Source organism: Rattus norvegicus, chromosome 2 (genome assembly GCF_021556685.1).
Source record: "Rattus norvegicus strain SHRSP/BbbUtx chromosome 2, alternate assembly SHRSP_T2T, whole genome shotgun sequence".
Classification (NCBI taxonomy): Eukaryota; Metazoa; Chordata; class Mammalia; order Rodentia; family Muridae; genus Rattus; species Rattus norvegicus.
Window position 1 is genome coordinate 208019461 of NC_141535.1, and position 144179 is coordinate 208163639.

At 39.8% G+C, this 144179-nt stretch overlaps 1 protein-coding gene, 2 long non-coding RNA genes and 1 pseudogene across 4 annotated transcripts; 2 read left to right on the plus strand and 2 right to left on the minus strand.

Moving 5' to 3' along the window:
- Positions 1-1044: 1044 nt before the first annotated feature.
- On the minus strand, positions 1045-85319 carry Snx7 (sorting nexin 7). Of its 2 annotated transcripts, NM_001012083.2 has the most exon segments (9): positions 1045-1765; positions 20238-20390; positions 48005-48091; positions 51075-51274; positions 54201-54399; positions 56583-56747; positions 57695-57805; positions 64215-64397; positions 85149-85319. In NM_001012083.2, coding segments are annotated over 9 exon segments (1338 nt in total). In that variant the 5' UTR covers positions 85311-85319; the 3' UTR covers positions 1045-1687.
- LOC147996507 (uncharacterized) lies at positions 68888-74341 on the plus strand. Its single transcript, XR_015672467.1, has 5 exons — positions 68888-69144; positions 69310-71559; positions 72044-72136; positions 73018-73140; positions 73330-74341. It is a non-coding gene; the product is annotated as an uncharacterized LOC147996507 (long non-coding RNA).
- A 116-nt stretch (positions 85320-85435) lies between the features above and the next one.
- Positions 85436-92345, plus strand: LOC134485953 (uncharacterized). The gene is made up of 2 exons (XR_015672466.1): positions 85436-85622; positions 87190-92345. It is a non-coding gene; the product is annotated as an uncharacterized LOC134485953 (long non-coding RNA).
- Positions 92346-106231: 13886 nt separating this feature from the next.
- LOC148006754 (small ribosomal subunit protein eS19 pseudogene) lies at positions 106232-106695 on the minus strand (annotated as a pseudogene).
- Between the last annotated feature and the right edge of the window lie 37484 nt (positions 106696-144179).

Below are 144179 nucleotides of genomic sequence, written 5' to 3' on the forward strand. Positions count from 1 at the left end.
CTCAAAGCATGGTTTGCTTTCTGTAAAACTAATTGCTTTGAGGAAAGTAAAAGAAAACATGCCCTTTGGCAACTGGTTTCTGAAAGATGGCCTGTGCTAACTGCAAAATACACATGAATATGGGGCAAGCGGAGCCGCGTCACCAGACAGGAAGACCAGTGAGGTCACGCAGATTAAGGAACCCCAATGATTCTAATAACTGAGAATGGTAGGGGTTTGAATCTGCTCCCAACCACATTCCTGTCCTGGAGCACATTACCTACCATTACACCCCACTAAGAGGACCATGACAACTGGTCACAAATCATAGAGCCTAGAATTCTCCATGCTAATGAGGAATCTAGATGGGCTGGCCCAAGGGTTTAGCCAATAAGTTTCCCTTCCTGGATATTCCTTCCAGCAAAAGGTATTTAATCTCTTGTCCACCCTGAGGAGTTGTATGGACCCCTTCCACCATGAATAAACAGTTTGGGCAAGCAAGGCCTGTCTCCCTTGCAAGGACCACCGTGGGGATATTAAGCCTTCATTACTGAGCGGGGCTACTCGGTCTCCTGCAGAAGGCCCCTCAGAGTTCCTGACACCATGAGCTAAGATAGGTTTCTCCCACCTTGGGCTGGGCTCATCTCTGGTCTTCGGGCCCTGTTCTCAACTCCATGAGTTTTCCAGCAGCATCTGGGTGCCCAGGAGTTTGAGAAACACAGTCTGTTTCTCACCCGGAGAACCACAGGCTGGGGCTCAATCTTAGGCTGCTTTTTGCCTTCCTTGAGTGGTGGGTTGGTGTGCCCCTTGAGCCCAACACCCGGATAGTGACAAAGAAGGAACATAGCCTAGCTTCCCTGAGTGGTATTCTGACACCCCAGTGGTGGGGTGAAACACAGATCCACACGTGAACATTCTTCATCACTGTGAACCACAAGCACTCACAGCACAGCTTTGTAAGGTAGACTCAAGGTCCTTTATGCATTAAAAATAGAAGCCAGATATAAGTTGTAAAGATATGCAAAAATTTACAAAAAAGAGAATATATTAATGTGATTGGAAAAATTTTACATTGTTGAAAACCACCATTTTATTTAATAAAATTTTAAACAATTGTTATTCATGTTTAATAATTTTTTACATTTACTTCAAATTCTTAATGTCAAAGTAAATTATGATGACATTAAAGTACATGCATAATATGCTAGATAACACATAATTAACATTATAACTTTTTCAGAAGATTTATCTCTGATAGAAAATGAACACATCATAGACAACCAATTCTTATTAAAGATTTTATTAAAACCAAGTCTTTGCAACATATTGAAAAATTTAATATTCCACTGTAAAATATTAAGAAAAAAAACCTCTATATGTAATTAATGGCACATAAATTTAACAACATAATTACAATTACACTAAATATCTTTCTATCCACATAGACATAGATAAATATCTATCTATATAACAGATCTGTAGATCTGTAGAATATATCACATAATAGACCTATATATCTAGATAGATATACTTATATCACAAATTCATGTTGATGACCTGGAATACCTGAGTTTTTATATGGTTGGTTTTCCAGACAGTGCAAAATCATTTTTCATCCTCTTTATAAAGGGCACAGCCAATCCAGAAAAAAATAACTTTGGTTGATAGACGCTATCTCTCAAAGATCAAACAGGAGTCTTCCATAGGATCAAAGTTTATCTTCGGGATCTTCTTCCAACGGGAGGTCAGTCTGTGATGTGAGGAATGATTCCCATGTAGCAAGGCACTGTATGATGCAAACAGCATGAGAAGGATTAGCGGTAGTTGATGGTCAGTGTTAAAATAATTCCTAATGCAGCCCAGTTCACACATTCCCATAGCCATCTGCTCCATTGTTTCCATCAGAGAGCATTTGTCATTTCTCAGATATTTTGATATCCTGCCCACCTCTCTCAGTGTGTGTGTGTGTGTGTGTGTGTGTGTGTGTGTGTGTGTGTGTGTGTTTTAATTGCTCTGTAAATGGCTTTTTGAGACAGGATGTCTCATCGGACATGGACTTCACTGACTTAGCTAGACTGTCAGGATAGCAAGTACTGGGTAATTTTCTATTTCCACCTGCCTAGTACTAGGATAACAGCTTTGTGTCTCTACTCCAGGCTTTTTCCATGGGGTATTTTAGGTACACGAGCTTGTGCAGCAAGCACTTTGCCAACTGAACCATCTCTCTGGCTTAGTGTTCTAATTCTTCCTGAGCGATACTATTGACAAACAAGAGGAAACTATATCTGGGGCTGAAATAAGATTTTGCTAAGACAGTGCATTGTTATCCCATTGACAGGAGAGAAAAGAAAACTCAGTTACTCATCTGGACCTTAAAAGGTTGCACGCTGGCATCTAGACCTGGTGCTTATACAAACAGGCTCAGAGGCCATAGGATCTACTACATTAAGTATGAAACATACATGTTTATAACTCGACATTCACTTCATGCACCCCATCTAGCACAAGAGTTCTGAGAATGCTATCAGTTGTTTTATTATGTGCTAGGACTGGGTGTTGAAATTCAATATTTAATGGCTAAAATGTCACTAAAATGAGAGAACAATGAAATACACAGTACACCAACAGGAGGAAAAATAAATCATATAAAAGTGTCCATTAATCCCCAAAGCCAAAAAGAAAATGGAAACAGGACGAATAAAAAAATAACAGTAAGATAATACACTCAAACCTAATCCTATCAAGTCAATGTAAATGTCTACAAAGTGTGCATCGTAATAAAATGAATAGACTGTCTGCTGAAACAGAAAACTAATACCCACCTGTAGCATGTTTAGATTTATTATGTATTTTAAATATAATGGCAAAATGAAAAATGAAAAAGAATTGTGTATGTCTGTATAAAACACACGTCAAAGAAAAGGTTGAATAATAATATTATATTAGTATTGAAGTCCTTAGAACAAAGACCATTATCAAGACAAAGTTGATATTTTATAAGAGTAGAAGTTGTAGGTTTGAACCAAAACATACCAATACAAAGAGAAAGGTAAACATATATATGATTGGTTTTTCAGGTCCTTTATGTTTAACATGTGGACAGAAAAAAAATGATATAGATTTGAAGCACATGATAGATCAAGTTGACCTAATGCATATCTAAAAAACAAAACCAGAAAAGACATCTCTTTCATGCACTATACTCTGGACCATATGAGAAGCCTCAATAGTCTGGTGTGGTTGCACACAGCTGTAATTCCAACACACAAGAGACTGATGCTTGAGTATTACTCATTGTTAGTATCTTTGTCTTGGCTACATCATGAGTTTCAGGCCAGCCTAGGATATAGAATGAGACCCTGTTATAAAAAAATATATACAAGTATATACAAGATTAAGGTCTCATGAACTTTGATCACTGAATGATGTAGAATTAAGTAAAAAAAAACAATTAGAGAAACCCATGATAACCCCTGAGTATTTGTAATATAAATAGGAGAAATTTAAATACTCCTAGACCACAGAGAAAACAAAAAGGGCAGTAAGGAATTATTTTTAACAGAATAAAAAATAATTCACAATATATCAAAAAGTCCTATATACCACTAAATACCACTAAGGGAATAAAGAGAAAAAGATTAATTGCCTATATTAGAGAAGAAGAAAAGGTCATCAATTGATACATTTAGGTTCTACTTTAAAAACCAAAAGAGCAAAAGTCAAACAAATACCTCCCAACAAACATACTAAAGTCAAGGTAAGTTGTAGCATGTGTATGCATGTGCATTTGTGTATCTGTGTGGGCAAACCAGAGTGGGAATCAAAACAAGACAATAGGACAAATAATAGAGGAAAAAAAACAATGACACTCAATGTTGAATCTCTGAGAAGGCTAGCAATATTATTAAATTGACCTACTGATCATAAAAAAGGAAGATAGGGTAGGGTGATAGGGCTTGGTGGTAAAACACTTGTCTAGCATGTATAAGGTTCTAGGTTCGATTCCCCACAGCATAAAATGGCAAAGAAAAGATGACAAGATTTATCAAGAGTGAAGAATAGCAAGGCATTCTTAGCTCAGATCCTACTGACTTCAAGAAGGAAATTTCACAAGCTTTATGATGTTGCAGTGAAGTGCAGATGATATGTAGCCATGGTCAGTTACTCAGAAGGCAAAGATCAGCAAAGCAAAGTAGTACAAATACAAAGGGAAGACTGGAGACCCGGGCAAGCTTTTTAGCTAACTCAACTGAAGACATTGTAGGAGAAATAAAAAACTAAAAACCGATTTTAATCAGAAATGTAGATGCAAAATCTCTTTTCAAAAGGCAAAGAAAAGCCAGTGATCTATACAAAGAATTATATGTAATATGCAAGTGGATTTTATCATGAAATGCAAGGTTTGATCAACACTCAACATCATTAACATATCAAACGCAACATCATCTCCATGGCAACAGTACCCAAGAGCATTTGCCAAATTTCACAGCCTATTCTATTCCCAATTAAATAAAAAATTCTCAGCAAATTACAAATAGATGTGAAAGTATATACATCTGAGAAAGAAAATCTGTAAGAAAAAAATCCTATAGTTTACCTTTTATGCATATATGCAATACATATTGGTTATGTAGGAATATATTTTTCTTTCCAGTTTAAATTCAGTTTCAGATCTCCATCAGCAAATTTAGTATAAAAATGAAAAATGAATACAATGAGAAAACCGATCCACAACCTTATCCATAGGTTGGGAGAGTTCATGTTCCCTAAAGACCTTTCTGCTGAGCTCTTGTCCCTTCTCAGCGAGGTCACCCATAACCAGCACCTGTTAACCATGTAGAACCATCCAAAGTGTTTGCTGCTTTTGGATAAATAGCACATTTTAAACAACACAGCCAAGCTAACACTTAAAGAAGCTGACCACCTCTCAGGTTAAATGTCAACATGAAATTTCCAACAGCTTTCTTTGTTTAGAATTCATGCTAAATAAAGACTCAGAATTGTACTGAGAATGACACTGGCCCTCAAACAGACTCTCTTCAGTCACCGTCCTATCGTACCTCAACTAAGCCAGTCTAATAATGGCTGTGACATACTACTCGCCATCTATATGAAGTAGTATAATGAACTACCATTTATTTGTAATGGAAGCACTAAGGACATGGACACATGGTAAAGAGATATTAGCTATTGAGTAACTTCCTTGCCATCCTCTAACTTGAGACAGAGAAAAGATTTTATGGATTTTGATTACTGAAAAATCACATAACAGTAGAGTAAGATGTACAGTCAATATTGCATACATTGCTATGAATATTCAAAAGGCATTACAATGGCTGTTTTATACACCATGCTTTCTTTGAGTGCACATTACTATCATCAACTCTATTTTGTAAGTGAGGAAGCTGGGGTTTGAATAACCTAGGTATATTTGAAGCACCGCAAATATTCTGGAGACCATAGCTAGTGTTTATGCATCAGCACATGGAGAATGACAGATCTACGTCACCGACGGAGTATGCAAGTCACTAGCAAACATGGCAAGATGTCTTTTACACAGTAGAAGAAGGGCTCTTTGGAAGGAGAGGTTGGAAGAAAGTATAGGAGGCATCAGAGTGATCAATGTTTAAGAAAAAAGCATACTAAAATCTGCGTATATAGAAGGTGATTCTTTGTGTATTTCTTAACCATGCTCTAGTTCTGGTAGTAGATTTACCACTGAAGATGTTGGTGTCTAGAAACATCGGGCGTTCAGCTAATACAGTAACACACTTAGTAAATGCAGATGGCTATGAAGAAGGAATTTATTGGTGAACATGTTGATTAACATAAAGTCTGCATTCTCCCTTTCTCATGAACTGTTTTCCTGGGTTCCTTTGCTGTCTAGTTTTTAAATTTAAGCTTTGTCCTCATGTCCTCTGGCCTCGTTTCGGCACAGGCTTAAACTCAATGACAGTTCTGGGTCTTGATCTATGTGACTCAGGATGCCATCCGATCTCTTCAGAGATTTTCAAATTCTTTTACCCTGTTCCCATCACTTTTATTAGTTGATTTATTTACTTTGTGTGGAGCACATGTGTGGAGGGCAGAGGACAGCTTGTGGAAACTGGTTCTCTCTTTATAATGTCTGGGTCCTGGCTTGGTGGCAAGTGCTTTTAGGTGTTAATTCATTTTTTCTGGTCCTCTTTTCAAATTATTATTATATTATTAATTATTAATTATTTTACTTTAAGTAAACATATTTAGTTAATTATCCCTTCCCACTCACGTGGGGGTAATAGTTGAGTTATTTGATAACATGACATCATGTCAATCTATACATTTCTTCTAAAAAACAAAACACAGGGACAAGATGGCTCAGTGGATAAAGCTGTTTGCTGCAGAGCTAGACAACCTGGGTTTGTCCCCTTAGATCAGGAGTCTCAACCTTCCTAATACAGTTCCTCATGCCATAGTGACACCCAGGCATAATATTATTTCCATTGCTACTTCATGAATGTGATTTTGCTACTGTCATGGATCATAATGTAAATATTTTTGGAGATAGAGGTACCTAGAGAGGTCTCAAGTCACAAGTTGAGAATCGCTCCCTTAGATTCCCATGGGGGAAGGAGATTAACAACTCCCACAAACTGTCCGCTGATCTCTACATGCACACACTCAAATGCTGCACACATAAATGAATGAACTAGAAATATCAAAACGCTGAGGCCTAGCATGTCTCCTTTCTTGCTATTCTTTCTCACTTCCTTTTGGACTAGACAACTTAAGAGCTCAAGTGTCAGGCAGTTCACACAGCACAGCTAAGCAGCTTAAGACCAAGAGCATTTCCCATAATCAGTATTGTGATGGTTGAAAAGCATTAAGGATAAAGTCACCCATGTCTCGAAACCTAGTGGTATTTGCTTTGTAAGTTAGCTTTGTAAATAAGGTGTTACTATTTATTGGGGTTTAAATTGAGATTAAGCATTTACTTCTTTACATTTTAAACCATCATCACTATCAATCAAGCTAAAAACCAGAAGGAGGATAAAATATATTTAAAAATTACATTAACCACAGGCAGCCTCTCTGGCCTAGTCTTTGCAGTATCAGCTAGCTTTACCAAGTTGAGTTTCTTATACAACTGCTGGATAACTTACAGCAGCACAGACCTCTCCTTTCTTAAGTGTCACACATTGTTTTCCTCTAAGTAGCTTCTGCTGGGGTCAGATAATTCCATTTTAGTGAAGAGAATGAATTTGGGAGCCACACAGTTCAGAGAGCGAAGGCACACTCCACACAAGCCTGCTGGCATGAGTTGTCTCCTCAGATCAAAGTCAGGAGGAGAGAACTGGCTTCCTAAAGTAATCCTTTGACCTCCCTAGGCATATGCCCTAGTGCACACACACACACACACACACACACACACACACACACACACACACACACACACACACATCTGCACACATGTGAAACAGTAAATATTAAAAACAAAACCAAAAAAACTGATTCACAGGACACTGTGCTGTGTGTTCCCAAGGGCACAGAGCAAATGATCCACACTATGGAAAGTTAAGTACCATTGGTGGATGTGTGTTAGCCAGGATGGGGTGGAACTGAATATGAGGTTCACTACAAATCCACTGAAAGTCCAGCAAGTATTCTCCACAGGTGACTGTTCTATAGCCAAAGGCCAAACACTAAAGCTTCTGAGAGACAGTAGCTGGGAAATGGGGCCAAACATGAACAAAAGATGCTAGGAACATAAGTTTTGATTCCCAAACTGACTTTTGGCTTTAAAGCAAATCTCTTGCTGCTTCAGCAGAGGTGATGGCATTTTGCTACCAGAACAGGCAAATGTCTCCATAGTTCCCAGGTGCACTGTAATCCTGCAGACAGATGTGATCAAGGTAGAAAGAGAGTCAATGATGACAGTAACGTTCCCAAGGTGCAACAGCTTTCCACAGAAGTGTCTGCATTTACGAGTTGATACTGAAATTGTGTCACCTGGTGGAACACGAGGAGGTCTATGCCACACTGTGACTCTCTGTCTTGCTTGGCTTTTTCATCCACTTACAGAATAAATGGGTTTACACTAAAATGGAAGGTTCCAGGGTCTGACTGAGGCTAACAAGAAGTTGGTGAATGGAATTCCGTAAGATTTACAATATTGTCTAGTTCTGCTTGCCTAGAGACATTATGAAATATGGTGACCATAAATTTTTAAACATACCCCAAAGGGTTTGGTATTTGCAGGATAATTACCATCATATGGTTTACAAAAGTAAGATCAATAGGCACATGAGACATCTCTTCAGTCATCACCATAGTTGCTAGTGTTAGCCTACATGATGTGCTGACTGCTTCCTTACTGGTTCACTAACCGGTTCAGTCCTGCTGCTCTTCTTTCATTCGTTTAACAACTTGGAAACCTGTTTTCTATATTGCAGTTTCAGGCTCAAAAAAATGAATAGCAATTCCTGGTGGCAAAAAACTTAATATCATCTAGTTGAGAATCTGAGGCAGGAGGATTGCAACTTCAAAGAACGGATGGATCAAAGAGTGAGTTCAAGGCCAAGGCTGGGCAAGCCAGTGAGTCTGCTTCAAATTAAAAATGTGCAGCTATTCAAATATTCTGCATATGTTGCTCAGTGGGAGAACACTTGCCTGGCATGTGAAAGGCCCTGGGTTCAATTCCCCATACTGCCGAAAAGGAGAACAAACAAACAAACAAACAGTCATGATAACCAAACCAAACCAAACCAACAGGAAGAGAAAGGAGGAGAGGAACCTCACTTCTGAAAAAGTCTAAATCCAGATTCTGAGAGCTATCTTGCACGTTTTAACCTTAGAAATAACGGCAACTTTAGAATAACAGGATTTATATGCTGCTTTTCTACCAGTACAATGTAATCTGTGTGGGCAGCTTAACAGCTGCAAGGGTTAAAGTAAAGACTCATTAGCTACAGACGCCATCTTGTGGCCCACTTATTTATTATTCTGTAGTAGTCTGTGGATGCCTAACTCAAAGTCTGATAAAGACGGACGGTGCCTCAGGTATTATTTATTCAGCTGAAATATTTCTTTGAGAAACTAATCCAAGTGCCTGAATTTGCATTCATACTCTTTCAACTCGTGTGTTCTCCTCACTCCAGTGTTGCTTTTGATGTAATCAGCCAACTACAGGAGGCTCATCGGCTTAAAAGTGGTCATTTCCCAAGCTTACATTTTCAAGCTGATTTTTGGTTAACCATATACTGAGCCTACAAGTAGTGACAGTGAAAACACTCCCCCTCCTCTCACTAAATAATTGATCAGAGCACAATGATAAAAATGTTTTGGTAGCTCATTTTAAAGCATTTCCCATGCTTTCTTCTTCCGTTCTCCTATAGGTTTATGGTTCACGTGTATGTACATGATTGAGTGCATGAGTGCGTGTGTGTACGTGTGACCACGCGTGCCCTATAGGACATAGGAGAAGATTATTGCTTTTCACTTATATATGAGCCAACGAGCACCATCAGGACACAATTACGATTTTATAATCAGTGAGTGGCAAGGCTGACAGCCAATTCTAAATTTCTCATCAGTTGATTCCCTTAAGATGTGATATCCCTGTGTATACTCTTTGTATGTTCTAAAGTATTTAATCCTTCCTAATCTCTTCCTATTAAATCTCTAAACAACTAAGCCTCAGAAATGCATGCCTGGTTTAAAGTATGGGGAAAGCAGGTGCCTATGCCTTACCTCCCTATTGCACACATAAACTGGTTTTCATTAGCATGGATAACTGAGAAACAATTATATTACAGGACATAAAGTCGTGACAAGACGATTTTAATAGAAGTTTGAGACAGCGGAAACTTCCAATATACCAAAGATGTTTTCTAATTATATGAGACAAAATAAAAAAAATGGCAGTTATGTAAAGCAATGAGCAATGATGTGGACTATTTGGATAGAAATGTGGATATAAATCATCACCTTTTTTTGGTTAATTTTCAGAGAGACTCTCACTTTATAAGTCAGCCTACCTTGGAAGTTACCATGCAGCATAGGCTGCCATGGAAGTCGTGGAATTTGGAATTTCTTCAGCCTCAGTCTCCCAAAATACTGCAATTATACTGCAACACACCTGGCCACCCTTTAATATTAAATGTACATTTCTTTGAGTTCAGTTTATAATTCTTTTCTCTTTGTTTATACCAAATTTCCAGGGACCATTTTCCTAGCTGTTAAGGTCGTTCCTTAGTATCTACTACAGCTTCAGTCCCTGTAGTCTTTCTTCTGACTACAGGGAGGGAGAGGGCAGAACATACTATGGCAATTGCCTCCAATGAGCAGCTCAAAATAATTAAAAATACAAATAAATCACGCACTGAAAATTGGGATCTATAGTCAATTATAAAGCCTCTGAACAGTAAGAACAGACTTATTAACATCCTAGGGCAATAGGATTTCTTCTTCTCTTGCTTTATTCATTCTTATTGCATACGTCTGGTTTTATTTGAAATAAGAACTGATTGCTCACAAGATAAAAATTGTTTTCTATGATGTAGATGACATAAAGGATGATGGAGTGAATTATTAAACAATTAATAATATTGATCTTTTTAAAAAATTAGGAAAGAGCTTCTAGTTATTTAATAGTTGGACATCACATGTCACTGAGATAAAAAGAAGTAGCTGTTTTCTACCACACCTATGTGACCACACTTATGTGAATTGGATGCTTACTAGACTCATCCTGAATTTCCTAACCCTGAGATTGTTTGGCTTCTGGTAGTGTCTTCTGGTGGCTAAGAGAGAAAATTAGAAAGGCACAAGAGCACAATGGATTAAAACATTTAAACTGGCATGAAAAATGATTAAGTTGAGTACAATTATAATCTTCTGAGCCTATTAGCCTAAGTGGGTATGCATACTTAACAATTTCCTCAGGGTTGGGGATTTAGCTCAGTGGTAGAGCGCTTGCCTAGCAAGTGCAAGGTCCTGGGTTCGGTCCCCAGCTCCAACAAAAAAAAAAAAAAGTATAAAAACAATATCCTCCCTTCCTTCATACGCACACACACACACACACACACACACACACACACACACACACACTCTCTCTCTCTCTCTCTCTCTCTCTCACACGGGCATGGGCACTTCAGTCCTATAGTGTATAATGATATTCTGAGACAGTTTCCACAGTGGCCAAGACACTGAGAGTTGTTTCCTTAATGAATTGTTTTGTTATCATTAAGAGATTTGTTTTCTTATGTGTCAGATGTTAGAAACTGTTAGGAATTTGTTTTAAAAATGGAACAAAGAAACAAACAAACAAAAAGCCCAGTTTGATATGAACTCCAACTTCCCAGTCCTAGACCATTCTAGAGTCTTCTACCTTGGCTATGCTACAATTCTAGAGCTTGGTCCTGGAACCCTGACTAGGGGTAATGAGTGACTCAAGGAAGGACAGACACACATAGAAAAGCTGGGCTGGGGGTAGTGATCACTGCAATGGAGTGACAGGACTATCATAGCGACTTGAGTTCTTTGTGCGTTTATTATGGAGGGCAAAGGGGAGAGTGTTGACTAATCATCTCAGTAGGCGGTCTCCAAAGCAGCAGTCTCAGGGTGGAAACCCCTGCGGGAGGAAGCTGCTGGGGTTAGGCTTTGTACACACAGGACATTTGCTTGAACTCAACAGCCCACTCCAACACCAGGAAATCTTTGCTATTCCTGTTGAGTTTTACCTAGGGAAGGCTTTGGCACTTCCTTGGCATTGAGGCCTTGTGGTCCTTGAGAGGAACATGCAATACACAGTCACTCGGGACTGCGCTCTTGGCTTCTTCCACTCTCTATGCTGTCGCTTTCCTTTTGCAGGAGTGAGAGTGAGATTGACTATTAAAAAATGTGTCTCTTTACTCAGATTCAGCCTGAGAGAGAGAGAGCCAATATGTAAAGAAACTTAACGATTTAATATACGCTACCTATTAGATCTTTGCCCCAAGATTTTAAAAGGAAATCCAAAACTGCCTGCATTCTTTAGGTTCAAAATCACAGGGGAAACTCTACATGAGTTAAGTTTCTCCCATGTCCACCCTTGTCTTTACAAGGTGACTCATACAGAGAGAGCTGAGCAGTGCTGGTGACTATGTATGACACCCATCCAAATGGCAGAGGACATTAATTAGAAACAGGTGTCAGAGCTCCAAGTTTCTGGAGTTAACTTTCACAGTCATCCAGAGAGGGAAAAGGGGGTGGTTAGAAGACCTGTCAATCTCCCTACTAAGAATCAATTTAGAATTAAAAGCTTCAGTTGAGGCTGTAACTGCTTTTTGGCTGGGTAAAGGGTTTTCATAACACCCCGCAGGAAATTAACATAACCAGCCTTGCCTTTCTGTGGAATGGATGGTTTTCATTTAACCTCTTTAAATGCACCTTTGTTTGGTTTTGGTTTTCTGATGGGCAAACCCATCCTATTTCCATTTCCCTCCTTGATTGAGAGCACAGAGCGGAACAGCAACCAAGCAGCCATTTTCTCCCTTCAGGCTGTCTCCATCCGGGATTCATTGTAATAACTTTATAAGCATATGAGTTCTTCCTTTCTTTAGTTCAAAGAAAGTCCACATACTTGACTCTGGTACTATTTGGAAGTTTCTCAACTCCCCTTCCTCAAACCTCACTCTCTCTTGAAATGTGACCCGTGACTCTTTCCATTCTTTTCTGGATTCATCCTTAAATGTGCTGTTCTCACATCTTCACGTTTCATGGTCCGCGGTCCGTGGTGCAATCACGTTTGATTCCTTCGTATGAGTCACGCTGCTCTCTCTGGAACTGCACTCCTCTGAAGTCACAACCTCTTTCAAAGTCTGTGACTTTGAAAGTGTAACTAGATTTTCTATAAATTTTCAAGCCACTTTACTAAACTCTAGGGAATATGAAAATGGCTAGAGTTTCCCTCCTTTGCTTTTTCCTCCTGGATTTAAAAGTCACTTTATCCTTAGGCTGACAGCAGATGAAGATGACATTCCTCCTGTGCTAGTTAGAATAAAATTTTGGGAGGCTGCTCTCCTTGCTCCTTTTACTCAAGTAATTTTTTTTTTCTGATTTTCTAGCTTCGAAAAGAACAAAATTTCTGACAGAAATTTGGATCAGGATCTTTCCTAGGTAGCAATTTTATAATTATAATCAATACACTTCCACCTCATATCAGAATTCTTGGGAGCTATTCTATCTTGGGCCAGGCTGGTTTTCAGCATCCCCTCCCCACCTCTGCCCTGCCCCTGCATCAGAAAAATGTGTCAAGTCTGTGGTGTAAAACTGAGGTAAAGGCAACCCTTTGCAGGCTCCTATTTTCCAAACATAACAAGGGCTGCATTGCATTCTGGAATAAAGGTAACTACATTTGGAGAACATTCAGAACCCTGGGAGTCTGTCTGTCTATTCGTTTGTAGAGGAAGGCCTAAGTTATTTTTTTGTACAGGCATGGAATTTTTAAATGGATCACAAGTAACTAGATTTGGATTTCAGAAAATCTTTGGCAGTAGTGCCCATTTGGATAGAGATTTGCCTTTGTCAAGATATTTATTTTTCTATTTTCATGGATGTCCCAGAAAATGCACTTCTCCATAAATGCTTTCCTACTTCCAAGATGTACATGTGAACTCAAATATTTGTGGTGTCCAGTATGCCCCAAAATCTTTCTATAGGTCTGTCCATTACAAGTGATTGAATAAGACACATTTGAAATATCAGCACAAGGTACAACGAGGCCTGCGTGTGATTCTATCACTCAGAGGTTGAGGCAGGAAGACCGCCATAATCCCGAAACTGGTTTGGATTACGGAGAGAGTTCTAAGCCATACTGGGATACACAACAAGACACTGTCTCAAAAAAAGAGGAAGAAACTGTAAAGCTATATCAATAAAGTGAATATGCATATTATTTTTCCATAATAAACTTTAACTATATGAAAAAGATTTAAGCTTAAAGTTAGATCTACCACAGTGCCATACACATCAGTTTGATCATAGTCTTTTTTTTTTTAAATTAATTTAAAGCCAGTATACAAAGGACTGAGTTTCATTGTGGCTTTTTTTGTACATATTTTATTGATAATTATAGAATTGCTTCTTTTTATTTATTTTATGGTTAGCATAAAAAATATTTTCTTTGTACATTTCATTTCCATTGTTATTTCCAATTTGTTCACATTCCCTAAGATCCTCCCTCCTGTTCCCTGCCTGCACTTGAAATTCTGGTTATTCAAAATTCATATCACCCAAATTTTAAACAGCTAATATTATCTTAAGACTTAAAAAGAGAAATTTAGACAAGTGCTTAAGTATTTCTGTCGTAGCCTTGCAAATACTTTGGATTGCTGGTACGGGTGTCAAGTCCAAAGAATACACCATTTCTCCCCAAAAGGGTAGGTCCACCAACTTCTTCCAAAACTGAGTCTGGGCTCAATTCAAGTTGTGCTGAGCCAGGCATGGCCCTGGTGGGGACAGAGTGACATGGTCCTTGGCCCTGGGACAGAGCCTTGGATTGAGCCTCCATACGTGTCTATGGCTGCTGTGGGCATAAGGCTTGTTTGTGTCTTTTCGCATTCCTCTGAGGAATGTCCTCCCTGTTAATGACTCCAGGAGAATTAAGGACAGCTCCAGTCCAGGGGTTGAAGGTGTGGTTATGTCCCATCAAAATGGTAAATACTGGGACTTTCAGGGCAGGCCTTAAGTCTATGGAAAAGAGCTCTAAATACAGGAGCTCAATATATATATACATATATGTGTGTATACATATATATGTATATGTATGTACATATACATACATATATTTTTTCAACTATGCAAACTATAAGGATACAATATGAATTATGAGGGGCTTCATAAATCTAAAGGAACAAAGGCAGCTACACTATGAGCCTAATTGTCAGAAAGATATAAAGGCAGATTCCTGAGTTCCAGGTCAACCTAGGAGGTTCGTTTGGTCCAGGTGTGGTAGGAATGGTAATTTCAGGGAAGGGCCCCACCCAACTAGCTCATCTTCAGTGCTACACAAAGGCAGACAAATCTCTGAATTCTTTTGCAAGGTTAAGAAAAAAAAAAAAACGTATGTTTTCTCTCTCCTAAGAATCAAAGGGTTGGGATCACAGGATGCTGATTCATAAGATAATCAAAAGTAAACCTGCAGTAAGTGGCCTGATTGATATGTAAAATAAAAGACAGGCCCTGGGTTCTGCAGGAGTTGATATGCTATGCAGAGAATATTTTTGTAGGATAAAAAGGGAGAAGTGGGGACTGGGGATTTAGCTCAGTGGTAGAGCGCTTACCTAGGAAGCGCAAGGCCCTGGGTTCAGTCCCCAGCTCCGAAAAACAGAACCAAAAAAAATAAAAAAAAAAAAAGGGAGAAGTGCTTGGAGAACTGCCAGACACACAAGCAAGCAGGCCATGGACAGTCTCTAAACAGCAAGCAGAACACAGGCCATCCCATCAGCTTGGATCCAGGGTTTGACGTCGAGTCATTCTTTTACAGATCCCAGGCAGCCCTTCTCTCTGAACCCCTCCACAAGCTGAGGCTGGTCCTTGGCAAAGCTGGACTACAGAAGGATTTCTGATTGCTCAGGAAACTGTGAAACAGGGTCCTGAATGCAAAGAAGAGTCATTTTCCTTATCTCTGACCAAATAGACACATGGCTCCCCATTGACCTATGTCTGGCAGGTATCAGCATGTTCAAGTCCATGATGGCTTCCTGGCTCTCTCATTCCCTACTTACAAGTACCTGTTCCTTCCCCGTGTCCCTCACGCACACATACCAGCCCGCTGGCTTGATAGTATTACTTACGATGGAAACAAATACACACATTTTAAGTATTAGTAAATATCTAATTGCATGATTTACAAATACATGGCAATTATGACTAATTGAAAAATTATGTAAAACAACTGAAACATATGGAAAAAACCCCAAATACATTCATTTTAATTCTCATGGCCCCAAATGAAGAAGTAATATATTTCATGTGGGCACTTCCTAAAAGGGCTGTGCAAACCTTTATTTAATCAGTATGATAATTCTGGGCTAGCCAATTATTTTTCTATAATTATACTAGTATCTACTTTTCTGTAGAAGATGGGTTTATTAACTTTTTGTCTTCTTTACTTCAGGATAACTACTTAATTTCTATGTGGTAGTTTTCAGTAAGTATGTATTACTTTTCTTTTAAATAGAACATTAGGTGACAAAATAATGATTTTTATACACTTACTAGTAATACTAAATAAAATAAAACAAAATAAAAAGACAAACAAGGAACAAAAAAAAAAAACCCAAAACCAAAAACCATAACAGTCTGTGAACTACAGATGCCCTAGAATCCAGTTCCTTTTATTAAGTCCACCCCTCAACACAGCTTCCAGGTATCTCTGGTCAATTCCCTATCCTGTTTATTCCAGTCAGGCTGCTCTAGGTGTATTAGCACACACAAAAGAAGCAAAGACATTTCCAGAAGCAAAGGGCCATCTGCAGAACTGTAGAGAAATCAGGGCTGTTTGTAACATCCTTAAAATTCACAGTGAGGTCACTAGACAAGTTTCTACTGGGGAAAAGGTCACTGTTCTCTTACAGTTTTGGTCAAACCTAGAGCCATTCTAAAGCTACCCTGAAACGAAGTTCAAGGAGGTACGGAATGCTCATGTGTAAGAGGAGGTGGGATAGCCGAGAAGTCAGAGATGGCAAAACAAAGCATTCGGAAGCATGCACTCTTGTAATCCACCATTTTGCTCGAGGACCAATGTTCTTTGAAGCTTTTTCTCTATCACTATAAGCATTGAGGATAATCAGAAACAGTGAAAAACATCCACTCACTTAATTCCACATGCCATAGTGTACTGTTCCAATATCCCTGCCATTGCCACATCAGTAGGAATTTGTTTATATGCTATTGCACCACCACGTCCTGTCTCATATTGGTTCAGTCAAGGTCACAGCACCCACATGATTGCACTCCCATAATCTCTCATCCCCTAGTGATGTCCTTGTCATCTTAGTTTGCGTCCACACACTTCACGGTGTTCTCAGAGCAGTGGAATTGGTAGCAGATACTGTGTGGGCCGGTCCCCTACACAAACAAATGCATGCCGATACTGTGGAAGTGGGGTGTGAGTTCATGGGAGGAAAATAATGGAGTAACATTGTATATCCATCCCTTAGCCAGAGAGTCAGGAACCTAAGCGTGGCATTTCAGAATGGCAATGGGTAGTGTCTGACTCAGACCCACTGTGCATATGTGTGATCTCCATTTCCTCTGTCATTTTGATATTTAAATTTGAAGTTATCCAAGCTGTGATCATTTCCCTTCCTACAGGTAAATCCAAAGGCAGATGTGTGAACTCTGTTTTATCTTTTGCCATAGGAACAGACCCTTTGGGGAGTTAGCTATGTGAATGTTAAAGAAAAAGGAGGCGTTTCTGTGATGATATGATTAAATTAAACGGGGACGGAAAGATCATGACACCCTTCATTTTTCACTGTGTTGGAGACAGTCTGAGGCTAACAGATGACAACACATTGCTGATCTTTAGGCCCTTGCAGCTTTTCTACTAATTAAGACTTCTTGGTCACTCAAGGGTGCCAACTTCCTTATCTTGCCTTGGTGGACTGATGTGCCAGATATGTTAAAAGTTGTCACCGAAACAACAAGGGGTATCCAGAGCAGGGTCTTTTGAAGTTATAGTAACAAAAATCAATTGTTCTTCCAAACAACACATCCAAGATACAGAGCACAAGTTGTATCTTCAGTAACAGAAATATACTTCCCTTTGGGGCAGAGTTAGAAACACAACAGGGTGAGGTGAACTTCTATGAGTGACATTTGCAGTGACTAGACGTGTTAATGTTAATTTAACTGTTTTCAAGGAAGTAATGCCTGTGTATAAACCAAGTTTTAGCACAAAAATAACATGAATACACATTTATGTAAGATGTCATGTCAAATCTCAAACAGAGGCAGGGGCAGAGGCAGGGGCAGGGGCAGGGGAAGAGGGGCAGAGGGGCAGAGGGGCAGAGAGACAGAGGCAGGGACAGGGGCAGAGGCAGGGGCAGAGGCAGGGGTAGGGGCAGGGGCAGGGGCAGGGGCAGGGGAAGAGGGGCAGAGGGGCAGAGGGGCAGAGGAGCAGAGGGACAGAGGCAGGGACAGGGGCAGAGGCAGGGGCAGAGGCAGGGGTAGGGGCAGGGGCAGGGGCAGGGGAAGAGGGGCAGAGGGGCAGAGGGGCAGAGGGACAGAGGCAGGGACAGGGGCAGAGGCAGGGGCAGAGGCAGGGGTAGGGGCAGGGGCAGGGGCAGGGGCAGGGGCAGAGGCAGGCAGATATGGATGAGTTAGTCTGGTTTACATCAGAAATTTCAAGACAGCCAGGGTTACATACACATCAAGACTACACCTCAAATTAATAGCAAATAAATAAAAGAAAACCTAACCAAGCAAAAGAGCCCAACTTAGAAAAGTCATCAGGAATTACATTTTTAAAAAAATTGATTGTATTTGTCATATAATTTTAATATCTTAATGCTTTTTGTTTCACTATGAATAGGTATATATATTCTCATTTTTAAGGCATTTTCTTTTTTTTTCTGAAAGATTTATTTCCATTTTTTAGTGTGTGTGTGTGTGTGTGTGTGTGTGTGTGTGTGTGTGTGTGTGTGTTACTCATACGGCAGAAGAAGGCATTGGATGTTCTGGTGCTGCAGCCACTGTCAGTCAGCTGTGTGTGGTCTGACATAGCTGCTGGGGGCCAAACTTAGGTTCTGTGCAGGGAAAGGGCACACCCTTCACTGCTGTGCACTGTCCAACTCTAGAAGGCATGCTTATGGCCTTTTCTCAGCTGACTGTCACTAAGATGCTATAATGAAAATATGCCCGGGCTGGACAACAAGGAGAAGTAATGACCACTGCAGATGTAAACAGTTGTCATACTGTCACTTTATGTGGACAAAGGACTTCATTAAGGTGAAGTATATTAGACCATTCAAAACCTGAGGTTTACAGACATGTTAGCTGTTTGGCTTACTTAAAGGGTATGAATGCATGACCGACAATAAGGAGAGAGAAAGAGCATCATCAGAGGAAAACTCATTAGCCTTCATAGAAGGAATGATGAGATTAAACTGATACCATGTTCATCAGCCTAATCTTTATCTTCATGCTGCCCTGCTTCTTCCTCCCACACAGCTAAAGGGCTTGAACAAGTCCCTTACTACCAAGTTCTTGTCCATGAGACTTGGTACCTGGATTTTGGTCTCTCACACCTTCAAGTAGAGATGTCTTATTTGAAATTCACGTTTCAGCCTCAAACTATTCTCCAAGGATCACCGCATCTCTTTTATATTGGATTAGATTCCCCGCTATGTACTTCTATACTAGAACGTGCATGACGGTTTTTAGGATGCCTGCCTTTAACTATTTCCTATACTGGGCATCACTCTATGAAAAAAGGACTGTCGTACATGCTGTGCCCCTCTTCGGGGTTACTGCAGAATGCTTGGTTAAAAGTAAATGTGCACTTAATTCCTATTTTATGAAAATGTTCATATTAGTTCATCTTTCAAAAGATATAACTACTGAATTTAAGCTACCTATAAGATGATAATTATTGTAGCATACAGTATAAATTCCCTAATCTACCAATTTCATATATTTATTATTTTTGTCAGAGGCAGTGTTAGTGTATTTTAAATATTCTTCCAGGAAAGTATATTTAGACTACGTTGGGTGGAAAAGCAATAACATTGTATAATTCATTTGAGAAAGTAACCTCTAGGACAGTTAGTTGCAAAATTCAAAATGATTATTCAAAGAGAAAAATGCTAACAAAGGATGGCCTGCTCTCCCCCAAATGCTTTTTAGTTTTGTATAGGTAGATCTCTAGATCAGCTGCTCCTCCCGTGTAAGTAGCTTTTTAAGTAGCTGTGGGATAGAAGTGTCCCAGAGTGCAGGGACAGCTCTGGATTGATTCTCCGTTAAATGTCTGCTGTTTTTCTTCCTTTGCAAATTCTTTATAAGATAGACATAGGAAAGGGAAAACTAAGGGCATCATCAGAAACATCCGACCCTCTTTTGAGGACTGCAAATCCTTCTGGAGCAATCAACAGAGGGAGAGACACACCAGAATGGAGTCACCAAGTAGGCTTCAGACTGTGACATCAGACTCTTTTCCTGCCTCTTTCAACAGAGCAGGTGGACAGCGGAGAGTCCACTTAACCAGGGAGTGCTTTCAGGAACCACGGGCTTACCTGCTCATAGTAGCGGATGTTCTCCTCGGCCGTGTCTGTAAATGCTGACCTGAGGTCATTCTGCATGTTCTGCCTCCACCTTTCCCAGTCTGCTTTCAGGGCATTATTAGCACACTCCACTTTATCTTCAAGTTTCCCGATTTCCTCTGTAAGCTGAAGACACCACAGAGAAAGGTGAGTGGATGTGTGTGGTCTGGCCATGTGGAGGAGTCACTGACTCCATGCAGTCTGACCATTACATTAAGGTTAATAATAGCTCCCCCTGTTTGCCCTGTGGAAGTCATAAGTACTGACCAGGCACAGTAGTCACAACAAGAAAGCAGGCTGCATTCCGTAGGCCCTGCTGCCCAGTTCTAGTCTGCCTCATGAGTGCTTCAGTTTGCATAGATATCAAACCCTACGCCTCAATTTCACTATTTACGAAACAAAGGAAACTGAATACCACAAGAATTATACTTTATCCTCATGATCTATATCATTAATGGTGATGATTTAAATTTATGTCAATAGATATGAGATGCCCTTCACTTCAGCTTCTCAGTCACAATTAAACACCTATACATGCAGAGCCATAGAGATTATGTTTTCAAATATGCTGGCCCTGGGGATTAACCTATACACTTTTCCTTCCTCGTTTGTGGTTACTGTTGCTGCGATGAAACAACTATGACCAAAATGCAAGTTGGGATGAAAGGGTTTATTTGGCTTACACTCCCACACTGTAGTCCATCACTGAAGGATGTCAGGACAGTAATTCAACTACCGCAGGAGCCTGGAGGCAGGAGCTGATGCAGAGGCCATGGAGGTGTGCTGCTTACTGGTTTGCTCCTCATGGTTTGCTCAGCCAGCTTCCTTATAGAACCCAGGACCATCAGGCTCGCGATGGCACCACCCACAATGGGCTGGGTCCTCATACACTAACCGTTAATTGAGGAAATGTCTTTCAGCTGAATCTTATGGTAAGCTGAAATAAAACTATCCAGCACACAGCTGAATCTTCTGTCAAATTGAAATAAAACCATCTAGGACACTGAACACAAGCAAATTCATAATCTAAACATGCCTGACCCTTGGTCCACCCTCCATGACACAGGCTTAGTGCAATATTTACATTTTTCTCCTCATCCCCACCAAACTTGGAGCATGCTGTCCACGTTTTAGTTTTCAGACTGAGCACATTGAGACATTTTTCACATATGTATGTGTTTGTTAATATACTCAGAATAATTTATTAAGTGTCTCATCTGCACCAGGCATGCCTCTGGGGCTGAAGGATTCAGCACTGAAGATACAAGACAAAAATTCTCGCTTTTCCTAGAGTTTACTCTCTCTTGGGGAGAGACAGACTATATGCAAAATAAATAAAATATGAACCATCAACTCAATAATAAAATAATAATAACAGCTCGAGTAGAAAATGAAGCCCAATGCCAGAGAGAAAATGCTAGGCTACTGAAATTTTAGACACGATGACCAAAGGAAATCTAAGTAAGAAAATACCATTAGAGTTAGAGCTGACATTTGAGAGTGAAACATGGGGTCCTCTTGGTTAAAGGTGTCTGGGCAGCAGAGGGCATGGATCAGACATGGACCTGGGGGTGGACATATGGCTGACATTCCTGAAGCAGGAGGCTGGGGTGGATTTAAAAAGCTGAGGAAGTTCCTCTAGGTGGTGAGAGAAGTACCAGAAAGCAGATCTCATAGCTATGCCATCCATAGAAGGGCTCTGGGGTTTATTGAGCAAAGTGAACAGATGTGAGCAGGGGTGACCTCTCAGGTTAATGGCACCACCTTTTTCATGTTTTAAAAGGGACATTACATGCTGACATCATTTGTGGTCAGACTGACTTATAAAGGGACATCATTTCAGAAGCATTTCTTATTTTAAAGAAATGACTATTTGCAAATGTTTAAAGTGTGAAAAATATTATCACCGATGCTTGAATTAACTTTTTCTTTTAATATCAAATTTTATTTTTGTGTTTGTGATTTTAAACTTAATTTTCCTAAAGAACTGATTTTACACACACACACACACACACACACACACACACACACACGTCTTTGTATGTAGACAATCCTATATCCCCAGTGGGAGATTTACAGATTTTAGTTGTAGGATTCCTGGTGTGTTGGTTTCTTGTTTGCTTACTTAGGTAGAACTATCACTCTGTGAGCCGCTGTGTTCTTTTAGGAAGAATGGCTAGCAGAGTACTAACTGAATAGCTAATAATGACAGGCAGTGATGCTAGCAGTTAGAGCCTGGAGTAAAGTTGTTAAAAGACCAACCTCAAGCAAGATCCATGCCCATGAAGAAGTGTGTTGAGGCTGTTAGCCTTACTCCTTTGAGTTGCAGGCTAGAGCCTTCCCAGCGGCAAAGCCATACAGATTTTAAACAAATATTTAGGGTCCAGGGGTCCACCCACCAAGTGTGACCAAACTCTCTCCTGCTTAGCTTTACAGTCTGTGCAGTACTATACACTTTCATGGAACGGCTGGTCTGAGGGTTCTCTAGAAACTGACTTCAGGAATCACAATATTCCACTCTTATATTTTGTCTTTTCTGTAAAAGTTAAAATGTTACCACTACTATAACCAATGTACAGAAAACTTGTCATTTGTCACTCTCTATGCTGCCGCATTAAAACCCTTTAAACAGAGATGGGTTGATGATGGTCCAGCTCTGTCCAAGGAAATGCTGCAGTTATAAAGAGACATTGTCTTCTGACCTCAGGGATAAAGTCAGGAGTCTCTCCCTGTAGCATCAGGACTAAGAGGGTTGGGGGTGGGTTTGACTTCAGGTTGAATCCTGCTACTACCTTTTATGAGCTATGTGATACCATAAGTCTCTTGGTTGAAGTCTTAACTCCTCCATCCATAACACAAACATAAAAAAAACTAGCATTCATTTCATAGGAATTAAAAATAGCACATGAAATGCAAAACACTGACTTATAGAGTGTCTAACAATCAGCCTATTGGATGTTTGCTCTTGACCAGCACTACCAAGTATATCGCACCATTAGCATTGGCTGCTACAGTGGACATAGGCATCCTGTCATCTTCTGGTACTTTGGTCTCTGGCATCATGTCATTCTTCAGTCGATGCATGGGTCTTACTTCAATGACCAGTGCTGTTTCTAACTCTGTCATTGCCTTTGTGGAGGATGACACATATGCTTGGAATAACTATGATCGATTCATAACATTGTCCTTGCTGCCTTTTGTTGTTGTCATTGTCCTTGATGAGTTGATTATTTCAGTTGGAAAAGGGAAAAATGAGGATATTTCTGCACAGTGAGTGATCTGTCTGTGATTTTAATTCAAAAGAACATTGCTTCATCAGAGGCACCAGACACCCGAGTCGAAGAATGGTGTGTGCGGTTTCATGCTAGCGCTTCATGAGTGCCTCACATGAGATGCTCTTCTCCTAAGTTGGCTTTCTCACTTGCTTTTTTGAGACTGGGTCTTCATGTTATCTATGCTGGCCTCAAACTCAATACAAAGCAGAGGATGACCTCGAACTTCTGAACCTCCTGCTGCCTTAGTTTCCTTCCCTATCCTCACACCTGGTTTATACAGTTCTCAGGCTCTCTGGCAGGGCTCTGTGCACTCTAGGCAAGCCCCCCACAGGGCTCTGTGCACTCTAGGCAAGCACCCCACAGGGCTCTGTGCACTCCAGGCAAGCACTCTACAAACTGAGCCCCAATCCCAGGCTCTTGTTACTTGCCTTGTTACAAAGACTAGCTATTCTGAGTCTGCCATTTGTCTGAATTCTGACAGCACGTGGATGTCCAACAAAAGTTAACAAATTTAGGAAAATAGGATGTGTGAGAGACACACGGGGAGGCCAAGGAAACCCCTCAAGTGGTCCTGGTCTATTGGGCACTAACAAACAGCAGGTTCTGCTAGCAGTAACCATTTGGAATTCATTTAATCTCCTCAATTGCAAAATAGTGTAAAAAGGCTGGGTGGAGAGAACTGAATATTTTCCTAACTTTTCTTTTCACAAACACTTGTAGTAATTGGTCCTCTGTCAGGTGAAACTTTAAAAAGCAAGCAATTACCGGCAAAATGTTCTAAGACCAAAAAAAAAAAAAAAAGTGCTAACCCAATATTGGAAGATAATGAGAAAAGGTTTATATTTAATAGTAAAGCTAATGGATAACTTCTAGTTTCATTTTTGTTCAGCTAGAAATTAGCCATAGAGTTAAATGAGACTCATTAATACTAGGAGACAAAACAAGATCTTCTAACAGTATATACCTCCAGCAATAGGAAAATAGCACTAATGGACACTCACTGCATTTATGCCATTGGCTATCATTTTAACTTATAGGCTTTGCATATATTATCACATTTAATCTACATAAACATGCTGTAAATTGGGTTTTATTACATGCTGGGAACCTGGAAGAAAGGACTAACACAGACTACAGTGACCTGTGACTTAACAGGGTTTCAAATCAAAGTCTGTGTTCTCTGTATGCCAAGAGCATGACCGTGCATTGGCCTAGCTCTCCTGTGATGGTCATAGGGGAACTAATCAGTTCTCGTTCTCAAAGACTGTCTTCTATAAAAATACATGTATGCAGAATAAAGCCTGAGTAAAAGAACGAGCGTATTACATCATAGGAGGAAGTATTCACATGAATTTAAAGATACAGGATAGAAGGTTAATTCTGCTTGTAGGGCAGGTGCCATGTTGACCATTTACTCCCGGGGCCTCAGACCTAGGTGAAAACCCAGCATGAGCACAGTGAGACAAGGAAGGAAGACACGGTGGCAGAGTTTGGAGTGGACAAGGAGAAAGGTAAAAGATGCGGTAGGGGAAGTAGACAGCAGACTGGAAGGTATTATGGGCTACGTGTGAATGGATTCTGTAGGGGTAAATAGTGAAGCAGTCAATACTGTGCTCTGAGTAGAACAGACATGGTGGCTAAAAGAGACAGGAGTGGGGAGAGAAGACAGGAAAAGAGTGGGTTGGAAACAGGGACTGAGAAAATTATTAAGCAAAAGAACAAAGAAGGTGTGGCTTCCTCTCTTTCACTCAGCCACCCACTCTGTGCTATTCACTTAGCACACATTAGGCTACGCTATGTGAGGTGCTAATAGATGGGGAGTAGGAGAAGTAGTCCCCAGGAAACCCCTGCTGACAGGAGGAGTGCAAAGCAATCAGTTAAAGACAGTGTGAGGAACATTTCCGTGAAGTGCACAGCAAGTACAGGTTCCCAGACACACCCTTACTCTGGAGTTTCAGAAGAACTGAAGGTGGCTCTTTGTTGTTGGGACCTAGAACTGGAAGGAACATCAGACTGGTGGATTAGCAGGGGGGCGGCTCTGGATTCCTAAGGATGATTGGTGGGGAGGCCTGAGAGTAACAGAGTTCCTGGAAGAGCCCAACCAACAGGTGCCTGTGGTAGCAGGGGAAAGCAGAGACTGATGGGTAGAAGGCAGAAGTGGGACTGGTTAGTATGGGCACCAGGAGAGAAGACTAAGTGGCTTAGAATGAGAAATGGAAGTGCAGTAGGGGGACGACAGAAACAAGGCCACAGTAGCAATGTGGCCATTCTCCTAACAGCCCCTCTTGCTCCAGTGTCACTGTGTTGGATAGTTATTAAAAGCCATTCATTTACAAAAGGATGATAAATAATTCTTTATTTAATCCCATGTTGGTAAGGCAAGAGCACTCAAGATATGCAACCTCAAGACTACATTGATAGTTTGAAATTTCCAGACTGACGCTGGGTACTAATTCTGGCAGTTTTGTCAAGCTGGCAAGTGACAGGTTGTGTGAACTGCCACCTTGACTGTATTTCCACAGAACCAAATATGTAAGCGGTAAAATAACAGAGCTTCGAAACGGGGGTAAACCGTTACAGAGACTACCGAGAGAAGGGCTTCACATGGCAGAACAGCAGACGCACTGCTTCACTCTGAAGAGACATTTCTCCCTCACAGAAGAGCTACCACTGGGATGTGAACCATCCCCAAGACACCCATGGTTTAAAGCAGCCACCAGTTCTAGTGCTACTAGCAGGTGGCGGAACCTTGGGTTGGGGGCTAAAGAGAAGGTAAGTCAATGGAGATATACCTGTGAGGCAGATATTGGAACCTCTGTCCCAGCTCTTTCTCCCCTTCCTTCTCGATTGCCATAGGTAAGAAACCCTCCTCAGGACATGGTGTTGTCTCATCATTGTCCCAAAGCAAAAAGGCTGCATGACTATGGATAGAAGTTTCTGGAGGAGTGTTGGAAAGCTGGCCATTACCCATGTTTTTTCCCTTTGTACTTTCACTCTTGAATGCTGTTATAATTTTTCCTAGAATTAGCAACAATATGCACAGAGTGCTAGAACTCATTTGTACATTATCAAAACACTGGTTCTATAAAATATATGCTCATATCATTAAAATTCACAAGTAGATAAAACTGGTTCTATTTGTTGACTGTAACCTCTGATATGATCATTTATTTTGAATTGTTACAGTATGCGGGTTATATCAAATTGTAAACATTTTACCTTTTCTAAGTAATTTGAACAATATTCACATTTAATGAAAGAGAATCATTAAATCTGATAAACCTATAATAGAATTGATCCAATTTCAGAAATGTACACAAGTTTAGGAAGCCTTCTATGCATAGTCACTAGGTTATAGGAAATATAGAAAATAACCTTGTCTATTCAAAGTCCCAAAAGAATCCCAACATGGTAGTACACACCTGTAATCTCAGCACTTAGGTCCAAGCGACACCTGTCCCTCACAAATGGCAGTGCTGCTGACAGTGTCTTAGATGAAGGCCTGGGCCTAACCCAGATAGGGCTCTTAAGAGATAAACAGAAAGGCTGTTTCTGTTCACCAGGAAAGCTACTAGTTCCATTATCATCCTGATCATCAACTACCTTCGGCAAAGGCCTCTAGCTCCTGGATAAGCCAAACAGCCCTAACAAGTCCGCATGCTAATCTTCAGGCTGTTCTGTTCTCTCCCTACCTTCCACGCCACCTTTCTCATAATACTGACAAGGCTTCCCCCACTAGTTGTCCTCTATTCTCTGACGAAGCCTGGCAGTTTGCTCTCCCAATAAACATTTCTTTCTACCCACAGAGTAGCCTAGTTCATTGCTTTCACGGTGTCCTTTCCTTATAGCACTTAGAGACCTGATACAGGAGGACTGACACAAGTTTCAAGCTGCCCTGGATTACACAGTGAATTCAGGGATACTATGGGCTACACAGCGAGACCTTCTCTCATACCAAAACAGAACAAAACTCCAAAGAGAAGAGGGTGTGTGTGTGTGTGTGTGTGTGTGTGTGTGTGTGTGTGTGTGATTAGAGAATTCAGAAGCAGCTCATTTAATCAACTTTGGGAAGCATATAGGGGGCTATAAAGAGTTGGCTCAGTAGTTGAGAGCAATGTCTGCTCTTTCAGAGGACCTGGCTTGGTTCCCAGCACCTCCATGGCAGTTCACAACCTTCTATAATTCTAGTGCCAGGAGGATCCTAGATACTCTTCTGGTCCCAGGGAACTCCAAGAAGAAATATAATTAGTACATAGGTATACGTTTGGGAAAAACATCCATACACACAAAATAAAAGCATACACTAAAAAAAATATAATGCTCTCTGTTCACTTAGTTAATCAATACATTATACTATGATCAGGGCACATAGTAGATGTAAGAAATAAAAACCAATATAATAACCCACAATTTCTTGAGGCACATGAGACATACAATTAAAGTAGGATTCTTAAATTTTGGAGCTCTTTGCACTAGGATAATGAAGTGGGATTAAACTGCAGTTTTCACTCACTCAAAAAATCCTTTTTCTTCTGACAGAGAGCATGAACAAACTGTGCCAAACCTGGAACATTCTTTTTGATAATTACTATTCATGCAGAGCAAAACTAAAGTCTGCTAATACCTGAGAATAGACAAAGTCACAGAGAAAAGTTAAATGAAATAAAAGGGAAAAACAGACTCCAAGTCAACCACTTTTATCACCATATTACAAATTAAGTATATATTTGATGACTAAATTTAATTATTTATTAATGATGTACTAGGAAGCCTTTATGGAGAAAATAAAACATGCTTGAGGTTTGCATGAGTCCCGGTTGTAAAATCCCTTCACTAACTTGTTGGATTGGACATTACTGTTTATTTCTTTGAATCCACCTAAGATTGTCTGGAGGATTATCCTATGGTTCCAGTGACTAAGGAAGAAATGCTCCCCCAAACCCTGGTACAGTATTGTCCTCCTGCTCCTCATGGTGTAAGGTCTGTGTGTCATTCACAGTGGAGAGAAGAAAGTGGATGAATCCTAGCACATTAACCATGTTTACAAAAACATAACGCCGGCCCTCCCTTTTCATGGTCTCATGGGAGCATTTCCACAACTGTGGTCCACTAAGTTGTTTTAACGATTATTAATGTTTGCAGCACTCTGTCTCCCAAGCCCTTAAATACCCTTAGTCTCTTTCCCTAAATCCTAATCCTGTTTGAAGTGAAACTAACTCAGAAGTCTACAGAATCTGAATAATTTTCACTAATGGCTTTTATAAATTTTAATTCCCTGTTACATTTTAAAAAAGACTTATGAAACAGATATCCACGTAAGTACAACTAACAGATATAGATCTTTTATCCATGCTCTTCATAGCACGTTTGCTGCTAAAATGCGGGTTCCTACTCTCTTTAAAAACAAGAGATAAAAAAAATGGTTTTAGCATAAAATGTTCATTCCTATAAAGATCTTTATTTTAAAGTACCTACCATGAGTGAGGCATAGGTCCACCCAAATCAAGGGATCAAGGACAAATGAAAGGTCCTTGTCACTGGGAGTCGGCATTCTAGGAGAGACTTACTATCCACATTATACCTTTCTTTCCCATAGAGATTCAATATGTCTCCAAATTGCCACGTGATGAAATTAAGGTATATGAAAACACAAGTAAGTAGTAAACAATCAGAGGTAATCAAACTCAGATGGGATGACATCATTACCATAATGCTTCTTCATGCGCTTCCCATGGGTGAGGGAGAAAGGTGTCTGTGTGCTGGGCGGGTGAAGCGCCTGCCTCCCTGATAATATTCCCACCCTTGAAGACATGCGCTTGGCTACAGGGCTGACATTCCTCATTCACTGTCTACCTCACTTGGCTGACTTGCTTAGCATGTAGCAAGTTAGTTTTACTTCATCCTCTCGAGTTTTGTCTAAAATTTAAAATTGCATAGCCATACAAGAGGGACCAATGACTTAAAGCACAAGGCTCTGAGGTTCTAGGAGTCCAGTCCTGCCTAAGAACTTCACAGGGTAAATTTCCTAATCTATAATCTACAAAATAAGAAAGCAGCACTCACTCCACTGGATCTTTTCTTTTCCCTTTTTTTCGATATTTTTTAAATTTACATTTTAAATGTTATCCCCTTTCCCCAGTTTCCCCTCCAAAAACCCATCCCCAATACCCCTGCTTCTATGAGGGTGCTCCCTCACCCACCCACCTACCCCTCCCACCTTCACACCCTGGCATTCCCTTACACTGGGGCACTAAGCCTTGACAGGACCAAGGGCCTCTCCTCCCGTTGATGCCTGACAAGGCCATCCTCTGTTACATATGCAGCTAGAGCCGTAGGTCCATCCTTGTGTACTCTTGGGATGGTGGTTTAGTCCCCAGGAGCTCTGGGGGCTCTGGTTGGTTGATATTGTTTTTCTTCCTATGGGGTTGAAAACCCCTTCAGCTACTTCACGTCTTTCTCTAGCTCCTCCATTAGGGACCCAGTTCTCAGATCAATGGTTGGCTGAGAGCATATGCCTATGTATTTTTCAGGCTCTCGCAGAGCCTCTCAAGAGACAGCTGTATCAGGCTCCTGTCAGCATGCACTTGGCATTCGAAATATTGTCTGGGTTTGTTGTCTGTATATGGGAGGGATCCTCCAGGTGGGACAGTCTTTACTCTACACTTTGTCTCCATATATTCTCTGTGATTATTTTTGTTCCTCCTTCTAAGGACTGAAGCATCCACACTTTGTTCTTCCTTCTTCTTGAGCTTCATGTGGTTTGTAAATTATATCTTGGGTATTCTGAGCTTTTGGACTAAAATCCACTTATCAGTGAGTGCATACCATGTGTGTTTGTTTGTGATTGGGTTACCTCACTCAGGATGATATTTCTAGTTCCATCCATTTGGCTAAGAAATTCATGAAGTCATTGTTTTTAATAGCTTGTAGTATTTCCATGTGGAAATGTACCACATTTTCTGTATCTATTCCTCTGTTAAAGGACAATTGGGTTCTTTGCAGCTTCTGGTTAGTATAAATAAAGCTGCTATGGACATAGTGGAGCATGTGTCCTTGTTACGTTGGAGCATCTTGCTTACAAGGATATAGGGAAAGAGGAACAATCCTCCATTGTTGGTGGGATTGCAAGCTGGTATAACCACTGTGGAAATCAGTCTGGTGGTTCCTCAGAAAATTGGACATAATACTACCTGAGGATCCAGGTACACCACTCCTGTGCATATACCTGAAAGATACGCCACGGGATCTTATGGAATATGCTATCAACATGCCTGGGACCCAAGCTTTTTTCTTCGTTTTCTAACTTTGTAGCTATTTAGTGTGCGTGTGTGTGTGTGTGTGTGTGTGTGTGTGTGTGTGTGTGTGTGTGTGTATGTGTGTTTCAAATCATGCATCTGAATGCAACTTATCTCCCCCTAAAGATGTCTACTGACGTCAGTCCAGACCAGAGACATTCACCTGTCCCTTGTTGGTAACAGACCCCTGCTGCTGCAGGGCCATGAACTAAGACATAGTTCCCAGTGACAGCACAGGATAGGACCCAACCATGGTCTCAGGTAGCATCACAGGCTTGGATTGAGTGGAGACACTCATGTGAAACTTAAAAAACCAGAGTTCTCAAGGAAGGGAGTATTTGCTGCAAAAGCACATGAACTGGGGTAAAAAGCAAAGCAGGGCAGGGCCAGACAAGCTCATGTTGTAGGTGGTGGAGACTAAAGGCTGCTAGTCTCGCTGTAAGTTCAATGAGAGATGCTACAGAGAGCAATAGGGCAGGACACCCTAAGTCACTTGTATCCAGGCACATATGCCTGCATACATGCACACATACTCCTAGCACAAGTACGTTACAAGTACAGGATTAGAAAAACAGTTGCGTACAGCTGGAGAGCTTTTAACAAATGCAAAGTTTGCATCAGACACTGGTGTGTCTGAGGTTTACTGGCGGATGCACACTGGATCCTGTACATGACAGAAACTAAACTGTTCTGACAATACACAAACTTTGAACTATATATAACTGTCAAGTATGTGTCAGAAGAAAATGTGAGTTATATACATATACTTTAGCATCATAATTCAAGAGGAGTTAATTACCTTGACTGACAATAGTGCTGTCAAAATATTTGATAGATAAATATGAATAAATCTCAGGGCTGATGAGATGGCTCCTCAGGAAAGCACTTGCTGCAGAGGCTCATGATCTAAGCGCAGTCCTCACAAACTACATTGTGGAAATGAAGACCTCTTTATTTAGGCTGCTCACAGGTGTATTACATTTGTATATGCTTATGCTCAGAGGCAGGAGGGGGGAGGGGGAGAGGGAAAGAGGGGAAGAGAGAGAGGGAGAGAGGGAGAGAGGAGAAGGGAGAGAGAGTCTTCCCTGCAGTTTACTTTCATGGACCAACTTTCTTCAATACCTGTGGTCTATCATTATTAAAAAATAATATCCTTTTGCCTGCTCTTGTGACTTCTTCCTGCTAGCAGACTGCTTTGTCTAGCCTCAACATGAGGGCTTTATCTAATTGTATTTTATTTTGTTTTCCGTTGTTGTCTCTTCGAAGCTTGCCCTCTTTTGAAGGGAAATTAACACATTATGGATCTTGAGGAGAGGGTTGGAGGAGAGGAGCTGGGAGGAGTGGAGGGAGGGGAAACTCTGGTCAAGATGTAATAATGTACACAAGAAGAATTTATCTTCAATTAAAAATAAGGAAAAATAATAATGTAGGGGAAATTAAATTTGCTTCTCTAAGAGAGAATCATTGTTGTTGACTATTAAATCATTAAACCTTTAACCACTGAGTCCTGATTTTATAATGTCCAATATTAAAAGCAAACATTTCTTATCCTCACTGCATCACTGACTTATAGAACCACTAACATGGATGGGGAAAGCCCACGAGACCTCAATGCTACACAGAGGACTACAGGTAACTAAGGAACACTGAGAATGGGAGAGCTTTTGGTTATCCAATAACGAAAGGGCAGCCCTGAAACCACACATACAAGTTACATTATACAGACTGAGCAGGTTGTACTTAGGTATACACATATATAGACACACACACACACACACACACACACACACACACACACACACACACACTCACATATGCTTTTTCTCACTCCCTACCTCCCAGCTTTTCTTTCCTCCCTCCCTCCCTCCTTCCCTCCCTCCCTTCCTCCCTCTATCCTCCCCCCACATTTGGTATATCAAGATATGAGCTCTTAGCTACTGTTCCAAGGCCATGTATGCCTGCCTGCAGCCAGACACTCCACCATGATGGACATGGACCAAGCCTTCAAAAGCATAAGCTCTAATAAGGTTTTTCTTTTATAACTCGCCCTGGTCATGATGTCATCTCATATTAATAGGAAAGAAACTAAGACATACAGGATCATCATTGTGAAGAAAACAGTTCGAAAGCATTTACTTGAGAACCAGGAACAACGCAAGTGTTTTCTGTTGCTAAAAAGATCACCATGATTTTTGTCAGCCTAGTAACAAATGAAAAAGTAAGTATAAGGTATCATCATTGAATAAACTACACAGAATAACTGATATGTATTCAGTGCTGCTAAGAATGTCCACACAGAAAAATCAATGAACAAATTACTAAAATTAAAAACCCTTTAGAAATTACCTGAGTAAAGGTAAATTTCATTAGGTTGAATCTAAATTCTCCCTTTTTGTTCCCACCCCTCTTAACTGTTTGGTGGTTTTAAGGCAACTTGGAATCCTAGCTTTAGAAATGTTTAGCAAGTAATTATGTTTCAGGATAAATAAATGAATAAATAAATAAATAAATAAATAAATAAATAAAATTCCATGGTTACATATACTGGTGTTTCTCTTAATAGATTAAAAAAATAAAGCAATAAAAGTACAGCTGATTAAAGATATAAAACGTCTTTTAGAAAAAGCGTATTTAAACCATATAGAATTATAGAAAAGGAGACTTAGAAAAAATAGAATGGAATTAATTATTCAATTTTGAACCCTAGGAGTTCTTTAATTCAGCTTATTTAGTCCTCATAGAATCCTCTGTAGAGCAGTTTTGCATTCTAAATGGTGTTACTTCTTTAAAAAAATTGATATTTCTATCTTTTCCCACTATTTCTTTAATGTAAAAGGCATAATTGGAAAAAGAAGAGAAGCAGAAGCAGCAGAAGCAGAAGCAAGAAGAAAGAAAAAAGAAGAAGAAAGAAGGAAAAAAGGATGAAGGAGAAGGAAGGAGAGAGGAGGGAGGGAGGAGGGAGGAGGGAGCAGGAGGAGGAGGAGGAGGAGGAGGAGAAGGAGAAGGAGAAGAAAGGAGAAAGAGAAGAAAAGAAAAACCCAAAAGGGCACAAGTTTTTTATGAGAGACTTTTCAGGTATGAGCCTGGTTCAGAAACCACTTCTGACAACACCACTGAAGAAAACGAGAGCTTCATTCTACCCAAACTTTGAGCAGAAAAATGACATGAATGAGCAGATAATCAAATTAACCAATGAGACTGGGGAGAGGGTTAGTGCCCTCCCACAGACAAACATGGTTTCCCTAATTTGCATGCCATGAATTGAATGATGAAACTCACAGGGAAACGGGGACAGATTGTAGATAGCCCTGCCCATTGCTGCCCTGCAGGTTACTGGAGGAAACATCTCTTTTCTACTATGATCACTCTTGGGTGAATTATTTCACCTCCAGCCAATGCCCTATAACAATTAATGCTCAATCAAACCACAATTCCTTCAGTTTACTTGTACTTTACTATTAGTATGTAAGCTCTGTCATGGGGCCAAATTCCCTTTGAACCACTACTTTCAGTCCGAGGTGGTCATCAAGTTAGGGTAGATCTACTGCTGCCTTACTTCCCCTTACTCTCAAGGGAATTAGAATAGAAAATTTTTGTAAAAGAGAATTATTTACAGTTTGGGTTAAAAATATGATAAAATAACACAGTTTCTCTCATCATGCCTGTGACAGTCTTACAATTCATGGCCAAGCATTACACGAAAGCTCAAAGCTATAGAAACTTCATAAGGAGTGTGTCCTTTGCTGGGGGAGGAAGGACAGTAGACTAGTTTGCTTCCACTGTCTCTGTGCTCAGCATATGGCTGTGATACATTTTGACTTACACCATCTCCATTTTGTTACATGGAAATTATAGGAAATTGTAGATTGAAGGATTAATCTTGGGAGAAGTGAAATGCTTGACTTGCTTTCCTATTATTTCTCTAAGAAAAAATTTAATACCTGAAATTACCATAAAAACTTAAAATGTGAACGATCCTATCCATAAAAGCACATAACACCAAATTTTCAATAAAATAATATTAATTTGAGAATTACTATTCTTACTCAAAATATCTTTGTTTTCTTTTTTAAATGACTTCTCTGTTATTTCCTTTTATGGAAAAGGAAAAGCCCAGCCACTCAAATTTATTCAAATGTTAAAACTTTCTCTTCACAATAAGACAAGCTGAGGAAATTATCATCCGGAAAAGTTCTTGAAAATAACATACCTAAATAAAAAGATTTAGATTGCTACTCTATCAGAAGACAATAGATAACTCAAAAAATTAAATTCTAATCTGACAGCTACCTCCCCTTAACAAGCACTAATTAAATTGCAGGGGAGAGAGAAGAGGGCTCTTAACAATAAAATTGTATTATTTTCTGATTCATAAAGAGAGGTAAGATGTGTCTGAAGAAATTAAATGCTTGATTATACAATGCTGTAGAGGCACACATGTGGTTGCTAAGTAGTACCTTTCTTACCATACTTTATAATTCCCACTGTTCTCAAGAAGTTGAAACCTCGCTCCTTGAAGTCTTACTGCAGATTTATTATCCAAATGTAACGTGTTCAATAGTACACAATGGCTTCTCTAAAAATGACAACTTGAGTCTGGAAGCACCCACAAACCCCATTGCTGAATCACTTTTGAAGCCAGCATCTCCATCAGCATTAGCATCCTTCAAATAGTAATTACGGCTTGGCTTCTCGGTATACTGCAGGCACAGAAAGCCAATTACTCAAATAGCACAATTCGAGGAAATGATGAGGTCCCCTTTGAATCCTCTGCACGGGCAAGCACCTCAAACAAGCGGAGAGACATCGAGGCTTCTTCTCTTTCTAAGGCTTCCAGCAGTCCATTTATAAAACCCTTTAAAAGAAATCGACTGCCCAGACTCCAGGCTCTCTGACCTCTGATGGGGTAGATGAACTTGCAGGTGTGGGTACAGGACAGCTCGCGGTGCTGCACGGAGGAATTTCCATCTTCATTTAGCTTAATCAGAACTTGTTTATGAAAGAGGCTGAATGCAGGATTAGACAGGTACAGATAAATAAACACAGGTTTAAGTGAACGTGTACTGCATGGTATGGTCAAAGGTATTTAGGTGATAGAATGCATGGGGAAGGTCTGAATGTATTTCCCAAAGAGCCACACAGGGAATGCTTGGATTCCACCATAGAAAGTCAGTAGGATCTTTAAGGTATTACATCACTGGAGCTATGCCCAAGTCTGAACTGTAGGATGCCCGTCTCTTCTTTGTTCTACTGCCATGGTAATGAGGCAAGCAGCATGCTTTGGATGCTACTGCCGTGACGTAATGACTCACCAGGGGTCCAAAAATAAAACAGCAAGGCCTATCAGTGTCTGATTGTAAGTTCTAGACCCATGAGCCCCAAATATGCCTTTCTTTCTTAAACGTCATATATTTTGTCATAGTGATGGGAAGCCAGTGTAGATTCCCCGCCCCCCAAAAAAATCTGGTGATTGATCGCCACTGTAACTATGCTTTTTGATACTGCATATAAATTACACTTCAATTAAGCAAATTCCCCAGATGTGTCTCTAGACATCCGTCACCCCTATTTGAATCATTATTGGAGCTAGTATTTCATGAGAATGACTTCCCTTTGATTACAATCAGTTGTTAGAATTACGGCACACTCGAAAACAGGGCTGTCCCATAGGCCACCCTACAGGGAGTAATGCTCTACTCTGAACCACACAGGATGGCAGCAGTGGCCACAGGCAACTATGGCCATGCAGCTAGTGAAAGTGAGGAATCTGAGGTTTGGATTTAATTTTAATTTACTCAACTTTTATGTCAATGGCACCTGTCTCTTGTATGCCAAATTGGGCAGTACAGCTCTGGAAGATCATGAATACCTATTTCAATATTCAATATGTTCAGGCCAGTAAGAAGGCATTCCATCCCAAAAGCATTCTTAAAGAGCACTGCTTTCATTGGCTTCCTAAAAATCCTCTGGTATTATTAGGTATCTCAATCACCTCACTCTGTATGACGGAATAATACTTTGAAAGCGATATCAGTCTGACTCAAACTCTAGTAAGAATATTTTCAGGTCCGTAGAGTAGTTTATATTCAAATACCTGAATTGTGAGGTAATTTGCAGAAAGAGTAAGCTTGCTGTTTGCCACTGCTATGGTATCCAGAGATCAAGGTCTTAAAGGAACTGCATTTAAAGTAGGGAGCTGAGGAAATGGCTTGGTCAGGAAAGTGCTTGCCAGACATGTTAAAAGCTATGTGTGGTGGTGCACTTAAGTGACATCATCACTGTGTTGATAGATCCCTGGCTCACTGGCCCATAAGCCTAGCCAAATCAGGGAGACTGAGAGTCCAGTGAAAGCCTCTCAAACAATCTAGGTAACTGGCTCCCAAGAAATGAAATCTGAGGTTTATCTCTGGTCTCCACATAAGTACACATGCACATTCACACACACACACACACACACACACACACACACACACACACACACTAGTTGAATAATCACACACACACACACACACACATACACACACATACACACACACACAGGTATATTTCATAGACAGCATCAAAAAATCACCAGAGAAAATAGTATTAGGCCATAGGCTGCTCTGGCAAATCTGGATGGTTATCTAAAAACAGTTATAGGTGATTAATAGATGAGTTGAGGAACAACTAGATGTGTAGACAGACAGTTCAATTAAAACCTACAAATTTAGGCAGAAGTAATTCAGGGTATCTCAACCACTAAAAGTAATCTTATCTATGGAAATCAGTGTGGCAGTACCTCAGTAAAATGACAATACAAGCTGGGAAACATCTATTTTTTAAATATCATTAGGGCTTCTCCTCCCATTGGTGCCCAACAAGGCCATCCTCTGCTACACATGCAGCTGGAGCCATGGGGCTGTCCATATGTGCTCCTTGGATGGTGGTTTAGTCCCTGGGAATTCTGGTTGGTTGGTATTGTTGTTCTTATGGGGTTGCAAACCCCTTCAGTTCAGCTCCTTCAATTCTTTCTCTAACTCCTCCAATAGGGACCCCATTCTCAGTTCAATGGTTGGCTGTGAACATCTGCTTCTGTATTTGCCATGCTCTGGCAGAGCCTCTCAGGAGACAGCTATATCAGGCTCCTGTCAGCAAGCACTTCTTGGCATCAGCAATATTATCTGGGTTTGGAGGCTGTGTGTATATGGGCTGGATCCCCAGGTGGCGCAGTCTCTGGATGGCCTTTCCTTTAGTCTCTGCCCCAAACTCTGTCTCCATATCTCCTCCTATGAATATTTTTGTTCCATGTCCATGAATTTCTTCCCAGTTGGATGATTCAGTAGAAACAAAGGCTTATTACCCAAAGCCTGCAAATTCATAAGAAATCAAGATTCGCTTACTACCAAGATAACTTAAGTGTGCAAGGAAACAAACAAAAGCTATTAGCAATTTTCTTCCATTGAGACAGGATCTCAACACATGAAGCCCAAATCAGACCTTGAACTTGAGCTCCCTGAGCCAGCCTCACCAGTGCTAAGCCTACAGGCATCAGTTTTAAAAAGTTTTCAGTATTAATGAATAATAAAGTTGTTCATACTTCAGAAGATGTATGTGAGGATATTACTGTGATTCATCTAATAGTCCACATGTTTGTATTTACTGAGACAAATGCTCATTGCCCAAAGTTGTGGATTAAAAAAAAAAACTGAACTCTTCAAAAGTAAACTTTTCTTTAAAGGAAGCATTATTTCCGGGTGCTCATAGATAAAGAATGGCTAATGTCTAATTAAGGTTACAAGTTAAGGGTGAGTGAATCAAAGCCCTCTGCAGGCTTCTGGCTCCCTGTGTGCTATTGCTGTAAGCATAATAAAATATTTATTGAGTGTCCAAGCAGAGCTGGAAGTGAAAGAGATATGTAAGACAGACCCTCAGGGCACATTCTTTATTAACAAAATGTTTAAATTTAAAAAAAAAATGGAATCTCTGTTGACTGTCTGGATAGGACAGCTGTTTAAACGGTTATGCTCATGGCAGGAGGTGCCCACAAAGAAAATCAGAAAGCCAAACACTAGACAGAGAAGATTGTTTTAAATACTGAAGGGAAAAAAAAAAGGCTAGAATTTCCAACTTCTCTTTTTACTAACCCATCTGTTACTTTTCCTGGTGTAGTGAAGACAGAGAAGAGAAAGGAGCCTGGAGAAAGGCAGAACTGAAGCTTGTCCCTAGGAAAATGAGCTATAACAACAACAGCAGCAGCAGCAGCAGCAGCAGCAGCAGCAGCAATTCCAGTATGTGCTAGCCTTCTCCATCCTCCTGTTCTCTTCCAACACAAACACACTGAGGCCATTAGAACACTATCATGTTCCCCCACTGCCCTACCAGAGTAATAAACCGTTACTTCATACATAATTTCATTGGCAAGATCTCAGAAGTACTTCTTTTCTTGTTTTGCCCCTAAAGTATCTCCTGTTTTCTGGGTCAAAGGGAAAAGAGCCATTCAGGGCTTATGTTTGTATTTGCAGATGAAATGCTGATGTCTGTTCTTTCCAAAAGAAGTAACTTTAAAAAAATTGGTTTGCAATATACAGTATAAATAAACGTGGCTGGTCCTGTAGATTTTGTAGATTTGGGAGTTTTACCTCTAGTTCCTGTTAATGTTGTCTCACATGCTCCATGTTGGATTTAGCATGATTCCCCACATTCGACTTTACTGGTTTAAAACCAGTAAGTGGGAAGAGACCAAAGTACAGGAGCTGGAGGGATGGCTCAGCCCTCAAAAGCACACACTGCTCTTGCAGGGGTCCCAAGTGCAGTTCCCAGAACCCACATGAGGTGGCTCACAACCATGTGTTAACTCCAGTCCCAGGGGAGCTAATGCTCTCCTCTGGCCTGCCTGTGCAGGCACCTCCCCACACATACACAAAAGAAAAATCCTTTTCAAACGACAACAGTGGAAAAGAAATTAAGCATGGAGATAAGAGGAGGTAAAGCCACTTGTGTGGCCATCTCTTCTGCAAAGGAAACAAGTGCCAGACAGCGGCACCTCAGAATGGACAGATCAGCATCCAGGCAGTGAAGCTAGCGAGTGGGCTGAGAGAAGAAATCAGATCAGATGGCCAAGTCAAGACCTAAGAAAACTGAAGACACTACTCAAAACACAGGAGGCTCAACTGCGGCTGCCAGGAGGAAATGGAAGCTTTCTCATGGGTCCTCAGAAGAGAAAACAATAAAGTGGTCTCAGTGCTGCCAATGCTCAGCTCAAGTAGAATCGTGGCACATCTTCAAACGGCCTTCATTGTACATTAATGATACAGGAGGACCAAGTGCGGCTTAGCTCAAATGATTCCCATGCTCCTCAAACACAACTTTAATATTTTCTGTATAAATCCAGATGCATTAAGATATTCACTAGAGCACTATTCCGCTGGATTGAGTGTCTAATACACTGCTTAGTACTCTGAATGCTGCCTCCCTCCCTTTAAAAAAATAATCAAAAAATTGGTGCTGGACAGGTGTTGTATCACGGTGCTAACCCCCAAGCCTCTTTCTTCCTCTGTTTTGGAGTTTGGGCAATGTGAAAGTTTAATAAGCAAACAGTCCACTTCCACACCCTCCACATTTTGATACAGAAGAATGAAAAAGCACATTGTACACTCCGAAGAAGGGCAAATACATTTTAAAATTTGCTAGCCAACTTTGGGTCAGCACTGGCTAAGGGTTTAGTAAGTTGGCTTAGCAGTATTCTAGGAAGGTACTTCTCCCTCACTTCTCTGGTAGCTGAGGGACATACAATGGAGTTTAAGGAACTTGCCCTAAACTACAAAATCAGTCCATGACTTCTGTCAGGAAATGCTGTGTTCTCAACCAGCATAGGCAATCCTTGGACTGGAATCAAAGCCTTATCTTAAAGTTCTTTACAGGGACTGCGAATTAGAAGTGCTAGAGGCACAAAGAGAAATGTTCATGTAGCAATTTCATGCTCAACAGCCTCCTGCGTGTGGATTACTTCCACCATCTTTTTAATCAAATACTCATTACTATTTTCTCTAAAACTGTCTTTTATGAGTTTCTATAAATAGGCAACAGACAGACAGACATGGACACAGACATAGACATACAGACACAGACACACAGACACAACACACACACACACACACACACACACACACACACACACTTAAGTAAAGGCAATGAATCCATGAATGAGGAGTTTAGCAAAAGAGCACTGGAATGGAGAGGAATCCATGGCATCCCTGATACATTCTTCTGGCTGATGAGGACCTTTTTTGTTACAGCATTTCTCTCATTGATCCCACATTTCCACTCAGCTCTTTATGTGTGAGTTCAAGATGCTGCTACCCTACTTGTATGGAAGGAGGTACACTTACTAGTTTTTTAATTTTGTTTTCTGAGAAGACTGCTTTTTCATGGAATGTATGGTAGCTGAAATCAGTCAATTCTGGAAGTCATATTTCCACTGTGGTTGATTATACGATTTCTTTCTGTAATACTGACCCCAAATACTGAAAAAAAAAGTTGTGGCATGCCATTTAGGATAAAATGATAAAAATAAATATACTAGGAAGAAACTTCCTTCCCTTCCAGTAGACACTCATGCATACATGTTGCCTGTGGATCTTTCAAAACACACAAGAATATGAGAAAAATTAAAAAGAATCATGCTGGGGATGTTGCTATCTAAGTGTGAAGACCACAGGTCGGATTCCACCCTCACATGAATGGTGGGGGATGGGATGGGGTAGCAGCCCACTTATAAGGCTAACACTAGATAGACAAGAGATGGGTGATCCCAAAGCAAGCTGGTTACTTTGTTTGGTAAGTTCTAGGGTCAGTAAGAGACTCTGTCTTAATATATAAGATAAAGAGCAATCAATGAAGACAATGATCATGATCCTCCTGCCTCCACTCATATATGTGTATCTACACACACATAGATACATGCATACATAGATGCAAGCATGCTATACTGATATACGCACTCAAACAGAGTAAGTCACATGAAAAAAAAACTTAATTAAATTGTCAAGGAAGAGAGGTGAGCCAGCAAATATCCAAGAAGGTGCTCTTTCCTGGCTCCTGTCTTGGTGACAGCTCAGTTGATCAATATTCATATCTCCTTGGCTTTCTAGAATCAGAGAGAAGGCAATCTTCCTTTGTGCAGATTTAGCACACCACTAAGAACATTTGGAAATTAATAACCACCATTTGAGGATGAGAGTAAAACATTGTTTCAAAAATAGCAAGTCATACAGAGCAAGTACCAGCCTGAATTAATTTGGTATCTGCTTGGAGCTACTGAAAACGGCTATATGCAAATTCGTATTCGTATTTCATTATCTTATGAAAATGTATTTTTTTTTGCTCACATAAATATAATGCTAAACAGCTATGGCATTATATCTAGATCCAAATTTCAGTCTATGCACATATTGCTAAATGTCAAATGTATTCATATTCATTTATATCCGAATGCTGCATTGAGTGGAAAGCTATAAATCATTCATTCCAAAATAAAAATAAAAATAAAAAGGATACGCAGCCATATTTAGCACAACAGATGAACTTTATTTATTTTACAGTTAGGTGGGGAAGTGAATAAGCATTTTCAAACAGAAGCTCTGACTGAAAACTTAACCAAGCTGCAAAGTACACTAGCTCCCACAGAGCTTCGTTTCTTCTCCTAATATCCCAATTCTCCTAATATCTCTTCTCATTCTTTATTCCTCAATGTGATGTCTCTATTTCATTAAAGTTCTTCTCTATTAGGGCACAGAACACCACTCAAAGCATCACGAAATGAGCAACCTATATCCACATAAATTATTCCCTATCAAATTGTTTGAAGATCTTGGCAGGAAATTGGTTAAAATGTTGAATGGTCCTAATTAGCTTTGTTTATTTCGTTTATCCACTGATTGCCTACCAGAAGTCAAGCTGTATAAATTTCCTCTCTTCCTTCTTGCTACCTATTCATTATTTGGGTCTTCCATTCGCATTGATCTTTTAGAGTATGTCAAAGCCAAGGCCGGGATTTTCCTTCATTAGTTTCTCTCCTCTTAGTGACCACAGCTCATCCCATGACTTTGAATGCCATCCCCTTGCTAATCATTTTTAAATACTATCTCTAGATACACACCAGCTCTAACCCATGGAGCTTCTGTTTGTATAATTCACTACTAAAGGTATCCACCTTCATGCCAAATAGTCACATCAATTTTACATGTCTGAATCTGGTTTCTTCAGATTCCTCCTTAAGTCCCCTCTTCTGAGGGCCTTTGCTTTCACAATTAATGTTAATTACTTCCTTCTACTTACTCAGCCCCCCAAAGTGCACTCTTCACTGTGTATAACCCATCAACTAACAAAGAGCTCTTCCTACCCAACACAGTCCAAATATGACCAGCTGTATTTCTTCTTCACATCAGGAGAAACGATAATTTTAAGTGAGTATTTTTGTTTTGTTTTGGATTATTGTTTACCCTACCTTCTAACATGTAAGATATATGAGGACCTATCTTTTTGACCTCCCTTCTTGTCCCTCTCCTGCCTGGACAGACATTCTCACAATAGGTACTCAACAAACGTTGGGCAGAATTTTGTTGAATCTACTTCTTCTCAAAAGGTTACCTTACTGGGATTTGAAGTGGCGTGTTTCTAAGTTTCTTCTTTACTTATTTCTCAGTGTTGATAAGTACCACTTACCTCTCACCAGCTAGAATGGGAAAGGTAATAGTATATCTTCCCATCTATGGGTATGAGGTAATAAAGAATCTGTTCTCCATCTACCTCTCTCCAGTTAACCCTTCTCCTGAACCTACTGCTAACACTTCAGTTCAAGATCCCTTTGGATTTACAATGATCAAAATGTGGGGTTTCCTCCCCTTTATCTGAGGATAAAGGCTCCCTGCCCAACTGCTTCCATCCCCCATTCACTGCCTCCATCCCCCATTCACTGTCTCCATCCCCCATTCACTGCCTCCACCCCCCATTCACTGCCTCCATCCCCCATTCACTGCCTCCATCCCCCATTCACTGCCTCCACCCCCCATTCACTGCCTCCACCCCCCATTCACTGCCTCCATCCCCCATTCACTGCCTCCACCCCCCATTCACTGCCTCCATCCCCCATTCACTGCCTCCATCCCCCATTCACTGCCTCCACCCCCCATTCACTGCCTCCATCCCCCATTCACTGCCTCCACCTCCCATTCACTGCTTCCATCCCCCATTCACTGCTTCCATCCCCCATTCACTGCCTCCATCCCCCATTCACTGCCTCCATCCCCCATTCACTGCCTCCATCCCCCATTCACTGCCTCCACCCCCATTCACTGCTTCCATCCCCCATTCACTGCTTCCATCCCCCATTCACTGCCTCCATCCCCCATTCACTGCCTCCATCCCCCATTCACTGCCTCCATCCCCCATTCACTGCCTCCATCCCCCATTCACTGCTTCCATCCCCCATTCACTGCCTCCATCCCCCATTCACTGCCTCCATCCCCCATTCACTGCCTCCATCCCCCATTCACTGCCTCCATCCCCCATTCACTGCTTCCATCCCCCATTCACTGCTTCCATTCCCCATTCACTGCTTCCATCCCCCATTCACTGCGTCCATCCCCCATTCACTGCCTCCATCCCCCATTCACTGCCTCCATCCCCCATTCACTGCCTCCATCCCCCATTCACTGCCTCCATCCCCCATTCACTGCTTCCATCCCCCATTCACTGCTTCCATCCCCCATTCACTACACTCCACCAGCTCCCTGCACCATAGACTCCACAGACCCACCCAGCTCCTCAATCTCATGTGCTTTCTGAACTTCTACTATCTTTAATAATACCCATTTCGCATATAAGTATTTTCCCTGCACAACAGTGAACACATACTTGTCATTATTCTGAACCTAACACAAATACCTCTTCTCTACATAGCATCAAAATAGTGGCAAGCAAAAACATCCATGTGCGTGCTACGATATAAGCAATTTCTTAGCATCATATCATCCAGTCTTTCAGCAAGCCCATTACAAAAGTGCTAATAATTTCTGCAAATATACACAGTGTAAGAGGAGGCTATAAGACGTTGTAAATGTGTCCTAGGTCACAGTTCATAAGTCTGTGAGCTAGTATTTGTGCGTAAGTCTATCAAATTCCAAAGCATAAACAACAAAATTTTCAGTAAACAAGCTGACCTGAATTTGAAGAGTGTTCCGCCTTTAGGAAGGAGAGGGCATTCTGAAACCATTCATTTGCTGCTTCAAGGTAAGGACAACAGACCACAAACTCAACAATTTTGCCGTTTTACAATAACCAGGGTGGTAAGTGCAAAAATGCACTCAGAGGTTTAGATTATATAAAGACGTATGCCTGTGGTGGACATAGCTCTGTGGTGAGCAAAAGTGGCCATACGTCCTGTCATTACTTAGCTCCCAGATATGGTTACAGGTTACGTAAAATAACTAGAGGCTGGTTTGATGTACCGCGCAACCCAGATAAAGGCCACCTGATGCTTTCAGCATAATATAGCAGTGTGTTACTTTGCTGTCGCCTTTCTATGGAGTCATTATTATCCTCCTAATTTTTGAACACTTGGTAGCGGAATCATTTTGCCCAGCTTATCATTAGAAGTTGCCTACTGTTGCTTATTGGGTGTGCATGGGACATCCTATCCTGATGATGTGGGTTTGATAAAGCCTCCAAAGGCAGCCTCAGGAGGTCTCCATAGAAATGGCCCCAGTGCTGTCTCCGAAGTGGCCCTATCTCAGTTGCCATGGTAAACAACCAAGCAGATTGCTATATTCAGTTCTCTGCCAGGGTCGCCATGGTGACTGCAAAGGCCTGCTCCTTAGAAGGACCTCACAAGGGCAGGTTTCCATGGTGACACCCATCTTGCATATTTCCAAGCAACATTTTTTTCAGTTGTTCAGCGACCAATCATGGCAGACTCATTTGTGGGTGATTCTGCAAGGTTACTAACAATGCATCATGGCACAGAGGGATTTTACTTTGTATAAAACACATGACTGTGGTGGGCATATCTATGTGATGAATGAAAGGACACGTAAACACACCCTTTGAAAATGGGGAACTTTATAAATCATCATAGTAATCTTATGAATTATAAGACAGGTCTGCTTTGAGGAGTAAAACCGATAAAAAATACAAGTTTAAAACCTGTCACGGTTATACATTAATTTAAAAAGAAAACTTGTGATGCTTCCATTAAATATGACTGCTTCAAACATTAATTTCAAATGTTATGGCATATAATGGAATAATTAAATTTTAAAATTTCTACAATTTCATAATAATGAGGATTTTAATACAATAGACATCAAACATGCACACACACAAACACACACACATGCTCACACACTCACATGCTCAGAAATCAATCAAATTACTTCAATTTAAAAAATAAAAACAGAATACAGGAGGGTGGGCCATATTGAACAAATGCTGCTTTTATAATCTATGCTATTGTTCCCTGGGAATTTTAAAGTCTCTAGTATCTACTCAGGAAGTAAATTTTGTCAAACCACTAGTCTTAATAATTGCTAAAATAATTTGTCCAATGGAAAATGAACGCTAATGTTCAAAGGATGTATTTAAAATTTCTGCATACGTGTCCACTCTTTCTTTCCATCTAGCAGTCTCAAAAGAGAACAAAACATACAAGCCTGAATACAAAAGGCTGATTTTTTCCATTTCTCTTTATCGTTATGTCAAGAAAAATATAATTCTTCCTTTGGTCACTAAGCTCCTCCATGTCTATATCCCATTACCCTCCTGTAAGGGTGCTTGTCTCCCCCTCTGCCCACCACTCCGCACTCACATTCCACTCAGACAACTGAATTCCAGTTTGGAAAACATATAGAATAAGGCGTGAGTAAAGTCCCCAGTCAGATTTGAATAAAGTGTCTGTTTTGCACAAAGCTGAGTTTGTAGAGACCTCTTGATTTTAGCCTTCAGCAAGCTCTCGTGGATCAAAGTGGTCATCGTGATTTTTACTGTTTCATTAATTATCTATTGAATGACTAGCATAAAGCACACAGTACAGCCTGGGAACACTCAGTGAACAAACTGCCAATTCCTGCCCTTAAACTGTTTAGATAACGGCCAGGGAGATTCGGAGGGGAGCCTAAGCAGGGCTGGGGCATGGAGAGGATGCAAGAGATTTTGAAGGAATTAAAAAAAATAAAATTTTATGTGATAAAGTGTTTAATGCAAGAAAGAAGAAGGGATCAAAAAACACTACCAGGTCAAGTTGAGGAGGCTCAAGTTGAAGAGGCTACAATAGTACACAGAGGGCTTCGGGATTCCTCCCCACCAACAACCTGACTGAGTATACTCAATAACTAATCAACGATCATCTGAGTATTTCTTTAACCTAAGAAAGTGTTCTTCACTGAGTAAAGGATGTGGATGACTCAATTCTTCTTCCTATGCTTTCCCTCTGAAGCAATGTGAACCATGACAGACAACAGAATCTCCTCCAGCCCTGCTGTGTTTCAACAGCAGCTAGGCTTAGGCAACCTCTCCCATCCAAGCCTTCTTCAATTGTAAAAGTTAAGTGGAAATTCTACTCTGGTCATGCTGAGCTGGAATATTTAAATGCAACAAAATATAAATACTACAATGCCATGAACCCAACAATGTAATGTCAGAAATTCAATTAATTTAGAATACTCCAGCAGAAAATGGGAGGTGCTACAAAAAAAAATCGATCACAACTGACAATATTTCCTCATAGTAGCAAAACATAAGAATTCATTAAAATATCCAATTTTGAGTGAAACCTCCCATATTTTTAAGGAAAGGATTAAACTTTAAAAAGGAATTTATTTGCCAAGACACTTGCACAGTATGAATTTTTTCGCTGAGTACTGACCTGATATGATGTAAACTACCTTTTCCAAACACGTCAGTGTGGTCTTTTGAAACCATCAGATTCATATTTCCTCACAGCTCAAGTCAACGCAGGTCAGAAAGGCAGAAAAACAAGAATTCCAAGCTTGAAGACTTAAAGAATAGTATGCTATTGATTTTTAGAGTATTAATTACTGAATAGTTAGAAGTACCCGCACAGGGAAGCTCTACATTGTTAGTTCATTGTTTTCGACAGTGGCTTCTACATGACTCTGTTAACAAACTTAAGACATACCAGATCAGCATCGGCTTTCTTGTAGGTCAAAGCTTCTACTTTGGAATCCAGTTCTGCTTGGATTTGATCTCTTCTTTTCATAACACCCTTCATATCAAAACAAAAGGATAAATCAAGTTGGGGTTTGCTGTAATTATTGCCCGTAACAACTGTTAATATTTTAGAATATAAATAATCATCAGGAATGTATTTCTGACGTAAACAGCCATTTGAAATCAAAATATTTTTTATAGAGGTTTCTTTACTCTTTAAATTCTCAACTATAATCAAATATTTAAAATTATTTTTATACATTTTGTATTAGGTTTCCCAGTGCACATTTTACCAGTTCAAGCATTACATGCATGCTTAATATTTGATGGCAAAGGCTTCAGAGAGAGCAGAGTAGAACAAATAAGCAAAAAGGATCAGTGAGTGCAACAGAGACACATGTTCCATCATCCACAAGGACACCTGAGAGGTCATCAGAGTCACTAACTTGGAAATACAATCTGTGGAGCATCTCCTTTGACCCAAAAAGGATAGATAATCAAACCCGTAATTACAGCCCAAAATCAGAGAGCTGGAACATAAATTCCCACCTTAAGAATTTCACCATGACTTAAAAATGGATAACTATTCACCCATTAGCTAAGGTTTGATGAGAAGTCATGGCTTCTTGGGTTAGCTAGGGGTTCAATGTTGTTTTCTTGAATAATTATAACTTCATGTTTCATGTTCTTACCTTAAAACACTCTTGAGACTCCATGGAAATATAGCACCCATCTACGCCTTTAATGCATTTTTCCATTGCCTTTCTTTAGGCAACTCAATTGTCTTATAAGATTTAGACTTAACATCTGAGGCATGAGTACTAGTCCCCTGTAGTCTTCTTCCACAGGCTTTACAATATTAATTAAGGGAATATTAAAACTGACTCTGGGTAAGAAATGAAGCCAACCATTGACAGAAGAGGTGCAGCTCATGAAGAGACTCTTTATAGAAGGAAGCAGCTAGACTCAAGGTGCATGGAAGCCAAAGAGCAAGGCTCTGGAGCCTTCCAAGGGGAACTGGGAAGGGGTGGGTTAAAAGTGTGTCCAGAGACATATTGAATCAAGTTTCTCTCCTAGCAGAATTGCCTCTCCTTGGTAATTTATAAGCTGTTAAGAGCTGCTAGACTTAAGGAGATCATGAGGCCCCATGTGTCTATAAGAATCTATAAGCTGTTAATAGTTGCTAGGGCAGGGAGAGAAATTTTCTTCAGTGGTGTTGCCACTGATAAATTGTTCCTGTTTCTATAGCTACCACACCCTTGATCCTGTAAGCAGCTCAATGAAATTTAGTGTGTCATTCAGTTAATCAATAAACAAGGCAGGAAAGAAGAAGTTGGGAAGAAGACTGCCATCCAGAGTGGAAGCAGGTAATAAAAATATATACAAGTATGAAGACATCATAATGACACCAATTTTGCATAATTAAGGTATGCTATATAAGACACAAAAATTATTTAAAAAGACATTAACATTTTCCCTAACCTCAGCAAAAACAGTAGAAAATTCAACTAATTGTCATAAATTCCTTTATATCACCTTACTTGGATTAATGTCAAGACACATTTTCTTTTCTCTATTCTCAATGATTCATACTACCATTAAGCCCTATATACTCATGGTCTACTTCTATACTGTGCATTAATTTATAAATCATTTTAATATAAATATATATTTTAAAAGATAGCCAGTAAAGATCATACAATTTTAATCATTATTTATTAAGGTATCATTAGTGATTATTGTAACTCAGATGAAAATATGCCAATATGAAACAGAAGCAAAAATGTAATATAAAACTAGTGATTATACCCTAGCTATCTATAAAATAAATTCAGTCCATCAAGGAACTATATAATAGGTCTTTCTAGTGGCCATTATGATTTTTTTCCAGAGATTTAATTGCATAGGATTTTGCTTTCATGGTGTCTACCTTGACATAACATAGGGTTAAGTACTGCCGAACTGATGGAAGAAAACAGACAAACCATATTTCCATGAAGGATCACAAGGAGAGGTGACTAATAAGAGAAAACCAAGAGACACAGCTGAGGCAACAGATGGAGAGGAAGAATTCTCAACCATGAAGCCTAGAGTCTCCGAGAAGCAAGGAGTGTTTGTTTATAGAAAACTCCTCAGAATCCAGGTAACATCAAAAGTCTGAAAAGTTGATGCAAGATCTAATGACTCTCAAGTAAAGCCTAAACACGAGAAACAAGAGAAATAACTCATGCTTACATGGTTATGTTCTCACCAAGATAGAAACAATTAAAAAAATTACTAGTAACCAAGGTGTATAACATCTTAAATCAGCTGTGCTCCAATTTCAAGCAGAAGGGGCTATGTTGGAATATATGCTATACACTTCCAATGTTATCCTCCAACTACCCCTGAAAGACTAAGCACCAGAAGGACCATGCATACTGAGAGCACAGGGCAATGCAGGACAAAAACCACTGTCATTGAAGACAATGTGAACAAACAAGGGCAAGTATCTGGAAATCTTAAGTTGAACTGAGGAAGAAGAATGTTCGATGAGTATATAAAAAATGAAAAGCTTTCAACATGCTGTAAGAGAACGCTTTATCCTGGAAGATTTCCTTTCAGAAGCAGCCTGAAGGCATAGCATACATATATCAAGACGCTACTCAATCACTTTCTACATAATATATACATAGTACATATGAAATATGTTTTAAAATCATAAATAATATACGAAAGTAGCTCTCAAGGTAGTAAATCTATAAAGCATAAAAAGACATGTGTTAAAGTAAAACTAAATGTTAGAAGACTGTCACTTAAGTAACTCTGGATTGAGGATGCTTTCGGTTGAAGACAGCGACATAGATTGTTGGTGTTTCTATTCATTATCCCAGTTATTGTCTAAGAGATCTCTCAGCCATTGATTCATGACTACAGGGAACAGATATCTCTTGGGCATCTACATGGAAAACATCCTACTCGGACAGGAAAGAGTGGTGGAAACACAGAGACAGCATCGTGAAGTGAATAGCACTGAGACTCCTGTTAAAGTGTCTTACCACTAACATCTCACTGTAAAGCACATACTCATGGACGACAGGGAGCAAAGCCTCGGACAGGCCAGACATCCGCTTCTCCGTGGCCTTACAGCACTGGTCAATGCAGCTGGCAATGCCTTTCAACGTATCAACCAGGTCTTCTTCTGAGGTGGACCATAGAGTATGAATAGGGCCGTATTCTTTCATTTCATCAAAATAGTCTACGAAAGAGATGTCTTTGTCAGTTTTCATTTTTTATAGATTTTCTTTTTATTTATATTCCTTTGGTTCAGTAAGTGAGTGTGTGCATGTTCAGGTGCCCCCAGTGAGGAGAAAAGGGAGCTGGGACCCTTGAAGGTAGATTTGCCAGGTGCTCTGAGTCCACATCCTCTGGTACATCAGTCAGAGCTCTTAACTGTGGAGCCATCTCTCCAGCTTCTATAAAATGTTTTTGAAAATTCCCACATCATAGATAACATGAAAGGCCTTTGTCTCATTCCCTATAAGTTCTTACACTTGGATATAAGGAAATGCTTACATTATCCTTCGCTAATTAACCAACCTTTGCAGATTGTACAAGTCAGCTTTAGAAGTGCAACTAAGTGTAAACAAAATTGGATTCCATTTCTATTATCCTAGCTTGGAAAACGATGTTATACAACCATCATGGCTGTTATGAAATTCCATCTATCATATAATTACGTATAGATATTATATCTAAGTATGTAGAGCCAAGGTTCTAAACAAAATGTGTCTTACTTCCATTCTTTGAACTATACAAACTCCTCAAGAGTAATTACTACCCACTAACCTAAGCAAAACTGTAGGCTTTCTTCCTTTACTCTCCGGCAATCACCATACACACAATGATACCCTCTGCAGTTCACCTTCTTTCCACACAGTATAATTGACTGAAATGTACTCTGCCACTCAAAGCTACAACTCGGCCCAATTCTTTCTATAAACAAGGGAACTCAAGAAGTTAAGATTGTCTCATGAAGATAACAGTTTTATCCCAGGTTCTTAACTTTACTTTTCAGAGTCCAGGTTTATCTCTGTTGAAGATTAATGACCCCAAAACAGAAAAAAAGAATTTCAACAGTTCCGTTCTCAGTATGTGTGTGCGCTGATGGGCCCTCCGTAGGCAGCTATTTTTACTACAGAGGCTTCTTAAAATTACACAGCTTTCAAACCACACCTACACATCAACATTTAGTAAGCACCCCTGGAATTCAACTAGTAATATATGTATCAGGTATCCTGTGAGGTCTGGGGCAGGGGCAGCTGTAATCTCTTCTTCACTCCATAGCACAGAGAAACAACATGTAATCAGCAGCATTATGCAGAATAAATTTAATACATTTGGAAAGAGAAAAGAAAAGGAAATTGAGCCCCCCTCCTTTTTTTCAAACATGTGGATGAAAACCATCCAAAGGGAAAGCACTACTTACCTCTCTCAAACTAATTTCCTGATAGGGTTCTGAATGCCCCTCACCAGTTAGATTTCAAAATACCAAAAGGAATCCTGGTTTTAACTCTGTTAAGTATGTTTCACATCTTTTCTTTCTTTTTAAATTAATGTTTCTCATACTGTACAGTTTAATCATGATTTCCTCTTTCCCAGCTTTCCCTCTATCCTCCTGCTCTTATAAAATGAGAAGTCTCCAAGTTTGGGCCAGATGCATTCACTTTAGAAACAAGAGGTCAGAGTGTGCTTATCCATGTGTCTACACATGTAGACTAGTGGTTTATGTTTGGTGTCTTCTTCTTTGGCATTTCACCTTTTCTTTCCAGAGATGTGAATCTAGGGTTCCCCTATTTTTGTTCTAGGCTGACTGGCCAGGGAGCCACTGGGATCATCCCTCTGCTGCTCAGCTGTGGGGTTACAGATGCGTGCTTTTGAGCCCAAAGTTGACATAATTGCTGGAGATTCAAACTCAGTTTCTCAGGCCTCCACAGCACTTACTTTAACCACTGAGCCCTCTCCTACTTCTAATCTCCCTTTCCCCTCTTTTACATACATTTACATGTATGGGGAGGGGCAGAGCACATGTGCCACAGTTTGCACTGTCAGAGGACAGCTTCAAGGAGTCGATCTTTTTTTCTATCATATGGCTGCTACCTACATAGTATACACTAGAGCTGAAATAAAACTTCCAGTTCAGTGATAGAGACAAGTTACAAACTCACAAACAAGGCAGCGGTAGGGTGCCTTCTATTTGTAATTGGCTCTTCCTCGTCAGTACCAACATGTATTAAAAACATGTTTGCTGGTTCTCCCATCCCTTTACAATTTTCAAATTAGAAAATAAATATCATTAAGCAATTGGAGTAGAATCATTAAAGGCTAAAGATTAGCATGGTTTTTACAAGGCAGATAATAGGACAGACCACATCCTTCTCCCCACCAGTAAGATGCTGAAATTCAATTCCTGAAATGCCAATCTTTGATTTTTGAGAGATGGTCTATGTTGACTATTTGACACCAACTTGATAAACTAAATTGAGAATCTCAAGCTCGGGGGCTGGCATTGTTGCCATGTCGTGATCTATGCATGGAAGCTAGGACAGATACAGCTCCATGAAACCGAACGGGGACTGGCCATTACTACCTCACAGTCATTGCTAAGGAAATGAATGAGCCTGTATGTGTGGGAAGGGTGTGTATGTGTGCACGTGCATGTACATATCTGTTTGTGTAAACAGGCGCTCATACATGCATGTGCGGTTATGGGGCTGAGTGAGAAGACAACCTTGTCTGTTGTCCCCTGGGAGCTGCCCACTTGGTTTTATGAGAAGGGTCCTTCAGTGTGACATTAGGCTCAGTGATTCGAAGTCTTATTGAACAATGAACCCTGGAGCTGCCTGCTCTGTCTCCCCAGCTCTGGATAGCTAGGTACCTGCTGCAGTACCCAGCATTCCTTATGGGTGCTGGAGATCCGACTCAAGTCCTCATATCAGAGAGCAGGCCAAGTACCTTCAAGCCAGAGCCAACTCCTTGGTTCCTTAAACCCTTGCAATGGATGTCAGGACATGAACCATTATGCGTAAGTAAAATCCTAACAGTGTCACCACACCACACCACAGCAGCCAAAGTATAGATGAGACAGAGATGAACATCTGTATGTCCCATCTCTAGTGACATACCCCTTTCTTCCTTGTAAATCCTCTGAGATATTTTATCTATCAAGTTTATTTTCTGGCTGAATGTTTCAATGAAGTTATTCATCTCCGTGAACTCATCTGGCCGGTTCTTCACTCCTCGCATAGAAGACGCCACTGCTCTGACTGTCTGCCCCATCCTGCTCAGCAAGCCAGGCCCTTGCTTCTTATAGGAAGAGAGTTCCTAGAAACAGAGAGTGAAATAAATACAGCAAGTCAGTCAGCAGCATTCCCAGCCGCAGTAAAGCAGAGATGGAGACAACACACTTGCACGTGTCTTTTAAAGCATTCATTCACCTTTGAAGCACCTGAATACTGGGGGTAGAGGTATCATCCTCCTACATCCCATTCTATGGTACAATATTCCATTTCAAAGAGCTCATGTGAGACACGTGGACAGTCTTTCCTCAGAGCATAAATGTTTAAGACAAATCAATGAGATCAGTGATTAAGAAGATGTGATAAGCAATCTATATCTTTTATATTCATTTTTATTTTGTGTGCGTGCGTGCGTGCGTGCGTGTGTGTGTGTGTATGTGTTTGTCTGTATGGAGGCAGCATAACACACTTATGCAGTGCCCCCAGAGGCCAAAAGACGGTGTTAGGTCCCCTGGAATTGAAAGTAGAGACAGTTGTGAACTGAATTGAGGTCCTCTGTAAGAGTAGCAAATGTTCTTAACCACTGAGTCATCTCTCCAGTCCCTGATCTATAGTTTAGAAAAGAGATTGCATATACAAATGATCCAGAGAACATTTCCTAGGACCCACTTACTACTGACAAGAGTGGAAGCCTTAATTAGCTCTCCAAGTCTCCTAGGTGATTTTACTGACAGCTTGATGTGTCCCCATAACTACAGGCGCAGCCTTACACACACACCTGACAACAAACCCATGACAGAGTCTACTCTTTTCCTCACTTTCCCAAGGAAAATGGGGGCAATGAAAGGCATGGCAAGTAACTTGTTCAAGGTCCGAGAGCAATTAAGCAACAGGAGGGTGAGGGGATCACAGCAAGCTCACTTCAGAGGTTCCATTCCTGCACAGGACACACTCTGCTTCCGTCCTGTTCTCGTTTTAGTTTATAACCAGACTCTCTGAGCACAGCTCTTGAGCCAAGTGGAGTGGGTAAACTGGGACACCACCTCCACTGACTGGCTGTGTGCAGAGAAAGCTCTTTAATAAGACATGTACTTGTTATTTCAGAGTACACATGGGAGAGACAGCTACAGATTGTAAAAAAGAAACAGATACGCAGCCACGAAAATCATCCCCTGAGAAATACAGTGTGCTTAAGCAAACAACAAAACACACAACAGGGCTCACGCAGTTCTGAGGGGGCACGGCAGCATCTGTGAAAACACAGGCTTGTTTGGGATCAAACAAAAGTTAGAGAACAAAACACAGAGGAAGGAGATACACAATCTGTGAGTAAAAATAACTCCTGATTTGTATGTTTATAAGCCATATATCATGTACCCAAACGTGGAATAAGATGTTGTCTGTCTTCCTACAGGTTTTCTCTCCAAAAGGTCTTATGAAAATGCACTGGTGACCAAAAAGTAACCCCTCACTGATCAGACAACCCATGTATGTAGGAGCGCCCTGACCTCCCTGAGAAAGCATAGCCTATCAGTGGCAGCACAAACTGTATCTGCCGAGCTGTTGGTGCAGTCACTGATGTAACATGTTCTGGGTGTGATACACACACGATACTCTGGGGAACGAGCTTCTAAGGTTATAGATCGGTGGTTCTCAACATCTCCAATGCTGCAGCCATTTAACACAGTTCCTCGTGTTGTGGTGATCCCCTCCTGTCATAAAATTATTCTTGTTCCTACTGTCTATCTGAAATTTTGCTATTGTTATAAAACATAATGTAAATGTCAGATACACTGGATGTCTGATGTGTGACCTCTGTGAAAGGGTCATTCCATGACTTCTTGGGTCTTCTGACCCTCACTTATGTGTTCTGGCATGCATACGTTGACACAAGAATGGGCACATACACCTACACAACACACACACACACACACACACACACCATACAACAAACATTACATACACAGAACAACATATTCGTGCAAGACCAATGCAAAGAGCATCCTGTCATTGAATAAAAGTTAAGAGAACTAAGGATACGTGTACATGAAGGAGACAACAGATTTACACCTTGTTTACATGTTGATTTGGCACCAGGGATATACCTAAAATATTTTCTAATATTTCACCAATATTTTCTAGAACAATCCACTAAAACACTTCAAGGTCACCGTAGACTAATTTTTAATGGTCAGAAAGATGGAATATACAGTCTGCTGCACTCATAGATTCTCAAGGGCCTTACGAATGTAAAATAGAGCCACATACCCAGGCTTCTGCAGTGAGGAAAACCTTGAAATCCTCATTAAATGTTAAAGTTGGATGATCGGCGATCCTGTTCAGAAACTTGTGTAGTGCCTTCCTGCGGGTCTCAATGAAGTCATCGTTGAAGCGTTCCACCATGCCTTTCACAATAAACTTCTCTGGCAATGGCTGAGTACAAAAACAAAATCAACTGTGTGAGAACACATGTATGTCCATGGCAGTGGATGGAGGATGAAGATGGGACTGAGAGACAGAGGCAGATACAAACATATATGGGGGCAGAGGTCACAGAAGAGTGGTGGGGAGCAGCCAAGTATGTATGCAAATGCTCTTAGGACCCTGTGGCTCTCTGTGCCAATTTAAAAATAAAATAAAATATTTATTTAAAGCATCTGTCCAACAGCCAATGAAATGGCCCAGCACATAAAGGCCCATGCTGTCAGATCTGACAACCTGAGTGTGGTATCCAGAATCCACAAGGTAGAAGGCGAAAAACGAATCCTACAGGTTGTCCTCTGACCTGCATATAGGAGCATGTTCACACAAAAAACAATTAAATTAAAACAAAACAAAAACCAAAAGAAAAACAAACAAACAAAACAACCCAGTATCTTGCATATAACATGGCATACCAGGTTGCAAAGAATTCTGAAGATCAGTTGAATACCTCCTCGTTTATAATAAAAATGAGTTTTTAAAAGTCCATAGTGCAGACTGGGAATATGGTTCACCAAGGAAATAATACCCCTACTGGTCAGGCTGATTGATAACCTGAACTCAATCTCTGGGGGGCACATATGGTAGAAGGATAATTCCCCGTCCCTTGAGTAGTCTGAGACCTCCGTATGCATGACAGCATACCTGGGCTACCCCCACAATAAATAAATAAATGTATCATAATATATTAAAACACATAAAGCTAGTCTAGAAAAATAAAATATCATTCTATGTTATAATACTTTAAAAAAACTATAGTTAAATTAAACTGAAAATAAATGTGCCCAAGATAAGCGAAATTTAGCGGATTTAAAGGTATTATGCTTGGGATTATGATTTAGACACTTTAAAATACTGTATACATGATAAACAAGATCCACAGACCCTTATAAACTCACGGGAATAATGAGAGTGGGATGAGCTTCTTCCAGTTTCCCCTTCAACCAAAGGAAATCTTGGTAACGTCGCCTGACTTCAAACTCACTGGAATCAAACTCCCCACGAGATGTCTGAGAGAAGCAGAAAAACATAACAGCCCATACAGTATAAGACAGAAGACATTTGCTTAATTCTATTTTAGATATTATGAAAAAAAATAGGTCTCTAAGAAAACTTGAATCTTAATTATTCAGTGTTTGTCAGCCTGTATTTTCTTTTTCCAGCCATCTATTCATGCAGCAGATGAAATTAAGCGAACTTTCCGGTTTTTCCACAAAGAAAGCAAAACACCATGCTTAAATCTGAAGTCGAAACTGAAAAATCTGTCTTCCAACAGCCATCTGGCTCCCACAGGCTTTTGACTACTAGTACACTGGCGTGGCTTTCTCGCTTAGAAAGTGTGCTCTGAATGTAGGTTTCAAACATTATTCTTTTTCTTGACATGATTAGAATTCAGAATTTGAGGAAAGTTCTATTTTTAAAATCTGAAAAATAACCTGAATATAACTGAGAAGACTGTTTTCTTGGAATGTGTTCAAGTGAACTGCTTTCACTAAAATCTGCTGTTGGTATGTAAAAACTCTTAACATTTTTTTCAGAGTGATTTTGCCACTTTTTCCAAAAGAATATAATTAATGGATATTTAATGTGAAAAGATTTTTTTTCCTGTTATTTCTTAGGGGAGTTTTTTTTTTCCCTTGAGCTCCATGCTTAAACTCCTAATATTTTAGCAAGTATGTTAAGTCCCCTCCTCCTAGTAAACCAAAAATCTGTGCCAATTCATGCAGCAAGGACATGGGTTCAATATCAACCTCACAGCTTCTGCTTAAACCTCAGGCCGAGATAAAAGTGGCACTTCTCTAAATCATACTTAACATCTCGTGAGAAAATTACCTCTTATACCGATGCCTCACTTAACTGGATTTTTGCATGTTAAAAAATTATATACAGTAAGGTTTTGGTTGAGATTTTCCTGCAGGAGTAAAGATGAAATGAAATGTAAAATATTGCACACCTCTCTCCTATCACAGAAAATAACGACTACCAACACGGGCGAACCACTTGAAAATTAAGCAGTTTATGTCCCAGGGTAAAGTTTTAATGGTTTAGAAAGTATTAAGAAGCTTGGGAAAGTACACCATCCTTAAGAGTTGATATTTACAATATCAGACAGTGTATCTTGGTAAATGTTCTCTTTGCAGTTGGAAAAGGTGGGGATACATCAGATGCAGCAGCCTAAGAAAAATGTTCACAAAACACCTAAAAAATGAAGTCATTTTACAAAATGACACATGATGTGGAAACAGTAAGAACAGAAAGTCTACATCCAGTAAAAACATGTTTAACAATATATATATATATGTATATATATATATATACACACACATACACACACACACACACACACACACACTGACTGACATGTGGATGTATGTATGCATACACATCGTGCTTGCATATACACACACAAATCATCAGTTAGTCACTCTCCATGGGACTGAGCACCAGCCACTGTGAACAGGTTCATGAACAACTTCCAAAGCAAAAAACTGGTGTGACCATTTGTGACCACTAATACCAATGAAAGCATTCAAGCCATGGTCAGTGGGCATGTGATTCAGCTGTATATGCTCTCAGCCGCTTCCAAGTCTTTAGTAAACACAAAACAATCTGTTAAAAAATTCCAGCATGAAGATGCTAAACCATCTCAAAAAACCAGTTAATTCTGGCCTCTTCACTCTGTCACTGGCTTAAAGGAATTCTGTAGTACATAGCAACAATTGAAGAAGATAGAACATGAGTTAAAATCTAAGTAGAATATTCTATTTCTTTCTATGTCAGGACCTTATACTCCTCCTGCACGGGATACGAATAGCAAAGCAGATAGAGTCATCTGAGCTTAGATGATGACTAATCTCCCTACAGTAGACTTTTGAGTCACCATCCCACAACAGTCATATTTGCTAACTCATAGTCATAAGACAAACTGGGTTTGATGACAAATCCAAAAAGAAAGGACAGAGTGTGCTTCAAGAATCAATAATGTTTCTATCTGTAATGCACATGGCTACGGAGGCAATATTATGAATGCATTTTGTTCAACAAATGCAGGTATTCTGAGCTCAGAAGATTTACAAAACTGCTTTCGGGGTACATGAATGTTAATACTCAGTTCCTCAGTGGAGGACAGCAGCTGCTGCCTACCTACTATCAGCCATTTGTATGCTTCATGATGAGAATATGGGAGGAACGACCACAGTTAATCTTAGGTTTATTCCATAATCCCTAAAGGAAAGTAATCTCTATGTCCAAAGGATAAAGCTGTTCGTCCAAGAAATCACCTCAGAATGTTATGGAAGAATAGCGGGAAGGATTTTGTGCCCAGCGGGGGACAGAAATACACAGGAATACCAGCAGAGTCAACCAACCTGGACCCATGGGGCTTTCTAAGACTGAACCACCAACCAAAGTGCAGACCCTTCAAACATGTGTAGCAGATGTGCAGCTTGGTCTTCGTGTGGGTCCTGAACAACTGGAGTGGGAGCTATCCCAGAAGCTGTTGCCTATGTGTGGGATGTGTTATTGTAGCTAGGCTGCCATGTCTGGCCTCAGTGGGAAGGGATGCACCTAGACCCACAAAGACTTGATCTGCCAGGGAAGAGTGAAGGGGAGAGAGGCAGGAGAGTGGGGAGGGAGGAATGCGGGAGGGGGGTGACCAGGAGGAAGGCAATGAGCAGGATGTAAAGTAAGTTTAAAAAATAAAGTGTCCGTCTTAAGAGTAAAAGTCCTTTTCTAATGAAACAGATGTCTTCAATGTGGGAGTCCTGGGGCTCACCCTATATACCTTATAGCTGGATTACTGTGAAATGATCCTAAGCCCGGGTTATTGGTGTGTACAGGTGACTTTGTGTATGTATATATCTTTATAGACCTCAGTATGCATGAATGGCAATATTATAAAACTGAAACGGGAGCTGAGGATGTATTTCAATTCATGTCTAGCTTGCATGAGATGTGATACTCGACACTGCATAGACCAGGTAGACTGGGGTACACAAGTCATCTCAGCACCCAGGAAGTGCAGACAACTTTGGTCAACTCATCCTAGTCCGCTAGTGATTTCATGGCCAGCCTGGCCAGAAACTCTGTATAAAATCAAGCAGGGCTTTCTCAGAGAAGCTATCCACACACGCCCAATGTTTGTAACTAGTTTGTTTCTCCCTTCATATGACTTAAAATTAAATAAATATTCAGTAATTAACATCATTGTATTGTCCACCATCATCTGTATTTTGAAAGTAGAAATCTCTATGCATCAAGTGTGGCCTGACCAGAGATAGAGTCTTAGTACATAAGACTCTGAGCGATACTAATATTCAAAAATTATCTTTATAGAATGAACTTTTGCATGAATGAGTGATCATAAGCAAACCACAAAGAAGTCATTTTGATAACACAACTTACATCTAACAGATGTTTATATCTTTGTATATGTAATGTGCATTCACTGTATCTATGTACAGTTAGTAGGCTAAAAGTAATAGCAGAAGGGGCACTTAGTTTATAACAATGTGATAGACAAGTGTGCCTTATCCAAACACAGACAGGTAAAAATGTAATGGAAAAAGGTGTAAGAAAGTAAATGTTTTATGCATAAGTCTAGCTCTGCGGACGACTATGCTTTACGACTCTTACGGAGTTCTTGAGTTTCATTTTAAGATAGAAGAGAGTGAGGGCAAGGAATAATGTGTAACTTCTCTAATTGCTTTCAGGTATGTAGACTGTGTTTAAAGCATTGCCACTCAGTGAGGTCACTGCTGAGGTCAGCTGGTAAAACACATTCCAATGTCATTGTCATTAATAAATGTAAACAGTGGTTCAGTGTTCACTCAGAGTCCCCATCACTGACGCCATCTGGATCATACATCCTAACGTCATCGTTATCATTACTACTACAAAAGCAGTCCATTTAACTATGATGGAGGAACACAGTAAGAGGACTCAGTAGAGAAAGACACCCGCCGCCAACTCGCACAACCTGAGTTCAATCCCAGGACTACCTCAAGTTGTCCTCTAACATCCACATGTGCAGTGGCGACATCGTGCACATGCACTCATGCCCGCTCACCTTTGACACGCTAAATTAGCTTAAATGAAGTAGATTAAACTATGATATCAATATAGATGATTCACTGTATGTCACTGACCAGAATCAGATCTCATGGGATTTCAAGAACGGTTATCTCTGAGGAGTTCAAATGACAAGGAAAAAACTGTCTCACAGATCCAGTGAGGACGGGCAGTCTTAGGGGAGGACACACAGGAGCCTTGGGTCTGCTCTATGCAGTATTCTTATGTTAATCTACTCAGGTTTCTACAAACATCTTCAAAGTTACTACTGTCAACTTATTTAAAAATTAAGAAACTGATTTAAAAAAAAAGTTGATTAAAATGCTCAAGACATATGAAAGGTAAGAAATCTCCACTCAACTCTTTCTCTTGCTGAAACCCCTCTTGATACCACAAAAAGACAAAGACCTTATTCACTCATTCAAGGAAATAATTAGAGTTTAATTAAATAGATCCAGAGAATTGAATTTGGAACGATAAAAACCTTCCCTGAGGGGCTGAAGAGATGGCTCAGCAGTTCAGGGCATCTTAACCTCTTTCGGAGGATCCCGGTTCGATTCTTAGCACCCACAGGGCAGCTCACAAGTGTCTGTAATCCCAGGATCCAACATCCTCACACAGACATATATGTACACAAACCACGAATGTACATAAAAATAAATTTTATATATAATAAATTTATTATATATATAATATATATGTTATATATACTATATATCTATACACACACACACATACATACATACATACATACACAAAAGAAAACCTTCTTAAAAAGCTCACACTCCCTGAACATAAATACAAATCCACATGCACTTTTCCACTTACTATTGGGTGGATGGCAGTTACTGATGCTCACTACGCATAGCTAAATGGTTTCCATTGATTACTTCACTTAAGTCGATTCTCAGAGCAATGTTTGCTCTGAGTTCCAGAACCAGCTAGCATCTACTGAAAATGCCTGGTTTGTTTTTTTTTTGTTGTTGTTCTTTTTTTTGTTTGTTTGTTTGTTTTTTTTCTCTCCCTTAGCTCTAAGAACTATGTGGCTTAGAATTGAGCATCCATTTTCGGTTTCATTTCTGTAACAACTTGATACTTTACATTTCTAAGGGTTCCTTTGAAAGAACAGAGCAGCTCTGGGAGGCACGGAGCAGCCAGAAAAGCCTTCTTAGGCAAGCAGCTAACGCCTTGAGTTTTGAGACACTCGTTCCATCTTCGGAGATGGAGTTGTGAGACAGACAGAAAAGCGTATTCGGGCTCATGGGACAAGAGGGACCTGTAATCCAGCAGAGAAACAGCTCTACCTGAGCAGAGAAGGGAGGGGCCCGAGAGTAGAAGAGATGATTCTTGTGTGCAGAGCTGGCCCTGACCTGAGGTCACGTGACCTGGCTCTGAGGGATTGCACTTCGCACTGGAGGAAAGGAGGGGCCAAGGGAAGAGATTCCATATATAATATACGCTTTCAGGAACACGGGGCCATAGTGTGGAGACTGTGCTGGAAGATGAGACTGCAGAGGCACAGTTCAGAACCCCCTCAGCTAAGGAGATGCTCTCCCGCACTAGAGAGCCAAACTGGTGATGGGTGAAACTTCCCCCCCAAAATGATATTTAACTTGCAGAGAGAAATTACCCCTAAGAAATGGACTTAATGAAACAGACTATATTTAGCTGTGTTTTGTGTAACATTAGCTTTCTTTGTTTTTGTAAAGAATGACAAACTTGGTTTTCCGAATCAGTTTCTCTTGTACTGTTGAATGAGTATTCTGCCTGCATGCTACTGTGGCAGTTTATTCTATCTAAGGAACAAACAGTATTACACTTTGTAATCCTCAGTATAAAATCCTCAGTATCACTATAAAATGTTACCATGTCCTGGTTTTAGTGATTTGTTCTCTGTATTAGAAACACAAGACTTTTCTTTTCCAAAGGAATTAATCTAATTATTTAGCTTAGTTGGAGTGTTTCTTTTGAGATAGTGTCTCATGAAGCCCAGGCTCGCCTTGAACTCTGCCTTGCCAGGGTGGCCTTAAACTAGAGCTTTGTCTGACTTAGCCTCCCAGTGTTAGGATATAAAGCATGGCCCACCACACCAGGCTAGTTGTCACTTTTATGATAAAAACTGAAATTTCTTATTCTTAGTGGTCCAACTGAAAAGGTCACTTTATAAAGTCAATTCAAATATCGAATTCCATAGGAACCAAGTAAAGGTATGTCAGATGAAATCTCCTGCCCCATATGGCTCTCATAAGAAAACTCAATGAACAAGATTCTGCAACATTGAACTGTAAGATCAAGAAGTGTATTCAGAAGCTCAAAGAGCACATGGTATTCTGCTTACTCAGAAGTTACCTTGGTTACGATCCTGTAAGTGATGAAAGTTTCAATTGTAGTGACATGGCTCTCTGGTGCATCAACTGTAATGAAGAGATCCTTTAAATCTGGTCCATCTTCAAACTTGATTTGGTTTATCATCGACAAAGGGGATGTTGGCATCATAGGGCTAAATGAGTTCATGTCCATCAGTGAGGCATCCTAAGGAACAAAGAACTTATAAAGTTAACATCCGGCACTGGGGAGATTGCTCAGTTGGGAAGGGGCTTGCTGCAAAGCATGCGGATATGAGTTCAGATCCCCTTGAAGCACATAAAAGTCATGTGTGGGGGTGCCTATCTATGATCTCATGACCAGGGAGGCAGACAGGGTTGATTCTCTGGGTTGACTGGCCAGCCATCCTATTTGAATAGATTAATCTATTAATTTAATAGATTAATAGATTAATAATTAATTCCAAGTTCAATGAAAGTTTAACTCAGAAACTAAGGTGGAGACTTAGGCACACACACACACATATAATGGATACTCTTCCTCACAGATGTATTATATATATATATATGTATATATATGTATTATATATATGTATATATATAATGTATGTATGTGTGTATAGATAGATAGATAGATGTGTGTGTGCATAAAAACATAAATGTAACCCACACACGCATATAAAAACTGACTTCAGAGGAAACTAATAATTTTTAATTTCTGAGATGTTAATATTAATAAAATATGGTAAAAGCAAAAAAGCACTTCTGGACCCATAGTTAGATATGTTTAGTAAGTATTTTTATAGGGATACTAAACATTTATTTTCATGTGTGCTCATAAATTCAACCTTAAAAATGATGAAAAAAGTCATAGTATTTCAAGAATTCCTTACCTTTGAATAATTTGCATTATCTCTAAAATACAAGTTGAACCTTACTCCTTAATGCAGCAATATTAAGAAGCAGGATTGAGGGTTGGGGATTTGGCTCAGTGGTAGAGTGCTTGCCTAGCAAGCGCAAGGCCCTGGGTTGGATCCCCAGCTCCGAAAAAAAGAATAGAAAAAAAAAAAAAAAGAAGCAGGATTGAGTTATGAAGGTAAAATCTTAATAAGTAACATTGGCAACCCTTTGGTGAGGCTGGGGGTGGGGTGGGGCAATAACTAACCATTTTCTACTTTCTGTTTCCTACATCAGAGGACATAGAAAAAATAAAATGAAATAAAACAAAACACCATCCCGAAGCAGAGTAGTCCTGCCAGGGTACCAAACCTGCCAGGCAGTATGTGAGCAAAGTAGTAAAGGGAAAATTGTATGGTTCATCAGATACACAAAAATACAGACAGAAGAAATTCCCTGAAAGAAAAGTTTAATGAGATAATTTCCACCTCTATAATAGGATATAATAAACTGTACCTACATGATAGAATATAATAAAATGATCCAAAATAATGCTCTGTATGTTTTCAACACCTATTTTTATTATAATTTTCTATATATAAATATAATAAATTATATATGTATATATACACACATATATATATATAGTGTGTGTGTGTGGTGTGTGTGTGTGGTGTGTGGTGTGTGGTATGTGTGTGTGTGTGGTGTGTGTGTGTGTGTGTTTTGTGTGTGTGTGGTGTGTGTGTGTGTGGTGTATGTGGTGTGTGTGTGTGTGTGTGGTGTGTGTGTGTGGTGTGTGTGGTGTGTGTGTGTGTGTGTGTGTATGTGTGTGGTGTGTGTGTGTGCGTGCATGTGCGCAGGGACCTGCACAAGTCTTTACAAGCTGGCAGATCCTCCAGAGCTCTAGTAACAGGTGGTTGTGCCCCATACCATGTGGGTGTTTGGAACTATAACTTGGGTCTTCTGTATGACCACTAAACACTCCTCACTCCTGAGCCTTCTCTCCTGCCTGATGTAATAGTTAGAAAAAATACCATGGTGTTACTTAAAAAACAGTTTATAAAGCCTGTGTCCAATTGAATGCCAATGTTTATTATATGCCTGATCGAGGAAAAGGAAATAGAACAAGGGGGGTGGGAAGGAAGGGACAGAGAACATTTATCAACCAGACAGAAAAAACAGTAAGTTAGCATACGATGTTGCATAAGTTGAGACATCTCACGTCATCCCAGTTAACTAAGGTTCATCTAATCTTTTGTAGTTGGTGAGTTGGAAAGAAATGGATCCTTAAAATTTGTCCTTCCCTTACAAAGATGTTGTTCTTCTCGGTTTATATTTTCTCCTATGGGACTTTCTCTGTTCCAAATATTTTAAAAATCAATGTATTTGATTTTAGAATAAGAAAATTATATTAAAATGCCAACAGTCAACCTCGTATGTGCTAATGTTCAGAAGCCGTAAGACACATGACAGTAAGTTTAGAGAGAGTTACCTAAGTCCATTTAACAGATTTTGAACTACAGTCTCTTTTATGTTTTTTCAGCTCAGCAATGCTAGATGGCTCAATACATAATTTTAAAGTTTGTAACAATGACAAAAAGAGGATAATTGCCTAAAATGAAATACGGGATGCTACAGAACAGACTCCTAGGAAGCCATTAACAGAATCTGGAGCTCCCAAGCAAACATCCACTGGTATGCACAAAAATTTCTCTCACAAGCCATCCCATGTCAATAGTAATTTTCTAAACTGACCAGTTTTAATTTGGTAGGCAAATGTCCTTTAAATCTCCCTGACACTGCATGCAAGCCTGTGCTCCAGCCTTCTTCGTGCCCACCCACACTGTTCACCGCAGCCCACTTCTTTTACCTACTAAGTCATTTTGTGTTCTATTTTCTCTGCTCCAAATGCAGCCTTTTGTAGAGTGGGAAGAATCTGGGCTGGCTTATGAAGGCTCACAATTCTGATGCATGCCGTGTAATGTCATAAAAATATGCTTCCATATCCAGCAAAGGAAGAAAATTACAGGCTGAATATTTAGCAACATGGGTGATTTGAGTAGAAGGATTTAAATTACTATGAATCCCTCAAAAACATTCTCAAAACCTCAATAAAACCAACAATCCAATGTGTTTTAGATTTGTTCTCTCCACAAAAAGGAAAGAAAATATGATGACATTACTTAAAAATGTACCTTGACATAAATAACTGAGGGAAACGAGATACAGATGCAATTAAGTCACTTAACCTTCTGTGGTTGGTGGGTTTGAAAAGTGGATCCTTGATACAACGGTTTTTCACCTTCTCTTTCCCCTCCCCTCTCTCTCTCTCTTCCTGTCTCTCAACTTAGAAAACTACAGTTTTTCAAGACTACCTTAGTCTCTTATGCATTGGAAAAATATCTTTTTGATTTCTTTTCCCCCAGACATGGGAACAGATCTGTGTAACAAATCTATACTTGAATTATATTTAATACTCTTTTCAGCGCCAATTCAATGAAAACACATACACGAAAACAAGAAAACCGAGATCTGAATATATAATAAAGAAGAACGCCAGATATATTGCAGAAATTCACTGTGTTCTGTCTTTACCCCAAAGCAAGACAGAGAACATTCAAGTGACTTCTGAAATCAATGTCACGGATGGCAAAATCACCCACAAATTAAATGCAGGCTTCCCTGTAGTTATTCTTGGTTCAATAAGTGTTTCTGCTCAGTTCAATGGTGCCCTCTAACACAAACCACCTAGAACCTTCGAATGTGACTTGATTTGATGAGAGGGTCTTTGTGTGCCTCTGTGTTCGTGCATACTCATATATGTGTGGGTGCACTTACGTGGGGTGCTAATTTGCTTGAGGGTGTGACTATGTGGAGGACAGAGGAGGGTAGGTATCATTCCTCAGGAGTTCTCTATCTCCTTTTAGACAGCATCTCCATTGTCTCAGAGCCGGTGGCTGAACAGAGAGCACCAAGGCCTAGGTATCAACCTGTATCTCCCTAGCTCTATGCATGTAACCAGGCCTGGATTTTTGTTTGTTTCTTTTTGTTTTTGTTTGTTTTGTTGTTGTTGTTTGGTTGTTGTTTATTTACTTATTTATTTTTGTTTGTTTGTCTAGTAAACATGGGTTTGTGGGAATCAAACTAAGATCCAGGCACTTTAACAACTGAGTTATCCCTCTAGCCCTGACAAGGCCTTTATAGACCTCTTTAAATATGTTCATTTGGACTCAAGCTCCTGCACTGATCCTGTAGATTTGAGTCCAGATGCCATATCCACATTAGGTGGCTCAGGATTGCCTATAATTTTAGCTCCAGTGGAATCCAAAACCTCTGGTTTCCACAGGAACCCACACCCCTTACCATACCCCCACCACTCCCTACCCCTTCACACACACAACACCCTCCACACACACAATTACAATAGGAAAAAACAAATCATTAAAAGTAATATAAGTTCATTAAAGTGACACCTACTTGAATATAATTATTCAATATTCTTGTAAAAGTTATTTTGTAAAATGGGGAAAAGTAGATGGAATAGATAAAGAAAAGTAAAAAAAGGGAAAAAGAAGAAACACAGAGATAGCTATAGATAAAGCCCAGGCGAGGAGCCTGGGATAGGTCCTTCCCTTAGAGCCCAGGAATGAAGTCTTACTCTTGAAGTATCCCATTTGTTGCTGGCACGCCCAGGCTGTTGACCATTTGTTAGCAACGCTAGCGAACTAATACAGTGTTTCCACTTTTACCTTTGTACATAGTAAACTCTGGAGGACCCAGCCAAGGTACATGGTAAACACTGGAGGGCCGAGGCAAGCGAACACTGGAGGGCCGAGGCAAGCGTGGAAGGAAGACACATGAGGATGCAGTTGCTGACTCTGTGTTTTTCCTTTTTTGTAGGTTAATCCCCAACTCCGGTTAGGGGTCTCTGTCTCTCTCCTAGTTTCTAAACTCTACAACCGAAATAAATGAAACCCGCAACTGACACTTAAAATCCAGGAGAGCACCTCAGTGATTGAATGCTCAGAAGACAAAAACCAAGAGAAAAACATACAAAGGTGAGATGCGAACTCTCTGGGGGGTTGGGGGAGAGGTGTCCTTTCTTAATATCCCTTACTAACAAGCTACTCTGATCTCTCATGAATATACCATGAATATTCTGATAAAGCTAAATCACATCCGCCATCTGTGCCCAAACAACGATTTTCTTTTTACAAGTACAGGGGCGAAGAGAAATCAGTGTGAGAAGTGTGATAAATCAGAATACTGGCATGAAAGGGCCATGCGAATGAAAACGCTGAGGCATGAGAAACACGAACACCAAGAGACATCTGGTTAAAAAAAAACCACGCGCAATGTCAAGTGGAAGGAGTTTGAGAAGCTGTTGTAAAGAAGGACACTCATCTTGATAGACCTAAATTTAGGCTCGCCAGCTGTGTTTTGATTTACAAATCCTTCCAATCTGCCTGCTTATAATAATAATAATAAAAATAAATGAGACAGGCCCGAGAAGAGCGTCGAAGACGTGATTGGAGGAAACGCTACCGAGGCCGTTCTCTATAACGGAGCACACAACATCCTAATCTTGTTTGACATAATTTTTATTTCTCGGTAGTTTATACATCCTCGTATGCATATACCACAACTCACTTACCCATTCCTCAGTTCAGTTTATCTTTCAATTTCTTAACAGTGCTGCCTTGGATATGGCTGTGCTTCCTTGAGCTTTGTATACCCTACAGTAACATTCTGAACAAAGACATTTTTGCATAATTTTACTTGACACAATTTTCCCTCCTGGGGCGGGGGGCACGCTATATAATTACAGCTTGCTTTGTCTCCATCCCAGCTCCTGCGGAGAATTAATTACCAGTGCAATGATAATGGAAGGCAGTGGGATCCTGACTTTTCTGAAGTTTAATTTCTCCTTTGCCGTCTTTGACAAATGTCCTATGGGACCTGGAAATCACACAATAGGACGGCCATGAACATACCTACTCATTTTAACAAGGTTAAAACGAGTTGTGGGGGTGGGGCCCGTGGGTGGATGTCAAGGACCGCTGTGAGCCCTGATTGGTTGAATTCAGTCATCAGACGTCAACAGCAAAGTCTTTCTATCTGTTGAGCCATCTCACTAGTCCACTGCTCTATCGGGAGATTTCCTGTACTCACAGGGCTATACCGTTCTCTGTAAAGCAGGATGCTAGAAGAGACTCATCTTTTGCCTCCTGCATTTGGCTGTCACATGCCAGCTTTCTCCCTCCATCCCCATCACCAACTGAAGTAGCAAGATGTCCTCACTAGATGAGGCTCTCATCTTGGAATAGCCAGCTTCTACAGCAATGATTTTTTTCTTTATAAACTGGCCAGTCTCAAGTGTTACATTATAACGACACCAAAAAGCTTCTGACATAGTACATTAAAAGAAAAAAAAAATCTACGGGAAAAGCTAACCTCAACTCAAGTTTCCATGAGAGTGGTGAACATGGTCAAGTTACTTGACTTTTCTGACCTTCAAGTTTTCACTTGCACACTCTCAGAAAAGTTATAATTTATCTTGAATCATGAAGGGGCAGCAAGAAGATAATACATAATAAATGTGACGTGTACAGTGTCTGACTGAAGGTGTTACGTGCATTATCTGTGCTAACAGACCAAACAGTAAATATTTGGAGATTCTTAGGATCTCTGTTCTCTGTTTAAAATGCTCAACTTGGCTATTACAATGTGAAATTGGTTACAGATAGTACATAAATGACTGTGTGAGCTTGTGCTCTAGTAAAACTTTACTTACAAAATAAGTCCAACCATATCTACCCTTGTTTTTGTTATAAACACTGCGAAGAGCTACCTGATCTGTCGACTGTCTATGTTTAAAATGTAGTGGGAGGCTCTATCAGATTCCAATTTATTTTTTACTTTTTGTAGTGATCAGATTGAACCCATGGCATTATTTACAGTAGGCAAGCGCTCAGCCACTTAGCTCTACCCTCAGCACAAAACTCCTCCTAAAAGTTAAAAATGCTACACTTAAGTAGAATAGCAGTATGGTCGTGATGGAGGAAAAATTATCCATTTGTTTTCTTTGCAGGATTCTCATGAAATTTACACACACAAATTAGGATTTTTTTTTTTTTTAATGATTGGCATCCACGTGTGTGCCTCAGTAACAGATACTACTTTATAGTTTCAAAGCTATTTACACCAGGAATGCTAAGACTGCACATAATAACAAGGCTTCCAAAGCAGCCTTTTAAATGCCAGTCTGGGGGGACTGGATGCATACAGGAAACACCAGCCAACTTTCTGTGTGGATATGGCGATGACTAACTGGGCACGGAGCATGACAGGAAAAATTCTCTAACTAGAACTTCTAAGGAGGCTGGCAACACGAATCCTACAGACATACAACGTGGCACATGAGACTGGGACATGTAGGCAGAACTGTTCCAGGGCCTGCTCGTAAGTCCTAGGTAAGTGGATCTTACAACATAATTAACTAAAACCAGTCCCTTGAACAAAGACGTGGCTAGATAGACATTTCCAGGCAAAAGGCCTAGAAAGCGCATGTTTATAGACCATTTCTGGGAAGACTTAATATATGCTTATCACATACCAGAAAAGTCAACAGACAATTCAGATAGACACACTCAGTATTTAATGACTCTCTCAAAAGAAGGAATTATGCACGAGGTGCAGCATTTAGAAGACATTTACAGATTTTTGGTATCTTTCTCAATAAGAATTGAGAAATATACGTTATATTTATTCCAAACTAAACGTAGACTGCATCCTGTATTTTAATACCACAGAGCCTCCTCTGAGTACATGAAAAGTTTTGCTATATATCCAGTATTGAACTAATTCATATCTCAACCTACACTATCAATATATTGTCTCTTTAAAAAATACTCAAGCTCCAGCAAGATGGAAACATGCTTGTATGATCCTCTGCAGGTCTCCTTAATCTAAAGTAGATGATTACAGAAGAAAAAGCAGCCATCCTAGCTCCATGGTGAACACAGAGCCTCCCAAGCAGGAGCAATAGTTGTGAGTATTATTTTGCTTAATTATTTCAACAACCCATTGCAGGTAAGTATGATTTAACTGCCATCCAGATTTCATGTTGTATCAGAATACTAAACTTTACAGAACTAACCTATGACTATTGTCACTATCAACAAATACATAAAGCACCTACTATCATGGTTCTATTTTATTAATGAATGTTCACCAAAAACCCATTATGTGATTCTGTGTGTGGCACTGGGCGGAAGACACAACAGGGGTGGGGACTGGGGCACTTCCGCTCCCATGGAGTTTGTGTATTAGCTGGGTAGGTGGGAAGGAAGTATTACATTTATTTATAAACAGTAAATAAACTCTAGAAAAACAAGAACTTTTGCCTGTGAGATAAAGGTAAGCTTTGTCGATGATCTTGTTTTGTTTTGTTTTAAACCAGATATGGCTGCATGCAACTTTATTCCTAGCAGCTGGAGAGCTGAGGCAGGAGGACAGCACTTGAGTTTGAGGTCCATTTCAATTACTTTGCCACACTTAGTCTATAAATACCAGAAGATGAAAGAGAGAGAGAGAGAGAGAGAGAGAGAGAGAGAGAGAGAGAGAGAAAGAATCAGTGTCAATGAAGAAAGGAGTAGGTTCTAGTGAACCATGAGCCTTGCTGGGAAAGGGGGTGAAAGTGCAGGAAGGAAGAATGTTGTAAAGCTGTCTTGGAAGGGGCGGGCTCTAAGGAGACACTCAGGCGTCACTGTGTCGTCAACTAGCCCAAGGCAGGAACGAGGTAAATGCTAAAGGTGCAGCCAGGAGGAGATGGAGGGATGGATGATGGGTTTGATGAAAGAATAATCAACAAAAAAGAGTTGAAAATGTACCGAGTTAGACCTTTAGGTATTCACATCTTTGTGTTGTAGGTCTTTGAGAGAGAGAAGAGAACTCCAGAATGAACGGTCCCTGAAATCCAACCTCGAGGTGTTCATCTCATTGCAGGACCCTGCGGAGAGGCTGTGTCTTCTGGATGGTCTGGCTGGGACTAGGTGTGGACATTAGCCAGTTACAAGCAACTAATCCTAAAACCAAATGCAGCTACACTTAACCTCAATTGCGATAGATTCTCTCACAGAAAGTGTTTCCTTTTTAAAAATATTTAATGCTTTATTACAAATTTCATTTTCTTGCTTCAGAAAGACCCAGCAGTGCATTAACTGCCTAAAACTTTTCTACAGGGCCAAGGTCAGACAGAGGTAGCAGGACTCATCCTGTGAGAGGACTATCTCACCTTTTAATTGCCTGGCAATTTGTACAACCTTTTTGACAAAGGAAAAGCAATCAAGACGTCTGACCAGAGACTTGCCTTGGACAGCAGGATGCACCTGAACAGAAGATTCCAGAAACACTGCCCGCTGTCATCAGAGTACGTCTTCTTTTCCCTCTAACAAAAGAACAGCCTGTCCTAGTTATCAGCCATTTCCTTAACATGGACTCACAATGAAGAGGACTTGTGGAGCAGACTCAGAGCCCAGCAGAGAACAACAGTTCAGGCCCAGCAAACAGGGTCTCAAGCAAGAAGTAACTGTTCAGTGTAAGTAAACCATTGAGACCTTGGGATTACTGTACAGTGGCATAGTCCAGGGGAAACAGAAGATGCTCAAGAGTTAAGACAAACATTCATCTATAAATATCTGAGTCTTTGTAAAAAAAAAAATTAGGGTTCTTTGTTTCTTTCTTTCCTTTTGTTTTTCTCTTTTGAAGACTCATCTGCCAAGAATTTGGCATGTTTTGGGTCACAAATAGCAAGGTTTCCATTTTAATTAGAAACAGACTTTATACTGTCCACACTTTTAAATAATGAAGCTGTTTTCAGTCTTAAAACACATGTCCACCATTCTTATCAAGACACAGGCCTGTGATTCTAGCAAGGAAGAGGGAGACGAACAATGAGTTCAAGGTCAGGCTGGGCTATGTGAGAACTTGCCTCAGACAAAGCGAAATCTAAGAAAAATTTAAATTGATAGTAAAGTAAATAATCTTGAATTATGATTAAAAATACAACAAAAACGCACTTCAAAAATATCACAGTACATTGGCCATGGAGCTACATGCCTTTAACCTTAGCACCCAAGGCAAGGACACAGGGGACTAAGAGTCTGAGGCCAGCCTGAGACATATAAAGGACCCTGGCTCAAACAAAATAAAACAAAACAGAATTTGCCAATTAAAGAAGCCGATAAAAAAAAATTTCGTGTTGGGTATGGTTCCACTCATAGTGGAAATTTCTAAGATTAATTTCTAATAAAGATAAAACGTAGTAGACTAGTGGGTGGGTTTGGTGTGATTTATGATAGATCTTATTGGGGACAGGATAATGTCCTTTGCCTCGTTTGCAATCACTGTCTCACTCAATTAGCTGCCTTAAGGAATTATCTCCCTCACAACAATGGGTGAATTTTAATCTATGTAAAAGGTACCTCAGCACAGTTGGTCCTTAAAGAGATGGCATAGCGTGTATTAGTATTTCCCAAAGCAAAAATTTTAAAAAAGGACTGGTAGACATTGCTCAGCACATTTTTGTTTTTTAAGCTAGATATGGAGAGCTGAGGCAGGAGAGTGGAAGGTGATGACCCAATCCAAATGAGTTCCCAGCCCTGACTTTTGCAGCTCACAACTGCCTGTAATACCAGCTCCAAAAGATTGAAAGCCTTCTTCTTGTCACCAAGGGCACCTACAGTCATCACATGCATGCACGCTCATGTGCACACACAATAATAATAATATGAAATTATAAATTGATTAAAATATCCTTTTTAATTTTTAATACTACTGGCTTAACTTTCTGATCTTACAGTGTTCTACTGATTTCAATGTATCTGCTAATAATTTTATTTCCCCTTTTGATCTACACTATGGATAACACCGTGTTGTCCATCAGGGTTGGCAGATACACTACCAGAATTAATCAAATATTCTGTTCAAAACAGGCTATGTATTTCCATGACATGATTTTTTTCCAACAACTAAGAGAGAAACCTTAAGATATATATCTGAGGCGATGAAGCCAATGCTTAACTTTATGTGAGCATTTTCTTTGGAATGCACAGAGTACCAATAAACAGACACATGAAGCGTGTAGATTCCAAACAGCCTTGCATCTGAGTTTCCTCGTAATCACTCTACCTAGTTGAAAAACTGCAACAGGCCGCCAATTCAGAGAGGTGTGTCAGGGATACCGCTAGGTCCCTTAAGGATAACAACATAAAACTATAGAGAAGAAGATATTCTTTTCAGACACTGAAGTAAAAAAAAAAGTTGTGAACAGCTTCCCAAAGTATTTGTGACCATCTTCTACACTGTGCCCAAGCAAGAAGATACAGACAGATATTAGTGTCCACTTAAAGGAGCTGCTATCCCCTTCCCTGTAGAACAGTGGTTCCTGACCCTTTGCGGGGTCAAATGACTCTTTCACAGTGGTCACCCAAGATGATCCTGCCTATCAGATATTTACAGTATGATTCATAACAGTAACAAAATTACAGTTAGGAAGTAGCAATGAAATAACTTTATGTCCGGAGGTCATCACAACATGAAGGACTGTGCTAAAGGTCGCAGCATTAGGAAGGTTGAGGACCACAGCTGGAGAAGTCTCTGTCCTTTTCTGCACTTGGTTTTCCAACCTCAAACTTCGCTTTATAAAGTATGCACCTCTTACCATTTTATCCCTTTCCATCAGAGTTACCTTCCAGCCTTCTAGCCCAGCCCCCTGAGTCAGGTGCTAGTGTCTTACCTTTGCAAAACAGAGAGTTTGTTGATGATTCTCCTGTCATTTGTGCACCTGGGATTTGTCTCCTTCCATGTAATACAAAGAGGCAGCTTTAACCAGGATCCAGGCTCAACCCAGCTAGCTCTCGGTCATGTGGAAATAACATTACCTACCACTGATGAAGAATAATTTGTTTTCCTTCTATTTAGTTTCCTATCTGGACTGGAGGGGGGAAAAGCAATATCATGCAAACTGACTTTACTGGAACTAGATTGTTAGCAAGTTATTGTTAATAATTGGGCCTATAAATCTAAAAATGTCAAGGCCCGTATCATTAGCTAATACAAACAGATACTAAATACCAAACATTCTGTATCTAATTGTCCTAGTCTCCCACCTTCAATGACCTTAGCTTATTGGAAACATGCAAGCAATAAAGGCTTTACAGAGAAGAAAAATTATCTATTTATGAGGCAGAACTCATTGATATTAGGGTGTTCACAAAAGTGTCACCAAAAGCACAGAATGGAAAGAAATTAACTATATATATGGGAAGAAGAGTAACTCTGAGAGGATGTAGTTCTAAGTTGCAGCACAAATTGCAGGAAGAATTGTGTTTTCTTGCTCCAACAATAATTACCCAGAAGTAAAAATCAGAGTCAGCTCACGAATGGTGAGGAAGCAGACATAGACGAGCACCAGCTAATCCTGTACCGAAGCGTCTCAGTCATCCTTTCAACAATGGTTCTAAGACACTGCATTTTAAAGCAACTCTTAAGATGTGCAAGTGATCATCAAGACACAGGGGTAGAGAGCAAAACTAATTCATGCCCCGATCATGAGGAACATGGCCACGTACCCATGTGTAGTATAGTAGCACACCCAATACAAGGGAGGCATGAGGCGAGGGGAGTAAAGGCTCTATCAATCATTCTCAGTGGTAAACACAAGTGGTGGCTTGAATATGCTTGGCCCATAGGGAGTGGCATTGTTGGTAGGTGTGGCCTAGTTGGATGAAGTGTGTCACTGTGGGAATAGGCTTGGAGACCCTCCTCCTAGCTGCTTGGAAGACAGTCTTCTGTTTGCCTTAGAAACAAGATGTAGAACTCTCAGCTCCTTTTCCAGCACCATGTCTGCCTGGACCCTACGATGCTTGATGATAATGCACTGAACCTGTAAGCCAGCCCCAATTAAATGCTGTCCTTTATGAGAGTTGCCTTCCTCACGGTGTCTCTTCACGGCAATGAAAACCTTAACTAAGATAGCACATAAGAAACTACTCAGATTGGGGAAGTCAGAGTATAATGCAGCAGTAATTCTAAAGGCAGGACAAGAAAACTGAACTTGGGACATAGCTCAGTGACTAAGTAAGTGAGAAGGTAGGAGTCCAGATGCCCAGAACCCCCATAAATAAAGGGTGGGCATAGATGTCCAGCTGTAATCTCAACAGAAACAGGGAATCCCCAAGGCAAACTGGCTAGCAAAGGGTAGCCATATCAGTGAGCTCAGGGTTTGACTGAAAGAGCCTATCTCAAGGAATAAGGTGGAAGAACAATGAAGGATGACTCCCAGAGTCAACCTGGTACATCCATATACATACATGTTTTTGCTTACACACATGTTGAGTGAGTGGTTTGTAAATACAAGGTAAATACAGGGCATTGTATCCTGGATTCCTCAAGATCTAAGGCACATCCAGCAGAAAATTAAATGGAAAAGAGGAGAGTTTGGTCTGCACATCCCGATTAGACACAGTGAGAACAGTCACCTCATGCTGCAGATGCTATGTCCTCCCACCCTAAAGCAGACTTCATCCCCTCCTGATCTGTGAGCCAAAAGACATCCTTCTTCCCTTAAAACAACAACAACAACAACAAAACATTGAGAATCAGTGAATGGAGAATAGTATTAGCCCTGGGCCTTATGTTGAATGAACGGGTGTGGGGAACCTCTGCTAATTAAGGTCCCAGTCTATCATAACAGGTATCTCCTCTGAGCTCTGGGCCAAAAGGAGGACTCCGTTACCAGCATGGCTTCCCCATTTTCTGACCTTGTCTGGGGAGCCCAACCCACTCACACCCTCTACCTGGGGAAGGTCAAGGAGTAGTCCTTGGCAAATCTATAAATTCAACCCTCCATCCTCTAAGAACCTGCCCAACAAGTACCTGGGATTCCTGGAATGCCCGTGCATGCAAATGAGGCATTCCCAGTTCTTTAAACTCCAGCCAATTAGCTCATTCATCCTGAAATTTTCTTCCCACTCCCCAAAGTTAAGCTATATATCCCTGGTTCACCCCAATAAAGTTAAGCACAAGCTAAGATAGTCTAAGAGAGCTGCTCCACTGAAGATCATTGGAGAAGGCCTTAGTCTAACACAGACATTCTTGGAGAAGGCCTTCTTTCTCACTACCTCTACCCTCACTCACTCCCAGTTTGCCTGGGTTCCTTCAGACCCTACTCATTCCAGACTTCCTTCATCCTCCCAGCCTGTGACATTAGGACATCCCGAGAAAGAGGAAACTGAGGACACAGAACCACAGCTGGATGTGTTTCCACTGTCTATCCAGTTGACTTAGCATGTTAAAATTCCATTGTAATCCCCTCTTACTGGTTGGAAAGGACAGCTCAAGAGCCACATCCAGCTTTCCTCTGGTAGGATTAGTCACCCAGCATGTACTAAAAATTTCAGTGACAGGACTCAGGACTGGCACTGTATAAGCCTTCTCATTTCAGAAACTGCATCAAGGAAACCAAATTCACACCTCCTGACTCAGTGGAGGACAACTTTCTCTGCAGTGGGCAGAGACTGCCTTTGCCAAGTCGTGCCTTAGGAGACTCCTGCTATTAGCTTCCACCCATAGCTTATCTGAGTGGGTAGCTAGGCCCTACCCTAAGGAGCTCCAGGGACTTGACCCTGTCCCTGGTCAGTGCTCTGCTGCTTCTCCCCCAAGTAGACAATCTTCATGTGTTTTTCCCTCCCAGTGAATCTCTTCTGTGTGTGTTGTGTAGTATGATTTTGTGGTATTCCTTGGCTCTGCCTGGATACCTTCAGTTCTGTAACAGTTAAATTGGGAAACACCCCCACCCCCACTTGCCCCACCCACACACACACCTGTCCCACAGGATTAGCCTTGTAACACTTCCATAGGGAAAGCCTTTCCCATGGGAGCAAACACTTACAAAACTCAACTTTGAACTGAAGGACACTTCACTGATTTTTTTCACTCCACTGTCCTCCTTCCGGCCTTCGAACTGTAAACACTTAACTCACCCAGCCCACAATGATTCTTCATAAAGAGTAAAGAATAAGCCCAAGTATTTCCTGAGCTAAAGTACCTTGCTTTCTTCAGAAGAATTTCTTTACAGCTACAGTCACCCAAGCACAACCTTACTAAGTACCATTGCTTATTCACCTTCAGCGCACTTGATGTGTGGGGTGGGGGTAGGGAGAGCAATAGTGTAGCAAACTTCTGTCAGGGCCAGTGTCAACAGAAGATGATGGCATTGATTCAGAAATAAGCCTCAGTAGCTCCTCAGGCTCTACCTTAATACAGCTTCCCAGAGAATGTATAGAGCATCCTCATTTGGCAAGACAGTAGTTCTTTGCCATTTCTGACACAAGTCTATCAACGCCTCCCCAAATCCCTGTCAAAGTGGAGGCACAGACAGTTCAGGTTACAGCACAGCAAATGCTTCTTGTGACCTTGAGAAAGCAGCATTTGTTTAGATGCACTACTGTGGTAATTTGTCTGCATTGATCTTCCAGGCACCAAAATCCACATGAAAGGCTTACCTATAAAAGAGTCCTATAAAAAGGTCGCATGCAACATGGTCTGATGTTTCCTCCTTTAATATTACGACTGGTGGCATATGTTAACTCAAATGGAGAGTGTGGGGTTTCATACTTTTCCTTTCCTGCCTTCATTTAGAAAATCATATATAAGAGCACTTCCCACGTAAGAGAGCTGTGATTGCAGAGTGGAATTTCCAGTGGGTGGAACAGAAATAATCAGCTCTACAGTTATTCACCCTCCCTCCCTCCCTCACTCCCTCCCTCCTTCTCTCCCCCATCATTCCTTCTGTCCTTTTCTCCTCCCCACTGCTCTCCTCTCTTGGAGCCACAATACAGAAACAGGCCTCAGCCTAAGAGGGACAGAGACATTCTCCCAATCCTCACATTTACTGTTTGTCTTCATCTGAGTCACTGCCATCAAATGACCTTCCCCAGAGAAACAATTTGCTAATTTTCCAATCAGTGGAGCCAGGATTTCAAATACAGGTAATGGAGGTCCTAACCACTAAAACTCTGCCTTGGCTGTATTCTCACTTACAACGACAACCAGAATCTTCCTCATTGATTAACATTCAGTCCAATTAAGTGTCTAAGTGTCGCAGCCTGCTCCCAAAACCACTACTAACAGTTGTTAAGACGGAATGCTAATGACATTTCACAGACTTGGCAATTGTTAAAGGTGTTACTGCGAGCGAACAAGCCAGGTCGAGACTAAGACTAGAATACTTGCCTTGCCGCCCAAAGCCCTTTATATAAATATAAAGCCTCTTGCCTTGCCCTGTTTCTGACCAGATAGCAGATCTGAAGATGGACTTTTCAGACAGTGTCCCTCTAGACAAAGAGGACCCTGTGGTCAGTTTTATGGACTGGCCTTGGAACCAGTAAAGCAACATTTCTATCATACGGTAGAGAGAGTCAAGAGAGTCACTCCCTCTCCACACAGAGATTCCAGGAAAGAGACACAGATCCCCTTGCTTGATAGAAAGTAGGTTGCATCATAGACGAACAGGTGAACTGAGAGATACAAAGTAGTAATCTTCATCTGAAGCTACTCTCTGCCTTTCCGTACTCTGTCTGGTCTAAGGTAGTTAGCCTTCATTTTCAACCTCAGGCTCCTGCTAAGTGCTGTATGCTAGAAGGCTTGCCCCATGGCAGCTTCCCTAGGGAGAAACATGAGCATGTTATCCAATGAGGTAAAGGGGAACTCAGAAAGCTGCACCATGTAGTTTCTATACCTTGCTCAACCCTGCAGGCAGTGGCTGGGATGCTCTGTAAGTACAGTTGACCCCCTTCCCCACAAATCTAGCCTTCAACAGTCTCCACACCTTGTCTTTTTACAGCAGAGCAATGCACAGCGATTTCTGCTCCCATCAGTGCTTCACCAGATCTTGTTTGACCTTGTTTGTGCCTTAATGAAGACCATAAATCCTATACGTAATCCCTGCACTAATATATCATTTAAGGAATTAAAGAAAATTCTGATTTTTATCAGGGTAATTACTAATAGAGCATCTAACACAAAACAGAGATTGAAAAAACAAACATGAAATACATAGATTTCCAAATTTTATATACATTATATATGCATATAGATATATTTATATAATTATAATATGTAATTATATAATAAATAATAAATTGTAGAATATATGGTATATGGTACATAACATATAATTAATATATAATATAATGAATATGATGAATGATACAATATAATATGTGGTATACAATATATAATATACTAAACAATATTAATAATAGATATTATAGATATAGCTGTTATATATCTATACAGATATATACATGAATAGATATATATATGATAGACTAGTTGACTAGTATAGCATAACCCTCTGTCACTGATGTGGTTTTCATATGGTCTTAAGAACCTTTTAACTTCTATTTAACCATGAAATAATCTAAAATTTTCCATATTCATAGAAGATATATTGGCTTCTATGGATCAGGCCTTTCTGAAGTTTATAAACAAAACACAAAATGACCTATTCTGTGGCCTTGAAAAAGATTGATACTAGAACTGTTCCGAGTCCTCATATTTCAAAACTTCTTTATGGTCCATTTTGAAGGACTTTTTATTTTAAATTCATATGCTTGTATGTGGGTGTGAGCATGTGGAGGTACCCATCCAGGCTGGGTTGTCCTGCGGTTCCAGTGATTATACACATGGGTTATCCCCATTATTATATGCACGTGGCAGGTGATATACCCCATGGGTTGCTGGGAACTGAGCTGAGGACCTCCACAAGAGCACCAAGCTCTATTAGCCACTGAGGCCTCCCTCCAGCCCTGGTCTATTATTTTTTAGAATAGATTTACCTATTGTATTTGGAGGTACAAGTCCTACATATCCAAAGTAAGTAGATGTGATGGTATGTAATAAAATAAGGACAGTTTTATGTGTATATATAATTTTCAAATAATGTTCATTATTTCCCTAGAAAAGAATGTGAACTTGTACGGTGCCTCAGCAGGCAGTGTCCTGGCTGCACAACACGATTATTACAGCTCTGATCCCCAGAACCAAAGTAAGAGGCTGGGTGGGGCTAGAAGTAGCCTGCCAATTAGTTAACAGGAAGTAGCCTGTTAATTCCAACATGGAGACAGAAAAAGGGAGTCCCCTGAAGAAAGTTGTCTGTCCAGATTAGCAAAAATGCCGGCTCTGGGCTCACTGAGTGACCTTGTTTCAATATATGGGGTGGAGAGTGAACAAGGAAAATACCGCGGAAGTCAACCTCAGGTCCCCAAGTGCACATGTAAACATGTATACAAGCCACACACCTGTATGACACGTGTCTATATCTGCCAGAAAAAAAGGAACTGGCTTCTTTTCTTTCAGTTAATAATTTTTCTTTCATTTCCTTGTAGCCAAGTTCAAAAACAAATTTTATAGGATTGCCGTTAGTTGCATATTATTTTCTTTTTATCTTATTGCCTGTGCCATTGGTTATGTTCTTTGCTCTCCTTTACTTACTCTTTTAAATCAAGACTTTCTGCACATTCTCTCTCTCTCTCTCTCTCTCTCTCTCTCTCCCCCCTCTTTCTTTCTTTCTTTCTTTCTTTCTTTCTCTTTTTGAGACTTGAGATCAATTACTTCCCTGTGGATTTTTGAAAACTTAACCCAGTTTGCTTTTCTTTCTATTCCTCCTGGTGCATTTTGTCGCTTGGTGTCAGTCTATCTTGCCATCTAGGCTTCAAGACTGTGATAGGAAGAAACAAATACTGCATGTTTCCCCCAAGAATACTTAGTGCTTCTTACGGAGAACCATGTATTTGCCGTGCGTATAGAATATAATGTGGGGGGAAAATGTTTTCATCGGTCAAAGTATTTATTCTTTAAGGTGACCTGAAAGGGACACAGGTATGGATTCACAAATAGTCTACGGAGAAAATATGACTATAAATGTCAATGACACGCATTGTAAAGCACTATGGGATGGTGAGAGTTGGCTTCATAACTCCTGGGTAGACCCCATCCTGGACTAGGCTGCATAGTAGTGGAGCTCCAGAGAAGAGGAGAGGAATATGGAAAGAATTGGGCCAATGGAGTCCTTCATCATTTCGCTTGTCTAATCGTGGTTAATGGTTGGAAGTTTTAACAACTTGGAATAAGCCTGGGAGTAACTGAATAATTTTCCAGCTCTGTATTCTCTTTAGACTTTAACCAGTATCACACGTATACTTCCCAACGTCTAAGGGCATAGTTCTTAATGTTCTCTAGGCAGCAAATACAAGACGCTAAGCAGCAACAAGTAGGATAGGAACATTTGTACATGTCCGCAACACACAAAGTCTGGAAACCCAGGTTTTTTCAGAATACAAAACCACTAGTACAGCTAGCTGGCTGAGGAGTGTATGACTTCCAGTAATAACCTTTAAAACAAACACCTGGATTCCTGAGATTTCCCCTATTCTGGTACTGCTTTAGGCACTGTAGGAAGAATGTGCATTCAAATGGCTTATGGCTTCAATCTGCCATTTCCTTCTCATCAAGACATTCTAGAACTCCAGCAATCCCATAGTCCCAAGCAAATAAATAGCTCTACCATCTCAGATCCATCTCTGAGCACAGGGCTTCACCATGATGGGGATTCTTTAGGGGAGGCCTAGGATACAGAAGCTAGGGAAAGAGGCTACCTTCAGAGTTTACAGCAGCAATTCCAGACAACTTTGATTCCAATCTCCATTCTCAACTTTGTTTAATTTCACACTGATCTGAACATAAAGTATGAGTATAATGAAGAAAAATTAAAAAGCAGTTTGGGGACAGTGGATGCCTCAGTAAGGAGAGGTGTTTGCTACGGGGCCCATTGACCTGGGTTCAATCCTCTCGAGTTCACATGGTGGAAGGAGCAGGTGGAATGTAGACTGAGCTCTGATCTCCAGTTGTGTACAATTACGTGCACGCACCCAGGCACTCACGCATGCACCAACACAAACAAATAGATATTAAAATGTTATAGAATTGAAGCTAAACATGAAATAATTCCATTTAATAATTTAAATAAGAAAGAACAGCTAAGCACACATCACTGATACACTGTCTACTTAGAATGCAACTGTGTGTATCACCGCACATGCTCTAATGGGGGTAGTTCTAATGCTCTAATGATGTTTGTGAGTTCAGCCCTGGAGTCCAAGCGCTTTGGTTACTTGCTAACTTCTGTTAACTGTTTTAAGTTGGTGGGCTGATTTAACTTCTCAAGGAAACCTGTTACTACAATACAGGTGCCTCAATCGTTGATAGAATGTTCCCGCAGAGCACCTTTAAAAAAATGCAGTGACACTGGATTGTGCCACAAGAAAGCTATTTTCCTTTTTTTGTTTCCAACTTTCAGGAAGGACAAGTTTACACCAAGTCTACCACTATCGCCCATATGTCCATTTCTGTCTAATTGTAACACTAGTCAGGGAGCGCCTTTGAGGCTCAAATTCCAAGGCAAATGGGAAGGAAATATGCAGACTGGAGCTGAGGATTGGACCAGAGTAACTGCCCAACTTAAAATCTTCAGCTCTGCCTGTGGTGGAGGTCAGACTTTCTCAATCCAGAAAGGATTCCTAACACCCAATGGTCACGGCTTTCCAGACTTCCATAGAATGTGACTCAACTCTCCCATTTACAGAGAACAACAGTAAATCAAAAGCCACTTCCCTGCACTAATGCAATCGCTCTCCTAGACTTTAGGATTGTCAAGAAGCCTGGAGGGTAAGGAGTAGCTTCAGGCCACCCGCCCACGGTAAGGAATGTCCCTGTCAAGCAAGGAAAAACGGAAAGACGAAGGGGGGGGAAAAATCAGAACTTTTCCGACTCCATGAACCTTGGCCCTGACACTGGTAAGATAAAAGTGAGGAGGAGGGAACCACTGGTTTAGGCTTGGGTGTACTGTCCCCAGCTCCATCAGAGAGTTGAGTCACCCTGGAACTTTCCCTGGACAGACAGTCCCCTGCACGGCCACGGCCACGTCCCCGGCCCTCACCTTACTGAACACCTCCAGGTCGTCCTCTTCCTCGTCTAGATCCAGCACATCGGCCTGCAGCAGGCTGCAGGAGCCGCTGCCACTCGGGATCGGGGCGCCGCCCCGCGGGCTCTCCCCGACCGCCAGCTCGGAGGAGCCCGACGCCAGGCGCTCGCCGTCCATCCCGGCAGTGCGCGCCCAGCCGGCCGCCGCCGCCAGCCCTGCTCCCCCGCGCGCGCCCATTGGCTCCCGAGGCGCCCTGCGCCTCCCTGGCCAGCCCAGCTCCTGCCCCTCGGCCGTGCGCAGACGCGGAACTGCGGGAGCCCGCGGCGCCCGGGCAGGGCGGGAGAGCTGTGGGGCCTGCCGAACCCTAACCTGGCTCTGATCAGCAGCTGGGCTTGAAATTCTGACTCTAGGAACCCCGCCAGGGTGGGCAATGGAGACCCAGAGGACAGGAGGTGGCGTTCTCGCGCTGACACAGCTAAGGGCTACCAGGTTTGTGTGTGAGGTGGCAGGATCCATATACACCAGGAGCAGAACCAGCTTGATTTCCTGTACCCAAAAGTGCTTTTTTCCTGGGTTGTGACTTTTTCCCCCTTCCCAGGTCTGTTTTTACAGAGACTGATGCAAAAATTAAAGACATCAGAAGCTCCTGGTTTTCGATTGATTGTTTTTTTCTTGACCCAGTGATTGGACTTTGCGGTGGTTTTTACTGTCGAGTTAAGGAAGCTGAGGCTGAACAATTATTTTCAGCTACTTTCTAATATAGCTTTCTCCTGGAACTCTTCCTGAAGTTAATGTGCAAGAATGTTTCCAAGCTCCAAGGACTGCCAGCAGCCCTGGGTATTACAAGGAGAAAGAAACAATCTTGCATGCCTTTTCCCACAGTGCAAAGCTGAAACGATTTAGTTGTTCGTTGCTTGGTTTTTATAGATTCAAACTTAATCAAAAATTGAGTACAAATCGATTAAAATTGATTACAAATTGATATTTGTTAAAAATAGCTTCCATTTTTATTATTTATTCCCCTTGGCCTTACCTTTTTTTCTTCTCTCTTTAAAATTTGTAAATGAAGACTCGGGTAAGAGCCAAGTATGGGAGCGCAGGCCTCTCTTTCAGCACAGGGTAGGCTGAGGCAAGAGGACTTCCACTTTGAGGCCAGCTGATTTTAACACAGGTTGAAATAAGAAAAATGGGGTGGGAGGAACAGATAAAAGGATTCCCGATTTAATTATTTTTATTTCTGGTTGAGACAGTTCCCCAATATATTCCCTTTTAACTATTTAAGGACCTCCTGTGTGTTTCAGGATATGACCCACATAGCATCCAGCCTGGTCACTGGCCACTTAAATATACAAATTTGTTTCTTTGCCTTATGGTTTCTGTCCCCAAAATACCGTATGCTGCCAGTCTTCCAGGAATTATCTATACTCCCGTCAATTTTAGTAAGGCTTGTGAAATGACAGTCTGGTTCCAATTTCCTCTTTGGTTTTATCATATAGATTGCATGTCTTATATTTTTAGTAAACAAATGGTAATGGTTTTTAGGCCGAGAACCATGAAATATATTAGTAAAGCACTTTTCCAGACATAACTCATTCAAAATGACTCTTTGCTGAGTTCTACAAAGAACACAATTTATGTTTTCCTTTCTAATCTCACTGTAGCTATGGAGAGAAAAGTTTGAAGTTTCCAATTTTCAGACTTTGAACCGGGAAACTATTAATGATACTGTGACTCACAGAATTACCCAGACAACATTAAAAAAAAAAAAAAAAACACAAACAGACTCTGAAAGGTCAATAGAATTAATGGCAGATGCACAGCTCAGATCACAGCCTAAAATATGCCCTGTGCATTAGTGTAAACACTTTGGGGAGTGTTGCCTGGTTTTGAGCAACCAAGCCATCTTCCCATGTTGCTTTGGACATGGATGTCCCTGATAATCAGCATTATGCTTTTTTTCCCTTTGAAAAAATGGCCCTGGAGAGAGTAGCTGGGGACAATATAGCAGCTGATGTTAAGATTCCACGCTGTCCCTTTACAGAGTTGTATTTTGCAGAGTGTGCCTACTTGGATTCCTGGTCTCAAGGGCTTTCAGCTGGGTCCAGTCAGGACACATCTGCTACAGCATTTGCTTCATTCTTCCTACCTCCTACGCCCAAAGATATCTCAACACACATGTACAGCTTGAAGAAGTTATGGAGGAGTCGTCGCCCCAATTCCCTGGACTTTTGGGGGGCCGAAAGTGGTTATTCTAAGGTTGTTTTATGAGGAATTTAAAAATGGTTTTAATTTAACAGAGAGGAATTAGCTAGATTGAGTTGTACAGTCATAATCTCATTTGGTAGCTAGGTTACAATCATATCTTTGCTTTGGTGTAGAATTTATTTGTCAAAAAAGTTTAAAAGTACAAGGTTTAGAGCCAGTCCTTCTATTGAGGTCATTACAAACTTCTCAGTTGATTACACATGAGAGTTAAGGGCCAAATAGCAAATTCATGTCTCTGAGTTTATGAGAGTACTTTTAAGATAATATTTAAGCTTTAAAGGCAACAGTCCAGATTACCTTATATAGATGTTTTTCAAAACCATCAGAAATCCACAAAATTTGAGATTTAAAGTTATTTATCTTTTGTTGAGGCATATCTGTTCCACTTTGGTAGATTTAATGAAGAATTTGACCATCTCTACCTCCAGGTGAGGCAATCCTTTGTGGCTAGACAGCCACTGAACAAAACTGCCTGTTTCATCTGCAGACTAATACTGTCCAGAAAAGGACAGATTATGCAGAATAGTTGACTGATAAGTCCTGCCAAGACAGGGTGATCAGCCCTTCAAAATCTGCATTTCAAGAGTCTGTCAGTTGATTTTGGGCCAGAAGGCTGAAGACTTGAGCTCACATGTTGCTAACAGGGGACTGTGCTAGTGGAGATTTGTCTCTACAACCTCTCAGTTCTGGAAGCCATGTTAGGATTCCTATGTGTATTGATATTTGGTCATTCTCAGATTTCTGCTGGGGTTGAAGACTCTCATAGCCTATCAGGCTGTTTAACTCTGAAATACATATTTTTTTTGGAAAGTTATCTGATAGTTTACAAGTTAGCCAAGATAGAACATAGATGTTAAGCCTTTCTTAAGCTGGAATGGATAACTAAATGTTCTGTTTAACTGATAAAGTGTTGGACTGGGTGTTAGATATACTTTATGCTTTTAATTACAAAATGATAATAGTTGTGCTCAGCTTATATTTGAGAGAAAAGTTTTTTTTAATTAGACAAAAAGGGTGATATATGGGATGATGTTACGGTGAGGCAGGTACAAGATAGAATGAGGCCTGTCATTGGAAGAGAAGGAAGGATGGTGGGAGAAAAGTTTGAGGGAAGAAGAAGAGGAGGAAACTGGAATGGGAGGCAGAGAAGCCTTTGAGAGAACATGGAGACTGATGTTAAAATTTCATGCTGTACCTTTACAGGTTGTTATGAATATTCTTAAGGGATGGATGTGAACAGGGTTTTTTATGTTTAGGTAGGCAATTATATCTTATCAATCTGATCAAAAAGAAAAAAAAGAAAAAATGGCCCCACTGTTCTATTTCTTTATGCCCTATGCTTGACTCAAGGTATCATGCAGTTTCACAAGGCAGGGAAAACCATATTGATCCTTGTCCTCAAAGATGAAGAGGTGGGCAAAGGGGAGAACAATTAGAGAAAATAGGAAAAGTGTACTATGATTTACCCTTCGCACTGGCCAACAGGAGACCACCTTTCTTCTGAGACTCAGCCCCACCTTAATGTAAAATCCAAGTCCACTACGCCTCAGCTACCCAGGACTAAAGTTGCTAGCTGAAATGGTGGAAAACCTCTGTGAATCCTGTCCAGTGTGTGCCTCACTCAGGATCTGCTCCATTAGACTCCTGAACTCTCTGCTCCCCGTTAAATGGGACTGGTGCAGTATTCTTTAATGGAGGAATTCTTATTTTGTTCTAAAGCCATTAAATTAGCAAGGCCCAAAACTTTGAGTTGTGGCATCGAAATGAAGGTACTGTCTCCATCCTGTCCTTTTATTTCCCAGAATATTAGCATGGTTGTTATTCTTCCTAACGGGCCAGTACCAATTAAAATGGGGAAGAAAAAGATAGAAGCCCCATGGAGGGGTAAACCTGAGGACCATTACGAAGTCCCACCCCCTAGGAAACAAAGCATCTAGTACCGTGGTTCTTAACCCTCCTAATGCCGTGATCCTTTAATATAGTTCCTCATGTTGTGGTGACCCCCCAACTGTAAATGTATTTATCTTGCTGTTTCATAACTATAATTTTGCTACTGTTATGAATTGGATTGTAAATAGCTAATATTTCTGATGGTCTTAGGCAGACTATGTGAAATGCTCCTTTGGCCCCCAAGGGGTCGCTACCACCAGGTTGAGAACTGCTCTTCTAGTATGCCATTTGGTTGTATACGCTACCTTCAGAGATAACGCCTAAAACCCATAACTCATGGCTACTTTCAAATGATTGGGTGGAGTTGCCAAGGAATGGAAACCTACATTGGTGAAGAGATCCAAAGGAAGTCCATTCAGAAGGTTCACAACCTAAGCTATTTTTTTTTTTGTTTTGCATGTGAAACAACCCAGAGGACTGCACATTGTCAAGATGACTCAAAGATAAGGTAGCCAGAGTTACACATTCCAGGATAACTATCCCAAAACAGAGCTCATGTGCAGTCCAGTAAAATAGGAATTTCTTCACCAGTGTTGACCTGCCAGGTTCTACTGTTGCATGTCTCTTCTGCCAACAACACAGACTAATAATAATGACACCCTCCCAGGAGCAGCACGCCTGGTACACCAGACAGAAGCCAGCATCTCCTTTCTGGCAGCAGATTGATGACATTGGACTTCTGTTCTTGAGGCTTGGGTAGAGAATCATGCTCACTCAAAATGCACACATTCCAGATATGATTATGTTTCCCCTGTCATTAGTATTTCTGCTGACATCACCATGAATAGATACATACTTGCAATGCCTTAAGCATACTCAAGGCTAGCATTTCCTATAACATTGTATCTGATCCAAAAGCACATTTTACAGCGTGGGGAGTCACCATGGGTTCACAGGCATGAAATCAGTTCATCATACATTCCATAGCCTAGACATTACAATGGACAAAAACTATGAACTGGCTTAGCGAACAGTGTTCCTGCTCCTTTCAGGGTTGTACGAAGGTGCAGTATGCACCAAGCATTAGCGTTACATGTGCATACATGACTTCATGTGGGTGGAGCACATGGGCCCATGATAGATCAATGAAAGTGAGAGCGATGTAGTCACTGTATCCCTCATAGTACACTAACGTGGGCTTCAGTTTCCATCTACCCTTTCTGACTCAGAAGTGACTCAATCATTGGCCAGGACAGATCACGTGGCACTACTGAATAGGAAGAGAGCTAGGAAGTACAGTGTCACTGTGTGTTCAGCAGGCAGTGAGTCAAGAATGTTTTTAATAGCACGAATGACAGTTGTAACCTTTCAGCAGCTAATTCTAGGTGCTTAACAGGAGGCAAAGACAAGCTAATACAGGGGCTATGACCTCAAAGCTGTGATTATTACCCAATTATCTGAAAGTACACAGTTCTTTACATGAAATTTCTCACTGGCTTGGAGAATTCAGGCATGTATTTCAAGTTATTAACTTCAATTTTCTCATCAGCAAAGTTGGGATAGTTAATAATAGATACTTCAAAGGTTATGAAGATCAAAGTAACTAATACACAGGGACTAATATCTATCTACATCTTAATTGTTTTATTGCTTTTACTGCTAGCGTTATTGACTTAAGTACTAGTATCAGGCTGCCACGTTTGCCCTGTAATTGCATTTAGAATCCCAAGCCATGTAGCTTTCACTTCAAATGTGTGTTTTCAAAAGGTTTTCCTTAGTCTTGTCGTGGGCTGGAAAGTGCAAAAGAAAAATTGTCATTTTTTTTTTTGCAACAAATAAAAACACTGGGAAATAATAAGTATTATTTTAAGCATCTTTAACTTAGGAAAATTCACCAAGCATGGACTGTGTTTGTAATTCCATGATCAAAGAGGTCGCCTTCCATCTTAACCCTGTTATCAAAGTGGGACTCAGGCTGACCATCAGTCAGAACTGGAAGCCAGCATTATTTAACACCGTAGGTTCACTTCTAGAGACACTTGATCATTGTTCAATGAATGTTACCCCATTCTGCGAACGCAATGGTTTTTGCAACAGCTTGATGCTGTCAAGTTTGTCTGTAAAGTGCTGGTTTATTTGTAAACAAAAACAAATTTCCGTTATTTTCTAGCCTCTTCTTGCAAGAAAAAAGACTTTCATCAGAACTTTATTGAGTGTCAAAGTAATCGGCAGTTCACTTGAAGATATTTTCTTTGCTTAAAGTTGGCAAAGTGATTTCTGTAAAATATTCTGGTGGTCAAGGTATTGATTTACATTCTACTGAGATCCTTGAAGGAAGATGTTCTTGGACAGAGAGGGAGCATATCATAAAACTGAGGCTAACGATGGTTTCCTTTTCTTTTCTAAAAATATCTATATTGAAGTTTAATTTCTACAGCATGTGATTTGTTATTTAAAATGCTCAGCTCAGTGGTTTACAATCATTGCTTGTGAGCCACCAACAATATAAATTATAGAACTTCTTCATCATGCCCAAAGGAAGGCTCTGCTTACAATAACACTCATCCCCATGAACTCCTAGGTGCACGTCTTAGAGCTGAAAATATAATTTTTAAATCTCTAAATTTGCCCATTTTTCACATTCCACAGGAAATAAATAATTAAGAAATTCGTAGGTCTTTTGTGACATTCTGTCATTCAGCATGCTGTTTTCAAGGCTCAGCTCCCATGACTCTTCATGCCACTGTATCAGCTTGATGCCTTAGGGAAGCCCTCTTGGAACACTGAACCTTATTTAATCCTTTCACAGCCATTCTATTCTACATATGCATGTATGTGCATGTGTGTGTACATGAGTATAGGCATCTCCTGAAATGTAACATGTAATCTGAAAGTTAATGTTAGTAATTAAGATTAGAAAAAAATGAACGTGTGATTGCCAGTGATCATGTTTAACACATTAAATGAAAAGTAATTGATGAATTAGAGGCACAAAATGATACAGCTCATGAATTTTTTTTTGTTGTTTAATAAACTCTGATGTTATGGAGAGACATAGATATGTCTGTCTGTATTTCCAAAAGTAGCCCTTTCGTGAAAGTTTGTTAATTAGCAAGTTGGCCTTTGTTAGATACTCTGTCTGCCAGCACCTTGACTTGGACTCTAGAACTATAAAAGATAAATTTCTGTTGTTTATTAACCACCCAGTCCCTGATAGTTTTGTCATAATAACCTGAAAATTATTAGTCATGAGGCTGTTTACTGCTATAAAAAATGCATAAAAAATGTGAAGTTGCCTTGAAATCGGGTAAAAGGCAGACACTGAAAGAGACTTGATGACCGAGCTGAGAAAGATAATGGCTGTGAATCAGCAATTCCAAATGATTGGGCTGGGAGGGCTCGGGAGAGGAAGGATGTGCGTATAGTAAACATCTTCATGGAGCAGGGTCTCAGCTAGAAATGAGAAGATGCTATTAGAAAGCAGAGGACAGTCTTCTATAAAGTAGCAAAAACATAGCTGAACACTTTGAAAACCCCATGAGAAATGAAATGAAACATTTGGCAAGGGTGATTTCCAAAGAAAGAATCAATGGGGCCTGGTGGTTTATCCTTGAATATGGGAAGAAAGATGACCTAGAACAGTTACACAAAAGAAAAGTGTAGAAAAATTTTAGCTTTTCTATTAAACAAACAAGAAGTCAAACAAAAACAAAACAGCACTAACAACAACAACAACAACAACCAAGAAATACTTCCTGAGAAAGTATAAAGAATAAGGACAAATTAGATGGTAATCCCGTGGGTCTGGATCTCATGGAAACCAGCTTCTTTTTACTGGGATACTGGGAAAACCAGTCAGGAATCTGGAGAGAAGGCAAGATCTATTTTCCTGAACAGAGGCCATGACCCAGAAGACTTCCAAAGGCCACTGTAGAAGGTTTTCCACGTGTGTGTGTCAAGTTTAAGATTTTTGAGGGCAGCCTTACTCAAAAGGAAGTGCCATTGCCCCAGCTGCTGTCCTTGTGAAGACGTTTGTATTCAGTTCTGGGGCCTCACTTTGTATTCACCATAAGTGCAACTCTAGCTGTAGATGCAGATTCATAGAGCAAGTACCTAAGTAAGCTGTTGGGCAATTGTATCTAATATCCAGAGATGCCTCGGAGAACTGTAGCAAACAGGTAGAGAACCACCGGTATACTGGAAAACAAAACAAAACAAAACAGCCCCAAAACATTATCTTCTAAGTAGGACAGTATCCAGTGAGGCCATGTAAAGATGCCCAATTTCATGGCCACAGATTAGTCCAACCAATGGCCTAGGATTATGGCTTAAGAGAACAGCAGATGTGACTACAACCAGTAAGACTGCTAAGCACTAATCCAGGGGAGCAAGACTTGGAGGATCATGTCAAAGGTTTTGATCAAGCCTTAGGGTCATACTGCTGGGCCTGTTGTTTACTTGTGTGGAAATTTTCTCTGCTTTCTTATTTCTCTGTTTTAAATGGCAGCGGTTGTGCCGTTCTGTCAGCCTCGGTATTTCAGAAGTGCAGGAGGTATTGGATTTCACAGGTTCAGCGCTCAATAAGACTCTGTGTCAGAATGACTTGGACCTTGATTCTCATTCATCTCTGAGCCAGAGAAGACTTAGCCTTTAGACCCTTACACTGTTGATACCAGACTGAGTTAACACTTTAGAAAGAATGCAGTTTTAAAATAGGAATGTCATGCTTTTCAGGATCACTGGGTTTGAATCTTAGAGCTTGAATGATAGTTCCTCTGAGTAGGAATTAGTTACCAATGTCTAACAAATAAACAAACATGGGTGAGCTTTTGATGTTGATTGCTTTGAGTCTTTTGAACTCTGAGGGGGAAGCCATTTTAATATTGTTTCCCTTCCCCACACAGTGTGTTCCATTTATTTAGTCGCTTAATTTCTTTCAAAAACCTTTGATGTCTCACACTGTATATATTCTGTCTTTTTACTAAGCTCGTTCCCAGGTATTTTATCCATGTCACGTCAATGAAAGTGGAATTGCAATGCATACTTTTATTTTTCAGTTGTTCACTCTTATTATATAGAAATGAGACTTTTAAGATGTTGATTTTTGTTTCCTCTAATTTTTAGCACTTCCGTTATTCTGTTATTAGTTCTAATAGTTCAGTGAATCTAGGACTTTCAATTTTAAAATCAAGCAACCTATAAATATGGTTTCACTTGTTATCTTCTGGTAAGGGAGGCCTTAATTTCATTTCCTTAAATATTTCGTAAGGGTTAAGGAAATAGAATTATAATGCACAGTGTATAATCTATGTATCCATGTATATATCTTTCTACCTCTCCTCTATCTTCCACCTATCGATGTAAAGAGATATTTTATAAAAACATTGGTTTATAAGACTATAAAAGCTCATATATTCCAATCTCTTCAGTTGACAAACTAGAAACACAAAATATTTAATGATAAGGGGACAGTGAGATGGATCAGTTAACAAAGATATGAACAGAGAAGTTTAGAAAGTTTTCTTCTAACCTCCATATGTGTGCAGTAGGGCATGAGAATGCCCATCTGCACTGCACAAACTCCCCCACCCACACACACATGCACACAAATATTAATAATTAATAAAACTTTAAAAAATTAATAAATATCCTATTCTCTAGCTCAGATTCAGCAACAGTTATACCTGTTTGGGTTAAAAGGCAGAAACTTAAATAAAAATACCAGTGTTCAAGCTTAAGGTCAGCCAGGAAGATTACCCCTTTCCATGGTGGACTATGGCTTTGTTCAGGCCTTTAACAGTTTGGGTGAGATCTACATTTCAGAGGATGGTCTGATTAATTCATGTGACCAATTTCAATGTCAAGTTCATCAAGAGACACTCTCTGAAATACCTAGACTAATGTTTGACCAGATAGCTAGGCACCTCATGATCCAGTCAAGTGAGGAGCATAAATAGTCATCCAAAATCCCATCTTTGTCAGCCTGGCAGTGATGATATTGCGATATAAACATGAAAGCATATTTGGCCTTCAGGACTTCTGTCTAGAACTTTAAAAGTCCTTGTAATTGTCTAGGAAAATAGTGAGTGGTAGGGGTGAAAGAAAGATATTTTGTAATACATAATAATCTCCTTTCAACCACACTTGAGTTTATAAGGCAATTTTTGCATGTATGAAGTATGGTTTCCAGGGGAAAAAGATATAAGATTAGAAGGCTGGAACTTTGAACCATGCCTCCCAGTCTCTAGAGAGGGAAGACTGCCCAGAGATCCACCTAACTATGAGTGCATAATGATTTAATTGACCACACCTCTATAATAAAAGTTTATATAAAACCTAAAGGGTGAGATTCTGGGAGTTTTTGAATTAATGAACATGTAGAGGAAGAATGAGCTCAATGCTGCTGAGGGAGAGGTGTTCTAACATACGTTGGCTTTACCCTCTTCCACTTAGCTATTTCTAGGTCATCTCTTTTATAAAATATCAAGAATAACTAGGCTGTTTATCTCACTTCTGTTAGCCATTCTATCAAACTCACAAAACCAAGAATAGCATCAGGAGAACTTCTGATGGCAGTTGAGCTGGGCAAATGCTTTGGGTTATCTGAAGAAGGACATCATGCAATGGGCATCTGCAAAGACAGGGGAAGTATTGTGGGATCTGACTCTCCTCTGGCTGGTTTCACAACTACATCCAATTGTGGAATATCCACTTGATAGTGTCTAGATAATTGAACTGATTTGATGTGCAGTTGAAATTATTGTTGGTCAAAGTAAAGAACTGAGAGTGTGGAAGAAAATCAGTGGTTCTCTATGGCATCTTTAAATATATCCTTACCCCATGTTTAATTCATTCATACAGATAATAATACAGTCGTGATCCTCACTCATATGCTACAACTATCCCAAATACAACTGTAAATGCACTAATGACTTTCTCTGGAAAGAAGAACCAACCAATCTAAAGTAGTGATGATTATTATCTTTGATGAGTGTGTTAAGCAGCTTTTTACTGCTTTTATACTTGCCATGATATAATACCAGAGTTAATCAGATTATAAGGAGGAAAGATCTATTTTGTTTCATGGTTCTGCTTGAGGAAAGATAGAACATCATGGTATAACAGTAACTAAGGCTTTAACACGTGGTTCTTTGGGAGACATATACTCAAATAATCCATACCAAAAAAAGTTGCTGATTTTCAAATGCTGCAATAAATTCCAATACATCACATAATAAAAGAATAAAAAAAAGAAAGCCAAGATATTTGCGTTTGACACATATAATATATTCATAACAAAATAATAAATATTCATGAAAGTTATAGTCCACACTGTCTTTATTTTTTATTCTACACTTCTGTCATTACTCTGTAGTCACTCACAACTCATATTTACAATTACCCTGTGACACCTCTGTCACTTTCTATTCTGTCTTCCCTTTGCCCTAAGCAAGTGCCTCAGCTGGTAATATCATTTTACTTCTGTATGTGACCCATGTCTTCATACCAGACTGGGCTAGACCATTAGCATTCTTATGAGCTTTGACTTGTAATTTTCTATTAATTCCTTATCATAATTGACCTTAATTATCTTTAATGTATATTAGTTGTATATGCCCCAAAGATTCCTTTGTCTCCTAGGTGTAATTTTTGTTTTACTCCTTGATTATATTGTGGCACAGTCTAATTTCCTCTTGGTTACTAATATAATAGTTAGTAAAATCAAAACTGAGGCACTTGTCTCGACTCTAATAAAACAAGTAAATACCTAAGTATAGAAAGAAGTGAATCCCAGGAGGTTCTGATTACATGATAGCAGCTGTCACAAAAGGTGATCAAAACCACCAGTAGACATAGAGGCTTGCTCAGCCTCATCAAAAAATGACTAGACAAAAACATGCTTTGCAACACTCTGTTCAACCTCAAACTGATAGCACCATTACTATTAATGATTGTGCCCTAAGAGAATTGTTTCAAAGTGTTTGACGTAATCCTCCTCATTTTTATCTTTGGAAGGCTCCTTTGGCCATAGCTTCTCTGTATATGGCCATGGTTTTCTACAGCACAGGTACTCCCACTTCACTGTTCTACTCTTCTCCACTATAACTCTCTGGAGAACCGTTAATTGTGTTTTGGCGTTTTCATTGGTATCAACCACAACAGTCAACACAGTAGCTTCTTTCTTTCCCTTCTGGTTCAAGAGAAGCATGATGAAATCTTAACCCCTCACTCAATGGAGTCATTGTTGGGTTCATTGGCAGAAACATTTCTCCCTCTGTAACTTAGACTTCTTCTAGCAAGGCAGATAAGAGAACAAGAAGCAACATTTTGCCAGTGAATCACTGGGGAGAGAACTTTTTCCCCCAGCACTTTTTTTATCCTAAACTTGTGTATTCTACTTGTGGAATAGAAAAACACCAAAACTTTAAATATGCAAGGCTTTAGGCATGCAGAACTTTTTAGGGAACCTTGCCCAGATTCTATAGATGGATGGTCCTATTGGCTATATAGCTGGTCAAAAATATTAGGGATTACATCATTCTCAGACTGCATAGTCATTGAATAGTTCTATACTCTGAGGGCAAAGACCCAATCATCAGTTTAGGAAAATCTGGGGAAATCCCAATGTATTCATGATGAAAAGCATTTAACAAAATCTCACTCTGATAAAAACCAAGAATAAAGCTCTCTGATTTCTATTCAACATTATTGGAGATCACAGCCAGGCAATTGCATACTAGTGATTTTTAATATTTTATGTCAACCCATCTCATTCTTAGATACTTATAGGCTGTAGTCTGAGTGAACCAAATTGCCACCATCCACTGCTGGTGAGATACACCTCATTTAATCAGTTGAAGGACTGAATAGAATAGAACCAGTACTTCTGGCTTTTCACTTGTTTGGGAACGGAAAAACAGCAGGTATGAATTATACAGTTTCAGTTGTTACATTTGCATGGTCAAAGGGCATAAAAGGAAAATGACTCAAAAATTGACTCAGAAAATTTGGTGATAATGTCTGTGAAAACAACTCTCTTTTTGAGCAAAATCCTGAAAATATTCCATTTGAGTGCTCACTAATCAGGTATATAAAATGATACATTTGCCCGCTTTTTATTAATCAATTAAGTAATTTATATCCTAAATGTTGTTCCCTATCCCAGTTCCCCCTCCCATAGCTCCTTCTCTTATCCTCCTCCCCTTTCCCTTGGAGAGGGTGCCCTATTCTTGTATCCCCCTCACCCTGGTTCATCACATCTGTGAAGGATTAGGCCCATCCTCTCCCACTGATGTCAGAAAAGACCGCCCTCTGCTACATACGTAGCTTGAACCAGGATGCATATGCTCTTTTGTTGGTCCAGATAAGTTGGCACTGTTAGACTTCCTGTGGTGTTGCCATACCCTTCAGAGACTTCAGTCCTTCCTCCTAAATCTTCCATAGGGGTACCCAGAGTCCACTCAGTGTTTGGCTGTGGGTAGAGCCTCCCAGAGGACAGCTATACTAAGCTCCTTTCTGCAAGTACAACAGAGCATCACCAATAGAGTCAGGGATTGGTGCCTGGCCATGGGATGAGGTTGGGCCAGTCAGCCATTATTTTCTGCCTCTGCTCCATCTTTGTCTGTGCATTTCTTTTAAATAGGAAAAATTTGGGGTCAAAAGTTTTGTAGGTGATAATTATTGGATATTAGCCAAAAATGTAGAGAGTACCCATGAAACATTCCACAGACCCACAGAAGGTAAACAAGAAGAAAGGCCCAAATGAGGATGCCCAGATCCTTAGAAGAGGGAACAAAATAGTTATGGGGAGAGAGGGAACTGGGTGAGAGAGGGGAGTGTAAGGGAAATAGGGGGACAGGGTCAGGTATGGGGAGAATAAGGAGAAAGGCCCAGAGGGCCAGGAGAATGAATGGAAATATGTGGCTGCCAAGGGTGGGGGTGGAGAATCTCTAGGAAGTCCTAGAGACCTCAGATGGGGAGGCTCCCAGGAGTCAACGCAGATGACCTTAGCCTAGATGCCTAACAGTGGTACATGGATCCTGAGGAGACCACCTTCTGAAGCCAGGCAAGACCCCCATGGAGGAAAATAATACATATTGTAGATACCAGTAGATTATTTCCTCAAAGTTCCTTCTCATCGCCTAATGCTTATCAAAACTAGATAAATAAGAAGAAAAACATACATAGATAATTAATTCCTACTTTTAGAGCCTTCTAGGGGGAAATAAGCCATGTCCAGTAAATGCTAAAATATCTTGAGAGCACAGGCAACAAGGCTGAATTTTCATAAATAATCAGCAAAGGTTTTAACCTTGACTTTATTCTTCTGGAAAAAATGAAAGTTCTTATGTTGAATATTGATCCAGATTTTTATGAAAGAATCTGGTCTTTTAAGGCAAAACCTTCATGTTTTTTTTTAAATGAAAAAATAAGTTTATATCTCTTTTGAATAGCTGTATCCAAAATTATGCAATTATGACAATCCCAGTGACCTGAAAAATTATTTCAGACTTAGCACACAGCCTTTCCCAAAAGCCTAAAGGACATTGATGAGCTGCATAACCACACATGTCCACATCCCACTGTGGCTAATGTCATTTGGATGTAGTATGCATTACCTGTTTTTAGTGAAATACTTTCTTCCTTTTCCACTCTTCCTTCTAGTATTCACTGTTTTTGTAGTTGTCGTCTTCCTCCTCTTCCTCCTCCTCCTTCCTTCTCCTCCTCCTTTTTCTGTTCCTCCTCCTCCTCCTCCTCCTTCTTCTTCTTCTCTTCCTCTTCCTCTTCTTTGTTTTTCTTCTTGATTTATTGTTGTAATAAAGTTAATGCTCTTCCCTTTCTTCCAATCTTTCTACTCTCTTTCCTTCCCTCCCTTCAGTTCTTATCTCTGCCCTGCCCTCCCTCCCTCCCTTCCCCTTATTGCCCTCCTCTTTCCCTCTATCCTTGCTTCCCAGCAGGTGGAATTTAGATCTTCAGACACACTAAGTAAGTGCTCTGTTATTGACCTGTATTATCAACTCCATAATTATTCATTTCCTTCATATTCAAATCTGACAGATTTTATTTCTTAAATTAATCTAAGAATCATGATGGCCTCTAAATTCTTTATCTCCAGCTCTGGACTTTATGTCTCAATCCAATTCAGACATTTTTTGAACTCATGAAAAATATAGAAAAAATTTAAATATGTACAAATTCCTCAAACACATGCCAAATTTGGCTGAAATTTACAAAATAAATTAAAATTTTATTCATACAGTTATCCAGAAAAAGAAAACAGGAACTTATGCTTTCATAATTCTTTTCACATAGTATAATTTAACAAAACATTTTGTAACAGACACCACATACACACACACACACACACACACACACACACACACACACACACAATAGATGGACAAACAGAATGAGTCCCCTACCACATTTCTATAGCTGGAAAGAATTGGTACTAACTCAAATGAACATCAGTGGATTTTGATATGGTAGACACAGAGTTATTAAGATAAATATCACTTTATCACTTATTCTTAAAAGTTAGAAAGCAAAGCTGTGGACTGTTGCAGCTAGAATTCTGACACAATATTATTAATAAATAAGGTGCATTCATTTAAATTTGGAAGGTATAAAAGGGTGTTATCTCCTTCATCTCGTTTATTTATGTTAAAGATTTGTTTACTTTTATTTTATATGTATATTGGTGGTTTTGCCTGCGTATATTTGAGTGCTTGTATGGAGATGTGTATGATGTCCATAGACACCAGAAGAGGGCTATTTTAGGGTTTCCATTGCCACAAAGAGACATCGTGACCAAGGCAAGTTTTACAAAAGAAAACATTTTATTGAGGCTGCTTATAGTTTCACAGGTTCAGTTCCATCATCATTCTGGTTGGAAGCATGGGAATGTCCAAAGAAGACACGGTGCCGGAGGACTGGATGGTTCTACAGAAGGAGCGAGGCTTAGCCTGAACACCAGAGACTGCAAAGCCAGCCACACAGGGACACACTTCCTCTATGGAGGGTGTAACTCTGAATAGTGCCACTCCTTATGGGTCAAGCATTCAAACACATGAGTCTGTGGTGAGCACATGTATTTAATCCACTACAAGGGCTCATAGGTCTGCAGTTACAGATTGTTATGAGCCTCCTGGGTCTTCTGCTGTAAAAACCTGAGCCATGTCTCTAGCCATCCTCTCGTTGCTTGAGAAAACTTGTAGAAAGATGCAATTTTGCTGTTTGAATGGATTTCACAGCAGCAGTCTCCCAGAGCCCACTCTCCAGCTTCCTACACACTGAGCACTACTTTTGGTGGAACCAGTGGGAGGTGTTGTTTTGTTTTAAATTCTGTACAGTATAAGTTTTAATTGGTCAGTTGGTTTTATTATTGTTGTTTTGAGAGGCATTCCTGAAAAGCCTAGTGATAATCTTTCATTTCAAGCCTGTCCAGTACTTTTAAGTCTAATTCTACTTTATCTGAATAATTGCAATTTATACAGTTGTTTACTTCTTAAACTGGATCAATTCTGATATATACAGAAAGGCACCACTGATGCATAAATGTACCATTTTGTCCAATGAAAGGAGTGATGAAATTCAGTAGTGAAATCATAGCTAGTCCTACAATGGAACAACACAGCAAGTTTAAGAAATGAACAGAGGATAGATTCATGAATGAGAATCAAATGTGATTATTAATGCAAATAGTACAAGTGAAGTCAAGTTTGAGAACATGAATGTATCACATATATATAATATAAAAAATTTTCTATATATTTAGTGCACATGAAATTAACACTAAAAGTTTGTGACTTGCAAAAGAGAGGAGAGAAAAAGATACATACTCAAAAACATCCTAGCCTTTTCTCAAATGCATCAAAGAATTTTGAATTTTCTGTAAAATTTAAAGAAGGGCACGTTAATGATCTTTGATTTGTAAGGAATTTTAAATTATTAAAAGTTTATGTTTTCATCTAATTCAATCATTGTGTTGTCTAAGGAGAATTTCCTATTGGTCTAATCTTTTCTTTCTGTATGGTACCAGGCATTGAACTAAGGAGCTTTATCATTGAGGCAAGCAAGCAAACATCCTACTGCAGAGCTACAACCCCAGTCCTGTTCTGTTTTATTCTCACCAATATTCATTATGAGCTCATTCTGTCATTCACTGGGCCCCCAGGGCATGGCTCTCTTCCCTTCTCTCTAATATATAACCAATGCAATAGCCATATCTAATTTCTTCATTTACACTTTAATACTCCACTCACTTATCTCCTTTTCTGCTGCACATCCCTCTGTTTTCTCTAATCTGAGTAATTAGTAACACCTGAAGAGCTCTGAGATCCTAGAGCAATGGAGTGTCTGGGCATGATAAATGGTTGGCAGTACAACTATATCATAAGCCGCTTCACTTATGTCCTTACTGATGTTCATTCCATTGTGGGTTTTGTCTATCTCTGATTATTTCTCCCCATGATGACCAATTTAAAATATCTTCCTAGTCTTGGTTGACTAACCTTTCTTCTGCCATCAAATCACTTCATGTACTATTTTCTAAAGAAAGTAAGGCTCAACCTTTTTAAACACACAGGTTGATTCTCATCTTCCCACATGTAAGACTCTGCCCTCTCTGAAGTAGCATAAAGATCAAGAGGTTGACCATTTTGGAAATGCCATCTGAACCCTTGGGACCTTTTGAAACTGTAGGAAGATATTCTGAAAATAAAGTTCACATTTTGAAGGTAGTCAACATAAGATAAGAAAAATCTATGGATCAACAGTGATGGTATTTAGTGTTTTAATTAAGCATGTCTATATATATCAGAAATCCTATAGTTGTATAAAAGAAATGAACAATATGGGAGTCTATTAAGTTATTTCTAAGTGCTTGCTGACAGGTGCCTAGTATAGGTCTCCCCTGAGAGGCTCTGCCAGAGCTTGACCAATATGGATGTAGATGTACGCAGCCAAACGTCGGACTGAGCTCAGGCACCAATGGAGCTCTTTCAGGGCAAGGACTGAAAGAGCTGAAGGGGTTTGCAACCACATAGGGAGAACAACAATATCAACCAACCAGATCCCCCACCCCAGAGCTCCCAGGGACTAAACTGCCAACCAAAGAATACACATGGAGGGACCCATGGCTCCAACTGGATGTGTAGCAGAGGATTACCTTATATGACATCACTGAGAGGGGAGCCACTTGGTCCTGTGGATGCTGAATGACCCAGGGTAGGGAAATGCTAGAGCTCTGATGCAGGGAGAGGGGATAGGGAGATTGTGGAGGGGAAACTGGGAAGGCATATGACATTTGATGTAAATAAATAAAATAACCAATAAAAATAAATAAAAGTTGTTTCCATTTTTCCCTTGCCCTTTTTTTTCAGTCTCAGGCTTATCCTGAAGTATACTAAATTTATGTGTATTTTGAATTAGCTAATTTGGTAATCCCATTTCTGACATATTCATAGCAGATTTGTAGCACTTTGGAAGTCCAATTTATTGTTGTAAATGATATAGGGTTCTTCAATTCGCCCCCAATATTAATTAGTACACACAAATTTTGCCAATTTCTACAGGCAAAATTGCTATACTTATTGGTTGTCACATGACTTCAAGATAAATGCATGTCTCATATATTTTGAGTACCTAATTCATCTTTATTTTTCCAGTGAAGAACTCTATCTGAGATACCCAATCTCATACTACTGGAAATATGTGCTGTCATATTCTTTTATGCTTAAATCAGTCTTAATGGGTTATTACTCATATTCAATATATTCTACAATTTTAGATGTACATTCTGATGAGTTTTGACAATTATATGTAGTTGTATATCATAGCCCAAGTCATGATATGAAATATGCTCATCAGTCAAAACATTTATTGGTACCATTTTTCATATATTAAAAAACCATTTAAATTCACTAAATTTGACTTAAACTATAATACATTTACCATATGTGCATATTTTAAACTTTCTTTGTGGGTAATTTTTAGATGAATACTTCTTTTTATCCTTTTCTATGCATTTTAAGAATTGTATGTCTCTGATAGTTTTAATGAAGAAATGGAGGGGATTCGTGTGTAGAGATTATCAACTCAGCCAAATCATTTCTTTAAAGAAACACATGAACATACCTGCCCAGATTGACGGGGAAAGAAGATTCAGGTTAAAGGAGGAATATCACCTTCATCTGAACCTACCCTAGTAGTCAGTTATACAATGCAGCCCATTTTTGCCTATAGCCCTCCAAATAGGTATTTTTGTTGGTCATTATACTGATTTATATTTAGAGCCTTAAGAGAAATAATTATTCCAGAATACAAGGGGATAACTCTAAAATATGAAAGATGTAATAATAAAGTATCTTCTTTCCATAATAATACTTCATATGATCTTCCAGTGTAATGGATTTGAAATGGTGAATTCTTTAAAGGCAGAAGCTTAGTCTAAGACCTCCTCCCCTAAGTATTTAAATGGATGTACCAATGTATGCACATTGATTAATTCCATATGTATAGACTCAATATACACTTAAATATTCAGAGTAAATATTCTTGATTTTGGGTAAAATGGTTAAGAAAACAGACATACATATTGGGCTCACAGTACTTGCATTCTAGACGGGTAAAGAGGCAACGATAATAGAGTGTGATCTGCACTGTATGCATAAGTAGGAGGTACCCAGAGGGATCCCAAAGGAAGCCTCATTTCAGGCTCGTATGTGGGATCTTGGAAAGAATCTTGAAAAAATAGACTCGAGACCTAAACTTGAAGGGGAAAGTGGGTCGTGTAGGTGAGGCAATAGAATGTGGAAAGACATGGAAATAGAGAGGAAAATGTTCCAGAAATCTTCAGTGAAAGGAGATAATGAGAGAAACTCCAAAGGCATGTTTTTAACTAGAGTGGAGCAATGGATACTTGCCTTGGACAGGAAGGGCATGATAGAATTTTATTTGGGAGTACATTTTTTATACTGTTATATGTTATCTAGAGTTGGATTTAGCAAGGAACAAGTCATTAGTGGGACTTTTTAAACATAAGGAGCAAAAAAGCAAATGCTGTTGATCTGTCCTTTCTTTGGAAACCAGGAAAATGCATCACCTTTTGGGAAGCATTAATGACAAATCGTCCATACACATTTGATCAAACAGGTCTATGTTTAAAGTCATCCTTAGCATCACAACTCTGGGGAAGTGCTATTGTTTTGTTGTTATTGTTATGAATAAAGTAAAATTTGGATTGCTTGTTTAATTATTTTGTAGAAATCTGGTATCACTCACATTGCCTTCTATGACAACTATTTAGTAAAAATTGAAATTTTCTTCAGAAAAATAAATGTTAGTTTCAGGAAAATATTAGAAAAGCAAAATCCATTGTAAGAGTGATAGAACTTCCTCAATGTAATTATAGACTATGAAGGATTATAGTAAATTTATCCCAATGTAGATTTTATGGGTGGTTAGGAATACACATTTTTTGGTTAACCAGAAACAAATTTTCTACTTCAATCATTCAAAATTCCAAGTCCTAATTGTCTGATATACCATTTGCTTACAGCCACTGTGGGAGACCATTTGCTCAATGACATGCAATGATGATGGAGCAGCTTGTTCATAAACTTACTAATTACTAAAGAATGACTTGAAGCATCTGGGACCACAACTGTGGGCAAGAGCATAGTATTTTCTACTCACACTGCCACTTTCCCTGAGATATCTGGGGTCATATTCCTAGTTTTCTAATTTTTTAAAAATATATTGCATTTGATATCTGCATTACAATTTCTCCTTCCTTCCTTCCTTCCTTCCTTCCTTCCTTCCTTCCTTTCCTTCCTTCCTCCCTCTCTCTCTCTCTCTCTCTCTCTCTCTCTCTCTCTCTCTCTCTCTCTTTTCTTCTTTTTTAATGAATGAAGCAATTTATTAACCCATCATCTGTTGTTCTAATGTTGCTTCTTGTTGCCAGCTGCCACCTGTCTGACAATGCTCTCTGGATCTCTCTCTCTCTCTCCCTGAGATGTTAACTTGCAGCCCTCATGTTGGTCCTTTTTCACCATTTTCAGGCCCTCTAGAGCCTGGAGAACCAGACAGGCCACACTCTTGGAGCCTCTGCTGAAATAGTTGGGCCTGACACTGTTTCTCTGCTGTCCTCAGTAGATCTTGGTCATGGAATCAACCCCTGCACACCACAGAGGTACAGAGGCCCTGGTGTGGAAGCAGCTCCTGTTTAGAGCCTGTGTTGGATGACTTCTCATCACAGGAGGCAAGCTCTTTATGTTTGGAAGGCTTAACTGTGTCCACCCATTCTGGGGACTTTCAGCTTCCCAGACTTTTTGAGGAAGGTTGCCAAAGCTCTGAGGAACTCCTGCTGGTCAACATCTTTTACAGTAACTCCAGCCATCTGCATGGCCAGCTGGGAGATAGAAAGGGAACATTGGGGTTTCCCTGGCCTACAAGTCAAGTCAAGGTCTTGAATTATAAATTTATTAGTAATCAATGTTGGAATTTTGTTCATTATTCTTATTCTACAAATTTACATTTCTTTTTGTTTTCTGAAAGCATCTGTTTAATTGGAATTGTTGGACACTGGCCTAACTTTTGTATTCATTTCTTAGTGACTCCTTGCTGCTCTCTTTAAGGCCCTTCATCCTCACACTTCCTTGAACGTAGGTGCTCCTCAGAATTTCAGTTTTTACCCTCTGCCATTAAATGCCTTCCCCTGGTTAACCTTACTTGGATGACGTAGGAAAAAGGAAACTACAGATGCTGAAGAAATCTCAGGCACACATACAGAAAAGCTTGGACTAGGTGGGCTGTGCTTGCTTTCCTGAAGGGCACCTACTTCAAAACTCAGAAACCCAGCATGTTAATTGTGAGTGCTGAGTACATAAATTGTATGAGGCAAGGAGGCGGCATTGACTAATGTCAGTGGGAGGCTTCTGTAGCAGAGCAGTCTCAGGTTGCAGTCATTTAGAAGGAGCTATGGTTGCTTCTGGTCAATCATTCCTTGTATTTGGAGCAGAGGAAGACTTTGAACTTCCTCTTAGCCTCATCCAAGGAAAGCATTGCCACTCCTGTGGATCTGAGGAATTGGAGTCTTTGACATGGCTGCATCCATGCCAACAATATATTATCACACAGGATGTCCTCTGTTCCCATAACCCTCTTCTGTTGTTATGAATTCTTCCCCAATTATGCCAATCATTCAGAGTTTCAATTAATTTGCAAGCCAACAAATAATAATCTATACTTTGAGATTTCTTATTGAGCTTCAGATTAACAAAGCTGTCTGAAGACCATTTCCCATGTAGAACACTCAATTAATACTTTAAAACTTGAGTTCACATACTGCAGATCTTTCATAGTTAATGTTCTTCCTATGAAACTATCTTTTCTCATTATTGCTCTAATCCTCACTTCCCATCATATCTTTAAATAATCCGTTGAAATAACCTCTTTGCTTCACTAAATCCTGGTGTTTTTATTTGACATTAACAATACTGTGCTTTGGGTGGTTTACCAGTTGTCCCTGAATTCATGCTGGCTTCTCACACCTGCATATCCTTCACTGAGCAGATACATCAAGATCACTGTGATGAGTCATGGATACTCCAATCTAGTCTGGGGACACTTTTCTGCTGTAGCATGCCTCTCTTATTATTTATGACAATATAAAATTTTTCTTCTTTGTGAATATTTTTCTAGGATCTTCTCATCTAGGAATTAGGGAAATTTTATAAGCTCCCTGAATGCGTAGGAATCCCCTTGACAATCAGTCATTACTCTATACTACCCCATAGGTAACCTTTACTCTGTAAAATTCTATCCTTCTCCTTCTGCACTGGGTTCATTTAACATGACACACTATGTCACAGATTCAGTTTAACATTTAAAAAAGAAGATACATCTTCAGGGCTGGTACTGTGGGTCAGTAGGTAAGTGTACTTAATTCTATGACTGATCCCTGGGCTTCTATCCCAGGACCCTACATGACAGAGGGAGAAAAGTGGCTCCTGCAAGGAGTACTTCCTCTGACTGCTATAGACATGACACCTTCCCCTGCCACCATACACAGAATAAATAAATGTAAAAAGTATTTTTAAATAGATAAGCTTTACCAATAGCAACTAAGAAATTCAGTAGCCTCTTTAGGAAACTGGGGTTCCCTAAAGCAGCTCACCTTAGATCACTCCCATCTCATCACCACATCTGACTCTTTTTTCCACTATATTGAAGCCTGGATGCTCCTTGTATTCTCAGAAACGGAAGAATGCAAACTTACTCTGCCAGACTTTTATTTCAACCTCCGTTATGTTGCATGGATATCATGTCAGTGTAAAAAAGTTTCCAACATCCTTTGCTAACTTCAAACCTCAGATTCACAATAAATTATTTATACAAAGTATATAGATTGTCTCTCTATTACAGAACAAGATTGATTTTTGTCCAAAGTAAAATGGTAGGCTGTTCTAGAAGGAGAAAGGGGGAATATGGAACAAAACCAAATGGATACAAAAGCTTGTATAAGGCTTAGAGTAAATGAATTTATTTCTCAAAGGCAAAGCTAAGATTTGATGTTCATTTATGAGGGTTTTAAATGAATATCTATTATCAAATACCAACACAAAGCTAGAATTTTTCTTTGCGAAGATATGACAGAAATTTGTTGCTTATTTTTTTCCTTTCTATAAAACACTATGCTTTTATTCCCACCTTCTTAAAACCTGCATAGAAGACCCAAGTTTTGCATCCAATCAGAATAGTTTTCTGTGTGTCAGTTTGATAGTGGTGTTTAATTTGTTGCTTATCCTTCTGTGTCCCTGGTTATTCTCCGTGCTGTTAAAAAATATCCAACAAAAGCAACTTAAGGAACTTATTTTGTTTTACTTTTAGAGTCAGCTGCCATGTTGTGTTTGTAGTCCGGAAACAGGGAGAGGTGGCTGCTTAGCTTACTCTCCCTCCTTGCTAATAAATCTGGGACCTCTTTGGAGTGTGACCCCTCACATTCAGGTTGTGTCTTCTTATATCAGTTAAAACTCTCTAAGAATACCCTCACAGAAACATGCTTAGATTGCCTCTTGAGTAATGTTAAGTGTGGTCCAGTTGACAATCAAAGTTACCTGTCCCCAGTTAGAATTTTACCCAGTTCTAGATCACAGCAAAATGTCTGATAATCTAACTAATGAAATATCATAAACTTTAAATGGAAACTCCCTCCTCCTAACCATTTATGTCGAATATACATTCAAGCATAATTATCTCATTCTATTTCTTCAGTGAAGCAATGGCAAAAAATAAGTTATGAGAAACACATATTTATATCTAAGATCTCACTGTCACAGGGAAAAAAGTCATGGTACTGTGACCCCCTCATCCCCATACATATTGGTGTCCAAATGTGAGTATCAAAAATGATATTCAAGGGGGCTGGAGTGATGGCTCAGGGGTTAAGGACAGTGCCTGTTCGTCCAGAGGACCTGGGTTCAATTCCAAGCACCCACATAGCAGGTCACAACTGTCTGTAACTTCAGCTCCATGGAATCTCATACCCTCTTAGAGACATATATGCAGTCAAAACAGTAATGCATATTAAATAGAAATAAATAAATTCTTTTTAAGTGATATTTGAAATTTGATGTGGAAAAAAGAAAATGAAGGAACAATTTGTTTCTTGAGTTACGTGAGTAATTATCATTTGGAGATAGATTCTTGGTTAGAGATTGGGGCTTGTGTCTGCTTCACCATCTGAGTGCTGGAATTCCATCTGGCTTGAGCCTGTGAAGACCCTGTGCATGATACCACAGTCTCTAAGACTTCATATATCACTTATACTGCTGCTGGAAGGCCTTAGCAGAGTTCCCTGAGGCCCAAGTTTGTAAAGATACCTCATTTACAACTGGGTGTTCTAAGGACACTCGGTCTTCACATTGTTCAGTTGTGGATCTCTATCTATTTCCAGGTAGGAGGAAACTTCTCTGTTGAAGACCAAGCAGCACACTGATCGTATTTGTCTTTGTATTCGTGGTGGCACATGCCGGTTTTTGTTGAAGAAAGGCAGAAGCAGCGGGATCATGAGTTGGATGCCAGCTTGGAATCTTTCAACAAGGAAAAAGGAAAAGAAAAGCAGAGTGAAGTAGAGAAAATTACCTCTGTGCTGATGGCTGTTGGCAGAAGAGATTACAGGACAAAAGTGAGGAGGCAATTGAACTAAGGAGGCACAGGGGGAGGATAGTGTCTAACCCAGTGCAAACTGTTTCCCTGGGCCTACTCAGTGAGTTCCAGACTCATCTCAGTTGTCCTTCCATCATGCCCACAATGGTGCTCAGGTCCTGGTGACTCAGCACAATGCTGGTTTGATTGAGAGGAACCCCCATCCTCTAACCTGAGTTCATTCTTTCCATTTCTCCACCATTATCCATTCTCACTTTTGTTGTTGCTGTTTGGGGTTTTTTTTGTTGTTTTTTTGTTTTTTGTCTTGTTTCTTCTCTGCTTAGCTTTTGTCACAACCATGTAATTGTTTAGCCAGTTCTTAATCTAGAGAGGGGTCTACAAGGACATGTCTCATTTGCTCTGCCAGATATAGGACCTGGTTAATTGCGGGTATGAAGTAGATGTCTGTGGGATGAATGCGTGCAGTTAAGTGGTTAAGGAATTTTTGTATTAATTAAGTATCCTCTCTGACATTTACACACACACACACACACACACACACACACACACACACACACGTGTACGTGCATGCACACATACACACACAGAGTACTCTCTGTCTACTATCACTTTCCATTTGTCACCCTCCCTCCCTATCAGCCTTCTTCCTATAAGTCCTTCCCCCAACTTCTTGTCTTTTTAGTGAACAACTAAGTTTATTTAGAGCTCTCCATGTGACCATGGGTTTGGAACTATCTATTGGGGACTATTCTTCACCAGTGGGCACACAACGAAATGCAATGATCCTCTCACCCCACCTTTCATTGTCTCATCCATCCAACCATGCCTGAATGTAGAAAGGCCTATTCTGGTACACACCTAGTATAGTCATCCATAGTTGTTAAAAGTGTATAACTTGCTTTGGCTGTGTTATGTCCCAAAGGTGTCCTTTAACTGCCCTTCTCTGTTGTGGCTTTTACATTCTTTCTGATCTCTCTTCAGAAATGTCCTCTGAGACTTAGAGAGGATGGTATCAATTGCTTGCTTAGAGCCAGGAACTAAAAAAGCGAAACAATAAACAAACAAACAAAAACAACCTCATGGCTATCATATTGTTTTTTCATTAGTTTAATTTCTGATTAGTTTAAAATTAGATTAAGCTTCCATTAGTTTAAAATCTAAATCTGGAGTAGAATAGCCAAAAGTTTTAGATTTGTGCTTCCACATAATCTGTTTTAATGTGAACTTATGAGAGACTTGGGATTTCTTACTTTAACTTCTAATGCTTGCATTCTTGATAGAATTGTGATTCTATATTAAAATTTTGGGGAGTAATTAGAACGTTTATTTTTCTCTAGGTTAAAAACAAAGTCAAGACCTATAGATACTGCATTAGAATTTATCCATGTTGCCAGCAGGAAGAAAAAAGCTTAAAATAGCATACATTCAGTTCCAAGTAATAGGAAACTCAACAACTACTGCAACAAAACAAACAAACAAACAAACAAAAAACTAACAAAATGACAACAAAATGACAACAAAATCATAAACTTTATTTAATTAGGAATTAGTCAGATGGGTAGGAAATAAAATGATAAATTATTAACTCTAAGTTGTAATGCACATTAAAATCCCAAACGTTGAAGGTATGATGGCATTTTTACATTGGCTTTATTCACTTCAAGTCAGCGTTGCCTGGAATTTAGATCAAAGCTTTAATTCTATCGTGGATGATATCCTCTAGTTACCCTTCAAACCCTCATGTTCAAATGCCAGTAAAATTATTTTGAAGCTAAGTTTTGAAGACATGAAATTTCGGGGACATCTGTGGATAGCCCATCCTTGTGCTAAGGCTGTGAAATTTTAAAAGTTGAATCAGTAGGAAAATATGTCTTTAGTTACACACCACACACACACACACACACACACACACACACACACACAAATAAAACTTATATACTCTGTGTATCTGCTTAAATTTTAAAAGCAATAAAAGGATCCATCCTTTATGCAGCTACCAAACACAGTCACTATTGCTGATGCCAAGGGGTACTTGCTGACAGGAGCCTGATATAGATGTCTCCTGAGAAGCTCTGCCAGAGCATGACAGATACAGAGGTGGATGATTGCAGCCAACCAATGGACTGAGCACAGGGACCCTATGGAGGAGTTTGAGAAAGGACTGAAGGAGCTGAAGGGGTTTACAACCCCATAGGAAGAAGAATATCAACCAACCAGATCTCCCAAAGCTCCCAGAGACTAAGCTGCTAACCAAAGAGTACACATGAAGAAACCCATGGTTCCAGTGACATTTGTAGCAGAGGATGGCATTGTCTGGCATCCATAGGAGGAGAAGCCCTTGGTCCTGTGAAGGCCTGATTCCCAAGTGTAAGGGAATGCCAGGGTGTTGAGGCAGGAGTGGGTGAGTGGGAAGGGGAGCATCCTCACAAAGCAGAGGAAGGGGAATGGGAGAGGGGGCGATTAAGGAAAGGGAATAACATTTGAAATGCAAATCGATAAACTCTCCAATAAAAAAAAAGCAGTAAGAAATATGCTCAGCATTTTGATGGACATTTGATTGACCTTAGATAAACTAATATCAAAATATTTAGTCTGAGAATCTAAAATAATTTGGAAAGTAAATCTAAAAGTTTTTCTGATGAAATAATATTAGCCTGAAAATTAAGAAGGACTTTCACATTCTCCTCTCTTAGTAGAATCATAAATGCCTTAAATAATGCTCCCTGGGAGATGTGGCTGAGCAATTCACTTCTAAGATTTTGAAAGCCTAGTTCTTACGTAGAAGTATTAGCAGAGTGGCAGTAGACAAAGCAAAGGAAGCCTGAGTACATCCCATAGGAAGGCAATTTGGTTTGGATTGTCCACTTACAAACATGACTGCAGATTTTTCATTAGAGCTCAAACAGAACTGTTTCATCTCCTATATGAACGTGTAATTGGGACACACTTCGATGCTGGGGCTGGAAGATCTCTTCACCCTCATCTTAGTCCTCCCGTACACACATCTGAGGGAATCTTTTGTCACACACTCTGCTCATGCTGTTTCTGAGTCAACCACCTCTAATTTTTCTTCAGTTTTCAGTTAGCCATTATACCTATTTGAAATTTGAATGTATGTGAAGTCATTCTTTATTAAAGAAGCTTGGCTCGTGTTTGGAAAATGAATTCTCTTCGCCTCTTCCACGTGGAAAGCGTCTTAGCACAATCGTGAAAAAGCCATACAGGGGAAAACTTCAAATAAGTCACTCTTCACTTGCGAAAATAAATGTTTGTAATGTGATGCAAACTTACGTTATCAATATCGTTTTATCAATATCCGACTTGGTACTGTCATGTTCTACAGAGTTATGATAAGCTTTGCTAATGCCTTCCTTTCCCACCACAGGGAATTCATCATCCTTTAATAAGGCTTTCATCAATAGTCTTTCTTGGTGGTTCTGGAGAAGAGCTAACGGAGGAACCACCTGATTATTGAAGCAGCAGAGAGGTTTCAGAAGCTAGAGAAAGGACTCATAATATTAATTAATTCATTAATTAATGGCTATTAATTAATGAAATAATTAATGGTTATGATTTAACTAAGCTATTTAATTCATTCTTTCAATGGCTTATGCCACCTTATTTGGAACGAAATGATGGAACTTGATGTTGTATGGCTTCCATGTCTAATTACAGGCTTTCTGTTTTATTGTAGAAATTTCACACTGTTATCACCCATGCAGTAAAAGTGGCCCAATAATTAGTATTTCAGTAACTATAGTCATCACTGACATTGCACAAGTTTCTTTCCTTCCCTTACCTAATATCTCAGAATCTGTCAACAAATAAATCTTATCCCTATTCTTTTTATCCAAGCTATATATTCTTGAATAACATTTATCTCTTGATTTTCATTGCTCTACATTCTTTTGGTTTTAATTTTGTATGCAAATTTTGTCATTCCTCTGAAAGACAAGTTTTAGATGGGTTTTTATAGCATATATAAGTGAGAAATTTAATTCATTATTGTTACCTAAGGATAATGGGAAACCTGCATACCTATGGAATTTTTATTGGTGATTGAAGATGTGGCTCAGATCGTAGAGTGCTAATCTAGTATGAAAGTGAAACCAGATTCAGTCCCCAGTACAGAAACAACTGTGTCAAATATATACTAAAACAAAGAGAAAGAGAGAGAGAAATACCTAATTTTTCTTTTGTCTTTTCTTTTATTGGATATCTTCTTTATTTATATTTCAAATATTACCTCCTTTCCCGGTTTCCTCTCCAGAAACCCCCTATCCCATCCCTCTCTACTTCTATAAGGGTGTTCCCCACCCCAAAACCCACTCCTGCTTGCCTCTCTGGCATGGCATTCCTCTACACTCGGGCATCAAGCCTTCATAGGACCAAGGGCCTCTCCTCCTATTGATCTCCAACAAGGCAATCCTTTCCTACACATGATGCTGGAGCCATGGCTCCCTCCATGTGTATTCTTTGGTTGGTGGTTTAGTCTCTGGGAGCTCTGGGGAGTCTCGCTGGCTGATATTGTTGTTCTTCCTATGGGGTTGTAAACTCCTTCAGCTGCTCCAGTTCTAATTTCTCTATTGGGGACCCAGTTCTCAGTTCAAAGATGGGCTGAGAGCATCTGTCCCTGTATTTGTCAAGCTCTCAAAGAGTATCTCAGGAGACAGCAATATCAGGCTCCTGTCAGCATGTACTTCTTGGCACCTGAAGTAGTGTCTGGTTTTGGTGACTGTATATGGAATGGATCCCCAGGTGGGGCAGACTCTGGATGGCCTTTCCTTCAGTCTCTGCTCCACCCTTCGTCTCTGTGTTTCCTCATATGAGTATTTTGTTCCTCTTTCTAAGAAGGACTGACACAGCCACACTTTGGTCTTCCTTCTTCTTGAGCTTAATTTGGTCTGTGAATTTTATTTTGGGTATTTCAAGCTTTTGGGCTAATATCTAGTTATCAGTGAGTGCATACCATGCATGTTCTTTTGTGATTGGGTTACCTCACTCAGGATGATATTTTCTAGTTCCATCCATTTGCCTAAGAATTTCATGAAGTCATTGTTTTTAATAGCTGAGTAGTACTCCATTATGTAAATGTACCACATTTTCTGTATCCATTCCTCTGTTGAAGAACATCTGGGTTCTTTCCAGGTCTGGATATTATAAATAAGGCTGATATGAACATAGTGGAACATGTGTTCTTATTATATGTTGGGTATCTTTTGGGTATATGAGTGATATAGCTGGGTCCTCCGGTAGTACTATGTCCAATTTTCTAAGGAACCTCCAGACTGATTTCCAGACTGTACCAACTTGCAATTCCAAAAACATTGGAGGAGTGTTCCTCTTGCTCTAAATCCTTGCCAGCATCTCTTGTCACCTGAGTTTTTGATCTTAGCCATTCTGACTGGTATGAGGTGGAATCTCAGGGTTGTTTTGATTTGCATTTCCCTGTTGACTAAGGATGTCGAACATTTCTTTAGGTGGTTCTCAGCTATTTGATAGTCCTCAGTTGAGAATTCCTTATTTAGCTCTGTACCCCATTTTTAATACGGCTATTTGATTCTGGATTCCAACTTCTTGAGTTCTTTGTATATTTTGGATATTAGCCCTCAATTGAATGTATTTGATCTGTTGGTTGTCATTTTGTCCTAATGACAGTGTTCTTTGTCTTACAGAATCTTTGCAATTTTATGAGGTCCCATTTGTTGATTCTTGATCATAGAGTATAATCCATTTGTGTTCTTTCAAAGAAATTCCCCCCTTTGTTTATGTGTTTGAGGCTCTTCCCCACTTTTTCTTCTATTAGTTTCAGTGTATCTGGTTTTATGTGGAGGTCTTTGATCCTATTGGACTCGAGCTTTGTATAAGGAATTAAGAATGGGTCAATTTGCATTCTTCTACATGCTGACCTCTAGTTGAACCAGCACCATTTGTTGGACATGCTATCTTTTTTCCCGTTGGATAGTTTTATCCTCGCTAAGCAGAGGATAACTTGCTTAGCCGTATTTTATGTGGTCAAATGCAAAGGCTTCAATATCCTTTCTATTGGTAGCACACTTTGAGTCACTCTGGTGAGCGTCAAAGGGCCCTCCACTTTAATGTCCTGATGTTCAGTGAGTGGTTTATCATTTGTCACAGTGCCAGGAGAACTTTCTATTAAATATTACAGCACAACACATGCTGGCTTTGAGATTTGTCATTTGCTGACATTTGGAGCATACATGTTCAAATTGAGAGTTCATCTTGGTAGATTTTTCTTTTGTCAAGTATGAAATGTCCTTCCTTATTTTTAAAATAACTTTTGTTGAAAGTCAATTTTATTTGATATTAGGATGGCTACTCCAGCTTGTTTCTTGGGACCATTTGCTTGGAAATTTTTTCCAGTTTTTTTACTCTTACTCTGAGGTACTGTCTGTCTTTGTCTCTGAGGTGTGTGCTTCCTATAGGCAGCAAAATGCTGAGTTCTCTTTATATATCCAGTCTGTTAGTCTGTGTCTTTTTATTGGGAAATTGAGTCCACTGATGTTAAGAGATATTAAGGAAAAGTGATTGTTGCTTCTTGTAATTCTTGTTGTTAGAGGTGGAATTATGTTTGTGTGGCTATCTTCTTTTGGGTCGGTTTAAAGAGGATTACTTTCTTGCTTATTCTAGGGTGTAGTTTTCCTCCTTGGGTTGGAGTTTTTCATCTATTATTCTTTGTTATGCTGGATTTGTGGAAAGACATTGTGTAAATTTGGTTTTGTCATGGAATATCTTGGTTTTTCCATCTATGTTAGTTGGGAGCTTTGCTGGGTGTAGTAGCCTGGGCTGACATTTGTATTCTCTTAGCATCCGTATGACATCTACACAGAATCTTCTGGCTTCCATAGTGTCTAGTGTGAAGTCTGGTATAATTCTGATAGGTCTACCTTTATATGTTACTTGATCTTTTTCCCTTACTGCTTTAATATTCTTTCTTTGTTTTGTGCATTTGGTGTTCTGATTATTATGTGACAGAAGGAGGTCCTTTTCTGGTCCAGTCTATTTAGAGCTCTATAGGCTTTTTTTGTATGTTCATGAGCATCTCTTTCTTTAGGTTAGGGAAGTTTCTTCTTCTATAATTTTATTGAAGATATTTATTGGACCTTTAAGTTGGGAATCTTCACTGTCTTTTTCTATACCTTTTATCCTTAGGTTTGGTCTTAATTTATTCTGGATTTCCTGGTTGTTTTGGGAGTTGTTTTTGCATTTTGCACTTTTTCTGACTGTTGTGTAAATGTTTTCTGTAATGTCTTTGCCCCTGAGATTCTCTCTTCTATCTCTTGTATTCTGTTCGCGATGCTTGAATCTATGACTCCTGATCTCTTTCCTAGGTTTTCTATCTCCAGGATTGTCTCCCTTTGTGCTTTCTTTATTCTTTCTATTTTCATTTTTAGATCCTGGATGGTTTTGTTCATTCCTTCACTTGTTTGGTTGTGTCTTCCTGTAATTCTTTGAAGGATTTTTGTGTTTCTTCTTTAAGTGCTTCTACCTGTTTACCTGTGTTCTCTTGTATTTCTTTAACAAAGTTATTTATGTCCTTTCTAAAATCCTCTATCATCATCAGGAGGTGTGATTTCTTAAATCTGAATCTTGCTTTTCTGGTGTGATAGGGTATCCAGGAGTTGCTGCATTGGGGAAATGGGTTCTGATGATGCCAAGTAGCCTTGGTTTCTGTTGCTTATGTTCTTGCACTTGCCTCTCGCCATCTGGTTATCTCTAGTGTTACCTGTCCTTGCTGTCTCTGACTGGAGCCTGTCCCTTCTTTAATCTTGGTTGTGTTAGAACTCTTTATACTCCAGATGTCACTGTGACCTTCTGATTCTGTATTCTGTGATCCTGAGATCCTGTTGTGTCAAAACTCCTGGGAGTCAAGTTTTCTCTGGGTGTTTCAGGAGTGTGGGTGGGGAGCCATAGCCCAGGGTTTGCTCCAGGCACAGGTGCAAGCTGGAAGGATCCCATGGGACTCACGAGGCTAGGATTCCTGCATCCCTGGATCCTGGGGGACCCAGTTACTCCGGGTGCTGTGGCAGTTGTTGTGGCCTCCTCACCTGTAATCCTGTGCATGTTAGAGCACCTGGGGGTAGGTTCCTCTGGGTATTGTGGGACTTGGGAGCTGGCACCCAAGGTCTGTTCCAGGTGCTGGTTCAGACCAGAAGGAACCAGTGCCACTGGCTGGGTGGGGGTTCCTGCATCCCTGGATCCTAGGGGACACAGTTACTCTGGTTGTTAAGGCAGATGTTGTGGACTTTCCTGTCAAGAAATACCTGGTTTTAAAGCTCTAATTATTTGAAATTTCTAATTCGCCTATAAACAGCTAATATATGTTAGAATAATGTTACTTAAATGAATACCCAGAAAGACTAAGAGAAGAAAACATTAGAAATATCTATATACATTATAAAGTGGCAAGGCATCCAGGAAGTGGAAGTGTATGACCTCCAAGGGACATGTGCAGTGGAGCCAATTGAGCATGTGGCCTCACTGTTCTTACACAGCTTTGTTTGGAAGCTGCAACAAAGAGGAAGAAGTCAGACAGCAAGCACCAGTGGAGAGTCTGCGGAATTCCAGCGAACTTATGGTGGGAGAGAGAGAGAAAGATTAACTCAAAAATGTACAAAGAATGAGAAACCTGGCACTTTCCTCCAAGGAACAAAGATAAACAGAAAGCTAGGTATTATTCCCCCAAATTGAAAACAGGTTTCCCACTTCACATCTCCCAAACAGATTGATAGGTGAACAAAGATAAATCTCTAGGAGAAGCTAGCACCATCCTTGACCTCTCGTTAGCTACACTGTGCTTACACAGCTCTGCTGCTAAAATGGTATCAGGATAAAAATCCGAGAAAATTAGAGTATTTGTTGATCAAAAGTAAGATGAAAATAGACAATATAAATAAACTCACAGATGATCTCGCATGTCCCTATCAAATTGACAGGTCAGGGGAATAACTGGGAAGAACCAGCCAAGACCTTAGCAGAAAGGTGAAGGACTGACACACAGATGTGACAAGACATGAATTCAGAAGAAAACCTCCAAGTAAAATGAGAAAAGATAAAGAACATCTAAAAACTTAGACTTTGAAGTCTCGGGGAGAAGGTGCATGGCCTTTGTCCTTCCAGACTAGAAACTTATATTCTCTAGGAACCGCAGGAAAAGGAAAATCATGCTTTAACTATATAGCAAAAGCCATGTTTAAGCTCTCTTTTGGAACATTTATGACTGAAAGTTTTATCTTATTAGATTGTAATTCTATCTGGAGCACCTCCCAAGTTACCCTATGATCTCATTTTTTAGCAAAAATAAAAGAGGATTTTAAAAGCCATATTTGCTTAGTGACCTTTTAGTATATAACTTCAGAAGCCACAAAATCTATTGTTATGACATCTGATCATCTCTCTCTCTCTCTCTCTCTCTCTCTCTTTCTCTCTCCCCATCTCTCTCTCCTTCTCCCTCCTCTTCCTCTCCCCCTCCCTCCCTCTCTCTGTCTTTCACACCACACACACACACACACACACACACACACACACACACATACACACACACCCCTCATTTCCAGTGTGCTTCTCTTTCTACTAACTTATACATCTGGTTCTCTCTCTCTCTCTCTCTCTCTCTCTCTCTCTCTCTCTCTCTCTCACACACACACACACACACACACACACACACACACACACACACACAAACCTCATTTCCAGTGTGCTTCTCTTTTCTACTAATTTCCACCCTTAAATCTGTGTAAAAAGCTCTTGTTAAGAAACTCCCAGTCTGCTTTATACTGGTTCATCCTGAAATTGTTTACTACGGCTCAGTTGTGAATCCTGTCTTCACACAAGTGGATGCCCCTGTTGAGAACACCTCACTCTGCTGCAGATGGCAGTATGATGTTCTGGCTGCATCTTCCTTTCTCTCTCTCTCTCTCTCTCTCTCTCTCTCTCTCTCTCTCTCTCTCTATCTTGCCTCCCTATGGTAAAGTGACACATACATTAAAATAGAGAAATTTGTATTGAGAATTTTATTCAGTCAATTGACATCCCCACTGGCACTGCTGAAGTAGATCCTCTCTCCAGCAATGTGGGTTTTCAAACATTTATGTTGTCTCCTGAAGTCATAGATGAATTGACAGATCTGTTTTTCTTCTGTGTCTCTTTATAAATAAGAAAGCAATTTCAAAATATTTAAACATCTGATGTATTTGTTTTCTGAGAAATGGTCTGAGCTAGTTACATTTTTTGCTAGCTTAACAGTAACTAGAGTCACCTGGAAAGAGAGACTCCCATTTGAAGAATTGTCTCTATTAAACTGCCCTGTGGTCATATCTGTAGGGGTGTATTCTCTATAAATGCTTGATGAGGGAAGACACAGTCCATTGTGGGTGGTGCCATCAGTGGGCAGGGGGCCATCACTTCTAGCCCCAAAGCATTGTTAAAACCTAGTGGTAGATGGTTTATTGTACTTTATGACTGTCTCTCTTTTGTATTGCTGTTGAACGTGGGATGTGTTAGAAGGTACATAGTCACTGGTCATAAGGTGTCCCTTGAGAAGGATAATGTCAATACACGAGAGAAATACGTGTCTCCTATGAAATTTCTGAGCGAGGGAATTGGTTTAAGTAACGTTGCATTTGGTTAAAGAGCTTTTGGAGTTTTCCTTTGTTGGCTTGGTGAAACAGAGTGGTGTGAAGAGTGAGTGTGAGCAAGAGGCCAAGATTTGTGCTTTTCGGCTTGGGTCTGGGAGAGGTTCAAAGAAGTGAGTACTGAAGGAGTGAGTAGTCTGTGCGTGAGGAAGTGGAGCATACGGGATTACAGGGAGTGTGATTTCGAGCTCCATTTCCCCCCTCACATTTTTTGAGAAAGGCAAATAAGGACAAGAAGTTATTTTGAAAGTCTTGCTGCTTGCTGTTTCATCCTCTATGGCAGGAGTTTGAACCTGGACCATGGGAACAGCCACTCGCTGCAATGCCAGCGAATGTTTCCAAGGATTTAATGAAGCAGTGATTTAAATATCTCACCGAGTCTTGCCATATAGATCATCAGTATGTATTGCTGAAGATAATTTGATCTATAACCTTTCCAAGTTTTCTCTAGCATAAACAGATGCAGTCAAACACATATCCATTTTCAATGAGGAATATGCTATTACTGGTTTATGAATATATACGTGTGAATATAAAGTGCTCAATCAAATACAGCTCATTTGTCTTTCCAAGTTATTATCTAGATTTATTTAATTCTTCTTAGTAAGCCAATTTCTTAAAAATCGTCATATATTTATTCTCTCCTGTGCAGTTTCTATGATTTTGTGCAATTAAAATTTTGTTTCACCATGTACATTATCTATATGGGTATAAACAGAAATATGTAAATTTATAAAGGATTGCTACCTTAAAGACATTGGCTCAAATAACTGCAGACTGTGGGTCATTGCAACCTTTATTTGGATCATATCGTGCATCTTTCAATGAAATTCTATGGTTTTTCTCTAAGTTGCACTTTCCTTGTTAAAATTGCCTCTTGTGGCACAGCATATGCCATTCAGTTACGTTTTAATTTGCTAAGATTCTGGAATGATTTATTCACTTACTCATGTATTTCATTGTCTTTTCGTGTAATAATTAATGAGTCCAATGATTCATTACTTGAGCTATGCCATGTACTTGCCAGTGATTATATCCATTTTTTCCAGAGGACGTGAACTAATTTATCAAGTGTCTGAGCCAAGATATTCTGGCCTGCCCACAATTTCCATAGCCATCGTGTGGATTACATTAAGATGCAAAGGAGGTGACACGTTAAGTGCTTTATAATATAGAGATTTTAATATTAAAGGACAAGGACGGCATGCTCGTAGCAATCACCTACTAATTATTAGCGATAACACACAAAATGTCAAGTAACATACAAGGTCACCCTATGCAAGCTTGTCTATTGATTACTGTCATCAAAAGAAAAAAAAAACAAAGGAAAACCCCTCAGCTGAAGGTTGTCAAAACAGATCAAACTCTACATTAACCCAATAGTTACGTCCAAGTGGAAGATCATTTGCTAAAAGAATTAGGAACCTCAGTTTGTCTTTTCTGGTGGGGGGTTTATTTAGGTATGAATAGGAGAGGTCATTGTTTCCTATCTAAAGGGGGGAGATCCAGTTTGACCATCCATCAGTACAATATCTTGCCATGAAAACCTGCTTCAGAACAGAATGCACCATGTTGAAGGCATGGGTTATTTGTGTGCAGGAGCTTACAACATGGAAAGGAAATATTATCAAATACAAATGCTGGAGGAAGAAAATGAAAGGAAACTGGTGTAAGAAACTCAGGCTCAGTTTATGTTGGATTTAATGTTACCCGAATAAATCTGCAAGAAATAAATATATTTTGTTGGTGCTAAATGGATCCTTATAATTAACAACAAACCTAAAGGGGCTGAAGATGTAGCCCAGTTAATACAGTGAATATCCTGTGGGCATGAGGAGGGACCTGATCCCTGGGACAGAGCGTTGAGTGCTTGAAATTCCAGGGCTGGAAGATGCAAGGTACAATTAGGCAAATCCCTCTGCTGGCCATCAGTCCTCTTCTATTTGGCAAGGCCCTGGCCAATGAGAGTCCTTATCTCATAAAATAATGTATATAAATATGCTACCTAAGAAACGGCAGCCAAGGTTGTACTGTAGCCTCCAAAGGCAAGTGCACAGATGTGCGTGCACACTCATAAGCACCTATACATCCATACGAGATATAAGTCACAGACATAAAGGGCACACGAATGCACATGCATACATGCACATGCACAAATATACACATGCACACGCACATGCACACACAGACGAGTTGTAGATAATATGTTAGCGTATACCAAGTGGAATAAAATATTCATAATGCATAAATTGGAAACACTCAGAGAAAAGGCAAACTAGGAGAATAATGAGAACAGAAGGAACAAATATAAAGCCAACACTGCACAGCCAAAGGAAGCTGGAAGGGCTATTTTAATTTGAAAAATGTAGAACTTAGTTGAATAAAAACATTATCATGGGAAAAGAAAGTTGTTTTATAGTCATAAAGATGCTAACTCCAAATCTGACACTATATCCCTAAACATTTTATTTATCCACAGCAATGTGAAAATAATAAAAGAAAAATTAATAAAACTGTAGAAATAACCAAAGTTATAATTGTAGTACTAAACGTTCATGTTCCTATCTCAAAAAGAGAAGATAATAAGATAAATATTTTACATGGTTGGCTAGACATGTCGCTCAGTGTACTGTCTGCCTGACATGCTCAGAGCCATGGTTGGAGTCCCAGCACATCCCAAAGGAATACAAACAAGGAAAGTTGAACCAAGCACCTCAATCGGCTGACATCAATTGCATTTCTGGAACATTCTACCTCCAAATAAGAGAATAGTCTATTTTAAACTGCACATTTAATATTTACTCCCATGGGTCAATAAGTCTCACTAAATTTCAAAGGGTTAAAAATCACATAAAATATTTTGCTTGAATGCACAATTAACTATTCAACAGAATAGCAAGATCTTTTAAGTATCCCCAAATGTTTGAAAAGTCTTTCTTTTTCATTTATTTATCTTCATGTATGTGGTTTGTTCATGTGTAGAAGGGAGCATATACGCATGTGTGCATTTGTGTGTGGAGGTCATATTTTAGGGATCATTTCTACAGAACTGTCCACTTTATTTTCTAAGACAGAATCTTATTTTCCTGGAGCTCAGGGTAGGCAAGACTTGCAGAGCAGTGAGCCTCAGATATCCACCCATATCTGCCCACCCAGCACTGGGATTAAAGGTGAGTGCCATCACACACATTTTCTCAGCCTCTAAAGACTGTTTTCCTCACAATTCCCAGAGAAAGAGAATCAGTGGGAGAGAGAGCAATGAGCAGTAGCTTACAGAAGAAGTCAATTTTCAATCTCAAGGGCGAAATTCCAACAGAATCCCTCTTGTGAAATCTGAAATAAGTTCTTCCTTTGAGAGATATCATCTGATCATGTGAAATCATATTACACCAAAGAGGTTGTTCTCTTTCAGGTGAAATCCGCTCATATGCCAAAGAGTTTGTTTTCTTTCATGTCAATTATATCTGAAAAACACAAATACCAGGGTTTGATCAGACAATGCTTTATGCTTTACAAAATTGGATCCAAGTAAACATAGAAAGTTAACCATCATGTGAACTACGTAACACACATTGAAGTGACTTACTGCTCAGTCACAAAACTGTAAGGGAAATCAGGGGTAAAGTTGTAGCTGATAAGAAAAAGTGGGGGAAGGATCAGGTATGGGAAGAGACAAAAGAGAAATATAGAAGGTCAGGAAAATGAATAGAAATATGTAGCAGTGGGGGTGGGGTGAGAAACTGGGGGTAGATACTAGAAAGTTCCAGGCACCAGGGAAGCAAGAGGTTCCCAGGACCCAACCAGGATGACATTAGAAGAAATACTCAACAAAGGGGAGATAGAATCTGTAGAGACCTCCAGTAGATAGGCACAGCCCCCATTTAAGGGATGGAGCTACTCACCCCTCTCAAATGTCTTTTCCTATATGTGTTTTTTTCTGTATTGAATATTATTTTTATTAACATTTAAAAAGTAATCCCATTTCCCGGTTTCCTGTCCATAACCCCCCTATCTCATCCCCATCCCCTGCTTCTATGAGGGTGTTCCCCCATTCACCTACCCCTTCCCAACTACCCACCCTGAAATTCCCCTGCACTGGGGCATCTATCCTTGGCAAGACCAAGGGCTTCTCCTCCCACTGATGCCCAAGAAGATCAACCTCTGCTACATATGCAGCTGGAGTCATGGGTCTGTCCATGTGTACTCTTTGGATGGTGGTTTAGTCCCTGGGAGCTCTGGTTGGTTGGTATTGTTGTTCTTACTGGGTTGCAAATCCCTTCAGCTCCTTCAATCCTTTCTCTAACTCCTCTATTGGGGAGCCCATTCTCAGTTCAATGGTTGGCTGTGAGCATCCACCTCTGTCTTTGTCATGCTCTGGCAGAGCCGTTCAGGAGACAGCTATATCAGGCTCCTGTCACCATGCACTTCTTGGCATCAGCAATACTATCTGGGTTTGGTGACTGTATATGGGCTGGATCCCCAGATGGGGCAGTCTCTGGATTGCCTTCCCTTCAGTCTCTGTTCCAAACCTTGTCTAAGTATTTCCTCCTGTGAATATAGTCCTCCTTCTAAGAAGGACTGAAGCATCCACACTTTGGTTGTCCTTCTTCTTGAGCTTCATGTGGTCTCTGGATTGTATCTTGGTAATCTAAGGTTTGGGCCAATATCCACTTATCCCTGAGTACATCTCATGCATTTTTTTGTGTGTGATTGGGTTACATCACTCAGGACGATATTTTGTAGTTTCATCCATTTGCCTATGAATTTAATGAAGTCATTATTTTTAATAACTGAGTACTCCATTGTGAATATGTACCATTTTAGGTTATCAACACCCTTCACAATCATCACAAATAATATAAAATACCGCAGTGTGACTCTAACCAAGCATGTGAAAGATCTGTATGACAAGATGTCTCTGAAGAAAGAAATTGAAGATCTCTGAAGGTAGAAAAATCTCCCATGTTTATGGATTGGCAGGGTTAATAGTGTAAAAATGGCCATCTTGTCAAAAGCACTCTACAGATTCAATGCAACCTCCACCAAAATTCTAACTCAATTCTTCACAGAGTTAGAAAGAGCAATGTGCAAATTCATTTGGAATAATGAAACACCCAGGATAGCAAAAACTCTCCTCAACAATAAGAACTTCTGGGGGAATCATCCTCCCTGACCTCAACATGTATTACAGAGCAATAGTGATAAAAACTGTATGATATTGGTACAGAGACAGGCAGGTAGATCAATGGAATAGAATTGAAGACCCAGAAATTAACCCACACACCTATGGTTACCTGATTTTTGACAAAGGAGCTAAAACCATCCAGTGGAAAAAGGACAGCATTTTCAACAAATGGTACTGGTTCAACTGGAGGTCAGCATGTAGAAGAATGTAAATTCATTCATTCTTATTGCCATGTACAAGCTCAAGTCCAAGAGGATCAAGGACCTCCACATCAAACCAGATACACTCAAAGTAATAGAAGAAAAAGTGGGGAAGAGCCTTAAACACATGTGCACTGGGGAAAATTTCCTGAACAGAACACCATTGGCTTATGCTCTAGGATCAAGAATGGACAAATGGGTCTTCATAAAATTGCAAAGTTTATGTAAGGCAAAGGGCACTGTCAATAGGACAAAATGGCAAGCAGCAGATTAGGAAAAGATCTTTTCCAATCCTACATCCAATAGAGAGCTAATATCCAAAATATCCAAAGAACTCCAGAAGTTAGACTCCAGAGAATCAAATTACCCTATTTTAAAAAATGGGGTTCAGAGCTAAACGAAGAATTCTCAGCTGAGGATTATCAAATGGCCAAGTATCTAAAGAAATGTTCAACACCCTGAGTCATCTGAGAAACGCAAATCAAAACAACACTGAGATTCCACCTCACACCAGTCAGAGTGGCTAAGATCAAAAACTTAGGTGACAACAGATGCTGGTGAGTATGTGGAGAAAGAGGAACACTCCTCCATTGTTGGTGGGATTGCAAGATGGTAAAACCACTTTGTAAATCAGTATGGTGTTTCCTCCAAAAATTGGACATATCTGAGGACCCAGCTATACCTTTCCTGAGCATAGACCCAAAAGATGCTCCAACATAAAACAAGGACACATGCTCCACTATGTTCATAGCAGCCTTATTTATAATAGCCAGAAGCTGGAAAGAACCCAGATGCCCTTCAACAGAGGAATGGATACAGAAAATGTGGTTCATCTCAAAAATTTTTACCCAGAATTGTTTCTGTCTATAGGAAATGCAGGGACAAAAAAATAAACAGAACAGAGATTGAAAAGGCCCTCCAGAAACTGCATTACCTAGGGATCCATCCCATGTGCAGACACACAATCATGGCACTATTGCTGATGCCAAGAAGTGCTTGCTGACAGGAGCCTGGTATAGATGTCCTCTGAGAGGCTTTGCCAGCAGATGACTAATGCAGATGCAGATACAGCCAACCATCAGACTGAGCCTATAGGAAGAACAATATCAACTAACTGGACTATCCAGAAATCCCAGGGACTAAACTACAAACCAAAGTGTATGTGGAGGGATGTATAGATATGTAGCAGAGAATTGCCTTATATGACATTAGTGGGAGGGGAGGCCCTTAGTCCTGTGGAGGCTTGATGCCCAAGGTAGGGGGATGCTAGAGAGGTTAGGAGGGAATGAGTGGTTGGGTGGAGGAAACCCTCACAGAAGCGAAGGGGAGAGGGATGGGATGGAGGATTTGTGGGGGGGGAGACCTGGAAGGGGGCCAGTTGAAATGTAAATAAATAAAATACCCAATAGAAAGTATATAAAAATAAATAATATACTATGTTGGTGATATGAGGCAAATACAGTGCTTAGAGGAAAATGATATCACTAAACATTTATGATGGAAGAGAAAAAAGTCGGCTCTTACCTAAAATTTGAAAAAATGGAAAATGAAACTCAGGCTAATAAGGAATGGTATAATTTAGTTAGAAAGGTTGAGATTGATCAAGAAAAGAACAGAAAGAAAAAAATTACCAACCTTAGAAATGGGAGTAGCCTGGAATGAATTACAGCTCCTCTAGTTATTAAATGCATTACAATCAAATCTTATGAAACTCTGATAAGCCAACTAACAGCCTAGATGAAGCAGAAAGTCTGTAATTGACAGAGCAGTGCATAGGCTGAAAAACAGCCTGATGTCAAAGAAAATGAATTCGTAGTTAAAAGCCATCCTACAAAGGAAGTTCAGATCCAATTGCTTCTTTTTCTAATAAATTCTACCAAATAGTTAATGGAAAGTAGGAGTTCTGTATCAAATTTCTCTAAACAATTAAAGGAACTGTACTATGTCCCCTTATGTGCCTCCAGCTTTCTTGTCTGTTCGTCTTTTCTTTCCTTTCTTCCCTCATTCCTTTCACAAGTCTAAAAGAAACAGAACAGTACATGATTTCCATGTTTGGAGAAAAGGTTCGACTCAAATAATTTATGAATATTCTGAATCCTTATGCATTTATTTTATAGTCAAAATCATGATTGTGTCAAGCATGGAAGTCCATGCATATAATCATATGTGCAGTATCAGAATGTAGGAGGCTGAAGCCAGAAGATCATGATTTGCTGTCAGCATGGGCTACATAGTGAGAACCTGTGTGAAAAGAAAAAAAACCCCACAAATTATGTAAAATATTGATTTCTGTCAAAGCAAGGTTGGAAGTGTTACATGTGGCCGTGTTTAGAATGTTTACTGTTTATTTAAAAGAACCATTAGTTAACACTCCTCACTAGCTTAATGGAAGCTTCTGGGTATTATTCATATTTCAAGTTATAATCTCATATCATGTTATTAGTTCTTATTACTTGTGTTGTATTTTCTGTAATAATCTAATAGTATTTAGATTATTTTAGTATTTTATTAATGCTAGGAGTTCCTTTTGCTTGGCAAGCCTCGATTGCTTTAATTTTGTCCCTTTAGTTCTTTGTTTTCAGTGGCACAAGGGTCAGCCTTCTAACATCCCAGAGGCTCATCCCCTCCCCAGTCACATGTCTACGATCCTCTGCATGCATGTGATGTAACAGTTGTTATTCCACTGGAGGTCAATTGTGCAGTTTCCAGCATTAGATGGTTGTGAATATGAAAATATAGTTTCTATAAACAAACTTATAAACATTCATATATGAACAAAGCATTTCAATTCATTTGGATAATGAAATGACATTGTTAGCTTTTTATTGGTACATTTATCAGAAGCTGCCCAACATTTTAATCTTGATAATGTCCATTTTCTTAAAGACTATTTTCTTCGTTTCAATTCTAAAAAAATGGATACTTTTTACAGCTTTACAACTTTAGTGTTTTTAGTTTATATAGCCTGTTTATGATTTCATTTTGAGTTAATTATTGCTATTGATCTTTGGTTCAGATTCACTTTTTTATGTGAAGTCCTGTGATAAATCCAGCAACTTTTGCAAAGACTGCCTCCTCCATTGCACGACCCTTTGCCTCTTTGCACAAGGGTCAGCTGATGAGACCATTCAGGTCCGTCTTCAGGCTCTCTGATGTTTCACAGATGTCTGTGTATTCCTCATGTTGAGTCCTTTTCTTGTTTCATTATTTCATAACTGTAGTATTTATATCATATTAGATATCAAATAGTGACTTTTTGATCTTTGCTGTCATTTTAATTGTTTTAACTATTTTATTATTTTGATCCCTCACAGGTTATGTACCCATGCATATACAACATTGCATACAACATACACATACACATATACAACATATACACACACATATATAGTATCACACTGTATTGCACACACACATTTCATTTGTTAGTTAAAATTGAACATGTGCATGTTAAAAATGAAGAAAACATTGACTCTACATTTTCATGGCATAACTTGCAGCCCAATTGATGTTTCCAAAGATATGTAAAGAAAATATTAACAGACATGAAATATAGGAAAGATAAACCAAAGAGCAAAACACTGGCCTTTAGAGAATAGTAATTGGAAGATGAACACAGAATCACAAGGAAAATGAGTAAGGTTTCTGCTGTAGACAACAGATATTCATCACTTCTGAGCATGGCCTGTGTGAAATTAGCTCCATTTGTCTGATTTCATTCTCTTTAAGAGCTCTATTGATTATCCTCTGGGTTTGGGTTTTAAAGCAGGAATGCTGTCCAGCCTCACCAGCCATCAGTTAGGTGCAAGCTTGTGAAATTCTTTGAATGACATTTTTCTTATTTGTAAAGTAGGGATTGGGATAGTACATCTCCCATAAGATTCTTACTGTAGTTAAACAAGTCAATGGGGCAAGCCAGTGTGCTAAAGTGCAAATTCCATGAATAAGAGGGTCTCACTGCTTAAGCAAGATCCCACTTGGCTTATTTCTTAAGGGTGGTCCAATAGCCAGGGGATGAGGGAAGCACCAACACCAGAGAGGAGGTAGATGGATGGAGACAAACTGCACTTTCCACGGGAGAGCACAGGGTGGTCGCAATTCCTGTTTCTCCCAGATGTATCCAAGTTAATCAGAGAGCAGTGTGAGGGTAGTCGCAGCAGTGGGGAGGGCCTGAACAATGACTATTCTGCAAGACAGAACCACCGGATTTAACATTTGAAAAAGATAGGTATACAGTGTTTCCAAGATAGTAGGAGGAAGAGATAGAAAAAGTAAGCAGAAATATTACTGAAGAAAAGAATCATATTTGAACATGAAAGAAAATAGATCGAGCAAATAATAGCTTTTTGTAACTGGAAAGAATGGCTTTTGCTTAGTTTGTGTTTTTAAGACATACCTATTATGAAGTATGATGATACATTATTAATCAGGGTTCTCAAGGAATAAAATTTTTATAATGCCTATGTATACACACACACACACACACACACACACACCAATTTATTAGAATGGCTTATACAATATGGCCTGGTTAGTCCAAAGCTGCTTGTCTTCAAACCAGAGAGGCAGAGAAAAAGGTAGCTGCCTACTCCATGGCCCCAGCACTTCCAATCTGGTCCTGAGGGACTGAAGGATTCTTATGACGGATTCACTGGTCTTCAGTCCATGTTGGAAATTCAAAGAAACAGGGTTCTGATATCAACAAAGACTATCATCGGCAGTGACAGGGTAGTTGAAGTTGACAGCAAGATGCAAACAAGGTAGATACATGGTAGATATGCTTCACAGCATGATGGCAAAATAACTAAAACATGTTCAATGAAGACATAATGAGAGGTGGTTTTTTATGTCAAGTGATGTAATAGGTAACAGGGACAATATAAAACTTAGTCCTTGATTAAATAGAATTTACTGGTTGTGGGTGAAAAGGAGAAAAAGAGACATGATGATGGTTTCTTCAATAACGCAGAGCAGATGCCAGCACATTCTCCTCTGAAAGGGCCAGAGAACACTTTGACCTTTGCAGGCTACACAATCTCTATGGCTACTTGGAAAGGAGACTGGTTTTCACCTTCATGTTTTGTGCTTAATGTGAGTCACTCAGGTTTTACATGCCGGTGTGGTGCCTCTTCAGATGCCCAGAAATGATGAATTTACTCATACTGTAACTGGAAGAAGGAAAGTAAGGTGTGCTGAAAGGGCAACGTTTGTGTGGAGAACCCCATCAGCGTCAGCGTCAGTAACACAGCAATGCATCAGCAGTCCACTGGGAAAGGCAACACCCAGTGAGCACCAGTAAACATTGCTTCTAAAGCTGATGAAAAAGCTCACATGCAAAAGACATTGGACTGCACTCTCAATCAGATATCACAATGATGTCCAGGATACTCCATTTTGCAGAAACGGTCCATAATGTTAAGACAAAGGGTGACACTTGCTTTAGTGAGGAAAAAAAAAGTCCAACTCCTCAAATAAATAACATCACCCATTTGGATTAAGAAGGGCACTGCCATACAGCCCTGCCTGAAAGCTGTCACAGTTAGTCAGCTTCTGTTAAGAAATTCTCAATGCTGAGTCAGATAAACCAGGGGCTTTTGATAACTCTCTGACAGTGCATTACAATGCATTTCCATACAATTGGGAGCATTACCTAGCAAATTGATGACTGATGGTCGATAGGAAGCTGCACAAAGCACCTTCTTTATTTTTGATTGTACTGATCTGATATTCAAAAAATTCGAAGTATCTTATAATGAGGATGTATATATTCATATTTTACAATAAGTGTGCTTTTTATTAAAATTATCCAAGTTAGATTAGTATTAAATGACCCATAGCAAAGCACAGGAACCATCCTTCAGTCCTTGTCCAGAAGCGGTCATTTTTTTCTAACTCCTCATTTCCTATTTGTAAATAATGTACTTTGCTATTCCTTGGATTAATCTTTTAGATGTGTTATTAATTTAATTTCATATTAATTCTCTTAATTCTCATTGACATATCTTTTCTTTATCTTTCTTTGTTTTCTTTTATTAAAAATAGATTTTTGCTCACATGATATATCCTGAGTCTATTTCTCCCTCTGTCTACACCTCCCAGTTTTTCCCAGCTTCTCTCATATGTGGATCTATCCACTTTCTGTCTCTCACTAGAAAACAGCCTTCTAAGAAATAATAATTTAATTACATAATAATTATATCATTATCATGTATTATTATAATATAATCATATTATAAACAGATGATTATAATATATTTATATCATATAATTATATAGCTATCATTATGTATTATTTATAATTATATATTTATAGTTATATAATGTAAATGTAATATAATTATATAACAAATTAATATAATAATGAAATAAAACATAGCCAAATACATAAAAATAGGAAGAAAAAAAAACAGAAGAAAAAGAGCCCAAGAAAAGGCCTAAGAAAGAGATGTGGAAACAGAACCATTGTTTACATGCTCAGGAGTCCCACAAAAACATTAAATTGGAAGCCATAATATGGACTGTGCATATTATGTGCATAGAAACTATAGAGTTAAAAGAGAGAAAATATATAAAATAAAATAAAAATAAACAAATAAGATAAAATTCAAACAACAATAACTGCTCTGACACTACATTATAAAGAGAGGAATCTCCAAAATGCCACTGAGCTCCTTTACTGTTGGCTGTCTACTTCTGGGGATGCAGCCTACCCTTAAGTGCAGTTTGTTTCTCCAGTGAAATTCCCTCAGAGAACCCACATTTTCATTTGCAGGAGGTTATCAGTTGGAGATGGCCTTTAATTTAGGCATGGGAGAAAGTATCTGCCTCTCCTTTTGCTCCAGGACCCCAATGGTACAAACCTATGCAAATCCCATGCATACTACTTAACCATCGCAAGTTCATGTGTGCCCATCAACCGTGTTGATTTAAAGAGCCTTGATTTCCTGATGTTGTCGACATTCTCTGGCTCTAATGTTCATTCTGCCTCCTCTTCTATGGGGTTCCCTGAATGCTAAGAGGAGGAATTTGATGGAGACTTTGCATTTAGAGCTGACACTGCATTTAGCATCTCACTCTCTTCATATTGTCTTGCTGTGAGTATCTGTACTTGTTCCCATCTACAGCAGCAGGAGGCTTCTCTGATGAGGGCTGGCCTATGAGTATAGCATGGAATCATTAGGAATCATTTAATTGCTACATTCTTTTATTTGAACAGTAGTATTTGGTTTTACCCTAAGTCCATGAGCTATCTATTCTTAGGTCCTTTGCTGTTCAAGCAGTGTTGGACATGGGTTCCACCCTGTACAGTGGTATTCAAAACAAATCAGGTATTTGTTGGTCCCTGCCACAAACTTTGTGCCACCATTGTACCAGTGGATCTTACAGGCAGGACGTTATTGTAAATCACAAATTTTGTGTCCTGATTGCTGTTGAAGTTTCTCCATTGGTAGCACACAGAATTCTTTCCAGCTTGTAGGCATCAAGGCTCTATGTAGGTACCAGTTTGGCTTCTCCATATTCAGTGAATTATATAAACATTATCTTCAGCAATGAGTCAGTGTATGGAGAGCAACCCATAGTCTTGGCAACATCCTATGTTGTTTGGCATTCCCCTGCGACTAATATGGACAACTACTATTTAGATATAACTGATTTCCTATACTGGAGGCTTCATTTGGTGACAAGAGATAGCCAGTTGGGATTCTGTCTGCCTCAATATTTGTCTACTTCATTTAGATCATCATTATATAGGTATATACTTTAGGGAACTTCTTTGCTATTAGTTTTTCATACTAGAGCTCAAATGACCATTAATTTTCGGTGTCTTTTCCCATATTTCCTACCTTGTTTGTTCCTTTCTTCCTCCTGCCCAGTTGATCTTTCTGTTTCAGCCTCCTCCATGCCCACCATAGTTACCTATCTTTTTCCCTTTCCAAGGGAGATTTATCTGTCCTTCCTAGTTTCTTACTCTATAAGTCACCTCTCTGTTTCTAGGAATTGTGACTTGGTTTTCATTGACCTAGATAATATCCATATACAAGTGAGTATATAGGATATATATCTTCCATGGTGATGTTTCTATATATTTACCAAATTTCATGGTTATAATAGCTGAGAGATATTTCATTGAGTAAATGCACCACAGTTTCTTTATCCACTCATCTCTTAAGGAACATGTTAAAGAATATGTTGAAGTCTTTGATTCATTTGGAGTTTAGTTTTGTGCAGGATGGGATCTATTTAGATTCTTCTACATATAGCCATCCATATTGAATGCTGACTTTTCTTCAGTGTGTATTTCTGACTTCATTATAAAAACCAGGTGTCCACAGGTTTGTGGATTTATGTCGGAGACTTCAATTTTATTCTATTGATTAAGGTGTCTGTTTTTGTGCCAAGACTTCCATCAGTTCTTTGGAGGATATTTTTAGCTGCCCTTGTCTTCTCTCTTCTCTCTTCTCTCTTCTCTCTTCTCTCTTCTCTCTTCTCTCTTCTCTCTTCTCTCTTCTCTCTTCTCTCTTCTCTCTTCTCTCTTCTCTCTTCTCTCTTCTCTCCTCTCCTCTCCTCTCCTCTCTCCTCTCTCTCTCTCTCTCTCTCTCTCTCTCTCTCTCTCTCTCTCTCTCTCTCTCTCTCTCTGTGTGCACGTGCATGCATGTGCCTGTCCTCATACTCATGTGATGCTAAAATAGTCATTTCAAGGTATCTGAAGAGTTAGCTTAGCATTTTGATGGAGAAACCATTGAATCTTTGGATTGCTTTTGTATGATGGCTACTTCTACTGTTTTAATTTTACTGATTCACGAGCATGGGAATTTTTCCATCTTCTATCTTCTTCAAATTCTTTCTCAATGTTTTAAGGTTCTTATCATAGAAGTCTCTCACTTGCCTGGTTAGTGTTAGCCAAGATGTTTTATGTTATTTGATACTATTTTGGTAAGTTCCATTTCAATAATTCCTTTCTCAGTTCATTTGTCATAACAGGGTCCTGATTCTCATTAGTTGATTATTTTTTTATTCAGCCATTTTGCTTCAAGCATTATCAGCTATAAACTTTTCCCAGTGGAATTTTTAGGAACATGTGTGTACAGCATTATATCATCTGGTAATAAAGATACTTTAACTTCTTCCTTTCCAATTTGTATCCCCTTTATCTACTTCAGCTGTCTTGTTGCACTAGTTAAGACTTCAAGTTCCATACTGAATAGGTCTGAAGAGAATAGACAACCTTATCTTATTCCTTATTTTAGTGAAATTTATTAGAGTTTCTCTCCATTTAAGTCGATGTTGGTTGTGGGCTTTATTATGCCCCCTTGTATTCCTGATCTAAGCATGACTTTTATCAATAAGGGGCTTTAGAGTTTGTCAAATTCATTTTCTGTATCTAAAGAGCTGATCCTGTGATTTTTGTCTTCCAGTTTGTAAACTGAAAGTTTAGTGGTTTACATGTATAGAAATATCCCCGTGTCTTTGGGGTAAAGCCTACTTGATCATGGCTAATAATCTTTCTTATGTATTTTAGATTCAATTTGCAAGAACCTTATTGAGATTTCTTCTATGATGTTCAAAAAAGAAGTTGGTCTATGACTCTCTTTCATTTGGGGATCTTTATATCACTTAGGTATCAGGGTAACTGTGGCCTTGTAAAAGTGAACTGGACAATACTCCTGTTTGTATTTTGTAAAATAATTTGAACAGTAAGGCACTAAGTCTTCTTGAAATTCTGTATTAAATCTGTACGAAAATCTGACCCTGGTCCATTTGGCTTGATAAACTTTATTTGATACTTATAATTTTATTTTATTTTTATTAATTATTTCATTTATTTACATCTCAAATGTTGCCCTCCTCTTGGTCCACAAAGAAATAACTCTTGATTTAATTGATTCTTTGTATTTATTTTGTTATTTCTATTTTATTCCTGTCTTTTCCGAGTTTGGTTATTTCTTCCTGTTTATTCCTTTTGTGAATTTTTTTCTGTTTGCTCTAGAGCTCCCAGTTGTGTTGTTATTGGTATAAGAGCTGTCCATTTTTTGTAGGCACTTAGTGCTATTAATTTGTCTCATAAAATCACCTCTCTCGTGTTTTGTAAGTTTGTGTATGTCGAGCATTCATTTTTATTTAATTCTAGAAAGACCAGTCTTTCTTGATCCATTTGTCAGTCTGTAGTGAGTTTTTCAGTTCCCATGAGCTTGTATAAACTTTCTTTGTTTCTATTGTTGCTTTCCTGCTTTAAACTGACATGGTTAGATAGGATGCAGGAGTTATTTCAATTTTCTTGTATCTGTTCAAACTATCTTAGTCTTCTAGTATGTAGTCATTTTGGAGAAAGTTCCATGAGGTGTCAAGTTCATTTGAGTTATAAAACATCAGCTAACTCCAGCATTTCTTTGTTTAGTTTTTTTTTCTGTTGCCTAGAGGTTCCTTCCTGTTTAAATTTCTAAATCTTTCATTTTTAAATTTTCCTCACTTTGGTTTTCTCCATTGATTCTATTTTCCATTTTGGGTCTTGCATTGTTCTATACTTTTCCTTCCAAAGTCAGTTTATGTTTTCAAAGATTTCTTTAAATAATTTATTTACTTCTTCTTTAAGGAGCAAAATCATATCCACAAATGCTACTTTAGGGTCTTTGTCTTGTGCTTCAGCTCTGTTGCATATTTTGGGGTCTACTGTGGTGGAGTTGTGGGGTTCTAGTGGAGGCACATTGTCCGGGCTATTATTTATTTTGTTTATACACTGGTGTCTAGGCATCTGGGTTTGGCATTGTTATAATACTCTATAATGATTAGTATATGATATAATGATATCTGGTCTTATCATTATTCCTTGTCTCAGTTCCCCTCTTTGGGTCTTAGGATAGTATACTGGCTGTGTGTCTCCTGGTAGGAAATTCATCCTGTTATGGCCACTGGGAGTTCTGGATAAAATGTGTTTCCAGGTGTTGGTATTGAGATACAGAAATGGGGAAGATTGGGAGGGGAACTTGTGAGGTCATCCACACGATGGAAGAAAGCAAGATGATCCATTAGGATTTGCTTAGTTCCCTGGGAATGGGGCAGAGATTGAGGAGAGGCCACAGATGCTGGAGATTAAATGTGATTGGCCTGGGATTCTATGTTGGTGAATCTAGCTGAGGATCCTAGCAGCAGGGGTAGAAGTATGGAATCTGAGGTGGCCACCTCCTGTAGGCAGGCAGGACTTTGGTGGAGGGAAGGGTACACAAATCCACCCACAAAACCTTCAACCCAAAATTTGTTCTGTCTACAAGAAATGTAGGGATAAAGCTGGAGCAGAAATTGAGGGAATGGCCAACCAATGACTATTTCAACTTAAGCCTTGTCACATGGGAGAGTGGCAACCCATGACACCATTAATGATCCTCTACTATGCCTGTAGACAGGAGCCTGACATAACTGTCTCCTGGAAGGCTTTAACCAGAAGCACAGATGCAGAGATCCACAGCCAAACTTGTTTGGTAGTCTAGTAGAAGAATGCAAGGTAGAATTGAGGAAACTAGAGGGGTCAAAGATACCAGAAGACAACCTACAGAGTCAACTAACACAGGATCCATGGGGGCTCACAAAGACTGAACCACAACCCAAAGAGCATGTAGGGCCTGGACCTATTCTCCACCCCAAACATAGATGTTCAGCTTGATCTCCATGTGGGTCTCCTAATAATCAGTGTGTGTGTGTGTGTGTGTGTGTGTGTGTGTGTGGTGGGGGAGGGCTGTCATTGACTCTGTTGTCTGCCAGTGTATCCCCTTCCCCTAGCTGGACTGCCTATTCAGGCTTCAGTGAGAGAGCATTCTCCTAGTTTGGCTGGGACTTGATGTCCCAGGATGGGGCGGTACGCTTGGAGGATCTTCCCTCCTCTGAGGAGAAGAGGTTGTGGAAATAAGGAAAGGGAGGTGTGGGGTGAGACTGGGAGGAGAGGAGAGAGGGGTGCTTTGATCAGAATAAATAAATAAATTATCAAAAATGCTACCATGAAAACTGGTCTACTAAACATTTTAATCTTTAAAATAAAATCTTTAAAGCTATTAAAACTATACTATGCCCCCCTCTCCATACACACGCTGACCCATAATAGGGGAATTGGATATGGATATGAGAGAAAGATAAAGATGGGAAGCTAACCCACCTGCTTTTGGCTTACTTGCTTCTCTGGCAGGTTTAGCTATCTGGTTCCCAGGAAATGCCTGCTGAAGTTGGGGGCTAGGGTAAAGCAATGCCTGATGGGAAGGAAGGTTTGAGAAGAAACTCCGTGTGGTGCTCTGAGGATAGAGATAGGGAAGGAGGGGAGGCTGCAGGAAGTAGTCTTCTACTGAGCTGGAGATGAGACAGAGGATTTAATTTGGAGAAGAAGAGAGAGATGAAGAAGGGCAGTTTACATAAAGATTGTGTATCTTTATCTCTCCAAGAGTAATTATGTTAAAGATACTGATGACTATGGTGGGAAGTATCCACTGCATTGTGTCAGTGTAAATATTACTTGTTGAATGGACATGGGGCCTGTCATTGTGCTTATGTTTTTCTCAGTATAATTGTTACTATTCTGCATACCTACAGAGCTAATTATTCCCTTTCTTTTTTTTCTTCCATCTTTATTAATTTGAGTATTTCTTATTTACATTTTGATTGTTATTCCCCTTCCCGGTTTCCGGGTCAACATCCCCCTAACGCCTCCCCCTCCCTTTCTGTGTGGCTGTTCCCCTCCCCATCCTACCCCCGTTACCACCCTCCCCCCAACAATCACGTTCACTGGGGGTTCAGTCTTAGCAGGACCCAGGGCTTCCCCTTCCACTGGTGCTCTTACTAGGATATTCATTGCTACCTATGAGGTCAGAGTCCAGGGTCAGTCCATGTATAGTCTTTAGGTAGTGGCTTAGTCCCTGGAAGCTCTGGTTGCTTGACATTGTTGTACATATGGGGTCTCGAGCCCCTTCAAGCTCTTCCAGTTCTTTCTCTGATTCCTTCAACGGGGGTCCTATTCTCAGTTCAGTGGTTTGCTGCTGGCATCTGCCTCTGTATTTGCTGTATTCTGGCTGTGTCTCTCAGGAGCGATCTACATCCGGCTCCTGTCGGTCTGCACTTCTTTGCTTCATCCATCTTGTCTAATTGGGTGGCTGTATATGTATGGGCCACATGTGGGGCAGGCTCTGAATGGGTGTTCCTTCAGTCTCTGTTTTAATCTTTGCCTCTCTATTCCCTGCCAAGGGTATTCTTGTTCCCCCTTTTAAAGAAGGAGTGAAGCATTCACATTTTGGTCATCCATCTTGAGATTCATTTGTTCTAGGCATCTAGGGTAATTCAAGCATTTGCGCTAATAGCCACTTATCAATGGCTCAGCGGTTAAGAGCACTGACTGCTCTTCCAGAGGTTCTGAGGTCAAATTCCAGCAACCACATGGTGGCTCACAACCATCTGTAATGGGATCCGATGCCCTATTCTAGTGTGTCTGAGGACAAGAGACAGTGTGCTAATTATTCCCTTTCAAACGCCCCTATTCTCTGCATCTATTGTAGACTTGTACTGATATAATAAATTTCATGTATATCCAAATGCAATCACTCTATAATTCTATTTTTGTCTTTGTCCTTTTCTCTCTAGAGAGTATCTTAAAGAGCCTACTGTTTCTGTGCTCTAAAGTGGTCTTTCTTTGGATTCATCTTACAGAAACTCCTTTGGAAGCTATTTGTGCTGGAGTTGAATTTCTATTTTCAAGAGCCAATGTTTTTTCTCTTATAAGTTATTTTTCCTGGAAGACATCCTTCATTACCTTTCAAAGAAATGGTAATAAACAATCATCTTTTGTTTGTGAGTTTGTGTTTCAAGACATGGTTTCTTTGTGTAACCCTAGTTGTCCTAGAATCATATCTGTAGACCAGGTTGGCCTTAAATTCAGATAACTGCCCACCTTTGCCTCCCAAGTGCTAGGATAAAGGCATGGGCCACCATCACCTGGCAAGAAGAGTCTTTTTACATCTTCTTTATGTTTAAAGTATCTATTGCTATCACATTGAATTTGAAGGAAGCATGTGGCATATTTTAAATGTTTACCAATGTGTCCTTTCTTTCTTTCTTTCTTTCTTTCTTTCTTTCTTTCTTTCTTTCTTCCTTCCTTCCTTCCTTCCTTCCTTCCTTTCTTTCTTTCTCTCTTTCTTTCTCCCTTTCTTCTTCTTCTTCTTCTTCTTCTTCTTCTTCTTCTTCTTCTTCTTCTTCTTCTTCTTCTTCTTCTTCTTCTTCTTCTTCTTCTTCTTCTTCTTCTTCTCCTTCTCCTCCTTCTTCTCCTTCTCCTCATCCTCATCCTCATCCTCTTCCTTTCTATCTCTTTCTTCTTCCTCCCCTTCTCCTCCTCCTTCTCTTCCTCCTCCTCTTCTTTCTCTTCCTCCTTCTCCTCCTTCTTCTTCCTCTTCTTCTTCCTCCTTCTCCTCCTCCTCTTCTTCCTCTTCTTCTTCCTCCTCCTCCTCCTCCTCTTCTTCTGTCATAACAATTCTCTTGCATTAGAATTTAATTGCATTTAACTTTGTGTGACTTCCATTGTAGTAGTTTCTTGAAGTTTTTTTTTTATTTTCCCTTAATGGATTTGTTATAGTCCATATGCTAAGACAGGGAGCTCCAAATATAAAAGGTGGTACCTGAGGAGTAGGGTGTTTTGTTTGAGACTCATTGTAAAGCAATGTATAAGTCACCGAAATTGTGCTGCAGTCAATGGAGCTTGAGAAAGATGTCAATAAATACCAGAGCTCCTCACATACAGAACATTACTTATATATTCTTAAAATTTTTGCTACCAAGACATAAGTGGCATTAGAGAAAACAACTGAGGCAAGAGCAGAAATACTGAACGAATGAGTTATTCACCCATGGGGGCATTTACAGATGACTGGAGCACAGGTCAGGTATGGATGGTGTTATAAAATATTATAAAATTCAAACTTTCCTTTTCTGTGAAGAAAAAGGAATCATCTAAACTATGCCTGAGAAACAGGAATCCTGTTCCAGGGGTACATGATATATGTATGGGAGAAAGCAGCCCAGCACACCATGAAGGATCTAGATTTCACATAGAACAAGCAAGAAGAATGTGTAGGAAAAGAGCTTAAAGACAAGGTCCATGAACGTGGTATTTTCCCAGTTATGGTTAATATTTTTATATTTACAGGGTGTAGACTCACCTGGGAAACAGGCTTTGGGCATGTCTGTGAGGGATCATCTAAATTAGGTTAACTCAGGTGGGAAGATCTACCCTTAATGACTGGCACCATTCCTTAAGCTGAGGACCTAGACTACATAAAAATGAGTAAGCTAGTTAGCAAAGAAAACAGTTTGTTTTCTGTTTCTTGACTGCAGGTGCATGCGACCAGGTCACTGCCTCAATCTAGTGCCAAAGTGATTTCCCACCACGGCAGACCATAGCCTGCCTAGGTACGCACAATTCTGAAGGTAGTTGAGAAAAGGCTGGCCTTTTGGAGGATTATCTAACCAACAGCTTGTAAAGAAAGGAGAGGAGGAATGGATTTGTTTTATTTAAAATAGAGTCCACTTTATTTTATTAGCCATGGGAAATTTTGTATGGAGTTTACCCCAAAGCTACCAAATTGATTGACAACAACCTATTCCTCTAGAGATATGGAGTACTTGCATTAATAAGCATTATTCCTGAAGAACATCCCAGTTAACTTCTGAGGCAATGTGTTTATTGGTTTGCAATCACCACACTGCAGCAATCCTCGAGTGCTTTGTGTTTGGTCAATCTTTTACGACCATGGATTTAGAGAATTTTGATAGAGAAACAGCATATAAGCCAGGGAAAAGGATATGTGAGGGACTCAATATGAAATAACAGTTTTTCTTAGTTCTGAGAAATATACCTCAGACCCAGGTATTCATAAGAGACTGGATTTCATCATCCATTGACACAAGGCCAGCAGCCATACATCAGTGCCACAAGATTAAAATTTTCAACCCACTCTGGCCTAACCCATGTTTTTTCCCCCATATGTTGCATATGATTAATACAAAAGGTCACATGGGCTTCAGGGAGATCAAGTGGCTATAATTGGTTTATCTTGTCATAACTGCCTTTGGGTTTAAAGTCTCATTATGTTTCATTTTCAAATTAAATGACTATAACTCTCATATATTGTATGGAAGCGACATATCCTTCTCACTCCCCTGCCACTCCTCATCTTGTTAGAGCCTTAGCTCACAGATATGTTTTTGAAAAATATTTAATTTTGATTATGTATATGTGTGCATGTCTGTGTAACAATAGGTGTACACTGGGGGCCTTTGGAGGCCAGTAGTGTCAGTTCACCTGGTGCTACGAGCAGCTGTGAGCTAGCTGACCTGGGTGGTTAAAATTGAACTTGGGTTCTCTATAAGATCAGTACATTCTTTTAACCTTTAAGCTCTCTTTCATTCCTTTATTATTATTATTATTATTATTATTATTATTATTATTATTATTATTATTCCTACCATAAAATCAGTGGTAGTTGTCCCTCCTCACAAACTGGAGTTTTTATTGTTCTGTCTATTGTGATGTTAAAAGCACTTGTCTGCTCGTCTTCATGCTGTGCTTGTGTACTGTGTCAGTGTCACACATAAAGGCTGAAGCACCCCAGTGAGTGATGATATCCAGAAGCCAAAGTACTGCTATTCTTAGTGAGAGGCCAGGTAGCAGACATCTCCTGATCAGAGGACAGGAATAGAACTTAGGAACTTCATGTCTGCTAAGGAACCAAATTTCCACACTTGACTCCTGTTCACGTATAGCTAGGGCTTCCCATGTATTTGTATGTGCCAGTCGGTCAGATCATACCTGCTCACAGAGTACTTCATTAGAATTTAGCTGCACAGAAATTTGATCCCCGGAGTTGGGTGGTTAGTGTAAATGGGTTTTCATTATCCTCCCCCATCATCAACGCCATCTTTCTCCTTTCCAACCTTTATGTTAATTTCAAAACTTCAGAAGAATGCTCCAAACTGTTCCAGCTCTGATCTCATTTTATGACCAGAAAAATTAGACCTTATTTTTTTTTTCTTTCTTTTTTTTTTCGGAGCTGGGGACCGAACCCAGGGCCTTGCGCTTCCTAGGCAAGCGCTCTACCACTGAGCTAAATCCCCAACCTAGACCTTATTTTTAAACAATAAATAAAACAAGATATGTTAGCTAATTGTCTTTTTTATAATTCATGCTTTTCTTTTTCTTTATTTTTTTTCTTTTTCTTTTTTTTTTTTTTTTGTCCAACTGTTTAAAAAATGGATGCTTCTTTGGCCATTTTAATTATTTACTTTTTCTACATTTATTTTATTTTATTCTATGAGCTAAGTAATTAACTGGTTGCTTGAGCTAAACTCTCATTATATAGGAAGGAATTCATGTAACCAAAACATGGGAGCTGAAGCAGGATGATTGGCAAGAATTTGAGGCAAGATACCTGGGCTCGTGAAGCCCAAGCTCTGATGCTACAGATAGAGGACGGTCACAGAAAGCAAAAAGGTTGAAAGAATTTTAAGAAGTCATGAGCGGATAAGACAAGACATACTCTATTCATGAGCATATGAACCATTAGGCAGGGAGATGCTGGAAGGGTACTCAGACACACACTGGCATACATAGACCACACACAGATGGGTGTAGGTGTTCATGTGTATTGACACACAGGTTTCA

What these genes read in the sequence shown, in the direction of transcription:
- Snx7 (XM_087624853.1), bottom strand. Translation starts at nt 85,310, where the DNA reads ATGGACGGCGAGCGCCTGGCGTCGGGCTCCTCCGAGCTGGCGGTCGGG. An exon ending in ACCTGGAGGTGTTCAGTAAG is followed by an intron (nt 64,398 to 85,148) that starts GTGAGGGCCGGG and finishes TTTGTTCCTTAG; the next exon opens with GATGCCTCACTGATGGACAT. An exon ending in TTTACAGTGAGATGTTAGTG is followed by an intron (nt 48,092 to 51,074) that starts GTAAGACACTTT and finishes TTTGATATGAAG; the next exon opens with GGTGTTATGAAAAGAAGAGA.